We start from the raw sequence: 144,179 nt of genomic DNA on the forward strand, positions 1-144,179 counted from the left end.
AATGACAATTGCTCGGTCATGCAACACTGTACACAAGCTAAATTGTTATTTTATTTCACACAAATATAGCTTTCCTTTGGTGGTATTTCATTATCACTGGGTTTTTTATTTTTTTGCTAAATAAACAAAAAAAGACCGCAAATTAAAACAAAAAAAAAAATAAAATAAACACCTTTTTTATAATTTGTTATAAAATCTTACAAACAGGTAATTTTTCTCTTTCACTGATGTGCGCTGATAAAGCTGCACTGATAGGACGGCACTGATGGGATCTGATAGGTGGTACTGATGGGCAGCACTGGTAGGCAGCACTAATGATTGACACTGATGAGGAGGCACTGAATGGCAGCTCTGGTTAGCACAGATTTGCAGCACTGGTGGGACTGCACTGATCATCACTGCCCTGATTATCAGTGTACATATCCAGTTATTGGCTCTCTTCTCCTCTCCTCATGCTGTCTCCTTTCCTCATGCTGTCAGCATGAGGAAAGGAGTGCAGGTAACCGGCATCTGTTTACCTTCGTAATCAGCTGTGATAGGACACAGCTGATTACGTGGTAAAGAGACGCTGACTGGCTCTTTACCTCAATCTGTGATCAGCAGTGTCCGGTGGACACTACAATCACAGAGCGTGCCACCCGCGCTCAGCAGCGGGGGATGAGCACGGGAAGTCATGATATAACTGCATCCCAGAACTAGAAGACCGCGCTGTAGCCGTCATTCGGCTATAGCTTGGTCAGCAAATGGTTAAAGGCAAAAATATGAAAAAAAAAAAACAACAGGGATGGAAAGTCTCTGAGAGCCGATGCTCTTGTGCACATTGCTGGATCGAGAGGGGGGCTCAGGTTAGTATTAGGGGGGCTGGGGGGACTGCTGCACACAAAATGTTTTATTTTCATGCATAGAATGCATGAAGGTAAAAAAAAATCTGCCTTTTAGAATGACTTTAAATAATTTATTATTGGTTAGTGATTTTGTTTCAAATTGAGGGTTGGAGTGCAGAGTTTTATGAGGGATACTTATTAAAAGTGTAGAGTGCAAAATCAGATGCAGTTCAGAAACCAATCAACTTCCAGGAGCTTCTGAAGATGCCCAATGGGAGGGACGAAACGAATCAAGCGAGGACAGTCAGTGACGAGTGTTTTTACAGCTGACCTGCGTGCCGAGGCAGCCATTTGATGTTTACACTTGCTTTTATGTAAGTGCAATTGCTTTTTGACTTTTTAAAATAGTCTAACAATACTACACTATGGAGATCTCTATTATCCTTTCCTATGTCATGAATATGCTGCATTGAGTCCGGAGATTGTCTTGAAAGAGTGGAGAAAAAGTAAAGGAGAGACCAGTCATCAGAGGTGGGGGACTTGAGTCCCATGACTTGACTTGAATCAGACTTAAGTCACCAGTTTGAGGACTTGAGACTAGCTTGACTAAAATGAATAAAAGACTTGACTTGACTTTTACTTGGTATTCATGACTTGAGACTTGACTTTGACTTGTGACATATTACTCAAAATGACTTTACTTTTTTAAGTTATTAAATATTTGCATTTTCTCAAGATGTGTTAAAGCAAAATGAATGTGCCTGTTATGTTTCTGACACCACAGTCACTTAAAACACCTCAGTGTGTTCTGATTTTTAGGACACTGGCTGTTTAACAATGGAAATACTTAACATGTTTTTAGTGACTGTGGTGTTGAAACATGACCGGACGAAGGATTTTGAGCTGTTTGGGCATTCAAAGTGTTTCTTTAATATGCCAAGAAAAAAGCACTAAGCAGTTTTGTTAATGTTGAAAATAAAACAAAGCCTTTCCTGACCACTGGCTTTTAACTGATTTAAAGGTGAAAATTGGGGTAGATCAGTATATCGACTTGATTTGTGACATGACCAAAATAAATGACTTGACTTGACTTGACTTGCTTGACTTCTATCAGGGACTCGACTTGACTTGCTTGCTTTTCACCACAGTAACTTGGGACTTGCTTGAGACTTGAATGTTAAGGCTTGAGACTTGCTTGTGACTTGCACATGTGTGACTTACTCCCATATCTGTCAGTCATCCATATATCCATTATACCTGTGTGACTCAGTCATTTGCTGTCGGTGTGTGTGGAAACAAAGGAGGGGAGCACGCCAATGTGATATTTCACTGGATTACCCAATTCCCGCACACCGACTTACCTGTACGTCGGCTTGAAGAAGTGGTTGTACCAGGGTGATGCCTGCAGCTAGAGGCATCACCCCGGTACCAGTGGCGGCTGGTGCATTGGGGGCGCAGGGGCGATGCCCCCCCCCTATCCTTGCGTCCGGCCCCCTAATCTACATGCTGGACGCATGGAGTTCAATTTTTTTTTTTTAATCACGTGATTAGAGCCAGAGCAGTGTGCCCCGAGCCCACCCATTGTGTGACAATAGCGAATGAAAATTTGCTATTGTCACACGGATCCTCCTCCTGGCCAATCAGGAAGCGGGTCTGAGACCCGCTTCCTGATTGGCCGAAAGGCAAAAACCATGCCATTGGCTGAGGAGGAGGCCGCAGGAGGACACGAGGAGATGCCGCCGCTGCAGGTAAGTGCACTGGTCTGTCTGCATTGAAAGGGGGCACGCTGGTCAGTCTGCATTGACAGGGGGCACGCTGGTCTGTCTGCATTGACAGGGGGCACGCTGGTCTGTCTGCATTGAAAGGGGCACGGCACGCTGATCTGTCTGCATTGAAGGGGGCACGCTGGTCTGTCTGCATTGAAGGGGCACGGCACGCTGGTCTGTCTGCATTGAAAGGGGGCACGCTGGTCTGTCTGCATCGAAAGGGGCACGCTGGTCTCTCTGCATTGAATGAGGGCACGCTGGTCTCTCTGCGTTGAATGGGGGCACGCTGGTCTCTCTACATTGAATGAGGGCACGCTGGTCTCTCTGCATTGAAAGGGGGGCACGCTGGTCTCTCTGCATTGAAAGGGGGCACGCTGGTCTCTCTGCATTGAAAGGGGGCACGCTGGTCTCTCTGCATTGAATGGGGGCACGCTGGTCACTCTGCATTGAAAGGGGCACGGCATGCAGGTCACTCTGCATTGAAAGGGGGCACGATGGTCACTCTGGATTGAAGGGGGCAAACTATACCTTAATTACTGAAGACCCCTTTCACACTTTTGTGACCTCAAAGTCACGCAATTTTTTACAGCGTTTTTTGCAGCAAAGCAATACTTATTACATTTTTCTGTTTGCGCCCCCTCCCCAAAAAAAAATTTTGAGCACCGGCCGCCACTGCCCGCTTCTGTTTTCTGGAGGCGGCAGTCAGCTTTCTAATGATAACAACCAATGCGGCTCAGCAGCTGCTCTGCCGTCATCACAGGGAGCCCCTCCTGCCGCCTTTCACCGCTCTGCCCGGGTCTCCCGGTGGCACATCCACCGGGTGGTCAGAGTTCCGAATGAAGCCGTATTCGGCTTTGATCGGGTCTCCGATGAAGCAACCCGGAAACAATGTCACAATGTCACTTCTGGTTTACTCAGTTGCCAATGGTGCCAATCTAAAAAAAAATGTCAGATTTTTAAGTGCCGTAGTTTGTCGCCATTCCAGGAGTGTGCGCAATTTTAAACCATAACATGTTAGGTATCTGTTTACTCTGCGTGACCTCATCTTTCACATTATACAAAAAAATTGTGCTAACTTCACTGTGTAGTTTTTTTTTTAAATTCAGTGAAGTATATTTCTTCCAAAAGAAATTGCGTTTGAAAGATTGCTGTGCAAATACCTTGTGACATAAAATATTGCAACAATCGCCATTTTATTCTCCAGAGTCTTTGCTAAATATATATATATATATATATATATATATATATATATTGTGGCAGGGCACGTGGATCCGTGATCGACGGAAGATACGTGTCACCGTGGTTCCTGGCCTCGGTGAGATAAGAGCCGGTAATTCTGTGTCAGCAGCAGCTAGTGCTGCTTGACACTTTTCTATTTTTAGTGTGGCTGCAAAGCCGAATCCGGGCCGGCTCTTATTGGGAGCAGTTAAGGTATGGGTGGGTGGCTGCTCCCCACACTCCAGGCCGGGTCTTGCCTGAGGTTTATAAGGCAGACAGCCTAACAGGTGGGGAATGATGATCTCCCCACACCAGAAGGTGTGTGAGCAGCACCAAAGAGACACAGGTGAATGGACTTGTTGCGGTGTTTAAACTTGCCTCAAATACTGTTGTTTTCCTTTTTGTTGGGTGTGAATTAACACCAAAAAGGACTGTTACTTTTGTGTTCCTGAAATGTGAATAAAACACTCCTGATTTACTCTAAGAATCGTCTGTGCTGCACCCGCAAATCCTGCTTACAAAAGCAACTCCCCCACATTTGGTGCTCGGATGCGGGCAAGCGCAGTGAGGCTGGCGTAAGACGCCGAATATATTTTTGTTCTGCTGGACGTGACTGTACATGTCTTATATTAAGCCTGCTAAGCTGCAGCCACAGGAAAAGATGGAGGAGATGATAAGGCAGCTTACCCAGGCCAATTTAGGACAACAGCAGGCCATGGAGCTAAAGCGGGAGACTAACCTGCAACAGCAAAAAAGACATGAGGAGGCTATGTGTGCACAGCAGGAGACTAACCAACGGCTGCTGCAACATGTGTTGGCTTTGGAAAAGTCTGGGGTGTCTCAGGGAGTGCATGATACCCGGAAAGCGGTCTGTGCAGCGATACCTAAGATGGCTCCCGCGGATGACGTCGAGACGTACCTCGCCATATTTGAAAAAGTGGCGGTCCGGGAGAAGCTACCCCGTGACCAGTGGGCTGAGGTGGTCGCTCCGTTCCTGGCATCCGGACCCCAGCAGGTGTTTTTCGATTTGGCAGATGACCAAGCTGCCGACTACCTGACCGATAAGGGTGAGATCCTGGCGAGACTGGGCGTAAATGTCTTAGTCCGCGCTCAGCGAGTGCACCAGTGGGGCTACAAAGCGGCCGAACCGGCCAGGCCACAATATTACGATTTGCTGCACAGATTGCAAAAATGGCTGCAGCCTAATCTGTTAAATCCCACTGCTATGCTGGACCGCTTGTTGGCTGACATGTTTTGGAGGGCCTTGCCTTATCCCCTCCAGCACTGGATCGGCCAGGCTTCTCCTGACAATGCTCTGGATATGGTTGACCTGGTGGAGCGCTATGAGGCCACCAAGAACTTGCAGGGATGTACAGGGGGGAGGGGGCCAGTCAAACCCTGGAAATCTCCGCCACAGACCCAACGCTTGGTGGGAATGAGGCACACTCGAGACATACTCCCTGCATGCCCGGCCCCAATAGTCTGCTGGCGGTGTCAGGAGCCAGGTTACGTGAGTGGAGTGTCCACAACAAGACAAGCCTATGGAGACCAGCTATGGACACCGCCACTCGTATGCACGAAAGCTGTGCGCCACAGGCACCTGTGAGGTGATAGACAGTAACCATCTGTGTCAGGTGGAAGTGGGAGACACTTTGGCGGTGGCTCTGCTGGACTCAGGAAGTCTGGTGTCCCTGGTAAGAACGGCGTTAATACGGCCTGCTGAGTATACCGGCCGCAGAGTCGGGGTCGTATTTATTCATGGAGACTTAAAGGACTATCCCACAGCGCTGGTAACTTTGTCCACAGCGGCCGGCAAGTGGACCCAGGAGGTGGCTATCGCTACCAAGTTGCCACATGAACTAATACTCGGAAGGGACTTTCCAGGTTTGCCGGAGCTGTGGCCTACGGTAAAAGGGTCTGACAAGCCTGAGACAGGGACAACCCTAGCAGAATGGCCTGCGAGGCCAGAGCCCTGGGAGCCTGAGTCCGAAGGGCCCTCTGTAGGGGTGACCACAGCTTCTATGATAGAGGGGGACACCAATCCACTAAATGTAATGGTGGGAGACGTGGAGGACTTGCCATCCGGCCCTGAGTTGGCAGACCTCAATGTCTCCGGGGAAAATTTCGGGACTGCACAACACCGGGATACGTCCCTAAGCAGAACTGGGAGAATGTTGTAATAATTAATGGTAAACCCAAAAAACCTGGGGCTGAATTGATGTTTCCACGTTTTATTGTTCAACAGGAAATGTTATATCGAGTGAATCAAATCCGGGGTGAACTGGTTGAACAGTTGGTGGTGCCCACAGCGTACCGCAAGCTTGTTATGGAGCTTGGCCACCAACATGTTCTTGGGGGACACTTGGGGTGGCAGAAAACACAAGACCGCATACTACAGAGGTTTTATTGGCCCAGTGTGTTCAGAGAAGTGGAAGAGTATTGTAAGTCATGTCCGGTCTGTCAGATAACTAGCCCCCAGCCCCATTTCCGTAGTCCCCTGATACCTCTCCCAATAATTGAGGTCCCATTCGAACGAATAGCTATGGATCTAATCGGCCCTGTTCCAAAATCTGCCAGGGGTCACCAACATATTCTAGTCGTCCTTGACTACGCCACTCGCTACCCGGAGGCGATACCCCTGCGACATACGTCTGCCAAGCTTATAGCTAAGGAGTTAATGGAAATGTTTTACCGGGTGGGACTGCCTAAAGAGTTCCTGACTGACCAAGGGACACCGTTTATGTCCAAGGTTATGAGAGAACTCTGTAAGCTGCTCCACATAAAACAATTATGTACATCCGTCTACCATCCCCAGACAGATGGCCCGGTCGAGAGATTTAACCAAACATTAAAAAACATGTTAAAAAGAGTAGTTTCCAGGGATGGTAAGGACTGGGACCTGCTTCTACCCTATCTGATGTTTGCAGTGTGAAAAGTACCTCCGGCTTCCACGGGGTTCTCGCCCTTCAAACTGTTATATGGTAGGCATCCTCGCGGGTTGTTGGATATAGCCAAAGAGGCCTGGGAACAACAACCCACCCCCTACAAAAGTGTTGTTGACTATGTCACCCAGATGTAGGAACGGATGGAAAATGTGATGCCATTGGTCCGGGAACACATGGAGGCAGCCCAACGAGCCCCGAGTAGGATCTACAATCGACAGGCTCGGGTCTGGAACTTTAACCCGGGTGATCGGGTAGTGGTACTAGTGCCAACAGTAGATAGCAAGTTCCTAGCTAGGTGGCAAGGTCCCTATGAGGCGCTCGAAAAGATAGGGGAAGTGAATTACAAAGTACACCAGCCAGGGCCGCGGAAGCCGGAGCAGGTGTACCACGTAAATTTACTAAAGCCGTGGAAAGATAGGGACTTGTCCGAGAACGACAGCCCCCAGCCAGGGTTTCTAGGTGAAAAGGGTCCAGCCCCTCCTCTTGAAGCCTGTGAAGGCAGATAGCCTGTCCTCCAAACAGGTCCAGGAAGTCAGGGAGTTCATTAGTCGGAACACAGATGTGTTCTCAGACCTCCCTGGACGCACGTCTCTAATCCGACATGATATTGTCACTGAGCCCCGGGTCAAGGTCCGGGTAAAGCCATATCGGGTACCCGAGGCTCGGCGACATGCTATTGAGGAAGAAGTACAACTCATGTTAAAACTGGATGTTATTGAAGAGTCTAAAAGTGAATGGGCTAGTCCTATAGTCTTAGTACCCAAACCAGACGGGACATTGCGGTTCTGCAACGATTTTCGTAAGCTAAACGAGGTCTCCAAGTTTGACACATATCCTATGCCCCGAGTAGACGAGCTGATTGAGAAATTAGGCCAAGCCCGGTATTTTTCAGTGTTAGGCCCCTTTCACACACGCTGTCCGTTTGTCCGTTTTTCATCCATCCGTTGACGGATGAAAAACGGACATCAATGCATCTCTATGTAAAAACGGATGACAACGGATGAAAGACGGATAACAACTGACGAAAAACGGATGACAACTGACGTTGTGTGAAAGGGGCCTTAGGGCTCTTTCACACGGGCGGTCCGATCAGATCCGCCTGTCAGTTTTTTAGGCGGATCTGATCGGATCCTCCATGCAGCTCTATGCCATCCGCATCCGATCCTGTGCTGAAATCTGGACGGATGGAAACCCTATTTTTCCATCCGTTCAGTAATCGGAGCGGAGCGGATCTGATGAGAGCGGACAAGCGGTCCGCTCTCCTCCGATCCCCCATAGAGGGCAGCAGGTGCTGAGACACCTCCCTCTCCGCTCTGCAAGCGGAGACGGAGCTGTCATTCGCCCGGCTCAGCGGGGATCGCGGATCGATCCCCGCTGAGCAACACAGATCCGCCTGCGGAGGCGGACCATGTGAAAGAAGCCTTAGACCTCACAAAAGGGTACTGGCAAGTACCCTTAACGAGGTCTGCCAAGGAAAAACCGATCACACATGCTCAGCTTCTGAAACTCTGATACTACTCAGGACATTGAATGCAAGTATTTTCATTTCTAATTCTTTATCTTATTTTCTAAATTGCTGAATTGTGTCTCTAGTTCTTTGAAACCCTTTTTTCTGTAAATATTTTACAAAAGTGTTATATTTTGAAAAGTGTTAATCTTGTCCCTAAGCTCCTAATGCAAACTACCAAAGAACCTGTCTCTTGAAGAGTGCTACTGTATAGAATAAATCCTCTGAACATTCCTGCCTGTGGTGACAGTGGGTGTGACAGATGATTATTCTAAAGTCATAATTGGTATTTCTAAAATTACGAGCATCCGCTGGGCTCATAAAATAACGTAGCGGTGGTGGCAGAGAAAGGGTTAATTGCTTAATTAGCCTGGTGACAATCGCTCTCAGCCTGCTGGCATCTAGATTGTGGTCCCGCAAGCTGGAAAATCTTTGTGCCGGGTGCAGCTGAGAGTGGCATTGTTACGCAAATGACGGCAGGGTGTGAGATTGCCTGGTCCTTGGTCACGAGTTGGTGAGAAGGGCAGGGATCTGATACCCGCCACCGTCACAGCCATCATTACTAGTAAAAAAAATTAAATAATTAAAAATTCCCTAAAAATATTGCAACGTTTGTAGACCCCTTTGCTTTTGCGCAAACCAATCAATATATTGAGATTTTTTTTAACAAAAACATGTAGTAGTAGATTACATATTGACCTAAATTGTTGAAAAAAAATTGGATTTTTGACTTACCGTAAAATCCATTTCTCTGATGTCCATTGACGGACACAGCTCCTGATCATCTCAACCAGTGGGTTGTATTGCCCCCTACAGGAGTAGGACAATAAGCAAAAAAAAAGTCTGGGTACGCCTATGGGCAGTCCCAGGGGGTATACCGTCTTTCTCTGCTATATATACTCAGTTTTATTACAAGCAGTGTCAGAAGAATTACAACTCCACAGAGGGGTGGGTGCTGTGTCTATGTACATCAGAGAAATGGATTTTACGGTAAGTCAAAAATCCAATTTTTTCTTTAGTTCATTGACGGACACAGCTCCTGTGTTAAACATGAGGGGTGGGAACAGTGAAAAAGAAATTCCCAAGGCTAAACTATAGCCAACCAGGTAAACAGGAGCTCAACCAAAACAACTGGAGCCCACATGACAAGAACAATACACTCTCAAAGAGGACCAGGTCCTCTAAACAGAAGCCTGCAAAACCTTGCGGCCAAAGGAAGCATCCGCAGATGCCAACACATCCACTTTAAAGAACTTTGTGAAAGTGAGCACCGACTACCAGGTGGCCTCCTTGCAAACCTGCATTACCGATGCCTGATGGTGGAAGGCCCGGGAGGCACTAAGGGCCCAAGTAGAATGAAAGGGAAAAGAGGGACCTGTCCCTTGATGGAATAGACCTGAACCACCGTCTGTCTGATCCATCTGTAAATGGTTGCCGAGGAAGCAGACAACCCTTTCCGAGGGCCCATCCATGAGTACAAATAGTAAGTCTGATTTCCTAAAGGACTCTATAGCTGCCAGGTACACCCTAATCACCAGGAACACATACAAGGCATGCAAAGCATTTTCCTTCAGATGTTTTTGCCTGGGACACAGGGAAGGCATCACAAGGTCTTAGCTTTCCTAGCTTTTAACAGCGTTGGAATCACCGACTCAGACAAACCTCTATCCATCAGCATGTGGCATTCAACAACCAACCTGTCAAAGCCAGCAAGTCTAAAGCAGGATGGAAGATTGGTCCTTGGGACAGCAGATCCTCTCTGAGAGGAAGCTTCCAAGAAATGTCGGCGACCAGCCGCACCAGATCGGCGTACCAAGCCCAGTGAGGCCAGGCCAGGGCCACTAAGATGATGGGAATCCCTTCTGCCGTGATCCTACATAGATGTCTTGGCAGAAGCTTGAGAGGAGGAAAGGCATAAATAGACGATACTGACCCCACGGGGCCACCAGCGCGTCTCTGGCATCTACCAGAGGATCCCGTGACCAAGCCACAAACCTCTGCACCTTTCTGTTGAGCCGGGATGCCAACAGATCCATCTCGGGAATGCCCCACCGAAGACACAACTGATGAAACCCCTCCAGATGAAGGGACCATTCCCCTTGGTCCAACGCCTGCCGATTGAGGTAATCCGTCAGCCAATTTTCCATCCCGGGAATGTGTAAGGCAGAGAGGGCTGGAACAAACCATTCTGCTCACCTGAGAATGCCCGCTACCTCCAGAGCCGCCAGGACACTTTTTGTGCCCCCCAAGTGATTGACATAAGCCACTGCCGTGGCATTGTCCGATTGAATGCACACTTGACATCCATTAAGGCTGATCCATCCAATGTTCTAGGCACAGTAGGATCGCTTGGAGTTCCAAGACATTGATTAGTAGTCTGAACTCTTCCAGTGTCTAGATCCCCTAAGCAGAATTTATGTCTAGGACGCCTCCCCAGCCGGACAGACTGGTATCTGGGTTGACCACTGTCCAATACAAGGGGAGGAAGGATTTGCCCAGCCAACGTGCCGGAGAATGAAGCCACCATATCAGGGACTCTCTCGTTCCTTGGCTCAGCCAGATCTGATTTCCTGCAGTTTCTGGAGTTGTCCAGAGGAAGGAGCACTCTGGCTAAGGCCGAGCCAGAGTCAGACCCAGAAAGTCCAAATTTGTGGACGGAACCAGGGCAGACTTCTAAAAATTCAGAATCCAGCTGAACTCCCTCAGAGTTCATATGGTGATTTCAAGGTTTTCCACCAGAGCAGTAGGAGAGTCCGCTCACAGAAGGAGGTCATCCAAGTAGTCCGGTACCGTGTTCCCCTGTTGGCGTAACAATGCTAGCACTGGGGCCAACACTTTTGTGAAAACCCGAGAAGCAGAGACGAGACCAAAGGGTAACGCCACAAACTGATAATGCTCTTCTCCCACGGCAAAGCGGAGGAAGCGCTAGTGACCGTCACATATTGGAATGCGAAGGTAAGCACCCTTGATGTCGATAGAGGCAAGAAAATGCCCCTGATGCAGGGATGCCACCACCGTGCGAATGGACTCCATTCTGAACTTCTGCACCCGCACAAAGCAGTTCAGCGCCTTAAGGTCCAGGATTGGACACACCTTGCCTTCCTTCCAGGGAACTGTACAAAGGTTTGAGTAAAAACCCTGAAAACATTCTGGTGTCTGAACCGGAATATTCACCCCTTGAAGTAACAGGTCTTGTACCGCCCCAAACAGACCCTGTAGGCAGTCCGGGGACAGGCGCAAGTTGAAAGGAAAGAACCCGCCGGCAGGGAAGAGCAAAACTGGATCTTGTAGCCGGAGCATATGACTTTGTGGACCCACTTGTCTTGTACGAGGGAAGTCCATGGGTCCGGAAACCAGCGAAGATGTCCCCCCACCCCAGATACGGTTTAGGATGCACCTTCATGCTGAAGGAGCCTTGTCTGCAGGTCTACATAAGCCCGCTGTCCACTTGCCAGACCAAGTTCACTTGGATCCACCAGAAGAGGCCCTGAACGGTTTTGATCCCTTGGCAGTCGCCCCTGAGGGAGAAAAAAACGTATTTTGAGCCGATAAGGGTGGCCCACGTCAATGGCGAGGGTCCTTGCCTTAGTAGCTTGCGGAAGAAAGGTACTCTTCCCCCCTATGAGACCCTTAATAATGTCATCCAGGGTAGCTCCAAACAGGCAATCTACTTGAAAAGGAAGATCAGTCAAGGCCTTCTTAGAAGTCTGGTCTACATATCAGCATTTGGGCCAAAAAAAAAGCCTAAGGACCACTGCTGAAACAGAGAGCCTAGCAACTAGGGGAGCCGCATCCAAAGAGGCATCACAAATTAACTGTAGCCCCTGGACCTGGGTCCGCCAGCTCAGCAAGACAGGGGGGAGCTGCTCCTCCTCTGGGTCATGGCGTAAAAGCTTAGCCCACTCGGACAGTTTGCGACCCCAGTGCAATGGTAAATACTGGCCTCAGTGCCGAAGCAGCCAGGGTGTTCATATTGCAGGCCACAGCCTCTGCTTTTCTGTCAGCCTGGTCCATAAAGGTAGGGGACTCTTTAACAGGAATCATGGTTGCTTTGTTCAATCTGGAGACCAGAGGGTCTACCACCGGTGGAACAGTCCACGTTTTAAGAAGGGACTCCTCATAGGGGTACCGCATAGCAAATCGCTTAGGGACCACAAGGGGATGTTTTGGCCGTTCCCACTCTTTAGTGACAATTCTGTCAAAATAGGCAGGGAAAGGAAACACCTTTGCCGCTCTGGGTGGCTTGTGAGTGCCAAAGGGAACTGACGCCTCGGTGGCAGCTTCAGCTGCATCCTCCGTTTTTAGGGTCTCACGCACAGACAGTCAGTGCATCCACCAGCGCCTTTTCATGCGCGGTTGCAGATGTGGAGGAATCATCCTCACTATCTGAGGACTTAGGGCGCGTGGTCGCAGACCCAGCAGAGTGTCCCACGTCTGCAGCGGCCGAATCAGATTTAGGATCTGAGGAAACAGAGGAGGCAGTGGAAGGCAGGGGGCACTTTTTGCTAGCCCGTCGCCCAAAAACCACCTCCACCCGGGACACAAAGGAGTCTAGGACCACTGTCAGTGCTCCAAATGTGAGATGAGAAATGTGCTCTAAAGACTCCATGAGTCAATAGGGGGACCCCACAAGAAAAGGTGTAAAAACACTGCCAAGGTGTAAAAACACTGCCCCACCGCTCCGGCAGCACCACTCTGTCGCCCGTAACAGATCAATCAATCAATCAATCAATCCTCAGCAGAGAGGTAGAGGACCCCACCAGACTCACCACCCAGCAGCCACCCGGAAAATCTGCACTACACGTGCGGTGATCAGGAAGTGAAAAGATACAAGAGTCAGCACCAGGGGATGAGAAGGGGTTCCCACTGCCAAATTAATCGCCCACAGGGCTCCACTATTATGGCCGTCGCTATTTTCAATGGCAAACCACTGCAAAATGGCCACCGGACTATGCAAACATTGCAGCCCTGCATTGAGCACACAGGCAACAGCAAAATGGAGGCCTTGCGTGGCACCACAAGGCTTCCAGGGACCCAGGAGGGATCCCTAGGCCTCAAAAAACAGGACAGGCAGAAGGAAGGGCCCCTGGCCGGAGCCCCCAGCAGGTACAGCCCTCACAGCTGATCGCCCTGTCACCGGCGGCGCACCCACCCGGCCCCCATTGCCAGCACAGCACCCTGCCCCCACCCCAGGCGGTGGGCCAGGCCACCCCACAGCCCCAGTGTCAGTAAAGGAGAGGGGGGTGGATGGGGGGGGGGGGCGATATGGCCTACAGGGACCACCAGACCGATGAGGGGGGTGCCTAGTGGGAAGGAGGGGAACCCAGGGGTTTGCCTGTCCCATAGAGGGGCCCACATCCACCCCAAAACCCCCCAGGGGGAGATGGGGGACAGTCACTTTCCAGTCCAGGAATTAGGTGGGCACCGCTCCAGACAGATCCTCCTCTTTATCGAAATGGGGGGGCTGTCAGCCAGGAGGAACGGTGTGACTCGGGCCAAGACCCGGTTGTATGAGACCTCGTGAGACGTTTAACTCACAGGCCAGACCCCATTCCGGTGAGGCCATGTCGCATCCTACCTAGCGTGGAGGCCAGACTTGGGTAACCACTGGATCTAGATTTTCCAGCCCATCGCCCACTCCGGCAGTTGATTGTAAATCTCACAGGAAAAAAAAAAAAAAAACGGGAGAAAAAAAATTCTATCTCAAAAGAAAAAATTGCCAGGACCAGAGATCCCAGCAAAGAACTAGGTCCTTACTTCTGACTAGAAAAAAACTGTGGCTATAACAGAGAGAGAGGGGGTATACCCCCTGGGCCTGCCCATAGGTGTAGCCAGACTTTTTTTTTCTGCCTAGTGTCCTACTCCTGTAGGGAGCAGTATAGCCCAATGGTTAAGAAGATCAGGAGCTGTGTCCGTCAATGAACAAAGAGAAATAGATTTTTTATTGACCGTTTTATAGCAGAAAGTAAATACTTTTTTTCCCCACATTGTTGCTCTTTTTTTGTTCATAGTGCAAAAAATAAAAACCGCAGAGGTGATTAAATACCACTAAAAGAAAGCTCTATTTGTGGGAAAAAAAAGACATAATTTTTTTTCAGGTACAGCGTTACACGATTGCGCAATTGTCAGTTAAAGTAACGCAGTGCTGTATCGCAAAAATTGGCCTAGTCATTAAGGGGGGGGGGGGGGGGTAAAAGCCTTCCAGAGCTGAAGTGGTTGTAAACCCCCCCCCCCCCTGTAATGTTTGTACCTATGATAAGGCTTACCTATAGATACTGTAAAAGTCTCCTAAACTTGCACCGTTTAGGAGATATTTACATTGCTGATGACGTCATCGGGGCATGCGCTCTGAAGGAACGGCCGCCCGTGCCGTTTCTTCAGAGCCCTGTGCGGTGACCTCACGCAGCTCTGGCCAGTAGCACAGCTGTAGTCTGCAGACCCGGAAGGAAGATTAGGGTTGCCACCTCATCCCTTTAAACCAGGATTAAGGTGGTAATTAAACTCACGTAGTGTCTTATATCAGCCTCAGAACCTGTGTAACTAATATGTGTCCTGGTTTAACCACTTGCCGACTGCCGCACGACTATTTACGTCGGCAGTCAGCCCCTCACAGGCAAAGTGACGTAGATCTACGTTGCTAGCCTGTGAGGGTCTAGGGAGCGAGCGCGCCCCCCCCATGGTCACGGACCCCCCCGCGCGTGTGACCGGAGGATCTGATGTCCGCCGGTCACTCGGCGATCGTCGGTGCAGAGGGAGAAAGGCAGGCGGCTGATGTAAACAAGCCACCTGTCATTCTCCACTGTGTAGGAACAGTGATCATACGGTTCTACTATGTAGGACCGTTGATCATTGTTCCTACACCTCAAGCCACAGCCAATCACAGTTAGAATCACGCCCCTAGGGACACACATCACCCCTCCCTCTCAAAAAAAAGTTAACCCCTTCACTGCCAGTGTAATTTTACAGTAACAGTGCATATGTATAGCACTGATTACTGTAGAAATGTCACTGGTAACCCCAAAAGTGTCAAAAATGTCAGTCAAGGGTCCGATCTGTCCGCCGCAATGTCGCAGCACCGTAAAAAAAAAATCGCAGATCGCCGCCGTTATGTGTTAAAAAAAAAAACAACAAAAATGACAAAAATCTTTCCCTTTGTTAGTAAACGCGATAACTTTTGTGCAAACCAATCAAAATATGCTTTTTGCGTTTTTTTTTTTACCAAACATATGTAGCAGAAAACAAATTGGCCGACAATGTTAAAAAATTTTGATCTTTACATTTTTTTTGGGGAATTTCATATAAAAAATTTTGAAAAATATTGTTATTTTTGCAAAATTGATGCTATTTTTTTGTTTATAGCACATGATCAAAAAATCGCACAGATGATCAAATACCACCAAAAGAAAGCTCTGTTTGTGGGAAAAAAAGGACGTCAAATTTGTTTAGGTACAGCGTCGCACGACCACGCAATTGTCCGTTAAAGTCACGCAATGCCGAATCCCAAAATAGGCCCTGGTCAGGAAGGGGGTAAAATCTTCCGGGGCTTAAGTGGTTAAAGGGATGAGGTGGCAACCCTAGCGAAGATGAATGTGGCCTCCAGCGGGGACGACGCGGGCTTCCTTTGCAGGTAAGTACCACATAATGTGCTAGTATGTATCATGCATTTACTTTGCAGGTAAACAAAGATACATTTTTTTTTCCAAGCCTTTACATCCTCTTTAATTCCCCCCCCCTCCCCCTTTTATCAATAAACAAAGCCCTTTCATTTTTTCATGTACTCCTGACAGCCATGACAGGTCTTGGGAGTGTCTGTTCTCCATCTTTAACTCGGGCAGCCATTAATAGACTTGTAGTAATGGCAGAGAGAAAAATACTAGTGAATAATCAAGTAATCACGTATAACCGTGCCGTATAGTGACAACAACCCCAGAGCGGACACAAAACATATACAATGTATTCAGCAGACAGGAGGAAGGGCTGTGTGGACCGTGCCCTGTACTGGAGCGGAAATAATCCTAGCGCTGACCAATAGCGGCGCAGCCCACCCAGCCACTGACAAGCCTATAGCTCCGCCCACCCATGTGGCCAGTCAACTGATCGTGACGTCAGCACAGGTCCTATAGCCCGTTCGGATCCGGCGACTACCGATGAAGCTGAAGAATAACCAGACCCGGACATATGACCGGGATGGGTTCAAGAAACGGGCGGCGTGCGTGTGCTTCCGGGACGGGACCGAGGATGAAGTGTGTATATTGTTGTCTTTTGTCTGCATATGGGTGGGCTGTTTCTGGACATGGCACGGTGTAAACAATGGGATAGCGTTAGATGCGGAGGAGGGCGGCTGTGTGGGCTTTGCAGGCCATTGTTTGTAGACGCTGAGCAGCACTGAGCTGTCAGGAGGATGTTTGGCGGCATGGGCCGGAGTCTTGGCTCTCTATGGAGTTGTATGTGACATGTGTACAGATGTGCTGTGTACAATGGGGAGGGAGAGAAAGGGATCGCTCCATTCAGGATGGCTGGCTGATTTCTAGGTTACTGATCGTCTGCACAGCTCCTGATCTATACTAACTTTCCAGCTTTCCAGCAGAGATCACTCTACATCTCAGCACCACTCTTCATTGTGGAAGCTAATTTCCATTTAGTTATAGTCTTTTTTTTTTTTTAAAATGCCATTTTAATTTTAGTCTTTTGGCTAAAATGCAATTTTAGTCATCTGAATTATTTTAGTCCTATTTTAGTCTACTAAAATCTCCAGTACACCTTAGTCGACTATAATCTCATATATTTTAGTCAACTACAAATCGTATGGGTATAGGTAAAATGTAATGTATTATTTAAACCTTTCTCTAGAATTTCAAAACGAATTATACAAATTTACTCCTGGAATAAAAATCGAATATGTTATTATTTATGGTATTAACCACTTAAGCCCCGGAAGATTTTACCCCCTTCCTGACCAGGGCCTATTTTGGGATTCGGCACTGCGTGACTTTAACGGACAATTGCGCGGTCCTGCCACGCTGTACCTAAACGAATTTGACGTCCTTTTTTTTTCCCCACAAAAAGAGCTTTCTTTTGATGGTATTTGATCACCTGTGCGTTTTTTTTTTGATCATGCGCTATAAACAAAAAAAGAGTGTCAATTTTGCAAAAATAAAAATATTTTTCACATTTTTTTTATATGAAATTCCCCCCCCCCCAAAAAAAATGTAAAAATATAATTTTTTTTAACATTTTAGGCCACTTTTTTTTTTTTTTTTTTTTTTTAAACCATATGTTTGGTAAAAAAAATTGCAAAAAGCGTATTTTGATTGGTTTGCACAAAAGTTATTGCGTTTACTAACAAAGGGAAAGATTTTTGTTTTTTTTTAACGCGTAATGGCGGTGATCTGTGTTTTTTTTTTTTTTTTTTGCGGGACTGCGACATTGCGGCAGACAGATCGGACCCTTGACTGACATTTTTGACACTTTTGGGGTTACCAGTGACATTTCTACAGTAATCAGTGCTATACATATGTACTGTTACTGTAAAATTACACTGGCAGTGAAGGGGTTAACTTTTTTTGAGAGGGAGGGGTGGTGTGTATCCCTAGGGGCGTGTTTCTAACTGTGATTGGCTGTGGCTCGAGGTGTAGGAACAGTGATCAACGGTCCTACATAGTAGAACCGTATGATCTCCATTCCTACATAAGGGAGAATGACAGGCGGCTTGTTTACATCAGCCGCCTGCCTTTCTCCCTCTCCACCCAACGATCGCGAGTTTCCGGCGGACATCGGGTCCGCCGGTCACACGCGCGGGGGGGTCCGTGACCACGGGGGAGCGCGCGCTCGCTCCCTAGACCCTCACAGGCTAGCAACGTAGTACTACGTCGCTCTGCCTGTGAGGGGCTGACCGCCGACGTAAATAGTCGTGCGGCGGTCGGCAAGTGGTTAAGGTTTGAACATGTACTACAGACACAGCTTTAGCCATTGTTATAAATAACATCTTTATATATAAAAAAAAAAACAACACAAATATTGCTTTTTGAAAAACAGAAGTGCACCTTTTAAATACAAAACCCCCCCCAAAAATGTTAAACTCTATTGGCTGTTATGTCATTGCACATATTACCAACATATTTCAGCAGCTTAGTAGATGCCCCTTATTTATGCGGTGGTGCAATACACGTTTAAACTTTATTGTGCTATTATTACAGGCTCTGGATGGAATTGGGTTGCCGATTTAGCAGTGGCCAACAGAGTAATGTTCAATTTTAAGTCAATTTTCGATTTAGTTTTAGTGATAGTCTTTTGACTAAAAGGCCGTTTTAGTGTTAGTCATCTGAATTGTTTTAGTCGACTAAAATAGTGTTAATTTAGTCAACAAAAACATTTTATTTGACGAAATAACACTTCTCAGCACAACTTCACCAAAGTGATCGCTTTAGGGCTTATGTTAGATCTTTTGCATTGGCGGGTGCCGGGTTGGCGGCAAAACCAGGTTGAGCCATGTTTTTATCTCTCCCCTTAAAGCGGTTGTAGACTCATTAAGAAAAAAACAATCCCTGCAGGAGAAAGGCATAATGAGTTGGTATGCATAGCTTACTAGCTCATTATGAAATACTTACCTTAGAACAGAGCCCCCGCACGTTTGTGTGGACAACGCTGAGGGGAGCTGACATGCTCCCTCAGCGTCTCTTTCTTGTTCGGCGGCTCCGGCGCTGTGAGTGGCCGGAGCCGCAATGACGTCACTTGTCCCTTTCCGGAAAGATCCGGCAAGGAGCTCTGAAGGTCCGCCGGACCTTCAGAGCGCATGCGCCGCAGACATCAGCGGCTGCATGCAGGTTTAGGAGATATTAATTGTACCTATAGGTAAGCCTTATTATAGGCTTACCTGTAGGTAAAAGACATATAACGGAGTATACTACCGCTTTAAGCTACAAACGTTGGTATTATTATCGTTATACAGGATTTATATAGTGCCGACAGTTTACACAGCGCTTCACAACTTGAGGGTAGACAGTACAACTACAATACACTTTAAAACTCACTGGAGTGCATATGGTATGAACTAGCCCTAACCACATGACATTCTGTACTATTTTATTATAAAGGATTTATATAGCGCCAACAGTTTACCATAGGTGTGCGCAGCCTAATGCATTAGGGTGTGCACACCAAAGCTCAAACACACACTACCGATCCCTCACGATGTTCATTCAGAAAGGGAGGGGGCCGGCAAATTTATATATTTACCGGCCCCTTTACCCACTCATCCTAGAACATCCCCACAGCAACAGCGGGCTGGAGAGGAGAGGAGAGAAGCCAGAAGAACTGTGGGGGTAAGGGGGAGGGGAACCAGGGCAGTAGGGGGAATCGGTGCTGCACAGGGTGATTAGGGTGTGCCTGGGCACACCTGGTACACCCTGTGCGCACACCTATGCAGTTTACGCAGCGCTTTACAACTTGAGGGCAGACAGTACAACTACAATACACTTTAATACAATAGGAATCAGATGGCCCTGCTAGTTAGAGCTTGCAATCTAAGAGGGAGGGTCAAGAGATAACCGTGGAGGATGGGATGATGGAGAAAATAAAAAGCACAGTTGTTAGGTGGGGCAATTAGGCTTCTCTGAAGAGATGTGTTTTCAGGGATCGTTCTAAAGTGGACAAAGTAGGAGTCAGTCATTCAGTTAGTCAGACAGATTGGGGTATAGCAGTCCAGAGGATGGGAGAGGCTCGGGAGAAGTCCTGGAGACGGGCATAGGAAGAGATGACAAGGCAACTAGAGAGCAGGAGGTCCTGGGAGGAATGAAGAGAATGATTTGGTTGTGGAGACCAGGTTGGTGATGTAGGTGGGGGCCAAGTTATGGATGGCTTTGTAAGTTATGGTTAGTAACTTGAATTTAATTCGTAGGTTAAGTGGCAGCCAATGGAGGGATTGGCAAAGAGGGGTAGCAGACAGAGCGGTTTGTAAGGTGGATGATGTACACATCAGGGCAAAATCCCCACTTTCAGATTGGGGCTGAGGTTGTGGTGCAGACTTTTAGGGGTAAAGAGGCAAACTAAAGCCTGCTCATTGCCACTCAAAGGCCTTCTGAAAAGCAATACACTGCAGGTTGGTCTTTACAGACTGACACTTTTTATACAGGCACCCTTAGAGCCCATTCAGACTAGTGCGACTTGTCAGGCGACTTGTTAGCCTGACAAGTCGCGGTAGGTCGCGGTCCATTGAGTAGTACAGGACCCGTTCTAATAGGAGCGACACAAGTCACTCCGATTTAGAAAAAGGGTCCTGTACTACTTTGGGGCGACCTGGGAGCGACTTGCATAGACTTCCATTATGTGAAGCCCCTGCAAGTCGCACCGAAGTTGCGGTGCACGCGACTTCACAGGTTGCCCCCCCGAAGTCGGATCGCCTCAGTGTGAACCGGCTCTTAGGCCTTGTTCACAGGAGCGCACAAGTGTTCTATAGGCAGTCCCCTTCATGTCAGTTGGGACACAGCTGCTGCTCCCATTACTGTCTGTGTTCGGGACTTTGAGCCCTCCCTCACAGCCCTTGCATGGGCATTAGCTATGGTACAACCATGTGAACAAAGCCTTAGGGCTCATTCAAACCTGCGGCAGCCTCTAGTGCCCCTCTGTGATTTTCAGAGAACAGTAGATTGGTGGCTGCCAGGCATTTAGGAATGGAGAGTAATGTCACCAGGGCTGCTGTTAGAAATCACAGGGCCCCATATAACCTACCTGATAGGGCCCTCAGGCCGAAAGTGACCTACTACATAGATTTATCAGTCTCCTTCTCTGCAACCTCAGTTGCACAAATTAATGAATAGGAAGTGCTCTGAGGCTTCCTGCTCATTCACAAACCGAAGCATAGTAAATTCAGTTTACTATGATTCAGTGATGAATGGACACAGGAGGGATTGGTACCGATCGCTTGTGCTCATTCGAGAAAGTTAGGGGCAAGAAAATGACACATTTACCGGTCCCTTCCCCCGCTCTCCATCCTGAAACATCCATCTGTGTGCCTGCAGCAGCTGCCAGCGGGAGTGGAGGGAAACCAGCAGCGCTGTGGAGGGAAAGGAGCACACAGGGCCCTGGACAGCATATAGAGGCGGCGCATGTACTAGAATCAAACTCTCCTGCAGTGCCGGCGGGAGAAAAGTTGAGGAGAAGCTGGCAGTCCTGGGGTGGGGGGGGGGGGGAACGCAGAAGAGGATCGGTGTCTGCATAGGACAGCAGGAGCTGGGCCCCTCTTTTAAACTGATGGGGCTTGGGCCCAGTACAGGAAGGCTGGCTGTACTGCCTTACCGGCAGCCCTGAATGTCACCAGCACACCAAGATCTCCAAAAACGAGTCCAAAGCTTTAATCATCGATCACATTGTTACAGCAAGAAGAAGAATGTTTTAAAGCCACGCAGGACCTCTTCATCAGGCATGTGAATGCCTGATAAAGGGGTCCTGTGTGGCTCCGAAATGTTTCTTCCTCCTTTTAATGATGTGATCACTGATTTAAAGCTCTGGACTCATTTTTGGAGATCTTGGTGTGCTGGTGACATTACTCTCTGACTACACGCGGTTGCAGCCGGTGGTCGCTTCAGCACCCACTTACAAATACAGCCATCTCTACAGGAATGTGTGCGTTGGGAATAGTACCTTAAAATGCCAGGTATTCAGGAGACACTACTGCCACCTCCTTTAAAACAGAACTAAAGTACCGCTATGATACATTGTGAGCAGGCAGTTATTTTATTGCAGAAGAAACATGCAATGTCACTTCTGCAGCAAAACCTACCTACTTGCCTGCTCACAGCTGTACCAGTAATGTAAAATGAGCTGCATATGCTCTGCTTACAGTGGCTGAGCCAATCCTGTGTCTTGGGATGACTAGTTCCTGCGGAGGCACAGGAGTGACATTATCCAATCAAGATGGCCAAAACCTGGCACACAGGAGAAGATGCCAGGGTGGGAGCATTGGGAAGGTGAGCATGTCCTCTTTAGTTCTGACTTAAAGGATAAGTTCCATTGAAAAGGGAGTGGTGGATGTCAGTGATACCCAATTTCCATGGTGATGACTGGGACAATATGTGGGATTGTCATTTTTAAACATTTAGTGTCATCTAGGGGTCGCCTCATTCAATACAAATTTCTACATCAAATTTATTATACTTCAGCCAGACATGCCAAGATTTTTGCTTCTGACTTGGCAAATTGTTGGCGTTGCCAGCATTCCCCAGCAGATTTTGAGCATGTCTTTTGGCAATGCCCGCTAATACAGCGTTTCTTGCAGGAAGTGACTCACACCCTTAAAAATATTACAGCCCTCAATGTACCAATGACTATTGCTATGTGTTTACTTGGCCTGGTGAAAGAACTGGTGCCCCTTAGGCACAGAGAACCTTACTGTCCATTACTTTGTTTTACTCATGTAAAGTGATTCTTCACTACTGGAAAAATCTGAGGCCCCTTCACTAACTTTCTGGAAGGCTCTAATTAACAAGCCAATGCCATTTTATAATGCCACTTACCAAAATAGAGGCTGCCCCAAAAAGGTTGAAGGTATGGCATACTTGGATTTCTGACACATCCATGCTTGCATGAGGCTGTCTTGGTTGTACATGGGTCTGGTTGGTTACCTCCATTAAAAGACGGGAATGATTTCCAATTTTTGGAATGACCTTTTTGAGGAATTGAATGCCTACTCCTTGCGGGCAGGTGGTGTCAATATGCTAACATTGCTGTGGGATTCATGTGATGTCGATATTGTCATGCTGAAATTATCCTAGGATGTTTTTCAAAAGCAATAATTACAAATCATTCTAGAGGTGTTGCACAAAGGGTGAGGGGTTGGGGATCTTTTTGCCTGAATTCTTTCTTGCCTGCATGCGCCGGTACCTTTAACTGTATTTTATTTTATTTAGGAAGTTTAATATCTTTATAATACCTTATTTTGTATAATTCATAAAGCAAAAATAATAAAAACAATTTTCCAAGAAAGAAAAGGAAAAGTTAATCTTCCATAACATGTTACACCCATATTCAGGGTGTAACATATTACGAATGCAGTGGCCCCTGATCTGTTTTGTCAGCCAACTGGGGGATCTCGCCCCCCCCCCCTGCCCCCGTGTCCGCTGGCCAGAGTTGTATAAATACTCGAAACCCATACTTGAGTAAAAGTACAAGTGCTCGATCAAAAAGTGACTTGAGTAGAAGTGGAAGTGCTCGATCAAAAAGTGACTTGAGTAGAAGTACTAAAGTATTCAACAAGTATTGCAAGTAGTTTTTTTTTTTTTTTTAATTTTGCTACTCAAGTACTGAAAGTAAAAGTACAAGTACTGTGTTATGTAGTTATTAAAGAAAGAAGTCAAAAGTTTGAACATCATATTGTTTTTTATTATTTCAAATGCAGCTTTTATTTATACATACAGTAGCATTTATTTTCGTATGCGCTGATAATACACATGTTTTGAGCTTCATGAAACCTGCCATCTACTGTTCTGGCAGTGGTAATTTTTATAATTGTAACGAGTAACTATGCAGCACAAAAAAAAAAAATATCGGAGTAGAAGTATTGAAATCATTGAAAAAATGTAGTGAAGTAAAAGTGGAAGTAGGAGAAAAAAAATTATACTCCAGGAAAGTACATACAGATATCGCCTTTCGGTACTTAAGTACAGTAGTGAAGTAGTTCTACTTAGTTACTATACATCTCTGCCGCTGGCACAATTCAAAAAAGTTAATTCACAGTCCTGTAAATGGGAAAAACTACAAGGTCCAGCAGCCTTTGCGGCTGTCAACTGGTAGTTTTTTAATGAACTACCACGGCGTTGTGGTAGTTCATTCAGTCTTCCTGTCAGGGCGTATTAACTTCCTCATATGAGGTACAAGCAAGACCTGCATGGCACCAGCGATCTGCTGATCACTGCTGCAATGTTTTACAGGCTCCTGAAACAAAAAATAATAAATGCACATTTTTTTTTTTTTTTTTTACCTGTGAGCAAATGTGCATTTATTTATTAAAAAAAAAAAAAAAAAAAAAAAAAAGGGAAATAAAGTGAACTTATCCTTTTAAAACAGCACTTCACAAAAATTTGGAAGTTCCACTTTTCCTCCTCCCCCCCGCTATATTTGGAATTTTACCTAGTTTTGACAGGTACCCACTCCCACACGGTCTGCTCGGCTCAGCGGGGATTGATCCGCCGATCTCCGCTGAGCCGGCGGATGACAGCTCCGTCTCCGCACTGTGTGCGGAGAGGGAGGTGTCAGAGCCACGCTGCTCTCTATGGGGAATCGGATGAGAGCGGACCGCCTGTCCGCTCTCATCTGATCCAATCCCCAGGACGGATGGAAAATAGGGTTTCCATCCGTCCAGATTTCACGGACAGGATCAGATGCGGGTGTCAGCGTACATGTCACCGCTGACATCCGCTGCTCCATAGGGCTGAATGGGGCATCCGAACAGATCCACCTAAAAAACTGACAGGCGGATCTGATCGGACCGCCCGTGTGAAAGAGCCCTTAGTTTGGCCTCCTCCCTAACCATCAACCTCCTGTGAGCCAGCTTTCCACACTCAAGATGGTGGCCCCAAAGACCAGCGAAGAACTGGACTGAGTGAGGACAGCGCTGGGTCCCTAGACTGGTGAGTACCTGTTTATTAAAAGTCAGCAGCTACAGTATTTGTAGGTGCTAACTTTTAATTTTTCTACAGCCGGGCTTCCTTCCTCGTTCCCTTTAGTGGAACATTGGATGCTGATGAGCTGGCATAGTCCACCATTGCCTGATGTGTCATGAAGCCTTATGCACAAATTGGTCATTCCAAACCAAGCCCAGAGTGCCTTGAAAGGGCCATTTAAGACAGAGCATAAGGCGTTCAGTGAGAGTTCAAGTTGCATGTTAAGCTCACCAATCATCTTTTTCTTGTCCAGTGAGCACACAGGTGACACAGGAAGCTGCAACACAGAAAGAGGTGTCACCACACTGCGCAAGACTCCTGAACAGAATCAGACTGCACAAAACTGTCTGAACAGAACCAGAAATCTGTCATATAAAGAAGTTTGCATTGATGGGTAGCAACTGTGTTTAGCTGTTTACCTTGCTTTGTGATTTATAGTAACTGTATATTATTGGAATATATTTATTTATAGTAAGGTGTTCTACTGTGTAAGATATTGGCAATGGCCTTGGAGAGTACTCCATTTAATTGGTAATGGAATGGAGAAGTTTGCTAGTTCCCGTTTTCATCTTGGTTTTGTGCTGTCATATACGCACTATCATAATGCTGTGTGTCACGTAATCTATGGAACTTCATATCCCTAATCCATGTATTGTATTGTAAAACAATGTATCGACCTCTTCAAAAGTAAATCCTGGAAAGTCCAACACATGAGCAGCGCTGTTAGTGTGACCCCCTTTAGAGAAAATAGTCTGTGAATCAGCAAAGTCCTTCAAATTGAGGATCAATCCTGTGAATACAGATGAAGGAAAAAAAGATATTTAATGCCCAGCTATAGCCGTATACCCACTATTTATACTCTGCCCAAAATTCATAAGGATGTTAATAAAAGACCCCAAACCCCTCCCCTGCACTTAAAAGCATTAAAAAAAAAAAGCACAGTTTGGCTGTTTTGAATGCTGTAATTTTTTTGAATGTGGCGAAGAGTACCCGTAAGTGATGTCATGACATCACTTCCGGGTTTTTACATTATTATTATTATTCAGGATTTATATAGCGCCAACAGGTTGCGCAGCGCTTTACAGTGTGGAGAAGACAATACAGTTACAGTACAATTCAATACAGGAGGAATCAGACATGGAGACCCGATTAGAGCCAAATGCGGCTTTGATCGGGTCTTCGGCGGCCGTGCAGGTAGGTTGCCCGGGCCTCCCGGTGGGACGGGATTTCCGGGCAAGCCGCGGAAGGTGGCGGGGGGCGTCCCCTCCCGCTCCTTGTAATGACAGCCGAGTGGCTTCTCAGCCGCATCGGTTGTCATTACAAGATAACTGACTGTCGGCTATGGACGCCTCTAGCTGCAGGCATCACTCCGGTACAAGCACCTTCCGAAATATCGGTAATATCGGTAACCTCAGGGGCCGTTTCCGATATATCGGGGAAAGTGCAGATCAGCCCTCCATACATTGGCTTTGCCGATAATCGGTCAATCCCCATTTAAAACCAATCTATTAACCTTCTACGATGAAGTGAGCTGCCACCTAGATAAAGGTAAGCCTGTGGATGTGGTGTATCTGGACTTTGCAAAGGCCTTTGACACCGTTCCCCATAAACGCTTACTGTACAAACTAAGGTACGTAGGTATGGACCATAGGGTGAGTACCTGGATAGAGAACTGGCTCCAGGGGAGAGTCCAGAGGGTGGTGATTAATGGGGAGTACTCGGATTGGGCGGGTGTGGAAAGTGGGGTCCCCCAGGGTTCTGTCCTGGGACCAATCCTGTTTAATTTATTCATAAATGATCTGGAGGAGGGGATATCGAGTACAATCTCAGTATTTGCAGATGATACTAAATTAGGCTTGCCAATATCTTCTATGCAGGATGTGGAAACATTGCAAGCGGACCTGAACAAAATAACTGGGTGGGCAACTACATGGCAGATGAGATTTAATGTTGAAAAATGTAAAGTAATGCACTTGGGGGCCAGAAACCAGAAAGCAAGCTACTCACTAGGGGGGGGAACCTCTGGGTGAGTCTAGGATGGAAAAGGACTTGGGGGTACTGGTAGACAACAGGCTTGGCAGTGGCATGCAATGCCAAGCCGCAGCAAGCAAAGCCAACAGAATACTGGGTTGTATAAAAAAGGGGATTCACTCCAGAAATAAAGAGATTATTCTCCCGCTCTACAAGACTCTGGTCCGGCCACATCTGGAGTATGCTGTCCAGTTCTGGGCACTGGTCCTCAGGAAGGATGTGCTGGAACTGGAGAAAGTCCAGAGAAGGGCAACAAAAATAATTAGGGGAATGGAGGACATCAGCTATGAGGAAAGACTACAAGCACTGAACCTATTCTCTCTGGAGAAGAGACGATTGAGGGGGGATATGATATCAATGTACAAATACTGTACTGGCGACCCGAGCATAAGGAACAAACTATTCAGAGAAAGGAGATACAATAAGACACGTGGCCACTCACTAAAACTTGAGGAAAGGCGGTTTAACCTTAAAGTGCGTAAGGGGTTCTTCACTGTAAGAGCGGTAAGGATGTGGAATTCTCTTCCACAAGCAGTCGTATCAGCAGGGAGCATTGATAGTTTCAAAAAACTATTAGATGGACACCTTAAAGACCACAACATACAGGGGTATGCAATGTACGGTTAAAAGCAAACACACACACACATCATAGGTTGAACTGGATGGACTGATGTCTTTTTTCAACCTCACTAACTATGTAACAAGACCTGCTGTGTGAATGCAAGTAGCAGTCTCAACCTGGACCCTGCCAGGCCAGACCTCAAACGCATTTCACTCCACTCACTGGGGCTTACTCGTGAGGATGGAGTCTCCTGTTGGAGGGGGCGGCTTATATGCATCGCCGGCCACCACTAAGTTGGTAATGAGGTGTCAGTTGTGTGAGATAGCATATCAGGCTTGTCATGGAGGTTATATCATTAGTAAGGTCTATGGACAAATCAACTACAGAGAATCTATTTGCTTGACTGGCCAGCCTCCAGTTTAGTCTGTGTGTGGATGAAGTAAAGTGCAAAGATATGCGTGGGGGTGTAGCGAACATCTAGAATATAAAATACTTAACACCCCCCCCCCTTTCCACCCCCATAAAAGACACTAAAGCTTTACTAGTATGGTTCCTAAAAACTAATTTATCCCAAAGGTGTTCTTTTGGGTTGAGGTCAGGACTCTGTGCAGGCCAGTCAAGTCCCTCCACCCCAAACACAGTCATATTGGAACAGGAAGTGGCCATCCCCAAACTGTTTCCACAAAGTTGAGAGCATGAAATTGTCCAAAATGTCTTGGGATGCTGATGCATTGAGTTCCCTTCACTGGAATTAAGGGACCAAGCCTAACCCCTGAAAATAAACCCCACACCATAATCCCCCACTACCAAATGATTTGGACCAGTGCACAAAGCAAGGTCCATAAAGACATGGATGAGCAAGTTTCGGGTGGAGGAACATGACTGGCCTGCACGGAGTCCTTACCTCAACCCAATAGAACACCATTGTGATGAGATATAGTGGAGACTGCGACCCATGCCTTCTCATCCAAATCCAACATCAGTGCCTGACCTCACAAATGCACTTTTAGAAAAATGGTCTAACATTCCCCAGGACACACTCCTAAACCTTGTGGACAGCCTTCCCAGAAGAGTTGAAGCTGTTCTATCTGCAATGGGTGGGCCAGCTCAATATGGAACCCTATGGACTAAAGGCCCGTACACATAAGAAAATCTGAAGGGAAAATTCGTCCGACGACCGATCTGCCGATCTTCGGATTGTTAGTATGGTGCTTTTTCGACAGCCAACTCCAGGATTTTGTCAGCCGAAAAGTCGATGTGCAGGCTATAAAATTTGTCGTCCATAATACAACGTCCGATTTTCGTCTCATTAGTACAGATTTCGACGGAAAAAGATCTTATGAGCAAGATTAGGCATGCTAAGAGCCCAAAGAACACATACAAAGCAATCCAACACATGACATCACTTCTGAAGTAGAATTCTGTCGTATAGGAAAATTCGTATGAAAACAACCTCTTCACTTTCCACATCAGACTAGCATGCCACAAAAAACGGCCGACAGATCGTTCGATAATCTGATCGTGTGTACGGGGCTTTAGACTAGGATGCCATTTTCATGTGAGTGGAAAGGCAGGTGTTCCAATACTTTTGACAATATATTGTACACTTTGTTGTTTTAAATGTAAAAACTGCCCTGACAATGAAAGGATTAAAGCAGTCCAGTTTGTCAGGTTGAATGGTTTATTGTGTGCACATGATTGTCTCCATCACTAATATCTTGTGCCTCGTCATTAGATTATGTGCCATGTAGGAGTCACAAATAAGTTGTTAGTGATGGAAGATTTCCTGTGCTGGGAGTTAATTCCTGGTATCTGTGTGAAAGGAGATCAACAGCACTGTCTCTAATTAGCAGGGGTAGTATAGGGTCTTTGAGATAAGCCAAAAGGTTGGCAATACCTGGTGCAAGTAGAGTAACATCAGCATTTAAAGGTTTAGTTCACTTTTGTAAATAATAAAATCTAAATGCACATCTTTTTGCAGGTAAATAGATGTGCATTTATTATTTTTACTAGGGCCCTGGAAAGCAATGCACCCTCACTCAGCATATCACGAGTACCATGCAGGACTCCCATCAGACGGTGTACAGTTGTGTTCAAAATTATTCAACCCCCAATGCTGTAAAGGGTTTTAGGGAATTTAGTGTACATTTGTAATTGTATTCAGAATGAAATCCTACAAGGACTTCTTAAAGAACCATATGCAACTAAAATGACATCAATTGGTTTTGTAATACAGTAGTAAATGTTTCTTTTGTGAATTCTTCATTGACACAATTATTCAACCCCTTAAAGACTACCACTCTGAAGAACAGAGGTACATTGAAGTGTTTTCAATCAGGTATTGAAAACACCTGTGGATGTCAGGGAGCAGCAATAAAGCCTAATAAGCACCAATTAGGCAGCTTTAAAATGACTGTGATACTCAGCTCCTTCTAGACATTTACTGGTGTGGTTACAAACATAGTGAAGTCAAGAGAATGGTCCAGGAAGACAAGAGAAGAGGTGATTACTCTTCACAGGAAGGGCAATGGCTATAAGAAGATTGCAAAGATGTTAAACATGCCAAGAGACACCATAGGAAGCATCATTCGCAAATTCAAGGCAAAGGGCACTGTTGAAACGCTACCTGGTCGTGGCAGAAAGAAGATGCTGACTTCGACTGCTGTGCGCTACCTGAAGCGTAGAGTGGAGAAAAGTCCCCGTGTGACTGCTGAGGAACTGAGAAAAGATTTGTCAGATGTGGGTACTGAAGTTTCTGCTCAGACAATATGGCGCACAGTGCGTAATGAAGGCCTCCATGCCAGAACTCCCAGGCGCACCCCCTTGCTGTCTCCAAAGAATAAGAAGAGTCGACTGCAGTATGCCAAAAGTCATGTGGACAAACCACAGAAGTTTTGGGATAGTGTTCTGTGGACTGATAAAACAAAATTAGAACTGTTTGGGCCCATGGATCAACGCTATGTTTGGAGGAGGAAGAACAAGGCCTATGAAGAAAAGAACACCTTGCCTACTGTGAAGCATGGCGGGGGGTCAATCATGCTTTGGGGCTGTTTTGCTTCTGCAGGTACAGGGAAGCTTCAGCGTGTGCAAGGTACCATGAATTCTCTTCAGTACCAGGAGATATTGGATGACAATGTGATGCAGTCCGTCACAAACCTGAGGCTTGGGAGACGTTGGACCTTTCATCAGGACAATGATCCCAAGCATACCTCCAAGTCCACTAGAGCATGGTTGCAGATTAAAGGCTGGAACATTTTGGAGTGGCCATCACAATCGCCAGACTTAAATCCGATTGAGAACCTCTGGTGGGACTTAAAGAAAGCAGTTGCAGTGCACAAGCTTAAGAATGTGACTGAACTGGAGGCTTTTGCCCATGACGAATGGGCGAAGATGCCCATAGATCGCTGCAAGACACTTGTGTCAAGCTATGCTTCACGTTTAAAAGCTGTAATAACTGTAAAAAGATGTTCTACTAAGTACTAAGATTGAATGTCACTGTTATGAATGTCAATGTTATGTTATATTTGTCTGACCTACACGTGCCTCTTTGATTTCATTGTAAGCAGGATGACTGATCAAAATCAATGTCAAACTGGCCAAAACAATTTCATTGGGGGTTGAATAATTTTGAACACAACTGTAAGCTGCGTGCTCATACCTCGTACGTGCAGACAGATGTACACTGACAGGAAGAGACTGTGAACTACCAGAGCACTTAACAGCACCCTGGTAGTCCTTTTGAGAACTACAAGCTGACAGCTGTAAAGTATTTCCGTACTTGTAGTTCTCCCATTCACAGAACTTTTAATTAATGACCTGGCTGGGGAGAGCCTCACACGGTAGCTTTTTGTTTTTATTTTTTAATAGTGACAGCGAGTTTGGGGAGAAGATCCCTGGCTTGTTGTCACTAGAGGCAGCGGTTGTAGGAGTGGGAACATGTTACACCCTAAAAACAGGGGAAACGTGTAACATGTTCCCAAAGGTGAATTTATCCTATGTAGACCAGCACCATTTATAACATTCATACCCAGCAGTAAACGCATCTAAAGTCAAACCTGCAGCAGATGGGTCTGTATTGCAATAGGACATAGTTTTCTCATTTCGGGCCCTGTCAGCTCTCCATTTCTCAGACAGGGTACAGGACACCTCTGTGGCTTACAAAGGCACTATAATCTCCAGCCTGGTATCTAACCCTACTAACAACTCGCCCACCTGACCTCTGCTGTGGGCTCCGAGGACTGCACCCGGAGGTTCCTCTCGCCACTTCCACACCAGCACCACCTCACACATACACACACGCATCTACACGTGCCTGAACCCTTGCACCCTCAGCCCTACAGCTGACCCCCCCCCCCATCCTGCTCCTCTTCCGTACGCCCGTGCTCTCTCCACTGTACTTGGCCCACATCCCACCTCTTCCGACATACTCCAAAGTCACTCATAACTGTAGCCAGCAAGCTGTGCATGCAAATATTTTTCCTAAACCCCCGGCACACTGTCTGCCTCTGCTTTTAGCTTTGACTTAGTTAGGAAACCATATACCCTGTTCATGATTCATTCAAGTAAATTGTTCTATTGCTAAGTCTTGGAGGAATCCTGACAGAAATCTAATCGTTTCCATAGCAATTCACCATGCAGTAAACTTGTTTATATTGTAGCACAAGTTATTGGATTTGAATGCTCTCTAGTGTTATCAGAAACCCATTAGCTAAAAAAAAAAAAAATCTGCTCTTCGATTAGTGACAGCCCACAGCTCTGACTATTGTAACCTTGCTTGATCGCTTTACTTGCCCAAGAGTGCATTCTGAGTGTTCTACTGAACATTATGGGGTTTGTTTACTAAAACTGGAGAGTGCTAAATCTCTTGCAGCTCTGCACAGAAGCCAATCAGCTTCCAGTTTTATTTATTTATTTAGTTTTTTTTTTTTTTTTGACAAAGCTTAATTGAACAAACTGTAGTTAGAAGCTACCTTGCATAGCTGCACCAGAGTTTGCACTCTGTGGTTCTAGTAAACCACCCCCCATAGGCTACATGTACACGGGACGTTTGAAAAAGTCCATTGAACGCTGGAACTTGACAGCTACAGAACGACGTATAAATACGCCTGTTGTGTCCTGTTTTGTATGCAGCGTTTTTTGCAAAACACATCTGGAGACGCTCCCAACTACCCACAATGCAACAGAAATATGTTTTTCAGCCATTTTCATTATATATGTATATATGTATGTATGTATGTATGTGTGTGTGTGTGTGTGTATGTATGTATGTGTGTATATATATGTATATATGTATATATATATATATATATATATATATATATATATATGTATATATATATATATATATGTATATATATATATATATATATATATATATATATATATATATATATATATATATATATATATATATATATATATGTATATGTATATGTATATGTATATATATATATATATATGTATATATATATATATATATATATATATATATATATATATATATATATATATATATATATATATATGTGGGTATGGAAAGTATTCAGACCCCCTTAAATTTTTCACTCTTTGTTATATTGCAGCCATTTGCTAAAATCATTTAGGTTCATTCTTCTTCCTCATGAATGTACACATAGCACCCCATACTGACAGAAAAACACAGAATTGTTGCAGATTTATTAAAAAAGAAAAACTGAAATATCACATGGTCCTAAGTATTCAGACCCTTTGCTCAGTATTTAGTAGAAGCCCCCTTTTGATCTAATACAGCCAGGAGTCTTTTTGGGAAAGATGCAACAAGTCTTTCACACCTGGATTTGGGGATCCTCTGCCATTCCTCCTTGCAGATCCTCTCCAGTTCTATCAGGTTGGATGGTAAACGTTGGTGGACAGCCATTTTTAGGTCTCTCCAGAGATGCTCAATTGGGTTTAAGTCAGGGCTATGGCTGGGCCATTCAAGAACAGTCACGGAGTTGTTGTGAAGCCACTCCTTCGTTATTTTAGCTGTGTGCTTAGAGGGTCATTGTCTTGTTGGAAGGTAAACCTTCGGCCTAGTCTGAGGTCCAGAGCACTCTGGAGAAGGTTTTTGTCCAGGATATCCCTGTACTTGGCCGCATTCACTGTTGGGACTGTATTGGACAGGTGATGAGCAGTGCCTGGTTTTCTCCACTCATACCGCTTAGAATTAAGGCCAAAAAGTTCTATTTTGGTCTCATCAGACCAGAGAATCTTATTTCTCACCATCTTGGAGTCCTTCAGGTGTTTTTTTAGCAAACTCCATGCGGGCTTTCATGTGTCTTACACTGAGGAGAGGCTTCCGTCGGGCCACTCTGCCATAAAGCCCCGACTGGTGGAGGGCTGCAGTGATGGTTGACTTTCTACAACTTTCTCCCATCTCCTGACTGCATCTCTGGAGCTCAGCCACAGTGATCTTTGGGTTCTTCTTTACCTCTCTCACCAAGGCTCTTCTCCCCCGATAGCTCAGTTTGGCCGGACGGCCAGCTCTAGGAAGGCTTCTGGTCGTCCCAAACGTCTTCCATTTGAGGATTATGGAGGCCACTGTGCTCTTAGGAACCTTAAGTGCAGCAGAAATCTTTTTGTAACCTTGGCCAGATCTGTGCCTTGCCACAATTCTGTCTCTGAGCTCTTCAGGCAGTTCCTTTGACCTCATGATTCTCATTTGCTCTGACATGCATTGTGATCTGGAAGGTCTTATATAGACAGGTGTGTGGCTTTCCTAATCAAGTCCAATCAGTATAATCAAACACAGCTGGACTCAAATGAAGGTGTAGAACCATCTCAAGGATGATCAGAAGAAATGGAAAGCACCTGAGTTAAATATATGAATGTCACAGCAAAGGGTCTGAATACTTAGGACCATGTGATATTTCAGTTTTTCTTTTTTAATAAATCTGCAACAATGTCAACAATTCTGTGTTTTTCTGTCAGTATGGGGTGCTATGTGTACATTCATGAGGAAGAAGAATGAACCTAAATGATTTTAGCAAATGGCTGCAATATAACAGAGTGAAAAATTTAAGGGGGTCTGAATACTTTCCGTACCCACTGTGTGTGTGTGTGTGTGTGTATATATATATAAAATGAGAATCACAATTTTTTTGCTTAGAATAAAGATCACGATTCTCTCACGATTCTCGGCGCAACATCATCTTTTACATTATATAAAAAAAACAATTGAGCTAACTTGTATTTTTTCCCCAAAAACTGCGTTTGAAAGACTTCTGCACAAATACCGTGTGACATAAAAGATTGCAATGATCGCCATTTATTTCTCTAGAGTCTCAGCTAAAAAAATATATATAATGTTTGGGGGTTCTAAGTAATTTTCTAGCAAAAAATACTTTAAGAGGTTAAACTGCTCTCCCTTACAGCCGGAAGTTCATTCCTTTGATCTAAAAGATCAAGTAGATTTACTGCGGCGGTCAGCCCCTCACAGGCAAAGTGACGTAAATTAACGTCACTAGCCTGTGAGGCTCTGGGGAGTGAGCGCGTGCCGCCGGCAGCGCGCTCCCGCGCGGTCACGGCCCCCCCCCCCCGCGCGTGTGACCGGCGGACCCGATGTCCGCCGCTCACTCTGCGATCAGCGGGGGAGAGGGAGAAATTCAGGCAGCTTGTGTAAACAAGCTGCCTGTCATTCTCCCCTGTGTAGAGACACCGATCATATGGTTCTACTATGTAGGACCGTTGATCAGTGTAACTACAGCTCAACAGACAGCCAATCACAGTTAGAATCACGCCCCTAGGGACACACACAGCCCCTCCCTCTCAAATAAAGTTAACCCCTTCACTGCCAGTGTATTTTTACAGTAACAGTGCATATATATATATATAGCACTGATTACTGTAGAAATGTCACTGGTAACCCCAAAAGTGTCAAAAATGTCAGTCAAGGGTCCGATCTGTCCGCCGCAATGTCGCAGTACCGCAAAAAAAAATCGCAGATCGCCGCCATTACGCGTTAAAAAAAAAAAAAAAACAACAAAAATGACAAATCTTTCCCTTTGTTAGTAAACGCAATAACTTTTGCGCAAACCAATCAAAATACAATATTTTTTTTTTTTTACCAAACATAGGTAGCATAAAACAAATTGGCCGAAAATGTTAAAAAATTTTGATTTTTACTTTTTTTTTTTGGGGGGGAATTTCATATAAAAAAATGTGAAAAATATTGTTATTTTTGCAAAATTTACGCTCTTTTTTTTGTTTATAGTGCGTGATCTAAAAATCGCACAGGTGATCAAATACCACCAAAAGAAAGCTCTGTTTGTGGGGAAAAAAAGGACGTCAAATTCGTTTAGGTACGGCGTCGCACGACCGCGCAATTGTCCGTTAAAAGTCACGCAGTGCCGAATCGCAAAATACCCCCTGGTCGTTTAGCAGCCAAATCCTCCGGGGCTTAAGTGGTTAAGAACCAAAGCATTCAGGTCTTCCATAGTGTGGTCTGGTTGTGAGAAATTATGTCTCACAGGTGTGCTAATTACATCACGCATGGAACTTTTTCCTGGACAATTCTGGATGCTGTGGGGTACTTAATCCCTGTACACACGATCAGATTATCGAACGATCTGTGGCATGCTAGTCTGATGTGGAAAGTGAAGAGGTTATTTTCATACGAATTTTCCAGTACGACAGAATTCTACTTCAGAAGTGATGTCATGTGTTGGATTGCTTTGTATGTGTTCTTTCGTCTCTGAGCATGCCTAGTCTTGCGTTATATTACGGACAACAAAAATTTTATAGCCTGCACATCAGGATTTTGTCAGCCGAAAAGTCGGGGTTGGCTGTCGAAAGCACCATACTAACAATCCGAAAATCGGCAGATCGGTTGTCGGGTGAATTTTCCCTACAGATTTTCTTATCGTGTGTACGGGCCTTAAGTCAGGCCCCTTTCACACCGGGGAGTCCGTCGGCGGACTGTTTTTCTCAGCGGGGGATCGATCAGCGGATCCCCCACTGAGCAGGCGGATGACAGCTCTGTCTCCGTGCTGTGTGTGGAGACACAGCTGTCAGGTCCCCGCTATTCTCTATGGGGGAATCAGATGGGAACGGACCGTCTGTCCGTTCTCATCCAATCGGATCTGCTGGATGGATGGAAAATGGGGTTTCCATCCGTCCAGATTTATCGGATCGGGTGTCAGCGGACATGTCTCCGCTGACATCCGATGCCACATAGAGATGCATGGGGCATCCGTTCAGATCCGCCAAAAAACGAACAGGCGGATCTAAACGGTCCACCTGTGTGAAAGGGGCCTTAAGCCCTGTACACACGCAGCGATTATCGGCCGACCGATCGTCCGACTTTTGTGCAGAGTGGTGTTTTGTTGGTTGGAATGTGCCTAGACTGCACACTAATTTTCTCACCCAACAAAAATCTGCTTCTGAAGTGATGTCATGTGTTGGTTTGCTTTCTTTGTGTTCTTTCTTCTCTGACCATGCCTAGTCTTACTCATAAGATTTTTCCCTGTCAAAATCAGTACTGACTGCACGAAAATCGGCCGTGTTTTGACGGCCAACAAAAATTTTATAGTCTGCACACCAGATTTTTTTCGGCCGAAAAGTCAGAGTTGGTTGTCGGAAGCATCATACTAACAAGCCGAAAATCGGCAGATCGGACGTTGGACGAAAATTCCCTGCCAATTTTCGATGCGTGTTTACGGGGCTTTAGTGTTGTCTTAGCATATAATGTATGTACATTGTGGCAAGGAGGTGTTAAAGTATAATACCAATGGCACTTTCAGAATGAGCGTTTTGCACCGTGTTTTTTTAAATTTAAAAAATATGTTCTCAGTTACATTTTTTTTTTTTTTTTTTTTTGAGTGGTAACTATCAAATGGTAAAAAGGTATAGTTTCTCAGACTAGGTAAGAATATTGTTGGTTGTTACATGATGGGTAATTTAGCACAGTTAAAAGTTGCATAGATGATTTGAAAATTCTGAGCCACCCAGTAGGATATTTGAAGGCATGAACTGGGTGAACATCCACTGACTTCAGCAAAGTTTTTTTTCCAGTTTAGAATAATAAACATGCAATTCCTTATTGTATATCACAGGACACAGAGCAACTTTAAGAATCCTTATGTGTCTTAAAAAGCAGAAGGCGTTCGTGGAATTCTACATTAACTCCCTAAGTTCCTGCAGATAAATCAATCTAATGGGTTTTGGATAGCACTAGGTTTTTTTTCAGGCCTTTTCCCCTTTAAGTTTTACCTAGTGATCCTTTCAATAACAGCATACTGTTGCTATAGAAGAGAGTCATTTGATCTGAGATAGGACTATAGAACTATGTGGAATAGAGCAAGACTGTCAACCACCATATGAGGTACCTAATTTCCTCTTTATATTGCCTTTGTTGTTCTTTCTTGGACCTGGTGGTGTTCTGAATGGCTATACGGACATTTTAAGGTGCCATTACTGCAGAATGTGTTTGGTAAGTACGATAAATCTGGTAAGAGAAGGAACCGCTATAACAACTATTATGTTTGTCTGCCAGGGAAGTTTATCATTATTCACAGAGGTTAAGGTGTACTATCATGTGAAACTGCAAATACCACTTTACAAATTGACTTTCAACATATTTTTACAGGCAAACTTTCAATTTTTATTTAAACAGTACCTACACCTAAAGATGATATACTCTGAAAAAAATAAAAACACAAGTAAAATATAAAGTAAAAGTTATTCAACATGCATAATAGTAGGTGTAATGGTGTATTGTGAAAGAAAAAAGTACATCCTTGTCTTTAGAAGATGGTAGTGTCCCCATTTAGCTGACATTAATTCTTATAGGGGTTTTATGTAACTGACAACCAATCACTGACCACTTCTTCAGTTGCAAGATATTTGCGAGTTTCCTTGCATTAACTGCCCATTCCAACCCCCCCCCCCCCCCCCCCAACTTTTTCATTAAATACGCTTTGATACTGTGCAGAATTCATGGTTGACCAGCTGTCTCGGCCCAAAGCAACCTCAAGGCATAACATTTGCACTAGAGCACTTCACAGTTGGTATAAGGTTCTTCTTGAAACACTGCCTTTTGGTTTGCACCAAATAGGTCTACTGTCACGGTAGCCAAACAACTCGATGATTCATCAGTTCGCAGCGTATTGTTAAAGATGTTTTTTTCATGTTGGTGTGATGACACTACGCATGTCAATATGGGTATGAGCTCATGCTTGCTTGGATCTAGGTCCGAACCCACCTGACCTATGCAACCAGGAAGCTGGTTTGAAGTTTGAAGATCTGATTGCTGTTCAGATATGTTGAGAAAGTCAAGAGTTTACATTGGGTGTACTTTTGGCATGACTGTAAGGTGTAAATCTCAAAGTTCAGTTTCAGTAGCTTCTTGTTTGCTTAAAAACAGAAGTGGTCCTTGCTTACATGTGTTAATGCAATGCATAAAAACTGACTTTCCATAACAAATTAGAGAAGCAAGACATGGGTAGCCTGATGCTTACTAGGAGATGAGAGAACTGTAGAAAAGGCCTTTGTTATGTCAACAGAGAAAAGCTGAAGTGCAAAGACAGAAGATCATATGTGTGGAATAATAACCATCTCAAAGCAAACAATGCAGACAATTATGCATTAAGATCCAGACAAACCCGCTGTTACAGTCTGCATGTTAATTTGCTGTTCTTGAGTTATCTCACTCTGACTTTTTTTTTTCTTTCTTTTTTTCTTTATTTTTTTTAAAAAGCTGTATCAATTGGATTGTCATTTATAATTTGCCTTCGGTGATGAATCATATTTCTGTTGGAGACAGACTGATGGAGACATTGGCTAGATAGAATCTCTGCATAGATGTTAGTCATAGTGTGTGACAGAATGCAACTGATTATCCATAACACAGCTTCACTTCAGAAGTACCCAAAAGGATAATAAACTCATGACTGGTTGAATATATTATTTTTTTTTTTCAGAATTTTAAAGCTCCATTAAAGATTATCGTTTGGAACGTCGTTCAGGAATACTGAATAGGCATTGAAGGTTTACTTGCTAATTGATATCAAATGTCTAGGTATGATGTTGAAAGATGCATGTTAGGCCATTACTGGACCCCATCAATGGCTTGGCAATTTAGGAGCACTGAACATGACTGAAAATTATATCCCACAAGCAATAATTCCAGACTTGCATTATTTGAATGCAACATAATGCAGTATATAAATATTAATAGAGACACTACCGTTTGAATGTATTTCTCAATAAAGCTTTTGAAACTTTTCCTAAATATTCTTGTTTAAAATGTATCTTAATTTTGTTTTGGCTTCACCCTTTTAGGCAAGAACCAAAAGATATGGAGATATGCCTTCAAGGTTCAGTGCTCCAAAAACTGGCTTTTAGGTTATTGGTAGTGGAAAAAGAAAATCTGTACCCATGTCCTGTCCATTTTATCCTCCTAATTTACCAGTTTACCTACTAAATTCTACCTGCTTTCCTTCTCAGCACTGCCGATCCTGCCCACTTCTCTGTATACTAGTTTAGGTTCATCACTCTTGGTCCTGTGTGTCCCCTTTAGCAGAAATAAGAAATAAAAAGAATATAATGTTTTACTGGGGCCTGAAATCATAATGCATATATAGGTTTGTAATGATGACCATCATATTTGATAATTATGAAGGTCAATTTTTTTTTGAACATTGCTGGAAATAGAAGTGTGGTATGAATTGTGGGTATTTATGAGATGTATACCGTAATCATAGTAAAAGTAAACCTTTTTAAGAGAGATTTGATCTTATCCTATACCTATATCCTTTATCTATCTCTATCTATCAAAAGTGGGTACACCCCTTACATTTTTGTAAATATTTTATTATATCTTTTCATGTGACAACACTGAAGAAATGACACTTTGCTACAATGTAAAGTGGTGAGTGTACAGCTTCTATAAGAGCCGGTTCACACTGGGGCGACTCAGTCTTCCCTACTTTGAGCTGCCCCGTGCAGCACGACTTCATCGCGGCTTGCAAATTACTTCTATAATAGAAGTCAATGCAAGCTGCTCTGGTGTCGCCCTGAGTAGTGCAGGAACCTTTTTCTAAGTCGGAGCAACTTGAGTCGCTCTGATTAGAACAGTTCCATTGCACAGAATGGAGCACGACTTGTCAGGTGACCAAGTCGCCTGACAAGTCGTGGCAGTCTGATCCGGGTCTAACAGTGTAAATTTGCTGTCCCCTCAAAATAACTCAACACAGCCATTAATGTAAACAAGGAATACAGCGCTTAAAAAATTAATGACTAAAATATCTAAAAAACAGAGGAGGAGGGGCCTGTTAATGGCGCCCGAGAGGAGAGTCACCTAACCCCTGGAGAGCACCCCTCCGGGATGCAGAGGAGAGCTGAAATCCTTCCCGTCCTACATACCTGCTAGATCCCGCCGAACCTGCCCGGAGAGCCCTGCTGATCAGGCTGCCCGAGCCACGAGTCAGCGACGGACCCGCCGAAGGAGCCTGTTGGGGACACGCAGGGGAGCCTGGAGTGAGAGGAGAGAAGCCGTGGACGCCAGGAAGCAGTGTGTGAGTCCGGCGCGCGGCTCTCGGAAGACCTGAGGTAGACAGGCTTTCTCCCCCCTGCAGCGTGATGCAGAGATCCCCGGCTGAAACCTACAACCGCAGCGGACAAGTGACGAGACTCGGGGTGATCGGGACTGGTGAGAGGGGTGGTGCCCCCCCTTTATCTTTCTTCTCTTTACAATTATAGAATTTGCGATGCCATTCAAATAGAAATTTAAACATCAGACTGCCATAATTTGCTATGGACTGCTATAAGCTGTGCTATAAACTGTGGACAAATTGTTGACTCGACTACCGGACGAAAGGGCTCTGAGGAGAAGCTGCTTGTGTTGTAATGCCACAGTGACAAGACTGGTGTTTGCACCCCTGAAAAGGGTTGGTGGGTCAGGAGTCTTGAGATTGATGTATTATGGTGTATAAATAAAAGACCAAAGGAGAGATATATTGTGCAGCTGACTTTGAGAGATATATATATATATATATATATATATATATATATATATATATATATATATATATAATTGACACCTGAGTCTGCCATTGAATATACTTGAATAAACTTGAGGATTGAAATGAGAAAAGTGGAATCAAAGCTAAGGACACTATATAGTATCTAAACCCCACTGGGGGATGGTTAAAGGGAGTGATTACTCCAAAGGATTTGTGGGTATAAAACAATGGTAAACAGTGGGGAAGATAGTGAACTACGTCCAGAAATAAAAACCGAGAACTGAAACACACAAATTAGGCATTGTTACACCTAAACTCTGGTAAATCGGGAAAAAAAAACACCAAAAGACCAAGAGAAAATGAAAAAGAAATCAACAAAAGACGGGGGAGGAAAACTACCAAAGTTAAGTGCAATTCCAGCATCGATTTAAAAAATACATGACCACTGAAGTTACAGCAGAAAATAGTGAGAAGCAATGATCAACAAAACAAAAACAAAATACTGAAAGTAATACAAAAACTCGTAACCAGAAAATAGTAGAAATAAATGAAGAAAGCTGGAGCAGCAAAAACAATAGTGTACAGATGGATAAAGGACAGACGGATAAAAACCCTGAGTCTAGTGGAGAGGGGACCCGAAGGGACCAAAGTCAACTACCCACAAAAGAAGAAATAAAGGAAATGTTTTTAAACCTGGAGCAGTCTATTAAAAAAGACATGGCAATATTGCATGGTGATCTAGGCCATATGTAAAGGAGAGTAGAAGAAGTAGAGGAGTAAACAGAACACCAGGGAGAAGAACTAAAGGTACTTAAAGCTGAAATGAGGAAAGTACAAACGGCACAAAGAGATCTACTCTATAAACTAAAAGACCAGGAAAACAGGGACAGAAGGAAAAATTTAAGAATTCGTGGACTCCCAGAAAAAGGACAAGATGAAAATCTAGAAGAAATGTTGGAAACAATTTTTAATCCCTTACTGGAAAGAGAAATAACAGCAAAACTGGAAATTGAAAGAACTCGCATAAGGAAACCACCAAATGCACCAAAAGAGGCCTCTAGAGATACTATAGTGAGATTCCACAGATATGAAACAAGATCTCAAATCTGGGAAAAAATTAAAATGTCGCCCTCTAATAAGATACAATAAAACTGAGATACAAGTCTACGCCGACCTGTCGATAGGGAACAGGAATAAGAGAAAATCAAGGGACCCGGAGGGGACACTGGGGAGCTGAGTGACTCTTCTCTACGAAGACCCCAGGGGAGAGGGGAGGGGGGCCGGGTGACCAGGTACAGAGCCTCACTCAGGGTAAAGTCGATACAAGGAGGGAGGAAGTAGATCGACAGAAGGGACCCCAAAGGGAGGAGGTCCTATAACCCACCAGTATGCCAATGGATGGCTGGGAAGAGAGAAGAGGGGAGTGGGGGGAGGGAGGTCGGGAAGAATGATGTTTGATCTATTATTTCCACTCCATTTTTTTTATTTCCGACTAAGTCTGACTTGCTCTCTTCCTTTCTATTTTCGGTGGAAGAAATGTATACACTCCATCTCCTTTTTTTTTTTTTTTTTTTTTCTAGGCAATGCGGATCTTTCTCTGTTCTCTGGGGAAGAATACAATACCTCTTTTTTTAATTACAAACAAATGACAGAGATTAGCTATGTTACGTATAATACAAGAGGATTGAATTCCCCCGAGAAGAGACAGAAAATCTTGAAAGAGATTAAAAACATGGGAGCTGACCTAGTTTTCCTACAGGAGACTCGTATCCTACACTCCTAATATTAGACTATATTTAAAAGAGCACCCCACGTGGTACTACTCTGATTCTACAACAAAAAAATCAAAAGGGTTGGCCATTATAAGGATGTTACTCTGGTAAACGTATACTGCCCAAATGATAAACCTATGGGATATCTTTGGAAAATTCTGGATAAGTTAACAGAATTTAGAAAAGGGACAGTGATATTAGCTGGCGACTTCAATTTTTGTCTTGACCCAGAAATTGATTGTACGTCAGCGGTACAGAGTAGAGTAACACACTTGAGAACGATTAAAAAGAAACTATTCCAATGCCAATTATTGGACACTTGGAGGGTGCTCCATCCGAAAGAACGAGATTACACGTTCTACTCCGTTGTACATAAAACACACTCGAGGATCGATTACATCATGATTGATCACAGAGGGATAGACTTAGAGGCCAAAATAGGGATTAAAACCTGGTCAGATCATGCACCTGTTAATGTAAAGCTGAAAATATTAGGGGCACTATCAAAAACAAATAACCTGGAGATTAAATGAGGAACTGCTCAGGGAAAACAATGGGGAGAAGAAATCAGAAAAGAATTAGAATTATATTTCCACATTAATGAAAATGAAGAAACTTCAAAAAATATACTTTGGGAGGCACTAAAGGCATATATGCGGGGGATCCTAATCTCTAAAGGGTCAAGAAGGAAAAAAGAGAATGGAACAAAAAGAAAAACTGATAAGAGATCTATGACCTAGAACAAAGCCATAAAAATACCCAGTCGCTTGAGATCCAACACCAGTTAATTACAAAAAAAGAATTAATAGAACAAGAAATTAGACAGGAGAGTAACTAGAGAAAATTATCAAGGAAACAATAAGATCGGGAAGAAACTTGCGAAGATCATAAAAAAAAAAAAAAAAAAAGAAAGCGATAAACTATATAGAGAAAATGAAACACCAAGGGGGAAATGGTTTATTCAACGGCCAGCATAGCAAAAGTATTTCAGGAGTACTATGAGAAACTTTATAATATTAAAGAAACAGGAGGAGAGAGAAAACCAGTCAAAATGGAAAAAATTAAACACTATCTGACGGAGGCGAATTTAACTAAAATACAACAAGATAAAATAGAACAACTAGAAGCCCCAATTACGGAAGAAGAAATGTACAGCCCTTAAAACTACACCTTCAGGGAAGAGTCCGGGACCAGACGTGTTCACGGTAAATTATTATAAAAGATATAAAGACCTGTTAATACCTAAATTAAATTAAAAGACTATTTCAATGGCTTAGGACAAGAATACGGCATGAGTAAGGACGCCCTTTTAGCATCAATTACGGTAATCCTAAAAGAGGGAAAGGATGCGACCGTATGTTCAAACTATAGACCCATTTCGCTTTTAAATATTGATACAAAACTCTTTGCAAAAGTATTGGCAACCAAAATGAAAAATTTCATGGGAGAGTGGATTCATAGGGATCAAACAGGATTTATACCTGGCAGACAGGGCCGAGATAACGGAGTAAGAACAATTCTGTTGATGCAGCAAATGACTAAGGCAGGCCATAGACGATTCGAATTTCGTTCGAAAATCGTAAATGGCAGTGTTATCGAGCGATTTTCGTATCGTTAGTGTAGTATGTAAAACGTTCGATTTTCGTATGACAGCAAAAATTCACATATCCAACATGTTGGGTTTTTTTGCGAAAATCGGCCGAATTTCGTATCATTAGTGGGGGAGTTGTATGATTTTGCCTAACAAAACACAGAACAGTAGAGAGTGTGTCCGGTAGAGATGTGGTTAAAAGGCACAAAAAATAGTGTTTTGTCGTACGATTTTCGGCTCACATTGATGGTACACTCGATGATGTGCGCGAGTGCCGCTTTCGTTTATCGAACGATAAATCGTACGTAATTCGAATCGTCTATGGCCTGCCTAAGAGTGGATCCCAAGGGCTGATCCTGTCGATAGATGCTGAGAAAGCTGGGATTTCATGATGGGAACCCTGGAAGAATTAGGAATTGGAAGAAAAATGATGGCATGGATAAAAACACTCTATGGCCAGCCCACTGCCAGGGTGAAAGTAAACGGGGACCACTCGGAGCCGTTTGGGATGTCTAACGGAACAAGGCAGGGATGCCCGCTGTCCCCGTTAATGTTTGTCCTTTCATTGGAACCCTTATTAGCGACATTTAGAAAGAACCCAGACGTGAAAGGAATAGAGGTGCGGGATGTGGAACATAAGATTGCCGCATTTGCGGACGATCTTCTGCTGTATATCTCCAGACCGAGGATAACCCTACCAAATGTTTTCGAAAGCCTGAAAGAATATGGAAAATTATCTAATTTAAAAATTAACCCCACTAAATCAGAGATATTAAATATCAATGTAAAAAAAACAAGAAAAACTAAAACTGGAATTTCCTTTCACCTGGAAAAAGCTAGGACTAAAATATTTAAGAATTAAAACCTGAAAAACTGTAAAAAAGAAAATTATATCCCGCTTTTAAATTAAATTAAAAAAGAGCTTAACAGGATATCACATAGGCCGCTATCATGGATAGGGAGAATAAACATAATAAAAATGGCAATCCTACCAAAAATAACCTACAAATTTCAAATGCCTATTTTGATCCCTCAGATATACTTCAGAACTTTGAAATCGATGCTTCCTGTATAATTCCGGCTCTGTTCTGACATTCTGAGTGAGTCACAGGCAGAGTGATATCAAATGCAATCCACCTGTGACCAATACAGGAAACCTTGCCTCTTCCTCCAGCGCGGCGCCGCTGCTAGCATGCATTTCCCGCCAGCAGCACACACAGCAGTACCAGCCAGAACCAGCGTAGCCACGGCGGTACCAGCCAGAGCCAGCAGTACTCGCAGCAGTACCAGCCAGAGCCTGCAGTACCAGCCAGAGCTGGCAGTACTCACTGCAGTACCAGCCAGAGCCAGCAGAACCAGCAGTATCCACAGCAGTACCAGCCAGAGTCAGCAATACCCACAGCAGTACCCACAGCTCAGTACAAGCCAGCAGTACCCACAGCAGTACCAGCCAGCTATACCCACCAGCAGTCCCCGCCAGCAGTTCTTTTCAAAACTTACCACCACAAAGAGTCGACTGCGCTCCAGACTGACCGACTCAAACCTGGAAAACCAGTTGCGAGTAGCAACATCATCCATACCAGCTAACATCACACACCTCACTAAAGAGAAGCAGTTGCAGCCATCACATTAGGGGTGAGTTGATTAAATGTTTTATAACAGGCATATTTTTAAGTTGATAATTTTGTACGGCCCCCAAATGATTTTATAAATACCCAAGTAGCCCTTTGCAGAAAAAAGGTTCCCCACCCCGCTCTACATAAAGATGGCCCAGGCTATAAGAAGATTGTCAAGACCCTGAAACTGAGCTGTACCACGGTGGCCAAGACCATACAGCGGTATAAGAGGACAGGTTCCACTCAGAACAGGCCTCGCCATGGTGGACCAAAGAAGTTAAGTGCACCTGCTCAGTGTCATATCCAGAGGATGTCTTTGGGAAATCGACATATGAGTGCTGCCAGCATTGCTGCAGAGGTTGAAGGGGTGGGGTTAGCCTGTCAGTGTTTAGACCAATATGCCAAACACTGCATGAACATTGGTCTGCCTCTTCTAAAGATGATGCACAATAAAGCCCATAAACAGTTTGCTGAAGACAAGCAGACTAAGGACATGAAATTCTGGTACCATGCCCTGTGGTCTGATGAGACCGAAATAAACTGATTTGGTTCAGATTGTGTCAAGCGTGTGTGGCGGCAACCAGGTGAGGAGTACAAAGACAAGTGTGTCTTGCCCACAGTCAAGCATGGTGGTGGGAGTGTCATGGTCTGGGGCTGCATGAGTGCTGCCGACACTGGGGAACTACAGTTCATTGAGGGAACGATGAATGCCAACATGTACTGTGACATACTGAAGCAGAGCATGATCCCCCCCCCCCCCTTCAGAGACTTGGCAATGTTCCAACATAACAACCCCAAACACACCTCCAAGTCAACCACTGCCTTGCTAAAGAAGCTGAGGGTAAAGGTGATGGACTCCTCAAATGTAAGGTGGAGGAGTGCAGGGTCTCTAACATCCACCAGCTTCATGATGTCGTCATGGACTCCAATGGCAACCTGTGAAGCTCTGGCGAACTCCATGCTCAAGAGGGTTAAGGCAGTGCTGGAAAATAATGGTGGCCACACAAAATATTGACACTTTGGGCCCAATTTGGACATTTACACTTAGGGGTGTACTCACTTTTGTTGCCAGCTGTTGAGACATTTAATGGCTGTGTGTTTAGTTATTTTGAGGGGACAGCAAATTTACACTGTTATACAAGCTGTACACTCACTACTTTTACATTGTAGGAGATAGATAGATCTCTCTACAGAAGCATGAAGGGTCAAATAATGGCCTTTTAGATCTACAATGTGAGAAGCAAAATTTGCATTCCCAAACTAAACACTATTTACAGCTCACATCATTTAAGAAATAACTTTTCTGTTTAAAAGAGAGAAAAAAGTGATCATGGGGAAGTCGTACTTCTAACCAATAGTTAGGCCCATATATTTTTGGACACGGGCACAATTTTCATACTTTTGGCTCTGTATGCCACCAGACTAAATAAAATGAAGCCATTCAAATGAATTTGAAGTGCAGACTTTCAGCTTTAATTCAAGGGGTTGAAATTAAGTATCACATTTTAGGAACTGCAATCATTTTTATACAGTCCCCCCCCCCCCCTCCCATTTTCAGGGGCACAAATGTAATTGGACAAATAAATGTAATCCTAAATGTTCATTTCTTTTATTTTATTGAGAATCCTTTACTGGCAATGACTGCCTGAAGTCTGTAGCCCATGGACATTACCAAAGACTGGGTTTCCTCCTTTCAGGTGCTTTGCCAGGCTCTTAACTGCAGCTGCCTCCAGTTGTTCTTTGTTTGTGGGTCTTTCTGCCTTTTTAGTTTTGCCTTCAGCAAGTGAAATGCATGCTCAATTGGGTTGAGATCAGGTGATTGACTCGGCCCTTGCAGATTATTCCATTTGTTATGCTTCAAAAGCTCCTGGGTTGCTTTTGCGGTGTGTTGTGGATCATTATCCATCTGTACCATGAAGCGCCGTCCAATCAACTTTGCTGCATTTGGCTGACAGTATATCTCTAAATAAAATCAAGGGGGATATCCTGCGCTTAATAATGAATAAAAAAGGATATGATAAATTAACATAAAACAAGGTAGCAGCTAGAACACTGGATTCATAGTAATCCCATTCATATTGTGTGTCAAGTAGTGCAGCGCTATGAACAACAAAATTAATTGTGTTTAAAAAGTTGATAAATTGATATACAATTGATAACGATGCAATATAATAAAATGAATCAATTGCGCTAAGTCATAAGTCCGTTCGGCATGTATAGATGGTGGAGAGTCCACTGAAGGGTGAAAATCCCAAGATGTGAAAAGCAATGGAAATAAAACAGTCACCCGTGCGGATAGGCAAGATGGCAGCTTACCGCAATGAGTGGGCCTCCAAATTAATGGATGGGCCACTAAGAGCATAAAGTAATAACTCCTATGGACTGGGTTCTCTCCTCTGCATGAACGGACCAAGTATCACTAGACTGCATCAAACCCTCACTCGCCCATAGATCCAGACACGACTCCGATATGTATGGCAATATGTAGAGGATAAAAGCATTCATAGCGTAATCCCGTTTGGCGGTATAAAAACAACTTTATTCAAAGTTCTACTTACATGGCAGTAGATCAACACAAGGGAATGACATGTAAAAAGCGGCGTCCTGCTATATTCAGTACAAAGCCGGCGTCTTGGGGGCGTGGCAAGCGCGATGTCTGGAACCTCCCGACCGGTTTCGTCAGAGTGACGTCGTCAGGGGCGTGGTTACCGGACATCGCGGTCACGCCTTACAAATACCCCATACAAGAATCACATCCGGAACTTCGTCCAATCACGGACGAGAAGGGCGGAAGTGACGAATCTGACCTTTGGCCATTGAGGGCGGAAGTACATTCGCTTGTGTTGATCTACTGCCATGTAAGTAGAACTTTGAATAAAGTTGTTTTTATACTGCCAAACGGGATTACGCTATGAATGCTTTTATCCTCTACATATTGCCATACATATCGGAGTCGTGTCTGGATCTATGAGCGAGTGAGGGTTTGATGCAGTCTAGTGATACTTGGTCCGTTCATGCAGAGGAGAGAACCCAGTCCATAGGAGTTATTACTTTATGCTCTTAGTGGCCCATCCATTAATTTGGAGGCCCACTCATTGCGGTAAGCTGCCATCTTGCCTATCCGCATGGGTGACTGTTTTATTTCCATTGCTTTTCACATCTTGGGATCTTCACCCTTTTTAGTGGACTCTCCACCATCTATACATGCCGAATGGACTTATGACTTAGCGCAATTGATTCATTTTATTATATTGCATCGTTATCAATTGTATATCAATTTATCAACTTTTTAAACACAATTAATTTTGTTGTTCATAGCGCTGCACTACTTAAAACACAGTATATCTCTAAACACTACAGAATTCATCTGACTGCTTCTGTCTTCTGTCACATCAATAGAGACAAATGACCCAGTGCCACTGGAAGCCACGCATGGCCATGCCATCACACTGCCTCCACCATGTTTTACAGATGACGTTGTGTGCTTTTGGATCATGAGCTGTGCTAAGCCTTCTCCACACGTTCCTTTTTAAAAAGGAGGATGGCTATTCTGAAGAGCTGTAATTCCTAAACCCTTCCTCTGATTTGGATGTACATACCCTCAAATTCAGCCAATATCCATTAATATAACTATAGCTTGAATATGTTTTGGTAAATACCTGAAAAAATCTAAAATTGTGCCGGTGTCCAAATATTTTTTTGGACCTAATTGTATATACTTTAAGGAATGCATGTCATAGCATTATAATTGGTCATGCTAAGGCTGGAGCATGGCTCCCTCTGGCTCCTAATTAAAATCTTAAGAAAATAAAATTGCTGTGCCTGCAGGTACAGAGTTTATATAGAGGCTTGGGGATCTTGTTCATTTGCTGCTTGTTGGGAATTATTGTCAATACATGATTGGCCAAAGTTACTCTAAAATGCTCTGTATGTGCTCGGAAATTATTGGGTCCAGGCAAAGTGCTTTAAAGTGAGGTTAAAGGCAATTAAAAAAACAAAAAAAAAAAAACTCATACTTACCTGCTCTATGCAGTGGTTTGCACAGAGCATCCCCGTTTCTCCTCTTCTCGGGTCCCGCGCCAGCGCTTCTGGCCCCTCCAACCTGCCGAGTGCACTATACTAAGCAGCTTGCTTGGCACCCAATGGCTCCTGCTGCTGTCTCAGCCAGTGAGAAGGGAGAGTCACCAGAGATCCAAGGCTCTCGTGCACATCGCTGGATCGGGGGGGCTACCGCACAGAGATTTTTCATTTTTTTGCCTTTGTGCATAGTATGCAAGAAGGTGAAAAACCTTGAGCCTTTAGAACCACTTTATCCTGTTTAGGCCCTGATGTTTACTATAATTAACCTGTACAGCTCTCACAACTAAGCACATGAAGAGCAACTTTTACTTTTCCACTATGGGTTTACTTACCTACACTATGGGTTTACTTACCTAGAGATCACATTGGTATTAAGATAAAGTTTTATATATGTATTGTTGGGGACAGGCTGCTTTATTTTGGTAATATTGTCTTACACAAATTTTATTTTCTTTGCAATCTATAGATGAAAATTTATAAACAAAACTGAAAAACGCACACCTTTTTCCTGCTTTGATCAGTGTTAGTTTAGAAAAATAAAAGTAACATTAAAATAGTAATTTAACATTTTGTACCAGAATGGTGATTTACAAATGAAATGAAGGCTTTTTTTTTCTTTTTTCTTCTGTGACACAGAAAAGGAAAAAATGTTCAACCATTAGGCTCCATTCACATCTTGGCGTTGCTATTACAGGCGTTTTTGCAGGCGTTTTACAGGCGTTTTTTGTGCAGGTGTTTTTAGATTGACTAGAGACCAATGGAAAACGCCTGTAATCTGCCCAAAAAGAAGCTCAAGTACTTTTTTGAGCGTTGGGCGTTTTGCTCACAGTGTCAAAACCCTCAGATGTGAACAGGGGCCATTGAAATGAATAGGATTTGTCTTGTTGGGCGTTTTGAGAGCTGATCCTAGAGCAGAAAAACGCCCCCATAACGCCCCAAAATGCCTACATGTGAACGTAGCCTTAATGGTTAAGAAAAAAAAAAAAATTTAAGCTTCTGAATACTAAATAATGTGGGGCAGGGCAAGGTGTGCTATACATGCCCTGTGTGTGTGTGTGTGTGTTGTGTGTGTTTTTTTTTTTTTCTTTCTTTCTTTTTAACATATGTACCACATGTAATGTCCTCCACCTGTTAAAGAGGAAGTAAACTCCTCAAATTTTTTTTATTTTTTCTTCCCTGGAAAGTAAATGCATAATGTGCTAGTTTGCATTGCATACTAGCACATATGTGACACTTGCCGCCAACGATTTCCACGCTGCTGGCTGCATCCATGTTCACCCGTTTTCTTCCGGGTCTGCAGACTCCGGCAACATTACTGGCCCGAGCCGTGTGATGTCACTCCCGCGCATGCCCCGCCAGCCACGGCACTGGGCTCTGAAGAAACGGCACGGGCGGCCGTTTCTTCAGAACGCATGCGCCGATGACTTCATCGGCTGCATGCACTGCAAATATCTCCTAAACGGTGCAAGTTTAGGAGATATTTACATTACCTATAGCTAAGCCTTAAGATAGGCTTACCTATAGGTAAAAGTAAATAAAGTGGGTTTACAACCACTTTAACAAAACCTTCAGTCTATAAGGATACCAAATGAATGTTTTTTTTTTTTTTTTCTTTAACTCAAAGTGGAGTGTTAAAGCTCAAATCCAAAGGGCTGAAGGTACTGTTTCTTGCCCCCACCAAACACCCCACTAAACATCTCAAAATATCACGGTCTTAAGCTTTTATTGTATTCGGAAGTGGTTTAAGTTACATTGTCCTAAAACTGGAATGCATACGAGTCAGGAAATAGATGCTTTCAGCAAAACCTACTCACAAAGATCTTGTTTATCACGACAGATTCCCTTTTTAAAGGGAACCAGTTGAAATATAGCATATGTTTCTTCATAAACAGATTTTTCTAAGTAAGATTTTTTTTGTTTTGCCTGAAATAGGGTTTTTGGTTGAGGCATCGGTCTGCCATTTCTGACAATGTAATAATGGGTTTCTAGCCCCTGAAACAAAAAAAGATGTCACAGGACGTGTGGACATAATCCCTACACAGAACATTCTCTTTGCTAAACTGCACTAGTTACGCAAGATGTCTTATTTTATAGCATGAGCTATTTTTTAGAATAGTAAATTGACAAAATTGAGTGTGTAATTGTTTCTCTGCATAAAATGGACTTTTAGCTATTAAATGCATATAGTTCCTAATCATACATTTTGGGACCTAGAACTAGTGTTCAGGTACATAAGGTAATGCTGCAGCTTTTAGGAGATAGGACACTGGCAAATAGGAGCTGTAAGGAAAGTATATTTTACCCTAAAAGTCCTGACACGAAATGCCTGGACTGCTCTCCCCAGCCTTAGTCCTCTGAGGCTTTCCTAACCGTTTCAGGGGTGCCCACATATTCTTGTTTAACAAGTCATTGCTTCCCTCCACCTGGAAATCTTTCTGGCATGGTGGATATCCAGGATGCCTCCTTGCCAGTTCCCAAGATCCTGGCGCATCAACTCTACTTGCGTTTGCTGTGGGCATCCAACATTACCAGTTTGTTGCTCTTCTCTTTTGGTCTGTCTACTGCACATTCTGTTGACCAAGTTACTAGCCCCTGTTCTTGCTCTGCTTTGCTCTTCAGGCATCCCCAAAGTGTGATATTTAACAAATCTCCATCTGAGGGAACAGTGTCAGTCGACGTCTATAAACTGTGAAGATCCTCCAGAGTATTGTTTACATCTTAAACCTTCAGGAGTTTGTCCGGGAACCATCTTATTCTTTGGAGTATCTGAACCTGATTTAGATAAATCCCTGTCAATGGTCTTTCTTCATCTCCATAAACTCCAGACTCTTTGCTTATACATTTGGACTGTGCAATTCAGGAGCCAACTGACCCTCCACAAAGAATGCCTGCTCAATGACCTGGGGAAGGATTCCTAGATACCTTCTTGGTCTTGGGAGAAAGCTAATTTCCTGGTCAATATTTTGGAGCTCAGGGTGCTTTGGTTATCCCTTCCATGCTGGACCTCTCGCCTGTGAAGTCTTCAGACCAGGATCCAGGAAGACGATGCAATGGCAGTGGCTTACTTTTGGAACTTCTAGCAAATGCCTATAGCAAAATGACAGTTCGGCGGCGGTTTCATTGTTCTGACTGGACATCCTATGAAGGTGTTAATGTATAGAACGTATTAAGGTAAAAAAAAACGTTCAGCCTTTTAGAACCACTTTAAATCCTTTTCTTGGAGTCCATAGAGGGACACCGCTTTATAACAACAAGAAACCAATGGTTATACTGCTGTCTACAGGAGAAATAGAAACTGAAGGCAAGCTCCATGTAGGTTCTAACCCTTCCCACCTGCTCAGTTGTAGCAAGCAGTCTTAAAAGGAAAGATTACATTGAGGGTAGGAAGCAATGGACCTCAGAGGATTTTACAGTGATTACAAAAATCCTATCTCTCTTTTGTTCATTGATGGACACAGCTCCTGATCTTCTTAACCATTGGGTTATACTGCCCCCTACAGGAGTAGGACACTAGGCTATGCCTATAGGCAGTCACAGGGTGTATACTCCCTCTCTCTGCTATAGGTACTCAGTTTTTTCTCTTACGTCCTCCGACAGTCGCCGCCTCCTCTAAGTCATCACTATTGGGTATCCCGCTCCGCAGGAGTAGCTAGGCATAAGACTTAGTCAAAAGAACAAAAGCATTTGCATAGACACACCCATGGGGGCTGTCCCACTGGTTAATATCCCCCTGCAGTGATCACTCCCAACTCAGTTTGTTTCTGTTTAGCGTCAGGAGTAGTTAGGCTTTCCCTGTGCTGGGGCTACAGTCTCAGCCTTTCTAATCCTTTTTTTTATTTGATTTTCTTTTAAAAATATCATTTTTTTCTGATTTATACTAGCTGTTTTATTTTTTTGTCAGCTTTAGTTTTAGTCGACTCTTCGGATGAAGATGGATTCATGCGGAGCTGGGAATCGGACTGACCACCCTGGTTCTCCAGGGCAGAGGGTCAGAGGGACCCCCAGCCCGCCATCGAGCGTTCAGCCATGGTTCGTCCTGGCATTATGAACGACCCATCCCTGCTCGCAGCAGGCATGCAGCTGTGAGGTGGCTACCTCACTGGACTCATCTGTGATGCTGCAGTATAATGTCCTTGGCTAACGGCATTCCCTGTCAGATGAGGACAGCGGCTTTCCGTTCTGAGAGGCTCCCCACGCCATCTGGTACAGGCAAGTACTTCTGTGTGGGGCCTCTGTCTGGGTTGGCAGTCCGTTATGAAGCTCCCTGTTGCGATCCCTGCGGGGGTCTTTTTTTTTCATACAATGCGCTGCGGTGTTTATGTTTTGGGGGGCCCCTTCCCCTGTGTCACTTGGGTGTGTTTTCTGGGGGTGTAGATGATGTGTGTGGCGGCCGCAGCAGGGAAAAAACGCGCGGTCCGCCATCTTTAATTTGGGCAAGCATGTCTGGCTTCACTGTGGGCTACTTTACATGCTGTTTTGGCGCCATCCGGCACCATCTTGCGTGTGGCAGAACGATCGTTCCGAGCACATGTTCAGCGGCCATTTTGCCGAAGCCTCCCATTCAGTTCTGTGGGCAGCCATTTTCTCTGGGTTTTTTTGCAGCTATAGTTCAGCCTCTCATGACCTCACTTTCTTTTCCTCTGAAGCAGCGATCAATGTGGTAACACTCTGTGGGGCTCTGCAGACTGTCTCTCCATAACCTTCTGTTTTTGTCATTTCTGTCTGTTTTCTTCTTCTTTTGGGGGTCTTTTGTCACTGTACATATAGCGGTGGGCTGCGCACTCCGCAGCGGTTTTAAAGGGACAGTACCTTTTTATTGCACTGTGGTTTTCTACCTTGAGCGATGGAATCTCAGGACAGCAAATTCCCTACAGATTTGGTGGGGGACCCCAGTCCTGCTGGGGCCCCTGTTATGCCTGATTTAGCCGCTGTAGTGGTGTCTTTGGTGTCCAAAATGGAGGTGCTGATGGCTGAACGTGCTGCTAGGAAAAGGCCCAGATTATCTATCTCCTCTGATTCAGATGGTGATGTGGCTGCTGCGGCGGGCATGCCCTTTTCAGGGTCTCGCTCATCCCGGACCCTCTGGGGTCTTGAGGGGGAGGCGGAGGTGGAGGGGGTTGATGTTTCTCCCCCGGGGTCGCCTGAGGAACGCGCAACTATGGATGAATTGATTTCCTCTGTGAGGGAAACGCTACACTTGGAGGATGAGCCCAGTCCTCCCGGCATTGTGTCCTCTTTTGGTACACACAGGACCCGCAAGTCGGCGCAGGTTTTTCCCTGCCCCGCTGAGTTTCATTACACTGTAAATGAACTGTGGCGCACTTTAAAACGTCCATTCATGGTGCCTAGTCGGTTTCAGTTGCTTTATCCCTTTGCACCGGCTACGGAATCATAGTTAGTGAGGCTGAAAAAAGACACAAGTCCATCCAGTTCAACCTATGTGTGTGTGTTTGCTTTTAACCGTACATTGTATACCCCTGTATGTTGTGGTCTTTAAGGTGTCCATCCAATAGTTTTTTGAAACTATCAATGCTCCCCGCTGATACGACTGCTTGCGGAAGAGAATTCCACATCCTTACCGCTCTTACAGTGAAGAACCCCTTACGCACTTTAAGGTTAAACCGCCTTTCCTCTAGTTTTAGTGAGTGGCCACGTGTCTTATTGTATTCCCTTACTCTAAATAGTTTGTTCCTTATGCTCGGGTCGCCAGTACAGTATTTGTACATTGATATCATATCCCCCCTCAAGCGTCTCTTCTCCAGAGAGAATAGGTTCAGTGCTTGTAGTCTTTCCTCATAGCCGATGTCCTCCATTCCCCTAATTATTTTTGTTGCCCTTCTCTGGACTTTCTCCAGTTCCAGCACATCCTTCCTGAGGACCGGTGCCCAGAACTGGACAGCATACTCCAGATGTGGCCGGACCAGAGTCTTGTAGAGAGGGAGAATAATCTCTTTATTTCTGGAGTGAATCCCCTTTTTTATACAACCCAGTATTCTGTTGGCTTTGCTTGCAGCGGCTTGGCATTGCATGCCACTTCCAAGCCTGTTGTCTACCAGTACCCCCAGGTCCCTTTCCATCCTAGACTCACCCAGAGGTTCCCCCCCTAGTGAGTAGCTTGCTTTCTGGTTTCTGGCCCCCAAGTGCATTACTTTACATTTTTCTACATTAAATCTCATCTGCCATGTAGTTGCCCACCCCGTTATTTTGTTCAGGTCTGCTTGCAAGATTTCCACATCCTGCATAGAAGATATTGGCATGCCTAATTTAGTATCATCTGCAAATACTGAGATTGTACTAGATATCCCCTCCTCTAGATCATTTATGAATAAATTAAACAGGATTGGTCCCAGGACAGAACCCTGGGGGACCCCACTTTCCACACCCGCCCAATCCGAGTACTCCCCATTAATCACCACCCTCTGTACTCTCCCCTGGAGCCAGTTCTCTATCCAGGTACTCACCTTATGGTCCATACCCATCTTCCTTAGTTTGTACAGTAAGCGTTTGTGGGGAACGGTGTCAAAGGCCTTTGCAAAGTCCAGATACACCACATCCACAGGCTTACCTTTATCTAAGTGGCAGCTCACTTCATCGTAGAAGGTTAATAGATTGGTTTGGCATGAACAATTTTTCATGAATCCATGCTGATTACTACTTATAATACCGTTTTCATTACTAAAGTCTTGTATGTGGTCCCTTATCATCCCCTCCAAAATTTTGCAGACTACAGATGTTAGGCTGACCGGCCTATAGTTACCCGGGATATATCTCGGCCCCTTCTTAAATATTGGTACCACGTTGGCTTTTTTCCAATCAGCTGGCACCATACCTGTCTGTAAACTATCCTTAAAGATCAAGAATAATGGTCTGGCAATCATCTGACTGAGCTCATTTAGAACCCTTGGGTGCAAGCCATCCGGTCCCGGGGATTTATTTATGTTAAGTTTCTCTAGTTTAGCTCTAAGTCTATCCTCTGTTAGCCATGGCGGCACTTCCTGAGGTGTATTATTTAGTTCGGCCTTACAAGCGGGGTTCATGTAGCCCCCCGATTCCTTTGTGAAGACTGAAGAAAAGAAATTATTTAACACTTCCGCCTTTTCTCTGTCCTCAGTGGCCATTTTTCCTTTATCATCTTTTATGGGGCCAATGTGTTCTGGCCTTGCTTTCTTACTGTTTATATACTTAAAGAATTTCTTGGGGTTCTTTTTACTCTCCTCCGCTATATGTCTCTCGTGTTCTATTTTAGCCGCCCTGATTTCATCTTTACATTTCTTACTGCACTCTTTGTAATGCTTAAATGCTGCCAATGACCCCTCAGTCTTGTATTTTTTGAAGGCCTTTTCTTTAGCTCTAATATACATTTTTATGTTGGAGTTTAGCCACCCAGGGTTTAGTTTTGCTCTTTTAAATTTATTTCCCAGTGGAATGCACTGGCCCACCCCCTTGTTAAGTATGCTCTTGAAGCACTCCCATTTTTCCTCCGTGTTCTTTGTTCCCAGGGTTCTATCCCATTTGATATTTTCTAGCAGTGAGCGCAGTTTAGGGAAATTGGCTCTTTTGAAATTCAGTGTCCTTATATTACCCTTGTGTTTCCTATTACTGTAATTAATACTGAAACCAATTGACCTATGGTCACTGTTCCCTAAGTTGTCCCGTATTTCTATATCCGTGAGCAGGTCTGTATTGTTGGTAATCAGTAGGTCAAGTACCGCATTGTTTCTTGTCGGTGCATTCACCATCTGACCCATGAAATTGTCCTGCAAAACATTTAGGAACTGCCGAGCCTTGGCTGAATGCGCGGTTCCTTCTGCCCAGTCTATATCTGGATAATTAAAGTCCCCCATTATAATGACATTTCCCATCCTTGCTGCCAATCCTATCTGTAACATGAGGTCCGCCTCACCCTCCTCCCTCTGGTTGGGGGGCCTATAGCATACACCCAATATTACCTTCCCCACCGTGCCTTCCCTTTGAAGCTCTACCCATAGGGATTCTGCCTCGTCCATAGCTCCATTATTAATATCATCCCTCATATTTACCTGTATACTGTTCTTAATATACAAACATACCCCTCCCCCTTTTTTACCCTCTCTATCTCTGCGATAAAGGGAATACCCCTGAATGGTCGCCATCCAGTCATGAGAGCTGTCAAACCAAGTCTCAGTTATCCCCACAAAATCTAAGTCCTCCTCAAACATCAGCAGCTCCAGCTCTCCCATCTTGTTGGCCAGGCTTCTGGCATTGGTATATAAGCCTCGTAATTTTGATGTTTTTAGGCTGCTCTCTTGATTTTTCCCCGTACCCACCCTGGGTATAGGGGCTCCGAACACCCTACCGCTAATGCCCCCATTTCTGCCCTCTGAAACTTGCTTTCCACTGGCTAATTCTACATCTGTACCCTCCCCCCCCATTCCCTAGTTTAAAAGCCCCTCTAACTTTTTGGCCATCCTCTCACCCAGTACGGCTGCACCCACCCCATTTAGGTGCAATCCGTCCCTACCAAAGAGCCGGTGACCGACTGAGAAGTCGGCCCAGTTCTCCAGGAACCCGAAACCCTCCTTACTACACCAGCTCCTCAGCCACTCGTTAACTTCCCTAATCTCCCGCTGCCTCTCTGGTGTGGCTCGAGGTACAGGTAGTATTTCGGAAAATACTACCTTGGAGGTCCTAGTCCTCAACTTAGCGCCTAAGTCCCTGAAATCGTTTAGGACTCTCCGTCTTCCTCTGCCTATGTCATTGGTACCCACGTGTACCATGACAGCTGGGTCTTCCCCAGCCCCACCCAATAATCTGTTCACCCGATCCGCGATGTGCCGAACCCGAGCGCCCGGCAAACAACAGACTGTTCGGCGCACACGGTCTATGTCACAGATTACACTGTCTGCCCTTCTAATAATTGAGTCCCCTACCACCAGCACCTGTCTTTCCTTTCCCTTTCTCCCGGCCTCACTGGAGGAGTTCGTCCCCTGGCAGCTAGGGGCGTCACTCTGCTCCAGCAATGCTGGTCCCTGACTGGTTTCCCCAACATCACACAACGGGGCGTATCTATTGGGGTGCTCCAGCCCAGGATCAGCCTCCTTGACTTGTCCCCTTCTACCCCTCCTAACTGTCACCCCTCTGCTCTGCTCTGATGCCTGCACCTCCGATACTCCGCCCACCTCTGTGCAGACCCCTGTCTGCACCTGATTGGTACAATCCTGGCTCTCCTCCGGTATGGACATTCGTCTCAGTGTTGCCAGCTGCTTCCCTAGATTCAGGACCTGAGCTTCCAGGGAAGCAACGTGCTCACATTTTGCGCATTTGTATTCGCCCTCGATCGCATGACCGAGGAACGCATACATATCACAAGATGTACACCGAGTCGCATCTCCACACCCGCCGGGCATTGTACCTACTAATCTAATCTAATGGGGATTCAGCGATTTAAGTCTATCCTATGTGGCTATTTCCTGACTTCCTAACGCTACCTTCTCACCCTCTGGTATTCCGCTCCACTCACTTGACACCGGTCAGTCACCCAACACTCACAATCTCACAGCCCGGTCAGACGCACAACGCTGAGTCGCACAGCCCGGTCAGACGCACAACACTAAGTCGCACAGCCCGGTCAGACGCACAACACTAAGTCGCACAGCGCGGTCAGACGCACAACACTGAGTCGCACAGCCCGGTCAGACGCACAACACTGAGTCGCACAGCCCGGTCAGACGCACAACACTGAGTCGCACAGCCCGGTCAGACGCACAACACAGAGTCGCACAGCCCGGTCAGACGCACAACACAGAGTCGCACAGCCCGGTCAGACGCACAACACAGAGTCGCACAGCCCGGTCAGACGCACAACACAGAGTCGCACAGCCCGGTCAGACGCACAACACAGAGTCGCACAGCCCGGTCAGACGCACAACACAGAGTCGCACAGCCCGGTCAGACGCACAACACCGAGTCGCACAGCCCGGTCAGACGCACAACGCTCAGTCGCACAGCCCGGTCAGACGCAAAACACTCAGGTAGTGATAGGTACTCCCAGACACTCAGGTAGCAACAGGTACTCACAGATACTCAGGTAGCAACAGGTACTCACAGATACTCAGGTACTCACAGATACTCAGGTACTCACAGATACTCAGGTACTCACAGATACTCAGGTACTCACAGATACTCAGGTACTCACAGGTACTCACAGATACTCAGGTACTCACAGATACTCAGGTACTCACAGATACTCAGGTACTCACAGATACTCACAGGTACTCACAGATACTCCCAGATACTCACAGATACAATGGTGTGTGCCTCCACAGGTGTATCACACTGTGGCCGTGTTGAACAAGGCTACTTTGATTCCTACTGAGACGACCCCGGTTTTTCGGGATCCCACGGACAGGAGGTTGGAGTCTCTAGCCCGCCATTCCTACACGGTGGCGGGTTCCTTGCTCAAACCTGTTTTCGCGTCCGTTCTGGTGGCTCAGGCGGTGGCTGATTGGACTAAGGTGCTTAGGCGCAACCTTGTGTCTGATTCTGCCCCGCCTGCCACATTGGCCATGGTGGACCAAATTCACCAAGGAGTCATGTATTTATGCGGCCTTGAATGAGGCCCCTTTAGTCGCACGCCTATCTAGTGTTGCGGTGCTTAACCGTCGTTTGATCTGGCTGAAGTGCTGGTCGGCTGACCAGACGTCATGAAAAACAGTTGCTGGTTTTCCCTATGCAGGTTCTCGCCTTTTTGGCGAGGCGTTGGATACCTTGGTAAAAGGAGTCACAGGGGGTAAGAGCACCATGCTGCCCCAGAACCCCAAAAACCAAGTCCTTTCGTGGCACACAGGGTTCCACCTCTCCACCCACTCAGGGGTCCTTTCGTGCCTTTCGAAATCAGACCAAGGGCAAGCCCTTCAAGGGCCAAGGTAGCCAGAAGAAGCCCTGGGCGGGCAAGCAGAAGTTCGGCAATGCCAGCTCGGCGGGTTAATCCGCCTGAAGGGGCGCCCTCACCCGTTTCAGGGGTGGGGGGACGTTAGCGCGGTTTTCTCCAACTGTGGCTGCTCCGAATTCCGGACAGGTGGGTTCAGGAAGTCATTCGATCAGGGTACAAGATCGAATTCCTTTCCCGGGCGGCTGACAGATTTTTTTTTTCCCCTCAAATCTTCATTTGACTCCAGGGCGTCTGCAGGACCTGCATCAAGCGGTGCAGGGCCTTCTTGCTCAGGGGGTAATTGTCCCGGTGCCTCATCGGGACAGGTTTCGGGGGTTTTATTCAAATCTGTTCACTGTGCCCAGAAAGGAGGGCAAGGTACGTCCTATTCTGGACCTGAAAGCGCTGAACCGCTTTGTGCGCATTCGGAAGTTCCGTATGGAATCTCTCCGTTCTGTGGTGGCCTCCCTGAGTCCAGGAGAATTCCTGGCCTCTATAGACCTAAAGGATGCGTATCTACACATCCCAATTTTCAAGGGTCACCAGAGGTACCTTCGGTTCGCTATCACGGAGGACCACTATCAGTTTGTGGCGTTAACTTTCGGTCTCGCTTCGGCTCCAAGGGTCTTTACCAAAGTGCTGGCGCCTTTTCTGGGCCTGCTAAGGGCACAGGGCATTGCGGTCTTGGGGTATCTGGACGATCTCCTCCTAAGATCGAGTGTCAGCCAGGACCTACTGCGCGATCTGTCCACCACGGTACAGACGCTCCAGGAGTTCGGATGAACCATCAACGTACAGAAGTCGACCTTGTCTCCATCGGTTCGTCTTCCCTATCTGGGAATGAGCCTGGATTCTGCTCAGGCAAAGGTGTTCTTTCCGGAGGACAAGCTCCGGACCTTGCAGGACGAGATCAGGTCCCTAAGGGACAATCCATCCTCGTCACTCAGGACCTATATGCGGGGCCTGGGGTTGATGGTATCGGCCTTCGAGGCGATACCCTTTGCTCAGTTTCACACGCGGTCTCTTCAAGCGGAGATCCTGGCCAGGTGGGACAGACTACCTCAGTCCCTGGATCTGAGTGTCTCATTGAGTCGCCGGACCAGAATGGATCTTCTGTGGTGGTTCCAGTCCCTAGCGGTGTCAGAAGGCAAGTGCTTCCGTCCGTTATTGTGGACAGTGATTACCACGGATGCCAGCCTGTCGGGCTGGGGTGGGGTCCTGGGCAACCTGTCTGCCCAGGGCACTTGGTCAGGAGAGGAATCCTCCCTTCCGATCAATGTGTAAAGGGGGGGTTTTCTGGTACCTCAAACCAGTTGATTGGGACTTTAAGGGCTAATATACCATATAGATTGTTTTAAAAGGATTTTATTAAAAAAAAAAAAAAAAAGGGGGTTTGTAATATATTTACAATAATCATTGTGTGTGTGTGTGTGTGTGTGTGTGTGTGTGGGTTATAGACCCATAGGTGGTGGTGAAAATAAGAAGGAAAGGTGACATTGGGATATAGTGACAATGGTATGTCTCTCTATTGTTCACGCTTTGAATGGCGTGAGATCCGTAGGGAGAGATATCCTGAATTCCTACGCGTTTCGGCGTTGTGCCTTTTTATCAAGGAAATTATTCCACCATATTGGGTGGATGGTTAGTAGTATAGTATGCTGCCAATGGAAATAATTCATTGGTCGCCAATAATATACATACTTGTTAAAAGAGAGATCTGCCATAGGACCTTGCTTCTGGTCCTTTTATTTCCACACAGAAATTGAGGTTGGACACTTGTCGCTGGAGTGTAAAATATATAAGTAAGTAGGTGAACATAATTGTATATAAAGGGAGGATTTTGTGTTTAAAAGTACTTACGATCTATGTAGTACTTGATGGTACCAGTAGGGGGACAGTCCTCAATCTTGATCCTATTTTGTTCTAATGGGACAGGGAAGTCCGTTAAGAGTTAATGGGGTCAAGTACCCTAATACATGTCCGGGCGTCCTCTCAGTCAGGACGCCCGGACCTGCCGCCCTGGATGACTGCTCTTTCTAGGAACCCCTTACACACTCAATAGTAAGTAAACCACAATGCGATTCAAATGCATTGATGGTTTCTCTTTAACATAAGTAAAAAACATTTTCTATTTTTCAATCATTGGTAGAAAACACATCTGCAAAGCTGAAGAAAACACCGCCCGGTGGCAAAAATTGATACTACGCATATATTATATTCTTCAAATGTAAGTAAAGAGATACAATTTAACCAGTTTACCCTATACATGATATAGACATGTATTAGGGTACTTGACCCCATTAACTCTAACGGACTTCCCTGCCCCATTAGAACACAATAGGATCAAGATTGAGGACTGTTCCCCCTACTGGTACCATCAATTACTACATAGATAGTAAGTACTTTTAAACACAAAATCCTCCCTTTTATATACAATTATGTTCACCTACTTACTTATATATTTTACACTCCAGCGACAAGTGTCCAACCTCAATTTCTGTGTGGAAATCTAAGGACCAGAAGCAAAGTCCCATGGCAGATCTCTCTTTTAACAAGTATGTATATTATTGGCGACCAATTAATTATTTCCATTGGCAGCATACTATACTACTAACCATCCACCCAATATACTTACAGATATGGTGGAATAATTTCCTTGATAAAGGCACAACGCCGAAACGCGTAGGAATTCAGGATATCTCTCCCTACGGATCTCACGCCATTCAAAGCGTGAACAATAGAGAGACATACCATTGTCACTATATCACAATTTCACCTCTTTCCTTCTTCTTTTCACCACCACCTATGGGTCTATAACCCACACAATCTATGATTATTATTGTAAATATATTACAAACCCTTTTTTTTTTTTTTTTTTTTTGAATAAAATCCTTTTAAAACAATCTATATGGTATATTCACCCTTAAAGTCCCAATCAACTGGTTTGAGGTACCAGAAAACCCCCCCCTTTTAAAATTCTCCAGGGATGAAGGCTAAAACTTACTACTAAGGTCTTGGGAATCGCACCTATACAGCAATTCCGATCAATGTGTTGGAATTGAGAGCGATAAAGCTCTGTCTCTTCCAGTAGTCGGATCGACTTCGGGGCCGTCCTGTTTGGGTACAGACGGACCATGCTACCGCGGTGGCTTACATCAACCACCAAGGGGGCACCAGGAGTGCCCGGGCGGCCCGGGAGGTGACCGACATTCTGTCTTGGGCCGAGTGTCCCGGCGATTTCGGCAGTTCACATTCCGGGTGTGGAGAATTGGCAGGCCGACTATCTGAGCCGCCAGACCCTGGACCAGGGGGAATGGTCCCTTCACCCGGAGGTCTTACAGATGCTGTGTGCGAAGTGGGGATCCCCGGACGTGGATCTGTTCGCGTCTCGGCTAAACCACAAGGTGGAAAGGTTCGTGGCAAGAACGCGTGATCCTCTGGCAGACGCCTCGGATGCGTTAGTGGCCCGTGGCATCAGTATCATCTGATGTATGCCTTTCCTCCGATTCAGTTGTTGTCCAGGTTCCTTTGCAGGTTAGCCTCGGAACCACACTTAGTGATTCTGGTAGCGCCGGACTGGCCACGCCGGTCCTGGTACGCCGACGTTGTTCACCTGGCGGTGGCGCCTTCTTGGCGGCTGCCATCTGCGGGAAGATCTACTGTCTCAGGGACCGATCTGCCATCCTGCTTTACAGTCGCTGGCTTTAACGGCCTGGCTGTTGAGACCCAGGTCCTGAGAGACAGGGGTCTCGCCCCTGAGGTCATTCCTACTCTAATCAAGGCTAGGAAAACCTCATCCGGTAAAATCTATTACCGTACCTGGAAGGCTTATTTTGCCTGGTGTGAGTCCAGAGGGTTCTCCCCTCGCTCGTACTCGGTGTCGAGAGTGTTGGCCTTCCTCCAGACTGGTGTGGACCAGCGCCTGGCGCTGGCCACGATAAAAGGCCAGGTGTCTGCACTGGCTATTTTCCAGCGCCCTGTAGCGTTTCGTTCCTTGATTCGCACCTTCATTCAAGGTGTGCGACATTTGGCTCCTCCTAGGAGGGGCCTCCATGGGACTTGAACCTGGTTCTGTCCGTGTTACAGCGTGCTCCCTTTTGAAAACATCCGGGAGATATCGTTGCCTCTGCTGTCTAAGAAGGTTGTCTTTTTAGTGGCGATCACTTTGGCTCGCAGAGTGTCGGAGCTGGCGGCGTTGTCTTGCCGCTCTCCCTACTTGGTGATCCACAAGGATAAGGTGGTCTTGCGACCTCATTCGTCTTTTCTTCCTAAGGTGGTCTCTGAGTTCCACCTTAATGAGGACATTGTCCTGCCTTCGCTTTGTACGAAGCCTAAGCATCCTAAGGTGGTTGCTTTGCATTCCTTGGATGTTGTCAGGGCGATCAGGGTTTACCTGTCGTCTACAGAGTCCTTTCGGAAGACTGATTCCCTCTTTGTCCTTCCTGATGGACCTCGGAAGGGCATGGCTGCGTTTTCAGCGACCATTGCCAAATGGATCAGACAGACCATTGAACAGGCCTATGCTGTGAAGGAACGGGTTCCACCCTTCCCTGTTAAGGCGTACTCTACCAGATCTTTGAGTGCGTCCTGGGCCTATTGGCATCGTGCCTCGGTGGCCCAGGTGTGCAAGGCTGCGACTTGGTCGTCGGTGCACACCTTCTCCAAATTCTATAAGGTGGATGTTCTGGCATCAGCTGATGCCTCCTTTGGCCGCAAAGTTCTCAGTGCGGCTGTGCCATGAAGGACCCTTGTTTTTTTTTGGGGGTCCCTGGCTGTTGGGGTGTTATCCCCTGGGTTATTTGCTTTCCTGGGCTGTTGCTCCTGTTGAGCCTTGTTTTCTGTTGCCCAGAAGGTTCTCTTACTGTGCGTGTAAGGTTTCTTTCTCTGATGTGGGTACTGCGTTGCCTTTTTCTAAGGTTGCATCTCCCACCCCTCATATTTACACTGCTTTGGGACATCCCAATAGTGATGACTTGGAGGAGGCGGCGACTGTCGGAGGACGTAAGAGAAAACTGAATTTTTGTGAAATCTTACCTGTAAAATTCCTTTCTCTTGAGTCCTCCGACAGTCGCCGCCCCCGCCCCTCTTTTGGGGTTTTCTTGTACACTTACTGCTATGCTACCAAACTGAGTTGGGAGTGATCACTGCAGGGGGGTATTGACCAGTGGGACAGCCCCCATGGGTGGGTCTATGCAAATGCATTTGTTCTTTCGACTAAGTCTTATGCCTAGCTACTCCTGCAGAGCGGAAGTCAATACCCAATAGTGATGACTTAGAGGAGGCGGCGACTGTGGGAGGACTCAGAGAAAGGAATTTTACAGGTAAGATTTTACAAAAATTCAGTTTTTTTTCTGCCTAGTCAGGAGTAAGATCTAATTCATTGCTGGGATCTCTGGTCCTGGCAAATGTTTTCTTTAAATAGTTTATTCTCCTGTTTTTTTTCCTGTGAGATCTACAATCAACTGCCGGACTGGGCAGTGGGCTGGATAATCTAGATCCACTGGTCAGACCAGTCTGGCAAGTGAGCTCGCGTGCAGACCTCAGCTCTGCACTAGGTTGGTCACGACATAGCCCCACTGGACGTGGGCTGGCCTGCGAATTAAAGGCGTCACGTGGTCGCATACAGCCGGGTCTTGGCCCGAGTCGCAGCATTCCTCCTGGCCGACAGCTCCCCCCCCCATTTCGATGGCGAGGGGTTCAGTCTGGAGCAGTGCCTGTCTGGCTCCTGGTATGGTGAGCAGCTGTTCCCCCACTCTGGAGTGTTTTGGGTGGGACGTGGGCCCCTCCATGGGACAGTGGGACCCCTGGGTTCCTGTCAGGCACCCCCTCATCTGTCCCCCCCCCCCCATCCTACTCCCCCTTCACTTATGCTGGGGCTGTGTGGGGGGTCTGGTCCACCTGCTGCGGTGAGGGCAGGGTGCTGTGCTGGCGATGGGGGCGGGGAGTGGGCCGCAGGCGACCGGACGAGCGGGGGGGCCGTACCTGGTAGGGGCTCCTGCCAAGGCCCCACGTCCTTCCTGAGCCTGTCCTTGAGGCCTATGGATTCCTCCTGGGAGCCTTGTGGGGCCGCCATTTGTTGTAGCCTTGTGCTGCAATGTATGGCGGCCATGTTTGTGTATTCCGGTGGCCATTTTGCGGTTATTTGACTAAAAAAAAAAACAGCTGCGGCCATGTCTGTGGAGCCTTCTGGGTGGTGTTTTTAGTGGTGGGAGCCACTCAGCCCCTGTTGCTGACTCCTGGATCCTTTCATTTCCTGATCACCGCTGGTGCAGTGCAGATTCTCCTGGTGGTTGCGGTGTCTGGTTTCTGCGGGGTGGTGAGTCTGGTGGGGTTTTCTCCCTCTCTGCTGAGGATCAATTAGTGCTTTGTGACTGGCAACTGGGTGGGGGTTGTCCCTTAGCTGTGTTTTACACTTTTTTGTGGGGTCCCCCTGGTGACTCATGGAGTCTTTGGAGCACATCTCCCCACCTGATTCCTTCTGAGGCTGTGGGGCCCTCCGTGTCCCCACCATCCATCAATGCACTGACTGCGGTCCTGGATTCTTTTGTGTCCCGGGTGGAGATGGCTTTTGGGCGATGGCTGGCAAAAAGCACCCCCGCCTTCCCCTGCCTCATCTGTCTCATCCGATCCTGAATCTGATTTGGCCACTGCGGACGTGGTCACCCTGCTGGGTCTGCGACCACACATCCTGAATCCTCTGGTAGTGAGGAAGCTTCCTCCACTTCTGCAACTGCGCACAAAAGACGTTGGTGGACACCCTGATTGTATGTGTGCGTGACACCTTAACGATGGAGAATGCAGCTGCGATGGAGGTGCAGGTTCCCTTTGGCACTCACAAGCCATCCAGAACTGTAAAGGTGTTACCTTTCCCCTTCCTTTTTTGACAGAATTGTCATTAAAGAGTGAGGACGACCAAAGCGTCCCCTTTGGGTCCCTAAGCGATTTGCTAGGCGATACTCCTATGAGGGGTCCCTTCTTAAGAAGTGGACCGTTCCACTGGTAGTGGACCCTCTGGTTTCCAGATTGAACAAGGCAACCATTAATTCCAGTTGAAGAGTCCCCAGCCTTTAAGGATCCGGCTGACAGGAAGGCAGAGTCCGTGGCCCACAATATGTACACCCTGGCTGGTTCGACACTGAGGCTGATATTCACCATTGCCCTGGTGTCTCCGATTCTGACCGAATGGGCTAAGCTTTGTGCGGTGACCTGGAGGGGGAAAAGCTCCCTCCTGCGTTTTTGCTGAGCTGGCGGACCAGCTGGTCCAGGGGCTGCGGTTGTTTTGGCAGTGGTCCTTCGGCGTGTTTTTTGGCTCAAATGCTGGTCTGCAGACCAGACTTCTAAAAAGGCCTCGACTGATCTTCCCTTTCAAGGAGATTGCCTGTTTGGAGCTACCCTGTATGACATCATTAAAGGTCTCGCAGGGGGGAAGCGTACCTTTCTTCCACAGGCTACTAAAGGCAAGGACCCTCGTTGTAGACGTGGGCCCCCCTCCTTGTCAGCCCCTGAGGGATCAAAAGTTTTTTGAGCCCTCAGGGGCTGACAAGGGATCAAAGCCCTTTGGGGCCTCCTCTGGAGGATCCAAGCAAACTTAGTCTAGCAAGTCAAGAGCGGGCTTCTCCAGACCCACGGACAAGACCCCTTCAGCATGAAGGTGCGCCCTCATCTGTATCTGGAGTGGGGATACGTCTTTGCTGGTTTCCAGACCCGTGGACTTCCCTGGTACAAGACAAGATGGGTCCACAAGGGTATACGGTCCGGCTACAAGATTGAGTTTCATTCTTACCCTCCGGAAAAGTTCTTCTTCCAACATGCAACTGTTCCCTGTCCGCTTACAGGCTCTTTTTGGGGAGGTGCAAGACCTTTTACTTCAAAGGGTGATTGTCCCGATTCCAACTTCGGAAGGTTTTCAGGGGTTTTATTCCAACCTGTTTACTGTTCCCAGGAGGGAAGGCAATGTGCGTCCAATTCTGGACCTCAAGACGCTGTTTTTGTGCGGTTGCAGAAGTTCAAATGGAGTCCATTCGCACGGTGGTGGCTTCCCTGCATCAGTGGGATTTTCTTGCCTCCATCGACATCAAGGACGCTTACCTTCACATTCCAATATGTGTCGGTCACCAGCGCTTCCTCCACTTTGCCGTGGGAGAGAAGCATTATCAGTTTGTGGCGTTACCCTTTGGTCTCGCCTCTGCTCCTCGGGTCTTCACAAAAATATTGGCCCTGGTGCTAGCATTGTTACGTCAGCGGGGGATTGCGGTCCTGGTCTACTTTGACAACCTTCTTCTGTGGGCAGAGTCTTCTACTGCGCTGGTGGAAAACCTGGAAATCCCCATATGGACCCTGAAGGAGTTCGGCTGGATTCTGAATTTTCACAAGTCTGCCTTGGTTTCTTCCACAAAGCTAGACTTTCTGGGTCTGGCTCTGGACTCTGCCTTAGCCAGAGTACTCCTTCCTCTGGACAAACTCCAGAAATTGCAGGCTGCTATTTGCCTCCTGCTGTTCAGCAGATGGTCATCCCTCTGGACTTGCATGGGGTTGCTGGGCCTGATGGTGTTGACCTTCGAGGCGGTTCTGTTTGCACAGTTCCATACGAGGTTCCTACAAAGGGAGATTCTGATCAGATGGGACAAGATTCTGCAGTCTCTGGACAACCAAATCCAGCTGAGCTTGGGTACAAAAGGGTACCTGATCTGGTGGCTTTGTGCTCCGGCAGGGCACAGCCTGCCTCCCCTAGTATTAAACGGTGGTCACCGTGGATCGTCTCCAAGGATGTTCAGTGCACATTCAATCAGACCATGCCACAGCCGTGGCTTATGTCAATCACCAAGGGGGCACAAGTGTCCTTGCGGCTCTGCAGGTAGCCGGCATTCTCAGGTGGGCAGAACGTTTCGTTACAGCCCTTTCTGCCGTACACATTCCCAGAGTGGAAAACTGGCAGGCGGATTACCTCAGTCGGCAGGCGTTGGACCAGGGGGAATGGTCTATTCATCTGGAGGTGTTTCAGCAGTTGTGTCTCCGGTGAGCACCCCCAAGGTGGATCTGTTAGAATCTTGGCTCAACAGAAAGGTGCAAAGGTTTGTGGCATGGCCACGGGATCATATGGCGGATGCCACAGATTCTGTGGTGGCACCGTGGGGTCAGTATCGTCTGATTTTACACCTTCCCTCTCAAGCTTCTGCCAAGACTACGCAGGATCGAGGCAGAAGGGATTCCAGTCATCTTAGTGGCCCCGGTCTGGCCTTGCCAGGCCTGGTACACCAATCTGGTGCGGCTGGTTGCCGATGTTCCTTGGTTGCTTCCTCTCAGGGAGTATCTGCTGTCCCAAGGGCCAATCTTCCGTCCTGCTTGACATACGCTGGCTTTGACGGCTTGGCTGTTGAAAGCCAGGTGCTGAACAATAGAGGTTTGTCTGAATCGTCGATTCCAACGCTTTTAAAATCTACTTCTAGGAAGATCTCCAATCGTATATAGAAGACGTACATCGCATGCTGTGAGTCTCTTGGGGTTCATCCTCGCTCCTTCTCGTGGCTCGGATCTTGAACTTCCTTCAACGTTGGGTTGAACAGAAATTGGCCTTGAGTACCATCATGGGCCAGGTGTTGATTTTTGGCAGGCTTCTTACAACGACCCTTGGCCACACACTACCTTGTGCGTACCTTTCTTTAGGGTGGTCGAAATTTGGTTTTTCCAATGCGGTCTCCGTTGCAGCCTTGGGACCTCAATTTGGTGCTTTCGGTCCTCCAGAAGCCTCCCTTTGAGAATCTTCAGGAGATTACTTTGCTTACGCTGTCTTGGAAGGTGGCTTTTTTTGTCGGAACTGCCATTGTCCTGGCGTTCACCTTACTTGGTGATTCACAGAGATAAGGTGGCTCTTCGCCCCTGTCCTTCGTTCCTTCCAAAGGTTGTCTGATTTCCTTTTGAATGAAGACATTGTGTTGCCTTCCCTGTGTTTCCAGGCCAAAACATCCTAAGGAAATTGCCTTGCATGCGGTTCAGGTGATTTAGGGTGTACCTGGCAGCTACGGAGTCTCTTAAGAAGTCAAACTCCCTATTTGTGCTTTCAGATGGGCCTCGGAAAGGGTTGTCCGCTTCATCTGTGACCATTTTATGGATGGATCAGACAAACAGTGATTCAGGCCAATTCCATCTGGGGTCAGTTTCCTTCTTTCCCTGTCAAGATGCACTCTACTTGTGTGCTCCATGCCTGCTGGGCTTTCCGTCATCAGCCGTCGGTTTGCAAGGCGGCCACATGGTCGTCGGTGCACACTTTCACAAAATTCTGTAAAGTGGATGTGTTGGTATCTGCAGATACTTCTTTTTTCCGCAATGTTTTGCAGGCTGCTGTTTAGAGGACCTGGTCCTCCTTTGAGGGTGTATTGTTTTTTTTCAGGTGGGCTCCAGTTGTTTTGGTTGAGCTCCTGTTGCCTGGTTGGCTACTGTTTAGCCTTGGGATTTTTTTTGCTGTTCCCACCCCTCATGTTTAACACTGCTGTGGGATGTCCCAATGGTTAAGAAGTTCAGGAGCTGTGTCCGTTAATTAACAAAAGGCAAAATGGGATTTTTGACTTACCACAAAATCCATTTCTCTGATATTCATTGACGGACACCGCACCCACCCCTCTGTGGAGTTAGAATTCTTCTGACACTGCTTGTAACAAAACTGAGTACCTATAGCAGAGGGAGAGAGTATAACCCGTGGGACTGCCCATAGAGGTAGCCAGACTTTTTTTTTTTTTTTTCTGCCTAGTGTCCTGCTCCTGTAGGGGGCAGTATACCACAATGGTTAAGAAGATGAGGAGCTGTTTCTGTCAATGAACATCAGAGAAATAGATTGAAGTGAAAAATCTCATTGTTTTTTTTTTTTTTTTTCATTGCAAACTCCAAAATACCCCAGGCGTATGGGCTAGTTTAATTGATCTATGCAATAGAATATTTAGTAAAGCAAAAAAGAAAAAAACATTGTTTAAGTTGTAAATTAAAGCCAAAAGTTTTCTGGTGACAACTGTCTTAGATACCCCCTCACATTGTAGATATTTTTCCCACTTCTTGTAAGGTGTGGTAATTTTCCCCAACAGGACACAAACCGCAAAAAAAAATGGGATTTAACCCCTACCTTGTCACAAAAAAAAATGTAAGCAAGCCCGTGATAGATGCTCCTACTACCAGCATGCCTCTTTATTTTTTATTTTTTGCTAGGAGGATGGACGTTTTTTTCTTCATCTCTGCTGGGGCTAAGCATTGGGAATTGCGTTTTTATAATTTGTACCGCTGGTCACCTTTTGAAATTCCTGCTCTCCTCTGGTTTTACCATGGAAGAGGTAAACGTTGAATGCTTGCGTAATCTGCTGGGTGGAGCATTCTGCTCTTTGTCCTTTTTTTTTAGTGTTGGGGAAGCATCACTTTACAAAGAGCCAGGTGGTTCTATTGACTGTCTATAGTGACTTTGGTCATTCTGGCCATCTGAACCCTACTGGCTACCAGCTGTCTGGGTTTTTTTATTTGTGTTTTTTTTTTTTTTTCTACCAGAAGCCTTGCCTTGAATCCTGAGCTTGGTTGCACCACTGCAACAGTCATATCAATTCTCAAACCCAGCACCATCATGGACGCCATCCCTGTTCATATGTCCTGGGCACAGGAAGAGGAAACGGAGGAGGAAGAGGAAGAACTTCTGCATTGCCACGAGGCTTTGGTCGTCTCCAGCGTCTCCTGGACAAAGGGAAAAATGGCCCCTGTGACATTGGGCTACACATTGGGCCAACCAGAGATCAGCCAGACTAAGGGAAAATGGCCACCATCAGCTACAAACATCTAAGCATGCTGCCAGAATCTTCCCTGCACCCTCTGAGACCCCCCGCCCCCCCCCGCCAGGCAGGGGATTCACTCTCTCCTGGAGAGCTGGGAACGACTCCAATGAAATACACCCTATAATTATGGGTTTATTATTCCTGATTGCAGACATCCGTGCTTTCAGAGCACACAGAGTTAAAGGTCTCCAGAATAGTTGGGGGGGGGGGGGAGTGGTGAGCTGGGGTCACCCCTTACACCAGGCTGTCTCCCCTGTGTCTGTGTCTCCCCTGTGTCAACATTTTTGTGAGGAACAGAGGAGCAGAGGCTAGACCAAAGTGTAATGCCACAAACTGATAGTGGTCCTTCTCAGAGCGAAGCAGAGGAAACACTGATGATGGGTGCAAAAAGGAATGTGCAGGTAGGCATCCTTGACATCTAAAGAAACCAGGGAACCCCCTTGATGCAGCGACGCCACCACCGTCCAAAAGGACGTCATGAATTATCATGAATGAATAATCATGGTTGCTTTATTCAACCTAAAAACAAGAGGGTCCACCACTGGTGAACTAGTCCACTTTTTTAAAAGTGACTCCACAAAAGGGTAACGTACAGCTAAACATTTGGGTCCACAAAGGGTAATTTAGGTTGTTCCAAATTCCTTAAAGGAAAACCTGTCAAAATAAGGCACATAAGGAAACCCCTTTGGAGTACAAGGCAACTTATGTGTACCAAACAGCACAGCCACGTCCATAGCTACATCAGCCGTATCACCCATTTGTAAAGTCTCACGCATTGCAGTGATAAGTGCGTCTACCAGCTTTTTCCTTCGCTGCTGTGACCATGGAGGAATCATCGGATAGATAGAAATCTATTGGATAGATCTAAAGGGTGTGATATTAAGTCCCCCTGGAAGGGCTGCGTCCATGGCGGCATCAGGCTCAAAATCAGGATAAGGCAGGGGGACGCTACCTCATGGGCCTTTGCCCATAAGCCCCTTCCACCCGGGACACTAAGGACTGCAGGACCCCCGTCAGCGCAACCATGGGAAGCTGGGGTTCCGAGGGACCTGCCACCTCCATGAAGGGGTCAGTGGGGCAGATGTGGCCCAGAAGCTCCATAGGGAAAGGAAGACCTTGCAGTACAAAAATAATCTTTGGCACCACTAAAGGATCTCCTTAAGGCTCAGGGCACCTTTCAGTAGAGAGAGATAACAGGGACCCCCAAGGACTCACCCTACCGACCAGAGGCGTGCTGAGAATTCTCAAACCCCGGCCCCGGTTTTCGCGTTGCTGCGTCAGCGTGGAATTGCTGTGCTGGGATACCTGGATGACCTCCTCTTGCAAGCAGAGTCTCCTTCGGGCTCTGATGGCCAATGTGGAAATTACTTTCCAGACTTTGCAGGAGATCAGTTGGCTTCTGAATTTCAGAAGTCTGCCCTGGTTCCGACCAGGAGATTGGATTATTTTGGGCTGACTCTGGATTCAGCTCTAGCCAGAGTGTTCGTTCCTCTGGGAAAGATGCAGAAGTTGCATTCTGTGATTCAACTGTTAGCCCACTAGTGGCGTCCCTTCAGGCGTGTATGTGAGTGTTTGGGCCTGATGTGTCCACCTTCAAGGCGGTTCCATCTGCACAGTTTTACACGAGACTCCTTCAAAGGAGATTCTGGTCAAACGTAACCAGTTTCCAAGTTGCTGGACAATGTGATTTGTCGGGCGACAAAGTTCTCTGGTCTGGTGGCTGCGCTCCCCAACCTTGCTACAGGGCAAGTCCTTTCTCCCCTTTGTACTGGACAGTGGCCATGACAGATGCCAGCCTGTCCGGGTGGGGAGGGGTCCTGGGGCTGAACTTGACTTAGGGCTGTTGGACGCTGGAAGAGTCCAGATTGCCCGTCGATGTCTTGGAATGTCAAGCAATCAGGCTTTGCCTGAATCATTGGGCGAAGCAGCCCTGGGGGCTCCCAAGTGCGGCTTCAGTCAGACAACGCCCACGGCCGTGGTTTTGTGAATCACCAGGGCGGCACAAGGAATGTGTTGGCAGCCCTGGAGGTGTCTGGCATTCTCGGGTGGACAGAACGTTCTTTCCCTCTCTGCCGAGCATTGTTCGGCATGGAAAATTGGTAGGTGGATTACCTCAGTCGTTAGGCGTTGGACCAGGGGAAATGGTCCCTTCATCCGGATGGGTTTCATCAAATATGCCTGGGGTGGGGCACCCCGAGGTGGTTTTGTTGGCACCCCGGCTCCACAGAAAAGGTGCTGAAGTTCATGGCCAGGTCACAAGATCCTCTGGCAGACGCCCCGGATGCACTGGTGGCTCCATGGAGCCGGTACCATCTTATTTACACCTTTCTTTGCTCCAGCTTCTTCCACAACTTCTACGCAGGATCAAGGACAAAAGGATTCCAGTCATTCTGGTGGCTCTGGACTGGCCGTGCCGGTCTTGGTACGCCGACCTAGTGCAACTGGTTGCCAATGTCCCCTGGAGGCTTCCTCTCAGGAACGATCTGTTGTCTCAAGGGCCGATCTTCCATCCTGTTTTAGAGTTGCTGGCTTTGACAGGCCTGGCTGTTGAGAGCCAGGTGCTAAAGGACAGGGGCTTGTCTGGCTCGAGATTCCAATCCTGTTGAAGGCAAGGAAATCTACATCTCAAAAGCTTTATCATCGGATGTGTGCGAATCGCGGAGTCCATCCTCATTTCGTTGGCTCAGATTCTGGCCGTTCTTCAACGGGGGTGAATCACGAACTGGCCTTAAGCACCGTGAAAGGCCAAGTGCCTGCCTCTGCAGTCTTTTTTTCAAAAACTTTTTGGCTTCCCATTCATTGAGGCATACATACCTTTTAGGGAGTTCATCTTTTTACTCTGCCTGTAAGTTCTCCTCTGTCACCATGGGATTTGAACTGGTTCTGTCAGTTCTTCAGAATCTCCCTTTGAAAAAATACAGGAGATCCCTTTCCTTATGCTGTCAAAAAAGGTGGCTTTTTTGGTGGCTATCACCTCCACTCGCAGGGTGTCGGTGTTGGCGGCTTTGTCTTGTTGTTCTCTTGATCTGGTGGTTCACTAGGATAAGGTGGTCTTGAGACCACCGCCGTCTTTCCTCCCAAGGGTTGTCTCTGATTTCCATTTGAATGAGGACATTGTGCTGCCAGCCTTATGTCACAGGCCGGCTCATCCCAGGGTATTTTTCCTTTTATACTCTGGATGATGTTTGAGCTATTTGGCAGCCACTGAGTCCCTTTGGAGGGCCAGACTCACTCTTTGTGATTACGGATGGGCCGCGGAAGCGGATTTCTGCTTCCTCTGCTACCTTTTCCAGATGGATCAGACAGACGGTGACCAGGCTTATTCGCTCATGGGTCGGGTTCCCCCCTTTCCCTGTGATGGGACATTCTACTTGGGCACTTAGTTCTTCTTGGACCTTCTGTCATCAGGCGTCAGTGGCGCAGGTATGCACGGCAGCTACTTGGTCTTCGGTGCATACTTTTTTAAATTGATTTTTTGGCATCTACAGTTGCCTCCTTTGGCTGCAAACTTTTTTTGCGGGCTGCAATTTAGAGGGTCTGTTTTTCCCTCTTGAGGGTGTATTTCAGGTTGGGCTCCTGTTGTTCTAGTTGAGCTACTATTGTTTAGCCTTGGGTTTGTTATTCTCACCCCTCATGTTCGACATTGCTTTGGAATATCCCTATGGTGAATAATCTGGAGCTGTCTGTCAATGAATGTAAGAGAAAAAAAGGATTTTTGTACTCACTGTAAAATCCTTTTCTCCAAGTTCATTGACAGGCATAGCTCCATATTATTCACCATACGGTTATGCTGCCCTCTACAGGAGTAGGACTAGGCAGACAACACAAGCTTGAATACGCCCTGTGGGCGGTCCTCAGCTGACATAACCCCCCTTTCTGCTTAGAGATACTCAGTTTTGTAACAAGCAGTAACTGAAGCATAAAAACTCAGAGGGGTGGGTGCTTTGTCCGTCAATGAACTCAAAGAGAAGGATTTTACGGTGAGTACAAAAATCCTATTTTTTTTTTTTTTTTTTTTTAGATGGGGCTCCTGTGACCCGGTTAAGGCTCCTTTGTCTTGGTTAAGGGCACTTCTGGTTAGCCTTAGGTTTTTTTTTCCCACCCCTCATTTTTTTCCTTTTTTGGCACTGCTTTTGGACGTCCTAGTAGTTATGATTTATGGAGCGCTGTATCTGTCGTTGAAGAGAAAGAGAAAATGGGATTTATGTACTGGACCCCCCCCCCCTATAGAGTTCTGATACTTCTAATACTGCTTGCTACTAAACTTATTACCTAGAGCAGAGAGGGGGGTTATATGCCAAGTTGAGGACGGCCCGTGGGTGTAGCCAGGTTTTTTTTGTTCTGCCCAGTCTTACTCCTGGAGGAGGCAAAATAACCCAGTAGTTATGCTTTATGGAGCGCTGTGTCCGTCGAACTCGGAGAAATGGATTTTACGGTAAGTACAAAAATCCCATTTTTCTTTGCATGTGATTGGGTATCCTTTGTGGCTAGTCAGTTGCCTCCAAGTGTCTGAATGTGTATTACAACATCCCTGTGTTAGGCGGACATACATGGGTTGAAGTTTGGCCGGTTAAGCAGGGACTGGCAGAATTTCAATCCATGGATGCGCAAGCTGGTTGTACAATAGGCGATCCACTGACTGACTTCTGTACAATCACCTGTCAGTATTACCTTGCACACCATGCTCATGTTGTGTTCCTCCTGAACGGTAGAATGTTTTATTTGACACATATACAGTACTCTGTAGTTGTCCCTAAACAGCTTTTGATCAGTATTAAAATATCTGGATGGTGTGTATTACTGATTTTTAAAAGCACACAGAATACAAAAGCGTTTATTAAAAAGGTGACTGTATACATTGCAGATGTACATTTTCTTTTCCTGGTTTTTGGTTATTGAGAAAGGGGATAGGTGGTGTCTCTACTGTATATTTTTAGAGGTAATTGGCAGAAATCCTGAATGGTCACATACAGTACTTTTCTCCTATGCTGGTGTCTTTAAAACTGTTTTTTTTTGTGTGTGTTAACTTGTGAGAACAAGTAATTATACTTTTTTTTATATGTTGGCTGTGACCCTGTTTAACGTGGCTTCAATAGTGTTATAAGTTTGATTGGGGAAAAAAAAAATCCTAAAGGCTTTTGGTTAAAATATGTGCTTATGTTCTCACATAGGAGAATACAGTACAGACTGCCATGGCAATAACATACAATGAGGCTTTGTTTGAAGTAGCTGTACTGCTTTCTTTTGTATGAACTACACTAAATACAGGGACCCACAATATTCAGTTTAGGAATTTAAACTGTGACACTGCCTTTCTGTATACTGGCCTTAATGTCCACTAAAATTTATTACAATATAATAAAGTACACATTAGTCGAGCAATGGTTTCATATCAAATCATAACGAAACCAACTCATCCTAGTGGTACAACATCTAAACAGTATTAAAGTGGTAGTCCTCAATCAACTGCACCTAAGGAGTAGAAGGATAACATTCAGAAAGCATAGGATGATAACATTCAGAAAGCCTAGAGCAGCGGCTAGGGTCATCCATGTGCTGTGAATAGTTGAAGTTACATTCTCATTAAGGATATTGCAGATCTACAACGCATATACTGTTCTTGAAAGACTATGAAACCGATTTCTGTAAAACCTAGCAAAATTCCCAGTACCAAAAGGAGAATGCCGTGCTTCCATACTTGGGCCAGGCTAGAAAGGGCTCTAAAGCCTGCATCAAAGCATTCATAGGGAATTGGTAGAGAAACTGAAAGGGAGAAGAGCAAAAAAAGAGCGAGTAGGAATAGGAGAGACTCAGTATGAAATCAATCGCCACATCTCAGATTCACTCAAATTTTCTGCGCACAGTCCAGTGTTTCATAAAGCTCCATGTATGAGCACCCCTTTTTTTAACAATATTTTGCTTACTCGTCTCTTGCATTGTGTTCTTGATCCTCTCTAGTTGGAACCCAGTACTGCCATCTGAAACCTATTGCTGCTGCTGCCCTCCTAATACCGTTAACCTTTCTGGGTGGTTAATCTAACTTCTAGCATGTGGTGTTTTTTATAGCAAAATTTCTCAAAAAATTATGTAGGCATCCAGTCATGTATGAATTAAAATGACAGCTATCTATCCCTGATTGTCAGGACCTGGGATGGGTGGGCTGGAAAAATCTTAATCAGATTAACTAGCAGCAAGAGACTGTGCTGTAAAGTCAACCTTTACGCATATGTTACCCTTACGCTGCGTCATCAGTGTAGCTTTTGTGAATGAATTGATGGTAATGGGGCTGAAATATGTAACTTTCCTTTAGGAAACTGTATTCCTAGTATAAATCCCTGCCCAAATATTTTGAGAGACACAAATATTAATTTTCACAAATTCTGCTGCCTCCGTTTTTATAATGGCAATTTGCATATACTTAAGAATGTTAGAGTGATCAGATGAATTGTAATTAATTGCAAAGTCTCTCTTCCATGAAAAAATGAGCTAAATTCCATAAACATTTCCTCTGCATTTGTGCATTTGTGAAGAAGGCTTTAGGGCACTCAAAGTCCAGCAAGCGCCAGGACAGCCTCCTACTGTTCAGCTGCAGGATCGGGGCACCACCTATGCATAGCTTGCTCGGAAATGGCAGAAGACAGGTGTGAGTGCATCTGCACGCACAGTGAGGAGAAGACTTATGGAGGATGGCCTGGTGTCAAGAAGGGCAGCAAAGAAGCCACTTCTCTTCAGGAAAAACATGAGGGACAGACTGATATTCTGCAAAAGGTACAGGGATTGGACTGTTGAAGACTGGGGTAAAGTCATATTCTCTGCTGAATCCCCTTCCTGATTGTTTGAGGCATCCGGAAAAAAAACCTTGTCAGGCAAAGAAAAGGTGAGCGCTACCATCAGTCCTGTGTCATGCCAACAGTAAAGCATCCTGACTCCATTCATGTGTGGAGTTGCTTCTCAGCCAAGGAAGCTCACTCACAATTTTGCTTAAGAACCCAGCCATGAATAAAGAATAGTACAAAAAAAATCCTCCTGAGAGCAACTTCTCCCAACCATCCAAGAACAGTTTGGTGAGGAACAAATGCCTTTTCCAGCATGATGGAGCACCTTGCCATAAGGCAAACGTGATAAATAAGTGATCATAACCAGGAAACTCCCCAGACCCTAATGCCAGTGAGAAATTGTGGTCAATCCTCACGAGGCAGATAAACAAAAAAAATCCCACACATTCTGACAGACGCATACTCAATGTTTGGCAAGAATGGACTGCCATTAGTCAGGATGTGGTCCAGAAGCTGATTGAAAGCATGTCAGGGCGAATTGCAGAGATCTTGAAAAAGAAGGGTCAACATTGCAAATTTTGACACTGCGTAAACTAAATGTAATTGTAAATAAAATCTTTTTGACACTTATAGAATTCTTGGATTATACTTCAGTATACCGTAGTAACATCTGACAAAGACCAAAAAACACTGAAGCAGCAGACTTTTTTTTTTTTTTTGAATTCTCAAAACCTTTGGCCACGGCTGTACTTCATTCTCTTTAGCAACCCAAGGCATTTGGTATCGTTAATAGATAAATAATGCCTAGAATAATGCATGAGAAATAATCCAGAGACAATGAAACACCTGTGTGCATACATCAGTTGCCCTACAGTGACTGAAAAGGGGCAGAGTGGGACCCTGAGAAAGTAGATAAAAACCACAAAAAACACTAACTCTTTCACAGACGAGCAAGCTGCCTTGGTTTAATCTGCAGTTGCCATGGTGCTGCACATGTGAAGGTATGACCCCAGGCATTTGATGACTTCACAGTTTGGCTTAAAACATGAGCAACTATCACAGCTACCATTCACAAGCATGTCTAAAATGTGACGGTTTTGAGACCATTCAATTTATGGATTTAGTTCTGCTTCAGTGTGCAAGTGGTGTGCATACTTGCGTATCATGGCAAGAGCCTCACCCATCTAGCTTAAAGTGGTAGTAAACCTCTGACATTAAATATTAAAAAAGCATATTTCTCTATCGTGCCATCTGCGTGAGTCACTTCTGACAGGTTTTCCTGACTCCAAGAGATAAAAAGGGGATGTGAAGGGATACTTCAGCACACAGTCTGGGATTGACAGCCTCAGCCCTATTGCTGTGTACTGGGGGAGGAGGGCTCTGCAGTGTTTAATTTCAGCTAGCTGCCAACCGATTTCTAAAAACTCGGGCTGTATAAATTCAGCGTTTTGAACCGCTATAGAGAAGAGAGGGCTGAACATAAGCAGGTACAACTTATATATGGTGTAGATCTATGTTTGTTTAATCTCTGGATCACCTGGGGCTAGTTACTTTTACTGGGTATATGTAAGGCTTTACAATTACGTGTTAGTATTTCTACTTTAAAGTGAACCAGTAATTTGGCCATAGGTGGTCCCTAATACCCTTCCCAAGCATCCCTCAGAAGCTACACGTGTAGCTTTGCTCATTCAAATGGAAAGTCATTACTCCCATTCAACCTACAGTGATGCAGCAGGACGGCACCTGGGACCACTAAGAGTAAGTGCAGTAAATCTGTACTTATCTTTTAAAATGTACATTGCACACACAGATTGCTGATGGATGCATTTTCTAGTTCAATAATGGAGTATCCCTTTTATCAACTATCATTCCCCAAACAATGAGTTTGCATAATGTAAACAATACCACAAAACAACCAATATTATATGTTGGTGTGATCCTCCGCGCTCAAGGACTACTACTATAAAATATAAGTGTGCTGCTACTTCAAAAGGAAATCATACATAAATCAAAATTCATCACAGAAAACACAGGTTATTTTTCTTAGAATTTCAGTAGCGCAGGGATGGTGTTAACCTCCTATCATAATGTGCAAATAAGTGACAGTGCATAAATTGCATAAATATAAATTGCATAAATGCAAGAACCAGGTCCTTCAAAAGCCTTGTGTTAATGTAATGCCAGAGCAATACACAGTGCCTTGAATGTAGGGTCCTAGGTGTCAGTTATAGAAACCACCGCACATTGTCACCACCACCAGTGCTGGGGAGAGATAGCCAAAGTGAGGACTCACCAGAAAGCCGTGCCTAACCACTCTCATAGAATAGGCATAAACCGCATAAACACCTTAAACCTCCCTCCTGGTAACAGCTGCTGCCGCTCACCTCCTCCTCTCATTCACGGTGTGTGGATAACCAAAAGAAAAAAGCACCTCCATAGCATGATAACGTTTATAAAATGAACGAATTAAACCCAAAATATCACACTCACTTGTTCAAAATCAGATAAAAACATTGCTTATAATGACTGTGTGAAGATCTGACAGCCTGGATGTACACTGCGGCACATGCTGCATCCAACGGACTTCCGAAACTACTTCCCCGTCTTAGTCATACACAGTGGACGCCGTATAGCCACGCCCCGACGTGTTTCGTCATTTCCGACAGATTCCCCCAGGGCGAAGTCGGAAATGACGAAACGCGTCAGATGTGGCTATACGGCATCCACTGTGTATGACTGTAAGACGGGGAAGGAGTTTCTGAAGTCCGTTGGATGCAGCGTGTGCCGCAGAGTGTACATCCAGGCTGTCAGATCTTCACAAGGTCATTATGAGCAATGCTTTTATCTGACTTTGAACAAGTGAGTGTGATATTTTGGGTTTAATAAATGTATTTTATAAACGTTATCACGCTATGGAGGCGCCTGAGGAAGGAGCATGCATGCTCCGAATGCGAGCTCCCCCCTGCCACTTTTGGATGTAAGCCTGGATACTGAACGCTGCCAGAAACACAGGAAGTGTCCGAATCCACCGGCACAGCCAGGACCCAGGCTGCCACAGTGTACTTCCCTAACATCCCTGCAGTGTTGCAGATGAACCATCATCACCATTTGCCGATCAACTATTTTCTCTGTGTGAGTTACTACGTTGTTTTTATGTAATAAATAACCTTGTAATCTACGCTGAGGTGGCGCTGCTTTTCTTCTCCTACCCCTTTTTGTCTGTTGCAGAGTCCCTCTAGCTCTGTATAAATCCTGCAGCCACCTCCACCATCCATCTCCACTAACCCCAGGGATTGAACTATCCTGCATACCTCCTAAAAAGACTACTTACAGCCACAGTTGAAACTTTTTTCAAAAGATCGAATGTACTTGACTCTTTCACTGGTGCAGGTAGAATGTTGTGTATATGTACCTCCTGATTACATGACTGCTGCCTCAAATCCAAGTCGTCCTGTAATGTAAACACAGCCATTGTAACGGTGATCGGCTTTGCTTCTCCCCACACAGAGTCTGGCAGTGAGGAGGAGGAGAGCAGATCAGTGAGTTTTGAGCTATTTACTGCTTTTTACACACTGATCACCCAGCTAGTGTCCCCAAAACAACTTCTTCAAAACAGTGTTCCCAACACAGTAAAAACACCTGTCTCACGTCTGTCCAGTAAAATAATCTGTTAGTGAACATCTGCCACATCTGTCCATGATCTGGCACATCTGTCCCAGTAATCATCTGCCACATCTGTCCCAGGAATCATCTGCGCACATCTGTCCACATTGCTAAAAAATTATTTAGCAGCAAGGAGACTTAACATATAGTCCAGAGTATGTCGGACGAGAGTAGCAGGGAACTCTCTCCGTCCGACTCAGCGAGTGCAGCGCAGCATTCCAAGATCATAGGCAGGCATCCACCAGCAGTTCTGCAAGTCCCTTTGCAGTGGCAAGCACAAGCAGGACAACATTCCTACCTGATAGGCTAGATGCTAGTAACGGGGTGCCCCATCCACAACGAGGCAGGGCCCATGCTAGCCTCCCGGATGTATTATTATACCCTACAAAGCTGACCGATATTTCGACAAAACCTGTAATTCTCCCTTTTACAGCACAGCCAGGCCCTCAAATACAATCAGAAAATGACCCTACTTTTATTATTTTCATTTATTTTTCACGGATGATCTGCTGAACTACATCGTGGAGCAGTTTAATCTGTATGCCAGCCAACATCTTGCCAGCAATCCTGATTCTTCCTATGCCCGCCCTTTTGTTTGGACACCCCTCACCGTGGAAGAATTTAAAATTTTCCTTGGACTAACCCTCAACCTAGGGCTGACAAAAAAAAAAATTGGAACTTCATTCCTACTGGTCTACCCAACCTATCCTTTATATGCCAATCAACTCCTCTTTGATGCCCAGAACCTGTTACGAAATTAGATTTTTACATTTAAACATCAATGCCCACTGCCTTCCTCGAAATTCATCCTGATTATGATAAATTATTCAAAGTTCGGCCCCTAATCATTTTCTTTTGCTCCATCTTCAAGCAAATGTTTTACCCCCGATTTATAAATATTTGTGTAGATGAATTCCTAGTCCACTTCACTGGGAAGACTTGGCATCAAGCAATACCTCCCCAGTAAACGGGCCAAATATGAGGTAAAATTTTACAAGGCATGCGACAGGGCCACGGGTTACACATGATTTTTAAAATTTATAAGGGAAAGCACAGCCAGCTAATTTCCCCCCCCCCCCCCGGATGCTCTACCTATAAGGGGGCAAGTAGCAACTGATAGAACCACTGTTTGGGAAGGGTTACCACCTATATGTAGACGATTTGTACATGAGTCTCCCACTTTTCCGCCATCTCGACCTAAAGAGGACTGTGGCCTGTGGGACAGCACGGTCCAATCGCAAGGGCTTCCCACAGAGAGAATGGGGGGAGGGGGGAGCCAGTATGTGGAATGAAGGGGTACTAGCCTTAAAGTGGAGAGATAAGAGACATCTATATGCTTTCCACTATACATGACACCTTGGTGGAATTTCAGACAAGATGAGGTCCCGTCCAGAAGCCAAAATGTATACATGAATATAACCTATTCATGAGGGGTGGATATGAATGACCAGCTAATGCAGCCCTAATTGGCCACCAGGAGGTTACTGTTTTGGTATAAGAAAATCGCCATTTATTTATTCAACTAGCCCTGTTCAATTCTTGTTATTTTTTACTAGTGTACCCAAAGATCCCTAACTGATCTAAAATTTCAAGAGGACGTTATCACAGCCCTTCTCTATCCCCATGCACTTGCCCCTGAACAAATTTGCTCCGATATATTAGCCGGACTTCATGAAAGGCACTTCCTCGATATCCTCCCTCCTACCCAGGCAGGCTGCAAACCCCCAAAAAAATGTATATGTTCAAGTAGAGGAATTTGCCATGACACCCAACACTACTGTCCCCAATGTCCCGCCCAGCCAGGCCTCTGTATTGGAGAGTGCTATCAGATTTATCACACTTCACTACACTATTAGTGAAGTAAAGACCTTTTTCCAGTTCCCACTATCTGCTATTTCTGTGTATGACCCGGACTGTTTATCCACTATGCCTCTGCCAACCACGTTTCTGCCTTACATGTGAACTGACCTTGGCCTGTTAAATTACCATGCTTTTTGCCTGCCTGAACTGATCATTTACCCTGCCACTGTTAGTGGGATTCAAGACCGCACAGGGGTCTCGCATATGTGAGAGGCTCCAGAATAGAATTTCCGAATGGAGAAATTTTTTTTTTTCTCTGGGTTTCCTTGGATTAGGGTCTGGAGACTCGGTGGCTTAAAAGAGATTTGGGTGGGAGAAGCCTCTACCCCTGTCCTCAGGTATTACCTGACCAAGGCCCTAAGCCTTGTAGTGCTGCCTGCTGCTACCTGAACTGGCCATGCCTCTTCCTGCCACCTGAACTGGCCATGCCTCTGCCTGCCACCTGAACTAATGCCAGGACCAATACTTTGGCATATCTCTGCCTGCTTCCTTGACAATTCCTGGACTTTTCCATTGGCTGTCTGGGCCAATTCTTTTCCTGTTTGGGACTGTATTCCTGCCTGCTAAAACCGTAGGTAATCCTCCTCCTTTTTTTTTTTTGTTTACCGTTTGCTCAGCAGAATGTATTTTGGGGTGTAATTCTTGGTATGTACATGCTATGTGTTAGAAGCCTGAAGGTGCTACTTGCATGTATGTGGCGAGGCTGTGGCAAAGTCTCCCACATGTGGTATCGCCATACTCAGGAGTAGTAGAATGTATTTTAGCATGTCATTCTTGGTATGTACATGCTATGTGTTAGAAATATCTTATAAATTTGACAACTTTGTGTAAAAAAAAAAAAAAAAAAAAAAAAAATGTTTTCATTTTTTTTCCACGTTTTCCAAAAACTTGTGGAAAAAAATGACATGTTCAAAAGACTCATGCCACGTAGAATGTACATTGGGTTGTTTTCTTTCAATAATGGGGTCATTTTGTGGGTAATTCCATTGTCCTGGTGCTCCAGGACCTTCCATAATGCGATAGGTACTCTAGGTACTCAGGAAATGAAATGTGTAATTTATGCCTTTAGAACGCCTGACGGTGCTACTTGGATATTGGGCCTCTGTAAGTGGGCAGGCTGTGGAAAAGGCTCACATATGTGGTATTGCCATACTCAGGAGGAGTAGCAAAATATATTTTGGGGTGTAATTGCAAGTTTATCTATGCCATGTGTAACAAATAACTTTTTAATATGACCATTTTGTGGGGGGAGGGGGGGGGGGAAATCTTCATTACCCAAACTGTTGTGGGCAAAAAATTGCAACTTCAAAAAACTCACTATGCTTCTTCCTAAATGCCTTGGACTGTCATCTTTACAAAAAGAGGTAATTTGGGGATGTTTGTACTGTCCTCATATTTTAGGGCCTCAAGAAATGAGATGGGTAGTCAGTATATGAGGATTGATTAATTTTCAATGATATGTAGCCTAGCTTGTAGAGTCTCTAACTTTCCCACAAACCTATTATCATACACTTATCAGGATTTTTTTCTTACCAAAGATGTAGCAGAATACATTCTGGCCTAAATTTATGACAACATTTTTGATTTTATTGGATTTCTTTTGAAACCAAGTAGAAAATATTTTTTCAAAATGTTCACTTTTTTTTCCTACTTATATCGCAAAGAATAAAAAATCCCAGTGATGAATAAATGCCACCAAAAGCAAGCTCTATTTGTGTGAACGAAATGATAAAAATGTAGTTTGGGTACAGTGTAGCATTACTGAGTAATTGTCATTCAAAATGTGAGAGCACTGAAAGCTGAAAATTTGGTCTGGGATGGAAGGGGGTAAAAGTGCCCAGTATTGAGGTGTCTAAAAGTGTGTGTGGTGTCTTCAAAAAGTTTTTGCACTTTTATATTTTTTTTTTGGAAACGGTGAGTGTGGGAGGAGTAGTAATTGGTTGTGTCTGAGATTGTCATGTGACTAGTCTGTCTAACAAGCCTGCTGACCTTGCAGTTTAGTATGAGAGTTGTCACGCTGTGGTAAAGATGGCTGCGAAACTTATATAAAAAAAAAAAAAAGTGTGCAAACTTTTTGAAGAACCTGTGTGTTTTGTATTAATCTCTAAACCGCTGTCAACAAAAGTGAGTACACCCCTAAGTGACAATGTCCAAATTGGGCCCAAAGTTTCAATATTTTCTGTGGCCACCATTATTTTCCAGCACTGCCTTCACTCTCTTGGGCATGGAGTTCACCAGAGCTTCACAGATTGCCACTGGAGTCCTATTCCACTCCTTCATGACGACATCACGGAACTTGTGAATGTTAGAGACCTTGTGCTCCTCCAACTTCCATTTGAAGATGCCCCACACATGCTCGATAGGGTTTAGGTCTGGAGACATGCTTGGCCAGTTCATCACCTTTACCCTCAGCTTCTTTAGCAAGGCAGTGGTCGTCTTGGGGTCGTTATCATGTTGGGAGTACTGCCCTGTGGCCCAGTCTCCAAAGGGAGGGGATCATGCTCTGCTTCAGTATGTCACAGTACATGTTGGCATTTATGGTTCCCTCAATGAACTGTAGCTCCCCAGTGCCGGCAGCACTCATGCAGCCCCAGACCATGACGCTCCCACCACCATGGTTTGACTGTAGGCAAGACACACTTGTCTTTGTACTCTTCATCTAGTTGCCACCACACACGCTTGACACCATGTGAACCAAATAAGTTTATCCTGGTCTCATCAGACCACAGGACATGGTTCCAGCAGTAATTCATGTCCTTGTCTGCTTGTCTTCGGAAAACTGTTTGTGGGCTTTCTTGTGCTTCATCTTTAGAAGAGGCTTCCTTCTTTGACGACAGCCATGCAGACCAATTTGATGCAGTGTGCGGCGTATGATCTGAGCACTGATAGGCTGACCCCCCACCCTTCAACCTCTGCAGCAATGCTGGCAGCACTCATACGTCTATTTCCCAAAGACAACCTCTGGATATGACGCTGAGCACATGCACTCAACTTCTTTGGTCCACCATGGCGAAGCCTGTTCAGAGTGGAACCTGTCCTGTTAAACTGCTGTATGGTCTTGGCCACTGTGCTGCAGCTCAGATTCAGGGTCTTGGCAATCTTCTTCTAGCCTAGGCCATCTTTATGTAGAGAAACCATTCTTTTTTTCAGATCCTCAAAGAGTTCTTTGCCATGAGGTGCCATGTTGAACTTCCAGTGACCAGTATGAGAGAGTGAGAGCGATAACACCAAATTTAACACACCTGCTCCCCATTCACACCTGAGACCTTGTAACACTAATGAGTCACATGACACCGGGAAGGAAAAATGGCTAATTGGGCCCAATTTTGACATTTTCACTTAGGGGTGTATTCACTTTTGTTGACAGCGGTTTAGACATTATTGGCTGTGTGTTGAGTTATTTTGAGGGGACAGCAAATTTACACTGTTATACAATCTGTACACTCACTACTTTTACATTGTAGCAAAGTATAATTTCTTCATTGTTGTCACATAAAAGGATATAATCAAATATTTTCAAAAATGTAAGGGGTGTACTCACTTTTGTAAGTTACTGTGTGTGTGTGTGTGTATATATGTATGTGTATATATGTATATATGTATGTATGCATATGTGTGTGTGTGTGTGTGTGTGTGTGTGTGTGTGTGTGTGTATATATATATATAATGTGTGTATGTATATGTGTGTGTGTGTGTGTGTGTGTGTATATGTATATATATATATATATATATATATATATATATATATATATATATATATATATATATATATAATCTCTATCCGCAGCACCGTTGGTTTTGCACATAAAAAATATCTCTCGTTACAGCCTAGCCCTGTCTGATTGAAACTTCAGACTGAGTCATTAAATGGCTTATCGCTCCCGTATTCAATCAGTTCTGTGTGTACATTTCAACTTGGGCTATTAGGCTTTGCAAACTAGACTTTTATGATACCATAGTATACAAAACCGGAAAGCATGTGGAAAGAAGCCTAGAACTCCAGCTCCTGGCTGGTGGAAATATGACTACATAATATTTGCATGTAGTATTCTAACCTTAATAAACACTTTTCTATATAAAAAAAAATTTAAAAAATTTGTTGAACTAGAAGTGGTAAAGTGATTTTTGTGGCTGTGCAATGTAGGAGAGTATCACACAATTTGATTACATTCTAAAGAATTTGTAAGTCAAGTAGAAAACAATTGGATGTTTGCCTGAAGTGGCATAATTATGCATAAGCAATATTTGATATAGTGTAAAGAAATGACGATTGACATGGCTATATATGAATACAAACATTACTTAATGCAAACTACTCTTTCCCCAGGTACTGTTGGTAAGCAGCAGTCGCTATCCAGATCGTTGGATTGTCCCAGGCGGAGGTCTGGAGCCAGAGGAGGAGCCCAGTGCAGCAGCCGCTCGAGAAGTTTTTGAAGAGGTAGTTGCTCTTGCTCTTTTTCCATTTACTAACTATAAAAAGAAAAAAGTTGTGAATTTGTTCATCTTCAATGTCGGCATAATACTCAGTTGTGCTTTTTACAACTTTTGTGAAATCTGTTGAATTCTGAGGCTGAAACCATATATACTTTTTGGCAAGATGTCTTTTTTATTGAAATAAGTAAAAAAGCATCAAAAACCTAATTGGCAATCTACTGTGCATTGTAGGTAAGCACGCAATGATGCGCATTCGTCACGTTTTATAATTTTTATATATATATATATATATATATATATAATTACACACACATTTTTAAATTTAGCAACTTCAGCACCGGAAGTAATTGTAATCTGCATTATGTTGCATTATGTTGCAATGTGTACCTCGCTTTCATGACTATGTTTTGGGATTTGACACTGCGTTATTTGAACTGACATTTGTGGGGTCGTGCGATGCTATACCCTAATAAAATGTCCTCCCCCCCCCCCCCCCCCCCCGGACAAGTGGAGCTTTCTTTTGGTGGTATTTGATCACCCCTGGGGTTTTTATTTCATGCCGCTATAAACAAAAAAAGACTGTCAAATTTGGGGAATATATATATATATATATATATATATATATATATATATATATATATATATATATATATATATATATATATATATATATATATATCATTTATTATTATTTTTTTACTTTCTGCTATTCTGCCTATCCAATAAAGAAAAATGTACAAAAACGAATTCATCAATTTTAGGTCAATATGTATTCTGCTACATGTTTTGGGTAAAAAAAAAATCCCAATAAGCGTATATTGATTGGTTTGCGCAAAATTTATAGCGTCTACAAACTTTTTTGATATTTTTATGGAATGTTTAATTATTTCATTTCTTTTTTACTAGTAATGGCGGCCATCAGCGACTTATGGCTGGGCTGTGACATTGCAGGGGACAAATTGGATACTAAGGAACACTTTTTGAGGATCAATGACACCAATACAGTGATCAGTGCTAAAAAAAAATAAGCACAGTCACTGTACTAATGACACTGGCAGAGAGAAGGGGTAAACATCAGGGGCGATCAAAGCGTTAAATGTGTTCCTAGGGAGTGCTTTCTAACTGGGGGGGAGGTGCTTGTATTGTGGGAAAACAGAGATCTGTGTTCCTGCTTAGCAGAAACACAGGATCTCTGTGTTCCCTTGTCACAGAACAGCGATCTGCCTTGTTTACAAAGGCAGACCACCGTTTTGCCTCTGTCGGTAATGATCGGCCGGTCCCGGCAGACATGGGGTCTGCGGGACCCACTGATTGCTCCCAGTGTGTCCAATCATGCTTGCCACAAACTCTGAAGCAGCAGACAACGTACAGGTACATGAATTTGCCTGTGGGAGCTGCCACCCCACAGTATATGTACGTGGGGCGGTCAGCAACTGGGTAAAGGAAAACACCCTGCCAATATGCATTACCACATGTTCTAAAATGTGTTGACTTGTGTTCTAAAATGTTGCCATTGATATTGAGGATAAACTTTAAAAAATAAACTCACCACGTTTAACTCCGCTATTCCTATAGGGCTGCGGACAAGATTAGTGCTAAGGCTCCTGTAAGCCATAATGCGTCCAAAAAAGCTGGTACTCCGTCAGGGACTGAAATAATATTTATTGCAAATAGCTCATGGTTAAGGCCTTCTTTGGCAGAAATGATTTAGCTCAGCTGTACTTTATGGTTTTTTAACCCTGTTTGCAATAAATAGTTATATTTTCGGTCCCTAATCAAGAGTCAGCCTTTTTTGTATAGTCTTATCAATTTGCCAAAAGTGTGAGTTCAACCTTAAAGTGTATGTTACCCCAACATGTCATATTCCTGATATTTGTTTTTTTGTACCATGTATTTGTATTAAATATCCTGTTCTCTTTGTATTGCTTCCTTTCTGTGAAATGCCTTGTGATCCTGCCAATCTCCCGGCTTTCCTTTTACAAACTGACCAAGCTAGACATGGAAGTAAATCCAGCCCGTTGTGGTCAGTTTTCTTTTTTTACATTTCACTTGGGAGCAATGCCTGCCTGTCCTTCCATGGTCAGAATCGTGCTGACACACCCCCTTGTACAGTAAATCCCTGGGAAGATCAGTTTTGCTGCTGTTTCTCTTATGCCTCCTAAGCCCCTTAAGAACAGATAACCGAAGTCTTGTGATCACATTAAAAACCAGGAAAAAAAATGTATACACACACACACATATATACAGTAGTATATACAAACCTTTTGCCTTGCATTTCTTTTTTAAACCGGTTGTTTTACAAGGTAAGGGTTTACATATAATTGAAGAAATTGAAGGCCATAATTGTAATTCCATTTGACGTTTGAAATTTGAGCTGTGAAATCTGTGAATGCTTGGTAACAAAGTACCTTGCAATTCCTTTTATAAAGGAGGTATTGATTTGAAAAATAAATATGCAGCTCTGTCCATAGACGCAACAGGCGAGGTACACATTGCAACATGATGTAGATTACAATAAAAAAAAAACAGGCATATCCTTGGCAAAGTGCAGATTGACAAAGAAAAATGCAATGTTTAGGATTCCTGGTCCATAATGTTACATAATTATAGATAGTTATCCTATCAAAAGCACTGTATATACATGTTAAGTGTCCTAAAAATCCTTGAAGGTAAAAAAAAAAGACATTACAGGTAAAATCTGATTTACATATGTTTACATATATAGGCAGGGGTTAAAGGTCACATTCATTCCAGACTGATGTGTGTTAAAATTATTACCTTATCAGCTGCATAAATATGCAGTTTGGGGTAAGACCAACTAGATTGAGAATAAGAAAAGGGAAAGCAAGGGAAGGGTCGTTGGAGAAATTTGCCAGGCAAGAAAAGATCATTCCCCCCCCCCCCCCATTACCAGTAGAGCTGAATATAAAAAAGGTCAAAGGTATGTGTGTGGGAGTTTAGTTAGAGGATTATAGACCTGAGATTAGTTGTTTGTATGCATACTGCCACTTTTTTTTACTTTGGCGCCATTGGCAGCCAAGTAAATCGGAAGTGACATTGTGAGGTCGCTCTCGGATTACATGATCAGAGTCCAGATCAAAGCCAAATCTAGCTTCATTTGGGACTCCAACCAGCCCGCGGACGTGCCGGCTGGTTGATTGCATCTCCCAGTGAGACAGGAGACCTGGACAGAGCTGCGGGTGGGGGATGTCCCCTCCAGCTCCCTGGAATAATGGCCGAGCGGCTGCTCAGCCACATTGGTTGTTATCTCTTCAAAATGGTACCGGGTTGATGCCTGCAGCTTCAGGCATCACCCCGGTACAACCACTTCTTCAAGCCGATGTACAGGTACTTCGGTTTGCAGGAAGTGGTTAAAGTTTCTTACCTGTTTGTCCACACTATATACAATGCTTACATATAACTTTGTGTACATTTTTGGAATATGCGAATATGAATTTAAACTCCTGCGCATGAGTGGGAGTTACAGCATCTCAGCCCGGCCAGTCAAAATGGCCAAAGATCGGAACCCTGGAAAAACTGACCAAAGGTCCGTGTTCAGTAAGGGACCTCCAGAACACCGCAGCACTGGGGTGGAGACCAGTATTATTCCCGCTTTAGGTTAAATAATTTAGAATGTTGCCCAGCTCCAGGATTTTTCAAAAATTAAAAGTTGGCCTTTAACATTGAAGGGTTATTAGATATCCATATACACTGCTCAAAAAAATTAAAGAAACACTTTTTTTAATCAGAGTATAGCATCAAGTCAATTGAACTCTTGGGATATTGATCTTGTCAGTTAAGTAGCAGAGGGGGTTGTTAATCCGTTTCAGCTGCTTTGGTGTTAATGAAATTAACAGGTGCATTAGATGGGCAAAAATGAGACTACCTCCAAAACGGGAATGGTTTTACAAGTGGAGGCCACTGACATTTTTTTTCCCTTTTTATCTTTTCTGACTGTTTTTCACTAGACTTGACCCAGACTTGTGTAGCACTACTCCCAAGGGAGCTGCTTAGTGTGGGTCCCCCTTGGTTACCCCAGCAACAACAGTACCTTTTTAAGCATGTTTCCAAGCGTGAGCACCTTAGACAAGAACCAGTCCAGTTTCTTTGGTTTTTAGGATTTATTTGAGAAATTGGATGGGAGAAGTGGGATACTCCCAACAACTGAACTTTGCACAATTAGGTAGAAACACTGAAAAATGCTGCTTGGCGCTGGTTAGCGCTTGACTGACGCTGGTTAACACTGACTGATGCTGGCCTCGGCTAGGTGTAATGTTCTGGTACCTTTTGGGTACCCTAATTACTCTTTCATAAGTGTATGCGCCCCACCATTCTCTTTTGGTAAGGTGCGCATACACCTTTAAGACTGATGCTGTCATCACTGAGCGCCGGACTGGATGGCTATTTAGATCGCCGGCTCTCACTCACATGTGTTCGTTCAAACTGCTTTGTGCCTTGATGCTAACCTGTCTTGAAGCTCTCATGCTTGCAAGCATACCTCGCTGTCTGAACCACGCTGCGCTGATCCCTGTATCCCGCTACCGGATCATCCGCTCTTGCCGAACCTCTCCTCTGCTACATTGCTATTAGTGATAAGTACCCCACAGGGGAAACCTCTATAACCTTCATACTAAAGCTTACACTATCTAGCTCTGCATACTAAGGACTATTACTACATCTGCATTATCTAAGATTGCTAGCTCTTGAGCCTACTACCACCTGTTCTTGCACTGGGTTGATCTCTCTTGTATGTCCACCTGCTACTCTGTCATCTGCTACCATACATGATTGCTAAACCTATCTGCATCCCATCTGCTACTATCTTACTTCCAAGAACATTTCCTTTCAAGTGTCTGTCATCTACCATCTCTACCCAATCTGTCTCTTCAGCCTATCATCACTGTGTTACTATGTACATAAGTCACTCTAGGAAACATCTTACTGAGTGTGTGTATTTACTTGCTGAATTGAGATCATCCACACATCATGAGTCATTGGGAGTTGGGATTGGTGTCTCAGCGTTTCTCTACATGACTACTGAAGTGGAATATTTCTGCAGCTGAAAATCCACATCATACATAAAACGCAGGAGCGTTACAGATTGAACGAACCACAAATGGATTCAGCAGAAATAACCACTCAGATGACACAATTGAAACCGCAAGTAACTGCGTTAATACACGCACTTGCTGAATTAAAAGAAGACAATCAGGCTCTGTCGCAGCAGGTAATTAGACTGACACAACTTACCACTGCTCAGTCCCCTGAACCCAAAATAAATCCTCCTTTGGTATTTACAGGCGATCGCAAAAAATTTAGCGAATTTAAAAACGCATGTGAGTTACTTTTCTTGCTAAAACCCCGTACCTACCTTACTGATCACATTAAGGTTTGTACTATTATTTCTTACCTAACAGGCGATCCTCGGGCCTGGGCAGACTCTCTTTTTGAGAAAAGCGACCAGCTTCTCAACTCCTATGCCTTGTTCCTAGCAGAACTCACTAGCCTATATGATGATCCCAATAGGCAGAGTACTGCCGATCTTCAATTAAGATCCTTGAAACAAGGTGGGAGACCTGTAGAAGACTTTGTCGCAGAATTCAAGAGATGGACCCTTGATTCAGAATGGAATGATGCATCTCTGAAATCCCAATTTAGGCTTGGCCTATCAGAGGCCGTTAAAGACGAGCTCGCCCGAGCGGATCTGCCAAAAACCCTGGATGCATTGATACAACTCAGTATCACCATAGATAGAAGACAACGAGAAAGAAAGGCTGAGAAAATGGGATTGCCATTATCCAGTTCTTCTCGGATTTCGGCCGTGGACCCCGTTCCTATGGAGGTAGGAACCATACGCCCACCTCTATCAACTATGGAAAGAGCCAGAAGACGATCTGGTAATCTCTGCTTGTACTGTGCATCCCCGGATCACAAGATAAGTCTGTCCCCTAGTCTACAAAAAGAAGGGTGAGTGTTCACATGTCCTCCTAGGGGGATTGACAACTTCAATCACTAACCCTTACCTTTCTGTTTGCTTAACATTACAGTGGGACCAGAACAGGATTACTACTAAGGCCATGATTGACACAGGATCTTGTGGAAATTATATTGACATACGTTTTGCTGCTTTAAATAAAGTTCCTATTATTTCTAAACTTAAACCTGTCTCAGTGAGTCTTATTAACGGTGTTCCTTTATCCTCTGGTCCGATCACTGATCAGACACAGGCACTCCTAGTCACTACTAACGGGTCTCATATGGAGACCACTACCTTCGATCTAATACCTTCACCCCACTTTCCCATTGTTTTGGGACTTCCCTGGTTGCACACATCAACCAACCATAGATTGGAAGGAACGGACCCTGACCTTCCTCTCTTGCTATTGCGAGGGTACGTGTAACCTCCCGTCTTTCGGGAAGATCCTGTCTGTGGTGACAGATGAGATTGCACCACTATGTTATCAGGATCTCTCTGAGGTTTTTCTTGAGAAAAATGCTCAAGCACTACCTCCCCATCGTGACTATGATTGTAGCATTGATCTACTCCCAAATAGCAAATTGCCGTTCGGTCATGTTTATCCTCTTTCACAGGATGAACTTTCCCATCTCAAAGACTATTTGGATGAGAATTTGGAAAAAGGTTTTATTAGACCTTCCACTTCTTCCACAGCAGCAGGACTCTTTTTTTGTCCGCAATAAGGACTCAAGTCTCAGACCTATCATCGACTATAGGCAATTGAATGCTATTACAATAAAAGATCGCTATCCTCTACCGCTTATCCCTGAGCTCATTGAGCAGGTGCGTGGAGCTACCTATTTTTCAAAATTGGACCTGAAAGGAGCATACAATCCCATTCGAATCCGTGATGGACACGAGTGGAAGACTGCATTCAGAACCAGATACGGATTGTTCGAATATCTTGTAATGCCATTCGGGCTATGCAACGCCCCTGCAGTTTTTCAACGATTTATAAACGATATTTTCAGAGACTTACTAGATGTCTGTGTTGTGGTATATCTGGACGATATACTTATATATTCACGATCCCTGTCTGAACACATAAGACATGTAAGACTAGTATTATCGAGATTGCTTGCACACAACCTTTATGTGAAACTGAAAAAATGCTTGTTTCATAAAGAAGAGGTACTGTTTCTAGGCTACATCATATCCAAAACAGGAATCGAGATGGACATGAGTAAGATATCCTGCATTCAGGATTGGCCTACACCAACCACACGCAAGGCGCTACAGCGATTCCTTGGATTTTCGAATTTCTACAGGAAGTTCATTAGAAACTTCTCTGCCATTGTGAGACCCCTCACACAGCTCACTAGCATTAAAAAACCATTCAAATGGTCAGATGAAGCAAATAAAGCTTTTCACCTGTTAAAGACAAGGTTTACTTCTGCTCCCATACTACGCCATCCAGACCCATCCCTCCAATACATTCTGGAAGTAGATGCGTCAAACATGGCAGTAGGAGCAATACTCTCCCAACGACCAACTCACACTTCACCACTTCATCCAGTCGCCTTTTTTTCGAAATCCCTAAGCAGTCCAGAGATAAATTACCCCGTGGGTGAAAAGGAACTGCTTGCTATAAAATTGGCTCTGGAGAATTGGCGACATCTACTCGAAGGCACCCAATTACCAATACTTATATACACGGACCATAAAAATCTCCAATATCTTCAGACTAACAAAACTCTCTCGCACCGACAGGTACGATGGTCACTATTCTTTCTAAGGTTTAACTTCCTAGTGACCTACACACCTGCAGATAAGAACAAAAAGGCGGATGCACTATCACGACTAACTGAAGAAAACTACTTTGAAATCCCTTCCGTTCCTATAATACCTCACAAACGCATTATTGGAGTTGTCTGTTCCTTGAAGGAAGAGGTTTTGCATGGTATAGGTTTGGATTCACCCCCACCACAACTAAATACTGATGCAGAAGGCTTCCTCTACTACAACGACAAACTTTACATACCACCTACCATACGCACCAAGATCTTGGAATTATCGCATGATGTGCCTATGGCAGGACATATGGGTATGACAAAGACTCTTAATCTGATTACCAGGCAATTCTGGTGGCCTGACATGAAAACATCTATACAAAAATTCGTCTCTTCATGCAATGTCTGTGCCAGGTCCAAAATTGACACTACGAGACCATCCGGTCTACTATGCAGTCTACCAATACCCCAAACTCCATGGGAAGTTGTATCCTTGGACTTTATAGTGGAATTGCCTTCTTCCAAAGGATTTAATACCATCTTAGTGTCAGTGGACCATCTGACAAAAATGGCACATTTCATTGCTATTCGCAGACTACCTTCGTCCAAACAAACGGCAGAACTCCTGATGAAACATGTCTTTAAGTTACATGGTATCCCAAAAACTCTTCTGTCTGACCGTGGATCACAATTTATTTCCAAGTTCTGGCAAGAACTATGTCACATACTACGGATCGAGCGGAAGCTCACTTCTCCTTACCATCCGCAGACCAACGGACAGACTGAAAGAGTCAACCAATGCATCGAGCAATATTTACGTTGTTACACTTCTTACCAACAGGATGATTGGGTGGATCTTCTCCCTCTGGCAGAATTTGCCTACAACAACGCAACCCACAGTACGACCAAGCAGAGTCCGTTCTACTTGAACTATGGGTTTCATCCCTCTATTCTTCCACCACGCATCCTTCCTTCAAATAACCCAGTAGCTTCAGACTATCTTACCCAAATAAAGGATTCTCTGGGTTTGCTTAATACTACCATTGCACACGCTCATAGTCAACAAAAGAAGTACTATGATCTTCGCAGAAGACCTTCTCCTCAGTACGCTATCGGGGACCTCGTTTGGCTCTCAACAAAAAATTTAAGACTGAAAATCCCTAGCAAAAAGCTTGGACCTCTGTTCTTGGGACCTTTCCCAATCAAGAAACTTATTGGAAAAGCTGCAGTACAGCTTACATTGCCAATAGACCTCAAAATACATCCCATTTTCCATGTGTCACTACTGAAGCCCCATGTTCCTGACCAAGGAATAAGGCCTACTATCCCACCTCCTCCTCCTGTACAAGTTGAAGGTGGAGAAGAATATGAGATAAAAGAGATTCTGGATTCTCGTATCCACAGAGGAAGACTTCAGTACTTGGTTCGATGGAAGAACTATGGGCCCCAAGACGACACCTGGCTAAACACCTCTGACATACATGCCTCTAGATTAATCCACAATTTTCATGCGAAGTACCCAGACAAACCAGCTCCAGAGGCCTTCAGGAGCCGGCCTTAAGGGGGGGGGGGGTACTGTAATGTTCTGGTACCTTTTGGGTACCCTAATTACTCTTTTTCATAAGTGTATGCGCCCCACCATTCTCTTTTGGTAAGGTGCGCATACACCTTTAAGACTGATGCTGTCATCACTGAGCGTCGGACTGGATGGCTATTTAGATCGCCGGCTCTCACTCACATGTGTTCGTTCAAACTGCTTTGTGCCTTGATGCTAACCTGTCTTGAAGCTCTCATGCTTGCAAGCATACCTCGCTGTCGGAACCACGCTGCGCTGATCCCTGTATCCCGCTACCGGATCATCCGCTCTTGCCGAACCTCTCCTCTGCTACATTGCTATTAGTGATAAGTACCCCACAGGGGAAACCTCTATAACCTTCATACTAAAGCTTACACTATCTAGCTCTGCATACTAAGGACTATTACTACATCTGCATTATCTAAGATTGCTAGCTCTTGAGCCTACTACCACCTGTTCTTGCACTGGGTTGATCTCTCTTGTATGTCCACCTGCTACTCTGTCATCTGCTACCATACATGATTGCTAAACCTATCTGCATCCCATCTGCTACTATCTTACTTCCAAGAACATTTCCTTTCAAGTGTCTGTCATCTACCATCTCTACCCAATCTGTCTCTTCAGCCTATCATCACTGTGTTACTATGTACATAAGTCACTCTAGGAAACATCTTACTGAGTGTGTATATTTACTTGCTGAATTGAGATCATCCACACATGATGAGTCATTGGGAGTTGGGATTGGTGTCTCAGCGTTTCTCTACATGACTACTGAAGTGGAATATTTCTGCAGCTGAAAATCCACATCATACATAAAACGCAGGAGCGTTACACTAGGCCAGTTACAAGAATTTTACCTCTGACTCTGGAAAAGTCCTTTAAGCTCCCTAAAGTACTCGTTCCTGAGGTAGCTGACTTGTAGTGCAGACTGTACTGCTGAACACTTCAGGGCCCTTCCTGGCGCCCCCTTTTACTTCCCAAACTTCAGGGCTTTAATACTTGGCACCCCCTTTACTGTGCACTCCTGGTTAGCTGACTCCCGGATCCCCTTTGACCTCTCTGAAGTGGTCACCTCTCCTAGGCAGACTCCTGGAGTGACAGCCCTCACCTCCTCCTGGGACTGATGCTCCCGCCAAAAGACAATCTGTCACATGCTCCCCACAGATTCTTTTCCAATCCCAGGGTGCATTGCGGCAAACCCTGCCCACTGGGACAGTCCTAAACCCTGGTGTGCTATTGGCTAGGTTTCCTCCACTGTCCAACAAGATCCCTCATTGGATACAGTGGGGAGGCTCCCCAGACTCAACAGGCCACACCTGGAGGCATGTGACAGCACAGCTAACAGATCAGGCTCCCTGATAAGCAGACAGGGCCATTATATGCTTTTCCCTAGCACCTACCTAGGAGGGTGCTACACTTGTATGAGTAGACTGCTTCCATTTCTAAAGGAAACAATGGAGTTTTGGAGAAAAAGATCCAGTTTTCTCACAAAGTTTAGGATAATATAAGTAAACAATAGGTAAGCCAAGACCTCCTGATTTGAATTTCCCTATTTTTAGGGCTTGTCAGCTCATATAGAATTGTTAACTTAGAACTGCAATTTTAAAATAGACTTCTTGAATAAATCTAAAAAAAAAATTGGTATAGAAGTGCTATGTATTTTCATTGTGTCTGTCAAGGCTCTCCTGAACTATCCTCCTGGGAATCCTTAGATACATTGGTATTGTTTTTTTTTATTGGTTGAACTGGATGGACTTTTTTTTTTTTTTTCAAACTAATTATGTAAAATTGCTATTGACCATGTTTCCACTATTAGTATAAACAATACCAGGAAGGGGGGTTCCCCTAGTGGGACTGAAGCAAGACACCTCTAGTTTAACTTGTAGAGGTGTAATTAAACAGTCCCATAAAGACACATTAGGGCTGCAATTATTTGTCTCTCCTGAAAATACTATGTTCTGGGCTGTCATGTTAACCCTTTGGTTTTAACCATTTTGAAGTGCTGACCACACAACAGGTATGATGATAAGGTCTGAAGATGGAGGCGGTGTAGACCACCTCAGAAAGGCTGCATAAATGGGGCTCACATTGGTACCGTGCAAAAATGATTTTTATTGATGGTGATAAAGTTAACAAAAAGGATAAAATTCCATGGAGAAACCACCATGATTACAATACGATGTTGACCTTGAAAACCCAGATGGGTGGACAGAGATGACAAGATGGTATACACACACACAGAGGTCCCCCACTTGCCCCCAACCTGGCCTCCTAACTCAGCACTAGTCCCGAGTGTGGGGAGTGATCTGTCACTAAACGTGACTGGGTTCACTGCTACCCGCTGTCACGTTTAGTGACAGATCACTCCCCACACTTGGGACTAGTGCTGAGTTAGGAGGCCAGGTTGGGGGCAAGTGGGGGACCTCTGTGTGTGTATACCATCTTGTCATCTCTGTCCACCCATCTGGGTTTTCAAGGTCAACATCGTATTGTAATCATGGTGGTTTCTCCATGGAATTTTATCCTTTTTGTTAACTTTATCACCATCAATAAAAATCATTTTTGCACGGTACCAATGTGAGCCCCATTTATGCAGCCTTTCTGAGGTGGTCTACACCGCCTCCATCTTCTCTTTTTGTCTACTGATTTTCGATTGCTGAGGGTTCCCGGCTATATACTAGTTGCTAGGTACCACAGAATGACTCCTAGCATTGTGACATAAATTCAGGAGTACTTTTTCTCTACCATATCTTTTGTTTATTTGAATGATGATAAGGTCTGGCTTTTTCTTATTTCCTGATCTACGATCTAGCTCCTGGTCAGTAATTAAAGTATTTGAAGCTAGAGAAAGCCAAACGACTAGCCTTTTAAGGAGAATAGTAATAGCAGCCTCCTCAGTCTGTAATGATACCTTCATTTAACATACAAGAATATTGTGCAGGTTACAATTTTTTTAGTAGTGAACTTTACTAAACATTCTCTGTATTAGCAGATTTTTGATAATTTTATAAACAAAGATTTTCTTTGCTACTTCTTGTTTCCAATAGGCTGGAGTTAAAGGCACATTGGGTCGTATGCTTGGTGTGTTTGAAGTAAGTAACCTTGGTTAATGTTGAAATAAAGTTTGAGAAAAAGAACCCATTCATTTTTTGATAATTCAAGCATTTTTTAATATATTAAAACAGTTAAAAAATAATGTACATTTCAGTACAAATCATTTTTATATTTATACCTGTCACTTAAAGTAACTAAAGGCAAAACTTCTTTTTTTTTTTTTTTTTTTTCATTTTTGGATATAGTAAAGGAGGATTATAACTCCTGTCAAGTTTATTTTTTTTTTTTTTTGCCATCTCTGTCCCATAGCCAAAACCGGAAGTGAGAGGAAATCCCTCCAAAGTGGGGGAGTGAGACCACGGTTTACCAGAACTAGTGTGCCCATTGGAAGATTTCCCCTCTTACTGTTCTGATGTCAACCCCAAAATTTGGTATTTCATTTTTATTTAGCGGTAAACAACACAAATCAAGAGAGTGAATCTCCCTAAAGGGGTCACAGACAGCAATAAAAAGTGGCAGGGGTTTTTATCCCTTTCCACTCTAACCAAAAAAAAAAAAAAGGTTTTGCCTTGTAGTGAAACTTCAACATAGCCTATAATGTTTTACAATTACTTTGAGTGTTAGTGTCTCTATGCCTCTGCCAGGTATACATGTTCATAGCTGAAAGTTTTTAGCTCTTTGTAGAAGCTCCCTTAGGCTGCTTTCACATGGCAGTGGACTTTACAGTCCCTCTAAAAAGTTATTTGAGTGGCATTTCGCAGGTGTTCAGCACTGCCATCTCCTTTATGCCTTTTATTTTTTAATCCAAACGGGGATTTTACATAGAAATACCGTGCTGCTACATCGTGCCAAGTGTTTGGCATGCAGTTACGGCATGGTCCCATTTACTTTAATAGCTGCATTTGGCAAGCAGAATACCTGTCAAATGTGATACGGCAATGTAAAAATGCTGCACTGCACATTGAAGAATTGCAGTCGTAGTATTATGAACAGACCTGAGCAGCTGCCATGTTTGTCCACCTGTTGGGGTGATGGTTTTGCCACCTCTTTCTGCCTGTGTGAACAAGGCCTTTGTATGTCATACCTGATTTAGGCCTAAATTAGGAAAGTGTTGGATGTGGTAGACTTAATAATTTGCACGCTGACAGTTCCCTGTTCGAAAGAACAAAATGTTGCATTTTTTCAACAAATACATACTCCTAATGGATAATCCCAGTAATTTTAGGGATATCTCTACATCCAGTGGTTTGCAAAGCTGAACTATTTTCTTTTTTTTTTGGTGTTTATCCATTGGTTGGGATAGTTGAATAACAGCATCTCCTCTGACAATTCTCAGAACGTGATGCATTGGGGTTGATTTACGAATAGCCTCAGTTCACATTGTCAAATTGCATGCCAAATCGAACCATATTGCCGGAAATGGCACCATCCAAATCTGTGCGACCTCGGCTTTGCGGCACCGCACCAATTCCCAAAAGTAGTTCCTGCACTACTTTTGGCAACTTCAGGGGAAATTTCAATAGACATCTGTGGGTGAACCCTCACAGATGTCTCTCAAATCTCCCCAGAAGTCGGAATGAAATGCCGGTTTGAATTCCCACATTCAGTGTGAACCTAGGCATACTGGAGAGTGCCAAATCTGGTGCAGCTGTGCATGGTAACCAGCTTGTTCAATTAAGCTTTGGAAAAAAACCTGGAAGCTGATTGGTTTCTATGCACAGCTGCACCAAATTTTGCGCTCTCCAGTTTTAGTAAATCAACCCCATTGTGTGATGGTCGTTAGAGGAGTTCGATGAATTAGGAGGGGGGCAAGTGGCATAACGTTTGTGAGTAGCAGCAGCTTCTGTTAACCTTTACAGCTGCTCAGGGCATAATCCAGTGGCTGTAAGCAAACAATTGCAGTAGGGTTTTTATCAGAAGAGGCCAAATGCAGGTAATGGGATACACACCAATACACAACGGTTTGGTGCTGTGTTCAAAAAAAAAAAAAAAACTTCAGCTTTAAAGCAGATATATATATTCAGAAATAAAACTATTACAGTAGTGGTTTTAATAAACAAATGCAAAACATGTTGTAGAAGTGATGCTTAGGCAGAGCTGACCCTTTGGCACAGACCACAACCTGACCTGGAAGCATTGCTTTCTGCGGGACAGTTATTTCACTTTGAAGTTAACATCCGTTTGTAAGTGTAAATTACTCTACTTAATATTATGAGTAAAGCACCTTCCTATTTTATATGAGAAAGCAATTAGGCTTGTTATTACAGAAAAAAACATGTTTTATCCATGCAAAGATGTTTTATTTTCAAAATTTTTTCTCTGCAGAACTTTGAGCGGAAACACCGAACATTTGTCTATGTCCTGACTGTGAACGAGGTCCTGGACGATTGGGAGGACTCTGTTAGCATTGGTATGTGGAATAACTTGATCTGCAGTTGTTATACTAATGGGCCATACACACTATACAATTGTCTTTAGATTTTTTTCCCTTAGATTTATCAAAACCATATAATATGAGGTCAAATCTAAACACTTTCAATTTGTATGCAGTCAGGCAGAGGCCTTTGCACTACATAGTTGAAGATAAATCTAAAGTAAATCAACCAACAAAAGTTGTATAGTGTGTATCCAGCTTTATTGTCTGAAATCGTATACTTGATAAACCTTTTGGTAGAAATTTGCAATCATCCTAACAAACTAATGCTGACTTAAAATTGGTAGATAAAGTGCCTGTGATCATAATGTAAGATAATTCAAGTCACATCTTTATAGGGCGGAAGCGCTGCTGGTTCAGCATTGAGGAGGCTGTTCGCGCTTTGCAGGGATACAAACCAGTGCAGGCATCCTACTTCTCAAGTCTGAGGCAGAACTACCACCCTAACAATGGAGCCATCCCCCTGCCTAGCCAGAGTTCCCTTCCGGATGTTAGATGACCTGTTCACCCTACGGACTCCATCTTTTCTCCTAATCTCCTTTCTTCTCCCGTCCTGAGACGCATCCAGCAGAAAGAGCATCACTGAAAGTGATGAACTCCACTGGGCCTCTGATATTTTGTTGTTCAGCGATGGATTGTGTATGCTGTGATATTTTTTCCCTTTTTGTGTGACATGGACACATTCATGGTTCACTACTGTTTTCCCTTTTCCTACGTATTTGTGCCATGATCATCTTTACTATCATGTTTTGACTAACCCAGTTTCAGATTAGATGATAGAAATGTTTGCCTGTTAAACCTTCACAGACAGCTAGTGTTTATATTCATCTTCCATATGTACTACGACATTGGTTTTCTCATTTCTTAAGCTGCAGCTAAACTAACTGGATGTACTGGAGGATTCTTTAGAGTTTTAAAACAGAAAGAAAAATGATAAAACCATTAATAGTGCAGTTAAACTGTAACATCTAATTTTATGTTAGTCTTTTTGTGTCCAACTATTTAAATAATTGTAAAAAATTAACAAAAGATTTTCAGAAACATTTTCGCTTTGTACAGTTAGCCAATACTTTGATAGTTATATATTTTTTTTTTTATTTTGAAACGTAGTGCTATGGTGGTTTATATTCAAAAATGACTGGCGCATCTCAATAAGCCAGTCAATTTTACCATTGTGTTCTGGTAATATAAAGCAAAAGTATCAGGAAGCAGATTTACTCCAGAAATATTTGAGTTCAAATTTTCAGCAAACTTTTTGTACCTTTTTTTTTAAGCAAGCTTTTGTCGTTCCTTTATTTTTTTTTTCTTTTCCTTTTTTTTCAGAATTGTGAAAGGGGTCACTTTTTCTTCAGTTAGAACTTCAAATACAGTATTTTAATATTTCTTCTGTAAGCAGCTTTAAATACTAATGTGTAACTACGTCACCTTTTGACTTACTTTTTACACTTTTCTTTTCCCATAATCGTTTTTGCTTGTGTCCTATCATGATGCACTGCAACTCTAACTGACCTGACTCTTTTTCTGCCATGTGGTTAATAGCGTAAACTTAGAAACTGTGACAGTGAAATATGTGAACTTTTTTTTTTTTTATGTGATGACACTTTACCGAACGATCCTTCTTTTTTTTTTTTAAATGGTCACAGTTTGCTCACAGGGCACTTTACCCAACATCTTAGTTAGTAAAAACCTGCTACCTCTTGGAATGTAGGCATACTGTAGAATATTTTGAGTTGCATGTATTTGAGGGTAAGTATTGGCTAATAAGGAACAAAAAGAATAGGTGCGCTTGTACAATGGAACAAACTTTATTGCATCTTAATCAAGGTTTCCCCTTTTGTGTGGTTGAGGGTAAAGTGTGACATTTGAGGGCTAAAAAAAACCATTTTTGAACTAATTATATGACTACGCCTTAATTATTCTGAACTTATGTTAATTTTTACATTTATTAAAATATGGGCTATATTTAGCATATTTACAGTAGTAGTGGACACAGATTATGTGTGTGGATTTTTTTTTTTTTTCGATGTGCCATATAGAGTAAAAATAATGACAATGTTTAAATCCCTACTCCAGACTAGTATCGTTGTTTGCTCTACATTTGCTGTACTCTTCAATACACTTAAGTGTCTTGTCTAGTTCACAGTATTTGAATTACTTACTCATGCCACCTCGTGTTTCATACTGACACTCTTCCAGAAGAGCCTACTGGTCGGAAATAGGGGGTGTTGGTTTAAAAGAAAAATGTAAGTAGGCATTATTCTTCTGTTAGTGGGGTGATTTACTAAAATTGGAAAGTGCAAAATCTGGTGCAGCTCTGCATGGAAACCAATCACCTTTCAGTGTTTTATTATTATTATTATTATTTTTTTTTTGTCAAAGCTTAATTGTACAAGATGAAGTTAGAAGCCAATTGACTACCATTCACAGCGGCACCACATTCTGAGTGCTCCAGTTTTAGTAAATCAGCCCTAGTATGATGCAAACATGTACTTCCATACCCAGTTATTTGGTTTTACATATGTTGTAAATGCTACCATTGTATGTCCTTAAATTCTATGCCATAGTTTATGTAAAAACTATATGCTGTTATTCTGTATGCAGGCACAATGTGGTTTTAGTAACAAATCCTAATTGAATGACATTGCATACCTGATCCCCTTTTGAATATATAAGCTTAGGGATTCTTAACCCATGAGTAGGAAAATGTGACTAAGTCTAATCAATGTGTTTTTGGTCGATTGTCCTGATAATGTTTGCAAACCTGTCCTACATATAAAATATCAATGTGGACCCAGTGAGCTAAACGCCAGGCACAAGAAGTAACAACGACAGATTTTTAGATAGTGCATGTTGCTGTACTGTAAGTGTTAGTGTAAATCTTTTGTGTATGGGAAACATAGGTACACTTGACTTACTAGATTCGCTAGCATTCACCCATCAGATTTAGATTTACAGATGAAAAATTCTAATTATGATTTTAAACCGAAGTTGCAAATTTCGGGATATTGACTGTGCTTAGTAGGTGAATGTGCAGGAGCAAGCAAGGTGGGTCCTCCGTAAGAATCAATAGAAAATTACTGATAAATTCCTTGAATGATCCACCATCTGCAAACAACAAATGTTTGAGAAATAAAAAAAAAAAAGCTTACAGCCGGCAGCTTTAACATTTAACTTTATTTAAAAATGGTTAATGTTACAGAGACCTGGATTACCCATTGAAGAATGGAAAATCTGGAAGTGTTGAATGCAGCTCAATTTGGTCAAAATGGAGGAGAGAATAGGGTAAAAGATCTGATTGGTATTCTGTGGGAAGTGATCAGTGAATGGAGGACTGCTTCTGAATGGCAAGAAAGTGACAATCCCAGGCTTATTAACCACTTAAGCCCCAGCCCTATTTCGGACACTTTTTGTTTACAAGTTAAAAGCAGTATTTTTTCCTAGAAAACTACTTAGAACCCCCAAACATTATGTATATTTTTTTAGCAAAGACTCTGGAGAATAAAATGTCGGTCATTGCAAAACTTTTTGTCAAGCGGTATTTGCGCAGCGGTCTTTAAAACGCCATTTTTTTTTAAAAAAATTGAAAAATCACATTTCACTGCATTTAAAAAATACTAAACAGTAAAGTTAGCCCATTTTTTTTATATATTGTGAAAGATGATGTCACGCCGAGTAAATAGATACCCAACATGTTACGGTTTAAAATTGCGCCCCCCCGTGGGATGGCGACAAACTACGGTCAATAGAGATCTCAATCTGCGACGATTTAAATTTATTTAACGGTTACCAGTTTAGAGGTAGAGTGTAGCTCTTTTTTTTAAATTATTGCGCACGCTCTGGCGATCGCGGCGATACCTCACATGTGGGGTTTGAACAGCGATTTCATTCGCGGCTCGACTTGCGTATACGTTTTTTTTTGTGGTGACGGGGGCGGCGAAATTTTTTTTTTTCCTATTTATTTTTTTTTTTTTTTTAAAAAAAAAAATCTGATCACTTTTATTGCTGTCACAAGCAATGTAAACATCCCTTGTGACAGCAATATGTGTGACAGGTACACTTTATGGAGGGATCGAGGGTCTAAAAGACCCTAGACCCCTCCACTACACTTCCCTGTATGCAAAACGCCGAAAACGGCATTTTTGCATACAGCCGTTTTTTAAATTTGCCGCCTTTTGCAGCACAGTAACCCGGAAGTGACGTCATGGACGCCGCCTCCGGGTTACGTCATCGGAGCCCCGATCGATGCCGTTTCCGGCATTCATCGGGACTCCAGCCGGCGGACGTGCCGGCTGGGTGCTCGGGGCTCCCGGTGGGACGCTCCCGGTGGGACAGGAGCCCCGGGCAAAGCCACGGAAGGTGGCGGGAGGGGGGGGACGTCCCTTCCCGCCCCCCCCGGGTAACGATCGAGCGGCTCCCGAGCCGCATCGGTCGTTACCGACGGAATCGGCTTCAAACCACGGTACCGGGATGATGCCTCTAACTAGAGGCATCATCCCAGTATAAACCCGCAAAGTGTACCGACGTATCGGTACGTTGATATGCGGTAAGTGGTTAACCACTTTCCGACCGCTCACATTGAGCGTACTGCTGCAAAGTGGCTCGTTATCGTCCAGCGACGTAGACCTATGTCGCTGGACTCCTCCCCTTGTGGGCGGCGTGCGTGTGCCGCCGGAGGCTCGCTCGCGCTGTATTCAGACACAGCGGGAGTCGGGCCAGGGGAGGAGAGGCGGTGATCACCGCCGCTCTTCCCTGATCGTCGGGGATCGAGTGAGGAGATCCGCCCGCTTGTGTAAGCAAAGCGGGCGGATCTCCTATGTGACAGGCAGGGACAGATTACAGGATTCAGCATAGCTGAACCTGCGATCTGTGCCTGTGTCACTCAATCCCCTCCCCCCACACGTCAGTAAGCACCAGGCATACATTTAACCCCTTGATCACCAATAAAGTTAACCCCTTCCCTGCCAGTGTCATTATTACAGTAACAGTGCATATTTATAGCACTGATTACTGTAGTAATGTCACTGGTACCCCCAAAAGTGTCAAAAATGTCAGTTAGGGGTCCGATCTGTCCACCGCAATGTCAGTCCCGCAAAAAAAAATCGCAGATCGCTGCCAGTACTAGTTAAAAAAAAAAAAATAAAAATGACAAATTTCCCGTAGTTAGTAGCTGCGATAACTTTTGCGCAAACCAATCAAAATACGCTTATTGCCATTTTTTTTTTTTTTACCAAACATGTATCCGAAAACAAATTGGCCTAAAATGTTAAATTTAGATTTTTACATTTTTTTTGGGGGGGAATTTCATAAAAAAAAATGTGAAAAATATTGTTATTTTTTCAAAATTGCTCTTTTTTTGTTTATAGCGCAAAAAGTAAAAATCGCACAGGTGATCAAATACCACCAAAAGAAAGCTCTATTTGTGGGGAAAAAGGACATACATTTAATTTGGGTACAGTGTTGCACGACCGCGCTATTGTCCGTTAAATTAACGCAGTGCCGAATCGCAAAATATGGCCTGGTCAGGAATGGGTTAAAATCTTCCGGTCTTAAAGCGGTTAAAAATCCGCTCATTGAGAATTTTTTTGTCAAAGACATGTAGCTAAATACATTTTGGCCTAAATATATGATAAAAATTGAATATATTGGATATTTTTTAACTGTCAAAGTAGAAAAATATTTTTCAAAATTGTCGCTGTTTTTTTTATTAATATCGCAAAAAATGAAAAGTGCAGAAGTGATCAAATACCACCAAAAGAAAGCTCTGTTTGTGGGAAAAAAAGGACGTAAATTTTGTTTGGGTACGGCGTTGCATTACTGTGCAATTGTCAGTTAAAGTCGCGCAGTGCCAAGTTGCAAAAAGTGGCCTGGAGGTAAAGCAGGAAAATCCTCTGGTCCTAAATTGGTTAATGGGGCGTTGTATCTTTCTGATACATATGATGTGCAGGGAAAAACAATGAAATCATGAACTTTGGACATAGGTTGTGCTATATATATATTTTTTTCCAATATTCAGATTCATTTCTTTGTCATTGTGACCTTACCAGAACACTGGGAAGTATATTTACCTACCTTTTTGTAGATGGCATTAAAATATTCACTGATCCTATTAGAAAGGGTACAAAACAAGTTATTTTACAGGCAGAAACTTCAGGTATAATATAACACGATGTAAATGCTTTCCCAATAGTTCACATTCTAATGAGCCACGTACCAGTGCTAGTTCCAGAAGGGCGGTTTTGGAGAATAATTAGGTATGTGTCAGCTGTTCCCTTTTTGGAAAAATGCAGAGCCGTGGGCGCACAATAGATACAAATCTGTACAAGGAAACATATCTTGGGCCACTATGGCATTGGGTTTACAGTTCTGGAGAAATGATCAGACTGATGGCAGATAGGTATTTTTTATCCTGACTATAGTACAGCGCATGCGGTGTGAATTCTACATGTGCTGAATCGTGACACTTGCTTATAGTTACGCTGTCTGCATAAAATATAAATCTGACACTTCTAGACTTTCCAGTTATGCCCTTGACAGGTGACTTTGTGTACAGGTATCAGCACAGCAGATTCATTCAGTTATGGCAAGTAGTTGGGAGCAATGCTAAATGTAAAGAGTGCAAGCACTTACTGTTAGGCTGTCAGGAACCACAGGTAGCTGTTGAGCTCCTAAATATGAACTGGTAAGTTGCAGTATTACATTTGTCAGAAAGGTGGCAATCCTCTTTTAAGGGGAAAAAACTGGTATTCCACAGCCAACCCACTTATCAAATGTGTAAATGCAAGTACAGACCTAGGATGAGGAGAGTGATTGATTGTTTTCTTAAAGTGGTTCTAAAGCCAAAACATTTATTACCTTGACGCATTCCCTGCATTAAGGTAAAATATATTTTACAGCTTGCCGTCCTCCCCCACATCCCTAAATACTCCCTAAAAAGTCTTAAATCGATCTAGCGCTGTGCACAGCAGGATCTTATCTCCCCTCTCTTAAGCCCCGTACACACGTACCGATTGTCGGCCGTAAATATTCGGCCGACGACCGATCGGCCGATTGTAGGCTTGTTAGTATGATGCTTCCGACAGCCGACAGCGCATTTTCGGCCGAACAGAATCTGTCGTGCAAGCATTAAAATTTTTGTTGGCCAACACCAGAACGGCCGATTGTTCGCCAGTCAATACAGATTTCGGCCGACAGACAGCAGATTTGCAAGACTGGGCATGCTCAGAAAAGAAAAAAGACAAGGAAAGTTAACCATCACATGACATCACTTCTGCAGTCGGCTGTTGTTGGCCGAAAAAATTTGTGTGCAGTCTTTTGCAGTTTTCAACAGACACGACACCCCTGGACAAAAGATGGCCGATCGTTCGGCCGACGATCGGTACGTGTGTACGGGGCTTTACTCTTCACACAATGACTCGAGCAGCAGCAGGAGACATTGGCTCCTGCTGCTGTCAATCAAATGCTGTGAGGAGGAAGTGGGGGGGGGGGCTGCCAAGCTATTCTGTGGGTCTACGAAGCGTAGCTCCATAGACGCACACCACTCAGGAGTGAGCACTCACATGGGGGTACATGGAGAAGAGGAAGAGCCTAGATCGCCAGGGGGGGGGGGGCCCAGAAGAGGAGGTTTGAAGCTGCTCTGTGCAATACTTTTTGGACAGAGAAGGTGAGTATAACCTTTTTATTATTTTATTTGGAAAAAAAATGCCTTTAACACTTTGAACGTCTTTTAAAACCCTTATTCGTGCACTAAGCCCAAAATTGGGAGTAATAGACCTCTTTGTCTTTTAGCTTTCTGTATGGAATAGGCATTTTGCCCGAAATGGTACATGCATTGATATCAGGGGATAATGAAAAATGTGCTGGTACTGGGCAGGGGGCTTCATACTGTATTTTAATTTTTTTTTGTATTACCGAGCCAGGAGAGGTAGAAACCAAGGTTATGAACCCTAAGCTTAAATTGTGTTTTTTTTTTTTTTATGTCTAGTAATATTCTGTATTTTAGTTTTACGTTTTATTTCCCTGCAATGTGAAATTATAATATGGATTCATTTTTAAACTGAAAGTCCTGTATACACAGCTAATTCCACATTTCTGACTCGATAATAGTGGAGTAATAAACAGTCTTTAGCATTCACTGTTCTAAAATAAAACACTGTGTTAATTTGCATTTTATGATTAGCAATGCATTGTACCGTCAAAAGAAAAAAATGTCAAATTTAGTATGGTGTTTTTTTAATGTAATATTAACGGAAATAATAAAAACAAACACTACTTGTCATTGTGTGTTGCTTATTCACTTTTATTTCCTTGTGTATATTTTATCACCATCATTACTTACATTTTTCAGATGACCAAAAAATGAAGGCGCAAACGTTACAGAAGAGTATTATACATCACAGCAAAGTAGCAACTTGAAGTTGCATATTTTTTGTACCTGTAGTATTTCCAAATTTAAACTTTAAAATAGACCTTTTAGTAATTGCCAATCTGCATAAATACACTTCAAGCTACAATACAAGCTACAACATACAGTAACCGTACAGCTGAAAAAAAAAGCTATACCTTTTTAACCTTAAAAAAAAAAAAATATATATATACACACAGTGCCTTGCGAAAGTATTCGGCCCCCTTGAACTTTTTCGACCTTTTGCCACATTTCAGGTTTCAAACATAAAGATATAAAACTATAATTTTTTGTGAAGAATCAACAACAAGTGGGACACAATCATGAAGTGGAACGAAATTTATTGGATATTTCAAACTTTTTTAACCAATAAAAAACTGAAAAATTGGGCTTGCAAAATTATTCAGCCCCCTTAAGTTAATACTTTGTAGAGCCACCTTTTGCTGCAATTACAGCTGTAAGTCGCTTGGGGTATGTTTTGCACATCGAGAGACTGAAATTTTTGCCCATTCCTCCTTGCAAAACAGCTCGAGCTCAGTGAGGTTGGATGGAGAGCGTTTGTGAACAGCAGTTTCAGTTCTTTCCACAGATTCTCGATTGGATTCAGGTCTGGACTTTGACTTGGCCATTCTAACACCTGGATATGTTTATTTGTGAACCATTCCATTGTAGATTTTGCTTTATGTTTTGGATCATTGTCTTGTTGGAAGACATCTCCGTCCCAGTCTCAGGTCTTTTGCAGACTCCAGAATGGTCCTGTATTTGGCTCCATCCATTTTCCCATCAATTTTAACCATCTTCCCTGTCCCTGCTTAAGAAAAGCAGGCCCAAACCATGATGCTGCCACCACCATATTTGACAGTGGGGATGGTGTGTTCAGGGTGATGAGCTGTGTTGCTTTTACGCCAAACATAACGTTTTGCATTGTTGCCAAAAAGTTCGATTTTGGTTTCATCTGACCAGAGCACCTTCTTCCACATGTTTGGTGTGTCTCCCAGGTGGCTTGTGGCAAACTTTAAACTACACTTTTTATGGATATCTTTAAGAAATGGCTTTCTTCTTGCCACTCTTCCATAAAGGCCAGATTTGTGCAGTATACGACTGATTGTTGTCCTATGGACAGAGTCTCCCACCTCAGCTGTAGATCTCTGCAGTTCATCCAGAGTCATTGACTTCCTCTCCTTAGGAGTAGCTAGGCATAGGACTTGTTAAAACAAAAGAATTTACATAGACACACCCATGGGGGCTGTCCCACTGGTCCAATACCCCCCTGCAATAGCCATCCCAACTCAGTTTGTCTTCTGCCTAGTTCAGGAGTAGATAGGCTTCCCTGTGCTGGGGCTACAGTCTCAGCCTTCTTCTTCTATTTTATGATTTTATTTTCTGCAGGGCGCTTATACAGCATTGTATGTAGTGTATTTTGGCGCCTTACAACGCCATCTTGTGGGTGGAAAACGATCATTCCGAGCACATGTCGGCGGCCATTTTACCGAAGCCTCCCATTACTTTCAATAGGCATCCATGTTTCCTTAGCCTGCAGGCTCAGTTCAGTCTCTGGCGGTGACATCACTTCCTTCCTTCACTCAGGAACGACCGACTGCGGTGGTAACACACTTGTGAGGCTCTGTTCTGCTGTCCTTTTCCTCCCTTGTGCAATCTTCCTGGCTTTCAGTTTGTCCCTGCGTGTTCCACAGTGTTCCACAGTCATTGTAGCAGTGTGCTGCGGGGTCCGCGGTGCGCTTAAAGGGCCAGTACCTTACAAAAAAAAAGAAACTTTCTTTGCAATGGAATCCCAGGACAGCAAATTCCCTCCAGCTTTGGTGGGGGATTCAAGTTCCTCTGAATCCTCTACCCTAATTAATTTGGGTGCTGATGACTGAACGTGCTGCTAGAAAAAGGCCTAGGATTTCTTTTTCTTCTGATTCTGAATGTGACATGGTTGCTGTGGGCAGCGTGCCTCTTTCAGGGTCTCGCTCTTCTCAGGACCCGCAAGAGTCTGAGGGGGAGGCGGAGGTTACAGGGTTGGATGAATCCCCCCCTGGAACGCCCGAGGAACGCGCAGCTATGGATGCGCTGATTTCTGCTATTAAAAAAACACTACATTTAGAGGATGAGCCCAATCCTACGGGCATTGTCCTCTTTTGGTACGCACAGGACCCGCAAGACGGCGCAGGTTTTTCCTTGCCCTGCTGAGTTTCATCACATAATGAATGAGCAATTTAAAACACACCTTCACGGTGCCTAAAAGGTTTCAACTTCTCTATCCTTTTGCGTCTACTATGGTTTCACGCTGGTGTGTGGCTCCTCAAGTGGATCACACTGTGGCCAGATTGAACAAGGCTACTCTGGTTCCCACCGAAGATTCTCCGGTATTTAGGGATCCTACGGATAGGAGGCTGGAATCTCTTGCCCGCCATGCCTACGTGGTGGCGGGTTCCATGCTAAAACCTATTTTCACCTCTGTAATGGCGGCTCAGGCAGTGGCGGATTGGACCAAGGTGCTTAGACGCACACTCGTGGCTGATTCTGCCCCCCCCCCCACTACCATAGAGTTGGTGGACCAGATTTATCAAGGGGTCATGTATTTGTGCGATGCGGCCTTAAATGAGGCCCCATTGGCTGCGTGCCTGTCCAGTGTCGCGGTGCTTAACCGTCGCCTGATATGGTTGAAAAGCTGGTCGGCTGACCAGAAATCCAGAAAGAAGGTGGCTGATATCCCCTATGCGGGGTCTCACCTTTTTGGGGACTCCTTGGATGAATTGGTTAAAGGAGTCACTGGGGGCAAGAGCACTCTGCTGCCCCAGAATCCTAAGGGCAAGTTTTTCCGCGGCAAGCGGGGTCCCGCCTTTAAACCTAATCAGGGGTCCTTTCGTGCCTTCAGGGCACAGTACAAGGGAAAACCCTTCAAGGGCCAGGGTGGCCAGAGATAGCCCTGGGCCGGCAAACAAAAAACCGCCCAAGCTGCTGCGGCGGCTCAGTCCGCCTCTGCCTGAAGGGGCGCCCTCACCCATTTCAGGGGTGGGGGGACGTTTGCGCTGTTTCCTCCAACCTTGGCTGCTCCGAGTTCCGGACAGGTGGGTTCAGGAAATCATTCGATCAGGGTACAAGATCGAATTTCTTTCACGGCCGGCAGACAGATTCTTTCCCTCAAATCTTCATTTGACCCCAGGGCAGTTACAAGACCTGCATCAAGCGGTACAGGATCTACTCGCTCAGGGGGTGATCGTCCCGATGCCTCATCGGGACAGGTTTCGGGGGTTTTACTCAAATCTGTTCACTGTGCCCAGAAAGGAGGGCAAAGTGCGTCCGAATCTGGACTTAAAAGCTCTGAACTGCTTTGTGCGTGTTTGAAAGTTCCGCATGGAATCGCTCCGCTCGGTGGTGGCCTCCCTGAGTCCGGGAGAATTCCTGGCCTTTGTCGACCTGAAGGATGTGTATCTACACATCCCCATTTTCGAGGGTCATCAGAGGTACCTCCGGTTCGCTATCGCGGAGGATCATTATCAGTTTGTGGCGTTACCTTTTGGTCTCGCTTCGGCACCAAGGGTCTTTACCAAGGTGTTGGCGCCTGTTCTGGGCCTGTTGCGGGCACAGGGCATTGCGGTCTTGGGATATCTGGACGATCTCCTGTTAAGATCGAGTGCCAGTCAGAGCCTGTTGCGCGATCTCTCCACTACGGTCCAGACGCTCCAGGAGTTCGGTTGGACCATCAACTTCAGAAGTTGACCTGGTCTCCTTCTGTTTGTCTCCCGTATTTGGAAATGGTTCTGGACTCTGCTCAAGCAAAGGTGTTCTTACCGGAGGACAAGCTCCAGACCCTGCGGTTCAAGGTCAGGTCCCTCAGGGACAACGAATCCTCGTCGCTCAGGACCTGTATGCGGTCCCTGGGGTTGATGGTGTCAGCCTTCGAGGCTATACCATTTGCACAGTTTCACACGCAATCTCTCCAGGCGGAGATCCTGGCCAGGTGGGACAGACTACCTCAGTCCTTGGACCTGATAGTGTCTCTGAGTCGCCAAACCAGAATGGATCTCTTGTGGTGGCTTCAGTCCCCGGCTGTGTCGGGAGGGAAATCCTTCCGGCCGATTCTGTGGACGGTGATAACCACAGATGCCAGCCTGTCGGGCTGGGGTGGAGTCCTGGGCAACCTGTCTGCCCAGGGCACTTGGTTGGAGGGAGAATCCTCCCTTCTAATAAACATTTTGGAATTGAGAGCGATCAGGCTGTGCCTGCTCCACTGGTCGGATCGTCTTCGGGGCCATCCTGTACGGGTGCAGACGACAATGCCACTGCGGTGGCTTACATCAACCACCAAGGGGGCACCAGGAGTGCCCGGGCGGCCCAGGAGGTTACCAGTATTCTGTCTTGGGCCGAGACTCATGTTCCGGCGATATCGGCAGTTCACATTCCGGGTGTAGAGAATTGGCAGGCCGATTATCTGACCCGCCAGACCCTGGACCAGGGGGAATGGTCTCCGCACCCGGAGGTGTTTCACATGCTGTGTGCGAGATGGGGATTCCTGGATGTGGATCTGTTCGCGTCTCGGCTGAACAACAAGGTGGAAAGGTTCATGGCAAGAACCCGCGATCCTCTGGCAGACGACGCGGATGCGCTGGTGGTGCCTTGGCATCAGTATCATCTGATATATGCCTTTCCTCTGATTCAGTTGTTGTCCAGGTTCCTTCGCAGGTTGGCCTCGGAACCAACAGTGGTGATCCTGGTGGCGCCAGACTGGCCACGCCGGTCCTGGTACACGGACATCGTTAACCTGGCCGTCGAGCTTCCATGGCAGCTGCCAATGTGAGAAGATCTACTGTCTCTGGGACCGATCTTCCATCCTGCTTTACAGTCGCTGGCTTTAACGGCATGGCTGTTAAAAGCCAGGTCCTGAGAGACGGGTCTTTCCTCAGAGGTCATTCCTACTTTGCTCAAGGCTAGAAAAGCCTCGTCTGGTAAGATTTATTACCGTACATGGAAAGCTTATTTTGCCTGGTGTGAGTCCAGGGGTTTCTCTCCTCGTTCATACTCTGTGGCGAGAGTGTTGGCTTTCCTCCAGTCTGGTGTGGACCAGCGCCTTGCGTTGGCCATGATTAAGGGCCAAGTATCTGTCTTTTCTTTTCCAGCGCCCTGTGGTGTCTCATTCCTTGATTCGCACCGTAATTCAAGGTGTGCGTCACTTGGCCCCTCCTCGAAGGGAGCCCTTACCTCCATGGGACTTGACCTTGGTTCTGTCCGTGTTACAACGTTCCCCGTTTGAAAACATCAGGGACATTTCATTACCTCTGCTGTCTAAAAAGGTTGCCTTTCTGGTAGCAATCACTTCTGCTCGCAGAGTGTTGGAGTTGGCGGCGTTGTTTTGCTGCTCCCCTTACCTGGTGGTTCATAGGGATAAGGTGGTCTTGTGACCTAACCCGTCCTTTCTTCTAAAGGTGGTTTCGGATTTTCACCTCAATGAGGACATTGTTTTACCTTCGCTCTGTGCGAATCCTAAGGAGATTGCCTTGCATTCTTTGGATGTTGTCAGGGCAATCATGGTTTACCTGTTGTCGACTGAATCCTTTAGAAAATCGGATTCTCTCTTTGTCTTTCCTGAGGGACCTCGGAAGGGTATGGCTGCGTCTGCGGCAACCATTGCAAAATGGATCAGACAAGACGATTGTTCAGGCCTATTCGTTGAAGGAACGGGTACCACCCTTCCCTGTCAAGGCGCACTCTACCAGATTGGTGAGTGCGTCCTGGGCTTTCCGGCATCAGGCCTTGGTGGCCCAGGTGGGCAAGGCTGCGACTTGGTCGTCAGTGCACACCTTTTCCAAATTCTACAAAATTGATGTTCTGGCATCAGCTGATGCCTCCTTTTGGCCGCAAAGTTCTCTGTGTGGCGGTACTGTAGGGGACCCAGGTTTTGTGTGGGTCCCTGGCTGTTGGTGTTGTTTACCCCCCTTGGTTATTTGCTTTCCTGGGTTGTTGCTCCTGTTGAGCTTTTTTTGTTGCCCAGAAGGTTCCCTTGCTGTTCACGTAAGGTTTTTTTTTCTCTGATGTGGGTGCTGCGTTGCCTTTCTGACGGTTGCGTTTCCCACCCCTCATGTCTGCTTTGGGATATCCCCATTGGTTAAGACTGGATGAGTGGGCGGCGACTGTCGGAGGACGTAAGAGAAAACTGAATTTTTGTAAAATCTTACTGTAAAATAACTTTCTCTGAGTCCTCCGACAGTTGCCGCCCCCGCCCCTCTTTTTGGGTTCTTATACACTTAACTGCTTGCTACCAAACTGAGTTGGGATGGCTATTGCAGAGGGGTATTGGACCAGTGGGACAGCCCCCATGGGTGTGTCTATGTAAATGCTTTTGTTTTAATAAGTCTTATGCCTAGCTACTCCTAAGGAGAGGAAATTAATACCCCATTGGTGAAGACTGTATGAGTGGGCGGCGACTGTCGGAGGACTCGGAGAAAGGAATTTTGCAAAAATTCCGTTATATATAATACATACATAGTATCTCACAAAAAGTGAGTACACTCTCACATTTTTGTAATTATTTTATTATATCTTTTCAGGTGACAACACTGAAGAAATTACACTTTGCTACAATGTAAAGTAGTGAGTGTACAGCTTGTATAGCAGCGTAGATTTGCTGTCTCCTCAAAATAACTCAACACACAGCCATTATTGTCTGAACTGCTGGCAACAAAAGTAAGTACATCCCTAAGCGAAAATGTCCAAAGTGGGCCCAGTTAGCCATTTTCCCTCCCCAGTGTCATGTGACTCGTTAATGTTACAAGGTCTCGGGTGTGAATGGGGAGCTGATGTGTTAAATTTGGTGTTATTGCTCTCACACTCCTACTGGTCACTGGAAGTTCACCATGGCACCTCATGGCAAAGAACTCCCTGAGGATTTGAAAAAAAAATAACTGTTGCTCTACATAAAGATGGCCTAGGCTATAAGAAGATTGCCAAGACCCTGAAACTGAGCTGCAGCATGGTGGCCAAGACCATTCAGCCGTTAAACAGGACAGGTTCCACTCAGACCCGGCCTCGCCATGGTCGACCAAAGAAGTGCACATGCTCAGCGTCATATTCAGATGTTGTCTTTGGGAACTAGACGTATGAGTGCTGCCAGCATTGCTGCAGAGGTTGAAGGGGTGGGAGGTTAGCCTTTCAGTGCTCAGACCATACGCAGCACACTACATCAAATTGGTCTGCATGGCTGTCGTCCCAGAAGGAAGCCTCAGTTTGTACAGTTTGCTGAAGACAAGCAGACTAAAGCCCCGTACACACGTACCGATGGTCGGCTTACAAATGTTCCTCTTTTCTCCCCGGGATGTCGGTGTCTGCTGAAAAGTGCAAAGACAGCACAAGGACAGCACAAGAATTTTGTCCGCCGACTGCAGAAGTGATGTCATGTAATGGTTAACTTTCCCTGTGTTTTCTATTTTCTGAGCATGCCCAGTCTTGCAAATCTGCGGTCTGTCGGCCGAATTGTGTACTGACAGGCGAACAATCGTCCGTTCTGGTGTCGGCATACAAATATTTTCATGTTTGCACGAAAGACTTTTGTCCGCGGATTGTGCGCAGACATCTGTCGGAGGCACCATACTAACACGCGTACAATCGGCAGATCCTTCGTCCACCGACGTTTGTATGCCGACGATCGGTACGTGTGTACGGGCCTTAAGGAAATGGATTATGTTATGGGTTTGCGGCGCTCAGATAATAGTCCTTTGTGAAGAAATGGGGACAATCCAATCTGCTTACCAGATGAAGGAATACAATAAACTTGTCAATAGGTAAAGTAGATGCGAAATCTCAATAATCCTGCTTGGCTTGATGATTCAGCTTGGCTCAATCAAATCGGTGTGAATGTCAGGAAATATGCAAATAAACAGAAAAAACATCTCATGGTGCAGTATATCCCAACTATTAATACAGGAGCAAAGACCCGCCACCAAGAGCTAGAAAGGCCCCTCGATAAATGGTAAAAGAGGGCTGCTCACCAGAAAGATGATAATTGAAAGACCGTCACCAGAATCTCATTGAAATCATCAAACACTGATGGTCACACAGGCTGCTTACCAGATTTAAGTGAAACAGTACGCTGTTATAACAAACTTCTCTTCACTTCCGATGGCCAAACTCCAAAGCGATCAAGTCTCAACAGCTTCACAAGTAAACAGATACTCTCATTAAGAAGGCATCAATGCAGATTACAGGGATCCAGCAAGATTCTCAATGGCAAAGGGATCTCAAGTGGAGGATGGTCAAACATTCAGATGAGCAGTTCCACCAAGGGGGTTTCAATACCAAAAGAGAGGAAAGAGGCTCATGGTGCAGTATTTAAAACTCACTTACATTTATTGCAGTCACTTACATGTAAAACTTGTAAAATCAGCAGATGTACAGAGGAAAACCGCGGTATACAATCAAAGAGCGTGTCCTGGAAACTGCAGGAAGGTCACCTGATACATTTCGGCCAATCAGCCGTCATCTGAGGTAACTTCCTACAGCTTTGACACGCATTAAATAGGAACAACAATCAAAAACGTATTGCACGTAATGACCAGCTGTGATAAAGGTGTCCTCCCTCTATAGCTACTCCTAGATTCAGGGTGGAGTTTAAACTATAGATGACACATAAAAAATTAGTCTGCATCGTCTTACTGAGATACGGGGGGCGGGGACAATCTCCAGCAGCCAATCGTATAGGAAAGCTTCAGTTCATCAGAGTACTAATAGAAAGGTGATAAATGCCGATCCTGCCAGCCAATCGGCACGAAAGGGGGCGGGGACACATATCGACCCAAGCCAATACCTAGTGAAAAATCAATTTTTTGGACCTTAATATTGATATCAAGGAGGGCTCTATTGTCACCTCCACTTTCTTCAAGCCAACAGACCGTAACAGTTTTATCCGGAAAGGTAGTTGCCATCATCCTACCTGGCTTAGGTCAGTTCCTAAAAGCCAGTTCCTCAGGCTCAGACGGAACTGTACTTCCAGAGAGGACTTCTTAAAACAGGCAGTTACCATGAAAGGAAAGTTTGAGGAAAAGGGATATGAGACCCATGATTTGAAACAGGTGATTAATGAAGTCGGGATGAAAGAGAGGAGTGAATTGTTAACAGCTAAAGTTAAAAATGACATCACTTCAGACCACAACTTCTCTTTAGTCACTACCTACTCCAGTCAGCACAATGCTGTAAAAAGGATAATTTCCAAACATTGGGGTATCCTTAAAAACGATAAAATACTTGGACCTAGTTTGCCACCTAAGCCCAAGGTTATTTTTAGGGGAGTTACCCCCTTTGCGACTTTTTGTCCCACCCAATGTGTTGGATGCCCCCAAAGTTAGGAGATCTTATTTTCAACAACACAAGAGCTTCTTCCCCTGTCGAAGTTTCAATATCTGTCAAATCAATAAGATTAGAGAGAGAAAGATTTCCCATTTCAAATCTAACACCAATGCAAGAGAATTTGGGACCAAATCATTCATCACTTGCTCTTCGCAAAATGTTGTCTACATGCTCACCTGTCCATGTGGACTTCAGTATATAGGGAGAACTGTTAGAGCTCTACATGTCAGATTGGGTGAGCATGTGGCCAACATCAAAAAAGGATATCCGGAACACAGCGTGTCACGCCACTATGCTGAATACCATGACAAAGACCCTACAGGGACTTCATTTTTTAGGCATTGATAGGTTTATTCCGCAGTGGCGGGGTAGTAATATCAGACGCGAAATATCCAGGATGGAAACCCGCTGGATCTTCGATGTCCAGAGTTATGTCCCTTTCGGTATGAATATAGACTGGGACATAAACTGTTTCATCAATAACAGCTGATAATGGGATGTGTCCTTGAGACTTTTTTGGAATCTTACCTTCTTTGTATATTTTTTGATGATTTCTATATGGTTTTAATATGATTAAATTATCTATACAATTTAGCTACTTCATGTACTTTATATTTTTACCACTAGGGGGCTCTTCTCCTCTTTCTTCATTATTCATAAATGTTTAAAAAATTTTTTTTTGCTTTTAATATTTTATATTGTAATTTTATGATGAGGGTGTCCTCTGTCTGTGGCTTTAATAGACCATAAATTATGGCTTTTGATTGACATGGCAAAAGGCTTACCAACATGATTCTAATTATCATTTTTGAATCATATGTTTTGTTTAATTTATACTCTTTGTGAATGATTTTTATAATTTCTTTTAGGTATAACAAACATATATATATACTATTTGGCCCCTGTGTACACATTTTGAGTACCTATGAGGTGCCAATGCAGATTTAGGTTCGGCAAGTGCCCCTTCTTTTCTCCTTTGGAGACACCGGAAGTTCGTCATAGAATACTTGCAGGTACTGATTAGCTTTTACAAATATCCAGAAGCAGGGCGTATATGTTTTGCTAACGATGGCTAGTATTGTCCTCGCGCCCTCTTACTAGGTATTGGTTTAGTGCGGCGTGTGTCACCGCCCCCCTACAATACCGATTGGCTAGCATGATTGCTATCACCTGAAGCATGGTGCTTCTGTTTTACCAATGTAGAATATCTTTGTCCTAGCCCCCTTTCACTAGGTATTGGCTTGGGTCGATATGTGTCCCCGCCCCCTTTCGTGCCAATTGACTGGCAGGATTGGCATTTATCACCTTTCTATTAGTACTCTGATGAACTGAAGCTTTCTCAGCCCTTTCCTATACGATTGGCTGCTGGAGATTGTCCCCGCCCCCCGTATCTCAGTAAGACGATGCAGACTAGTTTTTTATGTGTCATCTGTAGTTTAAACTCCACCCTGAATCTAGGAGTAGTTATAGAGGGAGGACACCTTTATCACAGCTGGTCATTACGTGCAATACGTTTTTGATTGTTGTTCCTATTTAATGCGTGTCAAAGCTGTAGGAAGTTACCTCAGATGACGGCTGATTGGCCGAAATGCATCAGGTGACCTTCCTGCAGTTTCCAGGACACGCTCTTTGATTGTATACCGCGGTTTTCCTCTGTACATCTGCTGATTTTACAAGTTTTACATGTAAGTGACTGCAATAAATTTAAGTGAGTTTTAAATACTGCACCATGAGCCTCTTTCCTCTCTTTTGGTATTGAAACCCCCTTGGTGGAACTGCTCATCTGAATGTTTGACCATCCTCCACTTGAGATCCCTTTGCCATTGAGAATCTTGCTGGATCCCTGTAATCTGCATTGATGCCTTCTTAATGAGAGTATCTGTTTACTTGTGAAGCTGTTGAGACTTGATCGCTTTGGAGTTTGGCCATCGGAAGTGAAGAGAAGTTTGTTATAACAGCGTACTGTTTCACTTAAATCTGGTAAGCAGCCTGTGTGACCATCAGTGTTTGATGATTTCAATGAGATTCTGGTGACGGTCTTTCAATTATCATCTTTCTGGTGAGCAGCCCTCTTTTACCATTTATCGAGGGGCCTTTCTAGCTCTTGGTGGCGGGTCTTTGCTCCTGTATTAATAGTTGGGATATACTGCACCATGAGATGTTTTTTCTGTTTATTTGCATATTTCCTGACATTCAAACCGATTTGATTGAGCCAAGCTGAATCATCAAGCCAAGCAGGATTATTGAGATTTCGCATCTACTTTACCTATTGACAGGTTTATTGTATTCCTTCATCTGGTAAGCAGATTGGATTGTCCCTATTTCTTCACAAAGGACTATTATCTGAGCGCCGCAAACCCATAACATAATTTATTTGATCTGAGTCGTCTTTACCAGAAATTGCTGGCAGCCACCCATTTTTTGGACTTTATCATTGAAACCTGAGCGCGGATTTTCTTTCCTTTATTTAAGGAAATGGATTACTGGAACCATGTCCTGGGGCCTGATGAGACCAAGAAAAATTATTTGGTTCAGATGTCAAGTGCGTGTGGCAGCAACCAGCTGTGGAGTACAAAGACAAGTGCGTCTTGCCTACGGTCAAGCATGGTGGTGCGATTGTCATGGTCTGGGGCTGCATTAATGCTGCCTGCACTGGGGAGCTACAGTTTATAAAGGAAACCATGAATGCCAATATGTACTTTAACATACTGAAGCAGAGCATGATCCCCTCCCTTCGGAGACTGGTCTGCAGGGCAGTATTCCAACATGAGAAAGACCCTAAGCGCACCTCCAAGACGACCACTGCCTTTCTAAAGAAGCTTGGGATAAAGGTGATGGACTGGCCAAGCATTTCTTCAGACAAAAACCCTATTGAGCATCTGTGGGGCATCCCTAAACAGAAGGTGGAGGAGCTCAAGGTCTCTCAGATCCACTAGCTCCGTTTTATCATCATGGAGGAGTGGAAGAGGACTCCAGTGGCAACCTGTGAAGCTCTGGTGAACTCCATGCCCAAGAGGGTTAAGGCAGTGCTGGAAAATACGAGTGGCCACACAGAATTTTGGACATTTTAACTTAGGAGTTTACTCCCTTTTTTTTTGCCAACGGTTTAGACATTAATGGCTGTGTGTTGAGTTATTTTGAGGGGACAGCAAATTTACACTGTTATACAAGCTGCACACTCACTAATTTTACATTGTAGCAAAGTGTCATTTCTTTAGTATTGTCACATGAAAAGATATAATAAAATATTTACAAAAATGTGAGGGGTGTTCTTACTTTTGTGAGATACTGTATATAGCGGGAAGTCCAACGGAGGAAAAAGATGTGTTTTATTTTGATTGGCCAAGAAATCCCTCCAATGCACCCGTATCTAATGTATCAGTGTCAGTGTAATGTAATATACAAAAAAGGGAAAGAAAAGAGTATGCACGCCTATACCGAGTTTCCCCAAAAATAAGACCGGGTCTTAAATTAATTTTAGTCACAAAAAACACACTAGGGCTTATTTTCAGGGTAGGGCTTATTTATTTGTTATGTTTTTTAGATAATTTCTGGTACTGTATGAGGTTCAGTGCAGTTTTATACTGGTATACCAGGAAAAGTACCTGTTTAACAGCTTTTATTCTTCTCTGAGATCTCTGAGGTGATGATTAGAGAGAAGAGTTCAGCTGTGGTGACGTCAGCCTGCTCCGTTCACTAAAGAGGGAGGGGGGCGCAGACGTCAGCAGGAGGAGAGGAGGAAAAAGAAGAGCCGAGATTGCCGCTGACGTCAGTGCGCTGAAGACGACATCTGGAGGGAGGAGGGGAGAAAAAAGAATAGCTGCAATCCCCGGCTGACGTGCGCAGAAGAGGAAGCAGCAGCAGACCTCAGCCGGGAGGAGAGAAGAGGACCTCCGGCGGGGCAGCGGTGGGTGTAAACCTATTTGTTTTAAATATAGCAGCAAACGGAGACACTAGCCAACATTTAAAAAGTGTTTTTAAGGAGATTTACTATGTCTTATTTTCGGGGTAGGGCTTATATTGCAGCCCGCCCCGATAATCGAGATTGAGCTCATTTTCGGGGTAGGGCTTTTTTTTGGGGGGGAAACACAGTATATAATTACTGAAAAGGCATATTCATATGTTCTGTAAAACAAACATTCATATGTTCTATGAAGCTGTAACGCTCCTGCGTTTTTATTGTAAGCTGGATTTGCAGCTGCAGAATCTCCACTCAGTAGTCATGTAGAGATGTGTTGGAATACCAGATCCAACTCTCCAGACTCATCACTGTGGGCCTGTCTGCTTCAGCATACAGATATACACACACTCAATAAGATGTTCCTGGAGTGATAGGATGTATATGATAGTATGGAGGTGATGTGCTGAAGGGACAGGTGTGAGCAGTGACAGTAATGGTAAGCACTTGATAGTAATGTTCAGGAGAGTAGTAGATGGTAATAGGTAGAATGCAGATAGGTTAGTAATCATGTATGGTAACAGGTGGTAAGGTCAGCAGATGACATATACAGGATAGACTAACCCAGTGCAAGGATAGATGGTAGTAGACTCAAGAGCTAGCAATCTATGTAACAGTGCAGATGGTAGAATTAGTATGCATAGATAGTAACAGTCCTCAATGTGCAGAAGATGATAGTGTAAGTTAGTTATGGAGGATTCCCCTGTGGGGTACTTATCACTAGTAAGGTTTAGTAAGTAGAGGGGTCCAGTAGTGAGGGAGTGATCAGGTAGCGAGATACGGGATCAGTAGCGAGGTTCCGGTCTGTTCTAGGTAAAGGCAAATAGCTGGAGGTTCCGACAGCAAGATAAGGCTTGTAAGCATGTAGGCACACATTGAACGAACAACGTGAGAGAGAACGCCGGCGATTGAAATAGCCGCTCAGCGGCGCTCAGCGATGACGTCATCCGTCTTAAAGGTGTATGCGTTCCACCTAACTAGAAAGGTGGGACGCAATGTTGAAAGGAAAATGGTAAATAAGGGTACCAAAGGTACCAGAATCTTACAGTACCCCCCCTTAAGGCCGGCTCCGGAAGGCCTATAGCACTGGTTTCTCCGGGTATTTCGAGTGAAACCTTCGTATAAGCCTAGGTCCGTGAACATCAGAGGTATCCAACCAGGTGTCGTCTTGGGGTCCATAGTTCTTCCATCTTATGAGATATTGGAGTCTTCCTCTGTGGATACGAGAATCCAAAATCTCCTTAATCTCATATTCTTCCCCGCCTTCAACTTGTACTGGAGGTGGAGGCAAGATGGTAGGCCTTATTCCTTGGTTAGGAACATGTGGCTTCAGTAGCGACACATGAAAGATGGGATGTATTTTGAGATCTGCCGGTAAGGTGAGTTGCACTGCAGCTTTTCCAATGAGTTTCTTAATTGGGAAGGGTCCCAGAAATAAAGGTCCAAGCTTTTTGCTAGGGATCTTTAATCTTAAATTTTTTGTCGATAGCCAAACGAGGTCCCCAATAGCATATTGCGGAGAAGGTCTTCTACGAAGGTCGTAGTACCTTTTTTGTTGACTATGAGCGTGTGAGATGGTGGTATTAAGTAAACCCAGAGAGTCTTTTATTTGGGTAAGATAATCCGAGGCTACTGGGTTACTTGATGGTAGGATGCGTGGTGGAAGAAGTGTGGGATGAAACCCATAGTTCAAGTAGAACGGACTTTGCTTAGTAGTACTGTGGGTTGCGTTGTTATAAGCAAATTCCGCCAGAGGGAGGAGGTCCACCCAATCATCCTGTAGGTATGATGTGTAGCAACGCAGATATTGTTCTATACACTGGTTGACTCTTTCAGTCTGTCCGTTGGTCTGAGGGTGGTAGGGAGAAGTGAGCTTTTGCTCAATCCGTAGTATTTGACATAGAGCTTGCCAAAATTTGGAGATGAACTGTGAACCACGGTCGGATAAAAGAGTCTTTGGAATTCCATGTAACTTGAACACATGTTTCATTAGTAGTTCCGCTGTTTGTTTAGATGAAGGTAGTCTGCGAATAGCAATGAAATGTGCCATCTTTGTCAGATGGTCCACTGACACTAGAATGGTATTAAATCCTTTGGAAGGTGGTAGTTCTACTATAAAGTCTAAGGACACAACTTCCCATGGGACCTGGGGTATTGGTAGACTGCAGAGTAGACCAGATGGTTTTGTAGTGTCAATTTTGGACCTTGCACAGATGTCACATGAAGAAACAAATTTTTGTACAGACGTCTTCATATCAGGCCACCAAAACTGCCTGGTAAGCAAATTAAGGGTTTTCGTCATACCCATATGTCCTGCCATGGGCACATCATGTGATAATTCCAAGATCTTGGTGCGCATAGTAGGGGGTATGTAGAGTTTATCGTGGTAATAGAGGAAGCCTTCTGCATCAGTACTTAGTTGTGGTGGAGGTGAATCCAATCCTATACTGTGCAAAATCTCTTCCTTCAGGGAACGAACAACACCAATAATACGTTCATAGGGTATTATAGGAATAGAAGGGATTTCGGCGCAGTTATCTTCGGGTTAATCGTGATAGCGCATCCGCTTTTTTATTTTTGTCTGCAGGCGTGTAGGTCACTAGGAAGTTGAATCTTAGGAAGAATAATGACCATCGTACCTGCCGGTGGGAAAGAGTTTTGTTAGTCTGGAGGTATTGAAGGTTTTTATGATCTGTATATATGAGTATTGGTAATTGGGTACCTTCAAGTAGATGTCGCCAATTCTCCAGTGCCAGTTTTATGGCAAGCAACTCCTTTTCACCCACTGGGTAATTCACCTCTGGGCTGCTTAGTGATTTTGAGAAGAAAGCAACTGGGTGGAGTGGTGAAGTATTTGTTGGTCGTTGGGAGAGAACTGCTCCTACTGCCATATTTGACGCATCTACCTCCAGAATATATTGGAGGGATGGGTCTGGATGGCGTAGTATGGGAGCAGAAGTAAAGCTTGATTTTAACAAGCGGAAAGCTCCATTTGCTTCTTCTGACCATTTGAATGGTTTCTTTATACTTGTAAGTTGTGTGAGAGGTCTCACAATAGCAGAGAAGTTCTTGATGATCTTCCTATAGAAGTTTGAAAATCCAAGGAATCGCTGTAATGCCTTACGAGTTGTTGGTATAGGCCAATCCAGAATACAGGATATCTTGCTCATATCCATCTTGATTCCAGTTTTGGATAAGATGTATCCTAGGAATAATATTTCTTCTTTATGAAATAGGCATTTTTTTAATTTCACGTATAGATTGTGTGCGAGTAATCTGGATAACACAAGTCTTACATGTTTTATATGTTCAGACAGAGATCGAGAATAGATAAGTATATCGTCCAGATATACCACAACACAGACATCAAGTAAGTCTCTAAAGATGTCGTTTATGAACCTTTGAAAAGCTGCGGGAGCATTACACAACCCGAATGGCATCACAAGATATTCGAATAATCTGTATCTGGTTCTGAATGCTGTTTTCCACTCATCTCCGTCACGGATTCGGATTAGGTTGTATGCCCCTTTTAGGTCCAATTTAGAGAAGTAAGTAGCCCCACGCACTTGTTCAATGAGTTCAGGGATGAGCTGTAAAGGATAGCGATCCTTTATTGTAATGGTATTTAATTGCCTATAATCGATAATAGGCCTAAGACTTAAATCCTTATTGCGGACAAAGAAAAGTCCTGCAGCTGTGGAAGAAGTAGAGGGTCTGATGAACCCTTTTGTCAAATTCTCATCCAAGTATTCCTTGAGATGAGAGAGTTCATCCTGTGAAAGAGGATAAACATGACCGAAAGGCAATTTGCTGTTAGGGAGTAGATCGATAGTGCAATCATAATCCCTAGGGAGGCAACACTTGAGCATTTTTCTCAAGGAATACTTCGGACAGATCCTGATAGCATAGTGGTGCAATCTCGTCTGACACCACAGACAGGATCTTTCCATAAGATGGGAGGTTACACGTAATCTCACAATAGTGAGAAGAGAAAGTTAAAGTCCGTCTTTTCCAATCTATGATTGGTTGATGTGTGTGTAACCAGGGGAGTCCCAAAATAATGGGAAAATGGGGTGAAGATAGTATATCAAAGGAGGTGGTCTCCATATGAGACTCGTTAGCAGTGACAAGGAGTGCTTGTGTCTGATTGGTGATTGGACCAGAAGATAGCGGGATACCGTTAATGAAACTAACAGAAACAGGTTTAGGTTTTGAAATAATAGGTATTTTATTTAAGGTAACAAAACGTGTATCGATATAGTTCCCACAAGATCCTGTGTCGATCATAGCCTTGGTGGTAATCCTAGTCTGGTCCCACTGTAATGTTAAATGAACAAAGAGATAGGGTTTAGAAAAGGAAGTCGTTAATCCCCCTAGCAAGACATGTGAACACTCACCCTCTTTTTTGCGGACAAGGGGACAGACGCTTATCGAATGATCCGGGGATGCGCAGTACATGCAGAGATTACTGGATCTTCTCCTGGCTCGTCGAGAGGTTGATAAAGGTGGGCGTATGATTCCTACCTCCATAGGAGTAGGGTCAATGGCCGAAATCCGAGAAGGACTAGACAATGGCATTCCCATTTTCTCAGCCTTTCTTTCTCGCAGTCGCCTGTCAATGTTGATACTGAGTTGTATTAAGGCATCCAAAGTGCCAGGTAAATCCGCTCGGGCGAGCTCGTCTTTAACGGCTTCTGACAACCCGAGTCTGAACTGAGTTCGCAGAGATGTATCATTCCACCCTGAATCAAGGGTCCATCTTTTGAACTCTGCTACAAAGTCTTCTACAGGTCTCCTTCCTTGTTTTAAAGCCCTCAATTGGATATCAGCAGTACTCTGCCTATTGGGGTCATCATATAAACTAGCGAGTTCCGCTAGGAATAAAGGATAGGAGTTGAGAAGCTGATCATTTTTCTCAAAGAGAGAGTCTGCCCAGGCCCGTGGATCACCCGTTAAGTATGAAATGACGGTACAGACTTTAATTTGATCAGTAGGGTAAGTACGAGGTTTTAGCAAAAAAAGCAATTGACATGCGTTTTTGAATTCACTAAATTTTTTCCGATCACCTGTAAACACTAGAGGAGGGTTTATTTTGGGTTCAGGGGGCTGAGCAGCAGTAAGCTGGGAAAGACGGGTTACCTGCTGTCTCAGAGTCTGATTGTCTTCTTTTACTGCAGTAAGAGCAAGTATTAATGCATTTACTTGTTGTGTTAATTGTGTCACTTGAGTGGGTAATTCTGCTGAATCCATTTTTTTAAGGTTTGTTCAATCTGTAACGCTCCTGCGTTTTTATTGTAAGCTGGATTTGCAGCTGCAGAATCTCCACTCAGTAGAGATGTGTTGGAATACCAGATCCAACTCTCCAGACTCATCACTGTGGGCCTGTCTGCTTCAGCATACAGATATACACACACTCAATAAGATGTTCCTGGAGTGATAGGATGTATATGATAGTATGGAGGTGATGTGCTGAAGGGACAGGTGTGAGCAGTGACAGTAATGGTAAGCACTTGATAGTAATGTTCAGGAGAGTAGTAGATGGTAATAGGTAGAATGCAGATAGGTTAGTAATCATGTATGGTAACAGGTGGTAAGGTCAGCAGATGACATATACAGGATAGACTAACCCAGTGCAAGGATAGATGGTAGTAGACTCAAGAGCTAGCAATCTATGTAACAGTGCAGATGGTAGAATTAGTATGCATAGATAGTAACAGTCCTCAATGTGCAGAAGATGATAGTGTAAGTTAGTTATGGAGGATTCCCCTGTGGGGTACTTATCACTGGTAAGGTTTAGTAAGTAGAGGGGTCCAGTAGTGAGGGAGTGATCTGGTAGCGAGATACGGGATCAGTAGCGAGGTTCCGGTCTGTTCCAGGTAAAGGCAAATAGCTGGAGGTTCCGACAGCAAGACAAGGCTTGTAAGCATGTAGGCACACATTGAACGAACAACGTGAGAGAGAACGCCGGCGATTGAAATAGCCGCTCAGCGGCGTTCAGCGATGACGTCATCCGTCTTAAAGGTGTATGCGTTCCACCTAACTAGAAAGGTGGGACGCAATGTTGAAAGGAAAATGGTAAATAAGGGTACCAAAGGTACCAGAATCTTACAGAAGCGTACAGATAGCAATTCAATGTCATTAAGTAATACATATCAGAACACCCAAATGAGCACTAAAAAAAATAAAAATACAATACAGGTAAAATTGTAAATTGTTATAATGTATGTCTACACATACACATGAATATACAGTTGTGTTCAAAATTATTCAACCCCCAATGAAATTGATTGTTTTGGCCAGTTTGACATTGATTTTGATCATTCAGTCATCCTGCATACAATTAAATTAAAGAAGCACGTGTAGGTCAGACAAATATAACATAACATTTATAATGAAATAACCACAAATGTCTTTTCTGTGCTCACATCATTATCAGTTTTATTCAACCCCCAAGTGACATTCAATCTTAGTACTTAATACAACATCCTTTTACAGTTATAACAGCTTTTAAACGTGAAGCATAGCTTGACACAAGTGTCTTGCAGCGACCTACGGGTATCTTCGCCCATTCGTCATGGGCAAAAGCCTCCAATTCATTCACATTCTTAGGCTTGTGCACTGCAACTGCATTCTTTAAGTCCCACCAGAGGTTCTCAATCGGATTTAAGTCTGGTGACTGTGATGGCCACTCCAAAATGTTCCAGCCTTTAATCTGCAACCATGCTCTAGTGGACTTGGAGGTATGCTTGGGATCATTGTCCTGTTGAAAGGTCCAACGTCTCCCAAGCCTCAGGTTTGTGAAGGACTGCATCACATTGTCATCCAATATCTCCTGGTACTGAAGAGAATTCATGGTACCTTGCACACGCTGAAGCTTCCCTGTACCTGCAGAAGCAAAACAGCCCCAAAGCATGATTAACCCCCCGCCATGCTTCACAGTAGGCAAGGTGTTCTTTTCTTCTTAGGCCTTGTTCTTCCTCCTCCAAACATAGCGTTGATCCATGGGCCCAAACAGTTCTAATTTTCTTTCATCAGTCCACAGAACACTATCCCAAAACTTCTGTGGTTTGTCCACATGACTTTTGGCCTACTGCAGTTGACTCTTCTTATTCTTTGGAGACAGCAAGGGGGTGCGCCTGGGAGTTCTGGCATGGAGGCCTTCATTACGCAGTGTGCGCCATATTGTCTGAGCAGAAACTTCAGTACCCACATCTGACAAATCTTTTCTCAGTTCCTCAGCAGTCACACGGGGACTTTTCTCCACTCTATGCTTCAGGTAGCGCACAGCAGTCGAAGTCAGCATCTTCTTTCTGCCATGACCAGGTAGCGTTTCAACAGTGCCCTTTGCCTTGAATTTGCGAATGATGCTTCCTATGGTGTCTCTTGGTATGTTTAACATCTTTGCAATCTTCTTATAGCCATTGCCCTTCCTGTGAAGAGTAATCACCTCTTCTCTTGACTTCACCATGTCTGTAACCACACCAGTAAATGTCTAGAAGGAGCTGAGTATCACAGTCATTTTAAAGTTGCCTAATTAGTACTTATTAGGCTTTATTGCTGCTCCCTGACATCCACAGGTGTTTTCAATACCTGATTGAAAACACTTCAATGTACCTCTGTTCTTCAGATTGGTAGTCTTTAATGGGTTGAATAATTGTGTCAATGAAGAATTCACAAAAGAAACATTTACTACTGTATTACAAAACCAATTGATGTCATTTTAGTTGCATATGGTTCTTTAAGAAGTCCTTGTAGGATTTCATTCTGAATACAATTACAAATGTACACTAAATTTCCTAAAACCCTTTACAGCATTGGGGGTTGAATAATTTTGAACACAACTGTATATCTATACATACATATACGAAAGACACACACACACACATATATATGTGTGTGTACCAGATGTACAAGAGTCATATATACACATATCAAAAAATATAAAAGTAATAGAATCTATCCCCCCCTGCGACTCTCTAGTCGAGAGATTCTAGAAATTATGCCGTAGAGAGACTTAATGGGTTTTTACACTGAATTCTTTGGCACCTAGAGGGTTAAATGAGGAAATAGAGCTCAACACCATATTGTGGTTAATACCTCCGGGCCACTACTGTGCATTCCTCACCTTAACCTTTCTTCGCCTTACTAGCTGAATTGTAGAAGATGTGCCATCTACCTGTTAAATCACGCCATTATTTAGATTTGTTTTATTCATTACTATTTCATTATAAATATATATATTTTTATAAGCTGGTATGGTTGAATTTTTAGATTTTTTATATATATATATATATATATATATATATATATATATATATATATATAAAAAAAAAGAAATATATATATATTTTTTTTTTTTTTTGCTATGTGTATATATGACTCTCGTACTTGGTAATTTCACAAAGCCCCACAAAACAATACTAAAAGAAAAACAGTGCAGTGCAAATATACACGTAACAGTTAAATAACAGCATATTGTTTTAAAACAGTCCAAAGCCCAAAAGGAAATGTCCTTGGATAGTGAAATATTCCCTGTGAGATAATTTTGGATGCACAGACACCATAGGTGAATGAGCCCACCACCAGCACACAGATTGCTCGCTCACCTCAAGATATTGACCCCTGAACCACAGGATGGTCAATAAACACTTGTTTCCACTAGCAGGGGATGAGTAATGGCAGATGCAGATGGTCCCGATGCCCACATCTGACAAAGTCAGGATAAAAATTAAAAGATGTGCTTTCCATTTGGTAAAAAAAAATATACATTTTAATACATTGAAACACTTACAAGAACCTCCTTGTTCCCAGCATAAAAGTAGTGTACAACGCCGAACGCCAGATTGGATCATTCGGATAACAGCAGGTGATGCAGCAGGTCACAGAACGTGGCTCCTCCTCCCGTACGGGTTACGTCCTACGTGACTTTATCAGCAGGGTGGAGCCACAGTGTCACCCGATTCATGATATAGAGCAATAGCAACAATTGAAACGATAGATGCTTAGGCTGCTGTGCAGCCATACTCACTAAAACTACATCCTTCTCATACATAATAGGTCCAGAATTGGATACAGCAGCACTTATCAAAAAAAGGGGGACTATCAGCAATGTCGTAAAGCCCTTAACAAACTCTTTAGTCTGGATCTGATAGGCAACAGAAATGCTCCTGCATTTTACAGCACATTAAATATTTAGATCAACATTTGTGGCACCTGTGGCTATCCGTTACAAAACCCAATAAAATAAGAATATAAATATAATCAAAAATAAAAATTACAACCTACAACCCATGCGATAAAGGGCATGAACCAGTGGTCTCCAAAATGCCGGACGGGGGCTGGATATGGCCCTTTGCTTGCCTTTATCTGGCTCTTGGGGCACTATTTCACCAACTGACCCCAATGATGGGGCATCATTCCCGCTACTGACACCATCAATGGGGCACTATTCTTCTATTGATACCAAAAATGGGCCACAATTTCTTCCATTAAAACCAATGATGGAGCACGTTTGTTGAGACGTTTTCTACTCTCACAAAGCCTGAAGAACAGTAAACTGCCTAAAAGGTTTGGAGACCACTGGTATAGACCAATCCCCTTATATTTATATCACAATGGTCTATTAACTAATATCTTAAAACCCCATATATAAAAAATGTATAAAAAAGAAGCTATATATGCCGTAGCCTGGAGGGCGTATAATAATCTGATACCAACCACCTGTCTGAAATAAAGCAGTGTTCTGATCAAATTCTACGTCTAAAGGATTAAGGACTTTAGTTTAAAAAATGCAGAATGATTCCATTTGACTTAGGTGCCTTTTTTCTTTTTGATAAATGCTGCTGTATCCTGTTTTGGATCTATTATGTATGAGAAGGCTGCAGTTTTAGCGAGTGCCACTGCGCAGAAGCCTTAGCATCTATAGTTTCCATGGTTGCTATTGCTCTATATCATGAATCCGGTAATGCTGTGGCTCCACCCTGTTGACAAAGTCTTGTAGGATGTAACAAATAAGGGAGGAGCCGCATTCCAACCTTGTGCAGGTCTACAATCTTGTCCTTTAATCCTTTGACAGCTCTTTGGTCTTGCCCATGATGGTGAGGTTTGAATTGAAGAAAGATATTCTGTGGACAGTGTCTTTTATACACATAACGAGTTGTCTTTAGGAGCATCTTCCTAAATTGACAGGACTAATCTGTGTACCACATAAGCACATACTGTAGTCAGTCTGTGGGAGTCAGAATTATTGTTGGTTGGTAGGGGATCAAATACTTAGTTTTACTCACTGAACTGCAACTCAATTAATAAAGCCTTTATTGCCCCAACACTCCATATTCCTAATCTGTGCCTGCTGTGCCATGTATTTGTATGAGAAATTATCAAATTCTCTTTGTATGCTTCCTTTATATGTCCCTGTTAGTCACCCTGCTTTATTATTAAAAACTGACCACACTAAGCAGGAGAGCACATTGTGGTCAGTTCTTTAGCTATGCTGGGAACTCAAAGCTGCTCTCCTCCAATGATCAGACTTGTCCTGACACCCCCCCCCCATCCCCACAGCACAGCCATCCACTAGAAAGCTGAGTGCTATTGCTTCTCCTCCCCCAGCTCTTATGCAGCTGAGAACAGAGGCAATGTGATCACTTTTATAAAAAGGGAAAAATTTGATTTTTTGACTTACCATAAAATCCATTTCTCTTATGTTCATTGACAGACACAGCTCCTGATCTTCTTAACCATTGGGTTATACTTCCCCCTACAGGAGTAGGACACTAGGCAAAAAAAAAAGTCTGACTACCCCTATAGGCAGTTCCAGGGCGTATACTCCCTCTCTCTGCTATAGTTACTCAATTTTGTTACAAGCAGTGTTAGAAGAATTACAACTCCACAGAGGAGTGGGTGCTGTGTCCGTCAATGAACATAAGAGAAATGGATTTTACGGTAAGTCAAAAATACAATTTTCTCTTTCGTTCATTGACAGACACAGCTCCTGATCTTCTTAACCATTGTGATGTCCCAAAGTGGTGTTAAACATGAGGGGTGGGAACAGCGAAAAAGAAATTCCCAAGGCTAACTATAGCCAACCAGGTAAACAGGAGCTCAACCAAAACAACTGGAGCTCACTTGATAAAAACAATACACCATCAAAAAAGGACCAGGTCCTTTAAACAGCAGCCTGCGAAACCTTGCGGCCAAAGGAAGGATCCGCAGATGCCAACACATCCACTTTATAGAACTTTGTGAAAGTGTGCACCGACAACCATGTGGCCACCTTGCAAACCTGCGTCACTGACGCCTGATGACGGAAGGCACAGGAAACACTGAGCGCCTGAGTAGAGTGCGCCTTAACAGGGAAAGGAGGAACCTGACCCCTGATGGAATAGACCTGAATCACCATCTGTCTGACCCATCTGGAAATGGTCGCAGAGGAAGCGAAAAACGCTTTCCGAGGCCCATTCGTGAGCACAAATAGAGAGTCTGACTTCCTAAAAGATTCCGTAGCCGCCAGGTACACCCTAATTGTTCGGACCACATCCAAGGCATGCTAGGCAAATTCCTTCAGATTTTCAGGCCTGGAACACAGGGAAGGCAAAACAATGTCTTCAAATGAAAGTCAGAAACAACCTTTGGAAGGAACGATGGACAGAGATGAAGAACCACCTTATTTCCGTGAACCACTGTGAACCAGCAAGGTGAACGACAGGATAACGCCGCCAATTCCCACACCCTGCACGCAGAGGTGATAGCTACCAAGAAGGCCTCCTTCACTGACAGCTTAAGCAGGGGAATCTCCCGAAGATTCTCAAAAGGAGGCTTCTGAAGGACTGAGAGCACCAATATGAGGTCCCAAGGCGGCAACGGAGACCGCACTGGAGGGGCCAATTGCCTAACTCACTGAAGAAAAGTACGCACCAAGGAGTATGTGGCCAAGGGCCATTGAAAAAAGACCGCTAAGGCCGACACCTGACCTTTGATAGTACTCAAGGCCAGTTGTTGCTCAGCCCCCCCACTGAAGGAAGTTCAAGACCTGAGCCACCATGAAAGAGTAGGGATGAACCTCAATGTACGACTTCCACATACGATGGTAGATCTTCCTAGAAGTAGATTTCCTAGCTTTTAACAGCATTGGAATCACCGACTCAGACAAACCTCTATCCATCAGCACCTGGCTTTCAACAACCAAGCCATCAAAGCCAGCGACTGTAAAGCCGAATGGAAGATCGGTCCTTGGGACAGCAGATCCTCACTGAGAGGAAGCTTCCAAGGGACGTTGGCGACCAACTGCACCAATTAAGAGTACCAAGCCCAAGGAGGCCAGTCTGGAGCCACTAAGATGACCAGAATCCCTTCTGCCTCAATCCTACGTTCTTAGCAGAAGCTTGAGAGGAGGGAAGGCGTAAATCAGATGATACTCAACCCATAGGGCCACCAGCGCATCTGTGGCGTCCGCCAGAGGATCCCATGACCGAGCCGCAAACCTCTGCACCTTTTTGTTGAGCGGAGACTCCAACAGATCCACCTTGGGATGCCCCACCGGAGACACAACTGATGGATGAAGGGACCACTCCAGTTGGTCCAACGCCTGCCGTCTGAGGTAATCCGCCTGCCAATTTTCCACCCCGGGAATGTGTACGGCCGAGAGGGCTGGAACGAACCATTCTATCCACCTCAGAATTCCGGCTACCTCCAGACCCGCCAGGACACTTCTTGTGCCCCCCTGGTGATCGACATAAGCCACCCCGTGGCATTGTCTTATTAAATGCGCACTGGACATCCCTGAAGATGATCGGACTAATGGTCCAGGCACAGTCTAATTGCTCGGAGTTCCAAAACATTGATTGGTAGCCTGGACTCCTCCAGTGTCCAGAGCCCCTGAGCCGAATTTTGCAGAGGACGCCTCCCCAGCCAGACAGGCTGACATCCCTGGTGACCACTGCCCAATACAAGGGGAGGAAGGATATGCCCAGATGAAACGCCGGAGAACGAAGCCATCATATCAGGGACTCCTTCGTTCCCCTGCTCAGCCAGATCTGATTGTCCAGAGACTGTGGAGTCTTGTCCCATTTGGCCAGAATCTCCCTTTGCAGGGACCTCGTATGGAACTGTGCAAATGGAACCACCTCGAAGGTAGACACCATCAGGCCCAGCACCCACATGCAAGTTCGGAGGGATGACTATCTGCTGGACGGCAGGAGACAAATTGCAGCCTGCAATTTATGGAATTTGTCCAGAGGAAGGAGCACTCTGGCTAAGGCGGGGTCCAAAGTCAGGCCCAGATAGTCCCAGCTTTGTGGGCTGAACCAGAGCAGACTTCTGAAAATTCAGAATCTAGCTAAACTCCCTCAGAGTTTGTATGGTGAATTCCAGGTTTTACACTAGAGCAGTAGGAGACTCTGTTCGCAGAAGGAGGTTGTCCAGGTAGCCCAGTACCGCGATCCCCGGTTGGCTAGCACCAGGGCTAACACTTTTGTGAAGACCTGAGGAGCTGTGAAGGGAAGCATCCTTGATGTTGATAGAGGCAAGAAAATCCCCCTGATGCCAGGATGCCACCACCGTGCGAATGGACTCCATCCTGAACTTCTGCACCTGCAAAAAACAGTTCAGCACCTTGAGGTTCAGCACCAACACTGGACAAAAGACGGCCGATCGGTCGGCAAACAATCGGTATGTGTGTACGGGGCTTTAGGAAGTCCAACAGAAGAGGCAGTTACTTGTGTGGGGTGTTGGGTCGTTACAATTTGTTCTTTCCAAAGACAATGTCATCTAGGTATACAAGGACTTTGATCAAGTTCATGTCCCCTACTGTGTTTTCCATAAGACGCTGGAAAGTTGCTGGGGCTCCAGCCAATCCTTGTGGCATCCGATTAAACTCATAAAACCCCAACGGGCTGATGAAATCAGTCTTCTCTCGATCATCTGGGTGCATGTGTATTTGATAATACATGCTTTTCAAATCTAATACACTAAACCACTTGGCCCCTGACAAACATTGTAGTGCATCTTCTATCCGGGGAGTAGTGTATTGATCTGGAATGGTCCTACGATTCAGGATGCGGTCATCTATGCACATTCGAATGGTCCCATTCTTCTTACGGACCACCACTATAGAGGAGGCGTAAGGACTGCGAGACCCCCGAATCAAGCCAGACTTCTTTAATTCTGCTAGTTGCTCTCTGAGGTCCTTAAGATCACCCAGCGGAATCCTCCTAGCTCTTTCTCTGAAGGGTCGGTCCTCACTGAGGCGAATACAATGTTGAGCACTCTTAGCACACCGAACATTATAATCTTCCTTGAGAACAACCTCTTCCATTTACAGTGGGTACGGAAAGTATTCAGACCCCCTTAAATTTTTCACTCTTTGTTATATTGCAGCCATTTGCTAAAATCATTTAAGTTCATTCTTCTTCCTCATGAATGTACACATAGCACCCCATACTGACAGAAAAACACAGAATTGTTGACATTGTTGCAGATTTATTAAAAAAGAAAAACTGAAATATCACATGGTCCTAAGTATTCAGACCCTTTGCTGTGACACTCATATATTTAACTCAGGTGCTTTCCATTTCTTCTGATCATCCTTGAGATGGTTCTACACCTTCATTTGAGTCCAGCTGTGTTTGATTATACTGATTGGACTTGATTAGGAAAGCCACACACCTGTCTATATAAGACCTTCCAGATCACAATGCATGTCAGAGCAAATGAGAATCATGAGGTCAAATGAACTGCCTGAAGAGCTCAGAGACAGAATTGTGGCAAGGCACAGATCTGGCCAAGGTTACAAAAAGATTTCTGCTGCACTTAAGGTTCCTAAGAGTACAGTGGCCTCCATAATCCTCAAATGGAAGACGTTTGGGATGACCAGAACCCTTCCTAGAGCTGACTGTCTGGCCAAACTGAGCTATCGGGGGAGAAGAGCCTTGGTGAGAGAGGTAAAGAAGAACCCAAAGATCACTGTGGCTGAGCTCCAGAGATGCAGTCAGGAGATGGGAGAAAGTTGTAGAAAGTCAACCATCACTGCAGCCCTCCACCAGTCGGGGCTTTATGGCAGAGTGGCCCGATGGAAGCCTCTCCTCAGTGTAAGACACATAAAAGCCCGCATGGAGTTTGCTAAAAAACACCTGAAGGACTCCAAGATGGTGAGAAATAAGATTCTCTGGTCTGATGAGACCAAAATATAACTTTTTGGCCTTAATTCTAAGCGGTATGTGTGGAGAAAACCAGGCACTGCTCATCACCTGTCCAATACAGTCCCAACAGTGAAGCATGGTGGTGGCAGCATCATGCTGTGGGGGTGTTTTTCAGCTGCAGGGACAGGACGACTGGTTGCAATCGAGGGAAAGATGAATGCGGCCAAGTACAGGGATATCCTGGACAAAAACCTTCTCCAGAGTGCTCAGACTGGGCCGAAGGTTTACCTTCCAACAAGACAATGACCCTAAGCACACAGCTAAAATAACGAAGGAGTGGCTTCATAACAACTCCGTGACTGTTCTTGAATGGCCCAGCCAGAGCCCTGACTTAAACCCAATTGAGCATCTCTGGAGAGACCTAAAAATGGCTGTCCACCAACGTTTACCATCCAACCTGACAGAACTGGAGAGGATCTGCAAGGAGGAATGGCAAAGGATCCCCAAATCCAGGTGTGAAAGACTTGTTGCATCTTTCCCAAAAAGACTCCTGGCTGTATTAGATCAAAAGGGGGCTTCTACTAAATACTGAGCAAAGGGTCTGAATACTTAGGACCATGTGATATTTCAGTTTTTCTTTTTTAATAAATCTGCAACAATGTCAACAATTCTGTGTTTTTCTGTCAGTATGGGGTGCTATGTGTACATTCATGAGGAAGAAGAATGAACTTAAATGATTTTAGCAAATGGCTGCAATATAACAAAGAGTGAAAAATTTAAGGGGGTCTGAATACTTTCCGTACCCACTGTAGATAACTGAGTCTTCACCCACTCCCCCCACTTGAAAGGGACAGCCGGGCGCCAGGTCAGAGTATCTTCCAACTTATCTTCCTTGCCCCTTCCTCTAGCTCAGAGGGGGTTAACGGCATAGCAGCACTCACTAGCCCCAACAGCATCCGAAGCTTCAGGCTGACTGGCTGTGTGGTGACAATTTGAACACTGATAGGGATTCTTCCTCCACTTTTCCACAGAGCTTTTGTCGGGACTACTTCAGGGATCAACTCTATCCCACTGTCTTTTTCCAGGAGATCCCCTTCCAGTAACACGAAAGGACCCGGCTGATCCCAAGACAACTTCACCATGGCCTTCATACAAGCTCTCTCCTGGCTGCAACACCCGATCTCTGGAATCCAATTGCCACAGTTCCCCTACCCCTTCAACAGGGGTCTTTTGGTCTTTAACTACCCACTGAAATTCTTGCCTCGGTTTTGGATGCACTTCTTCTTCTGGGGAGCCTTTTATGGCTAGTGGAGTGAGCATTCTTCAAACCAAATCAGTGTTGGTCCCAATATTCAACGAGTTTTGTTTAGCGCCAGGAGGTCGTGGGCACACCACGGCTAACGTGTCAAACACCTCAATCTTCATTCCTGTAGTTGGTTGAAACGAAATCTTCACAGGGATATACCCATCATATGGAAACTTTTGGGGCCCCAACCCCCAGATCTCCAAGTCTTCCACCTTGCAAAGGGGGATATGCTTCAAGTGCTTATAGTAAAAGTCCCGATAAAGTAGCGTTACTTGAGCTCTTGTATCCAGCAGAGCTTTAGTGTAAATACCTTCCACTTGAATCGGCACTATGGGGGAGGGCCCCACTAAACTTCTTTGCATCAACCTCTTCACGGGCTCGAACAACTTTCGCCGACTTTTAGTCACTGGTTTCTTCAACCTACTTTGTTTGGTCCTCTGTGGGAGTTCAGCAGTCTGCACTTCCACTGACTTCATCCTGGGAATCCATGTTCTCTTCTCTCGGAGTGGAGTGGATATATTGAACCCCTGTGTCTCTTTCCCCAAACCAGGTGACCCCCATAGGCTGAGATATCAGGGGAAGGTGGGGAGCGTGTCCCACCCTGCGGTGACTATGACCATTTTCACTACCAATGGAGCTCAAATTTGTCAAGGGACTCTCAATTGGCTCCTTCACTGAGGTCCCCAGAGGTTTTCTGCCTTCTTGTAGAGGAAGAACCTCTGCATAGCTGTCAATAGTTCTTCCATCACTTCAGGGCTCAACCCTCTCTTTGGACACTTAGCTCGGAAGTGCCCCATCTCTCCACATTCGAAGCACCCCCTTACTCTTAGGGAAGAAGGTTGGATCCTTTAAAAGTCTTTCTGACCTCTGGTAATTTTCCTTAAGCTTCCATTACTTGCATTAGAGTTTGGCACATCTGAGTTTGGGCTTGGGCCACCTGGAGCATCAGATCGGTAGGATGTGTACTCTCTTCGGGTTTCTTCTTATCCCCTGTGTCTTCCTGATAGTTCACCTCTAATTTCACTTTGCTTTCATCGTCTGAGAAACTGTTTTCAACTCTAACCAGTCGGGCTGCAGCTCTCTCTCTTCTCCTTCATTGTTCAGCAAGTCCCTTACTCCTTGGCTCTTTTCTTCCACAAGGGCCTCTTCCTCTCTCACTTCCTGTATGAGTTCAGGATAAAAGGGGGTGTCCTTGACCCCTTTCAACAGCTGCTTCAGAAATATAGGGTGATTAGGTCG

The 144,179-nt window shown here is 44.5% G+C and overlaps 1 protein-coding gene across 1 annotated transcript; it reads left to right on the forward strand.

Annotated features, from left to right (window-relative positions):
* Positions 1 to 16,362: 16,362 nt before the first annotated feature.
* On the forward strand, positions 16,363 to 105,893 carry NUDT3 (nudix hydrolase 3). The gene is made up of 5 exons (XM_082248419.1): positions 16,363 to 16,503; positions 89,883 to 89,993; positions 102,359 to 102,403; positions 104,691 to 104,775; positions 105,138 to 105,893. Exons 1-5 carry the CDS (start codon positions 16,408 to 16,410, stop codon positions 105,296 to 105,298), a joined length of 498 nt encoding a protein of 165 aa, XP_082104545.1. The 5' UTR covers positions 16,363 to 16,407; the 3' UTR covers positions 105,299 to 105,893.
* The last annotated feature ends 38,286 nt before the right edge of the window (positions 105,894 to 144,179 follow it).

Source organism: Pelophylax lessonae, assembly GCF_965119305.1.
Source record: "Pelophylax lessonae genome assembly, chromosome: 2".
Lineage (NCBI taxonomy): Eukaryota > Metazoa > Chordata > Amphibia > Anura > Ranidae > Pelophylax > Pelophylax lessonae.

Excerpts from the sequence above, each read along its gene's own strand:
- NUDT3 (XM_082248419.1), top strand. The coding sequence starts at position 16,408 with ATGAAGCTGAAGAATAACCAGACCCGGACATATGACCGGGATGGGTTC. Across the intron at positions 16,504-89,882 it reads GGGACGGGACCGAGGATGAA|GTACTGTTGGTAAGCAGCAG; the intron begins GTGTGTATATTG and ends CTCTTTCCCCAG. Across the intron at positions 104,776-105,137 it reads GGAGGACTCTGTTAGCATTG|GGCGGAAGCGCTGCTGGTTC; the intron begins GTATGTGGAATA and ends ACATCTTTATAG.